The sequence below is a fragment of the Nannobrachium achirus genome (genome assembly GCF_963921795.1).
Source record: "Nannobrachium achirus genome assembly, chromosome: 20".
Classification (NCBI taxonomy): domain Eukaryota; kingdom Metazoa; phylum Chordata; class Actinopteri; order Myctophiformes; family Myctophidae; genus Nannobrachium; species Nannobrachium achirus.
Window position 1 is genome coordinate 49,014,829 of NC_137827.1, and position 144,179 is coordinate 49,159,007.

Below are 144,179 nucleotides of genomic sequence, written 5' to 3' on the forward strand. Positions count from 1 at the left end.
ACGAGAGGGGCGAGCAAAAGATGAGAAGGTGAAATCAGGGGAAAGAGGAAGAGAAAAAGGAAGTGGAGATTATGTTTATGAAGTGCCCTCATTATGTAACCTTATAGTCGCACATTACAATCACGGCCATTCCAGGAATTTTCGCATGGATTTTGCCTCCAAGGGAAAATGGACTCCGTTGTCTTTGGCTCGGGCAGCTGTCATCCTGGCCTGCCCTGCGGTCACTGTGGACCGTGGCCCCCGATGAGGCACGACATTGTTGAGGGAGCATAAGTGCGGCAAAATGCAATACCCCAAGAATGTAACAACCCCCCACCCCCCACGCCAAAACCCCAAACCCTAACCACCACCCCACCCCTGGCTCCTCTTGGTCATAATGTTATCGCATTCCCTTGCTCATCCCATAGTTCTGTATTGGGGTTTACTCAAGTTCACTCCAGTACAATGGAAATAGTATTAGAGTCACGCCAAAGGGTGTTGAGACAGTGTGAGTCAAAAGCAGTGTTGTTGTGAGTGTAGAGCAAGGTTCTCCAACGTTTTCAGGCCAAGGAACCCTTAGTTGAGAGAGACATGAAGCAGGGACCCCCACAACCTCTTCATAGATTCCATATAGTTTCATTGTTTGACAGCACGATCATCAGTGTATTTTGGATTCATGTTAATGTGTGTTTTCAGATAGGCTATTTAGCCACTTGAACCGTCAATACTTAATAAACTTGACCTTTCACTATGTACTTAGTCTGCTCGTTTTCCCCTTTTTCCAGTGAAATAGCCGATCTACAAGCACACAACGCCTCGCAGCCTGAACTGCAGCGCGAGGCGTTGTGAGCTTGTAGATCGGCTATTTTTGGCTAAGTTCTCAGAATATGGACGCTAGGAAAAGGGGAAAAGGGGTTTCTATCACACAAAGATTTGGAGGAACCCCTGCAGTAACTCTGAGGACCCCCTGGGGGTCCCGGACCCCCTGTTGAAGACCCCTGGTGTAGAGAATGTGCTGGTGTAAAATTATAAACCAACTAGTCAGGTTTGAAAGTTATGAATGCATTTCTGCTTCATTGAATATTAATACACCTATTGGGAGAGACAGAGAGGTAAGGATGGCAATTAAACAACCAACAAGGTCCTGAGAGGCATTCTTTGAATCACTTATGTAGCGGATAGCAAACCACCAGGGTGACCTGGCTTCACTTAAGGCAAAGGAAGACAACAACAATTTGCATTGAGAATGCAAGAGTCTTTAAGAATTCAAGAATACTTTATTCTTTCAGCTCATTTTTCTTATTTATTCAAGCAGGTAGTCTCACTGAGATTAATAATACATTTTCCCATGGAAGACCTGGCCAAGGCGACAGCACCAAGGCAAATCATGAAAGTTGCAGAAAATCAGTAAACAAACATAAACAAAGCGTGAAAGGGAAATGAAAAGAGTACATTTCATCTGTGAAATTGGAAAACGTGCCCTTGGCACACATTCCTACTTCTTGAAGGAATAGCCTAATAGAATATTGTCTATTCACATTATAGTCATTAAATCATTATAACACTTGAATCATTTAGTTATCAGTTAAACCTCACTGCGTGGTTAAGTCATGGACATTTGAATTTCATTCATGAATCAATCTTTTCTCCAAGGACACTATTTTCAATTAGACTTCATGAATCAATCTGCACTTTAGAATGCATTAACATGCAATATAATTCATACAAGAAACGATGGCAGCTGTTAGTTTATCAGTTTATCAGTGAAAATGAATGGCAAATGTTATCAGTTGTGTAAAGTAACTGAGTACATTTACGTAAGTACAATTTTGAGGTATTTATACTTCACTTGAGTATTTCCAATTTCCAATACTTTTACTTCTACTCCAATACAGGCATGTATTGTATTTTTACTCCACAACATTTATTTGAACACTTTAGTTACTAGTTACTTTGTAGATTTTGATTTCTATTGCAAAACATACATTAACCACTTATTCATTTTGGCCATTTGAAAATAGCCGATCAACAAGCTCACAATGTGTCGCATCGAGGATGTTTGTACATTTCTAAAACTTGGAATAGAACATTTCAAGTTTAATGCATAATCAGTACTTTTACTTTTGGTACTTTAAGTCCATTTTGATGCCAATGCCTTTGTACATTTACTCAAGCACATTGTGAATTCCAGACTTTTACTTGTAACAGAGTATTTCCACATTGCAGTATAGATACTTTTACTAAAGTAAGAAATGTGAGTACTTTTTCCACCACTGAATGTTCTGGAGTGATGATGATAAATGGTAAATGTAAATGGTGCATTTATATAGCGCCTTTATCCAAGGTGCTTTACATTGTGCATTACATTCACACACACATTCATACACCGATGGCGGAGGAAACCATGCAAGGCACCAACCTGCTCACCGGGAGCAACTAAGGGTTCAGTGTCTTGCCCAAGGACACTTCGACATGTTGACAGGAGAAGCCGGGATTTTAACCGCCGACCCACGGATCATCATGATAAGGCAAGGTGTGGTAAATCTGACCAGTGCATTTCAGAAAAGCTCTGCCAGAGTTATATTAGTCACCCCCTCCTAAAACATTGTGCTTCTATGACCACCAGTAAACAAACATAAACAAAGCGTGAAAGGGAAATGAAAAGAGTACATTTCATCTGTGAAATTGGAAAACGTGTCCTTCCTTGGTACACATTCCTACTACTTGAAGGATAGAATAATAGAATATTGTCTATTCACATTATAGTCATTAAATCATTATAACACTTAGCTGAATCATTTAGTTATCAGTTAAACCTCACTGCGTGGTTAAGTCTGACAGAGTACACAATGCATTTGTACACTTTGAGTTAAAGCTGTACTGTGGAAGCTGCTCAACTAGTGGTCAGTAGCGGTATTGCTTTTTCGCCGCGGACCACCGGAACGGGGGTCCGCGGACCACCGCGGCCGCCGTGACCACCTCCGCCTCGCCGATACGAATCCATAGAGCCGTCTCCCGTCATTTTTAGACCAGGATTGAGGGAGTAGCATGCAAGATTACTTCACCAATGTAAACACAGTTGTGAGGGAAGCTATTTTCTGAAGAGACACAAGACTCGCTGTGATTGGCCGGTGGTGTATGATCGGCGCTGTGATTGGCCGGTAGTGTATCATGTGGGAGATGACATCATTTTGCCGGGAAATACAGCCCCTGTCATGGGTATGTAGAAAACATATAAAGAAAAGGCTTTTGGGGCTGAAATTAACGGAGTGGGTGTTCTAAAACTTAAGCGATTTAATAGTTAGGACAATTTTAAGATTTGTTTTATTAAAAAAGTTACATAGTATAACTTTAAATCAGTGGTTCTCAACCTGTGGGCCCCCAGTTAAAATATGATTATTTTGGGGGTCACGGCCCGAAAAGGTTGAGAACCTTTGAATAAATGAACACTGAGGATTTGACAGCGTGCAAAGCACGAGTGATGCCCAAGCTCTGCGTCGCAATCATTCCACCACTGACTAGTCTACATAAGCAGAGGCAAACTAATACACAGCTTACTCCAGACTAGAGTCTACACTGAGTGATCCTCCATGACTCAACGCAGCCCACATTTTATAAGAGAATGAAGTATTGAGGCTTCTGTGTGAGAGAGAGAGGGTGAGTGCTCCGACGCTACCGGTGCAAATATTTACTCTGCCTGTTCATTTATCACCTACGTGCATGCGTACCTTTTAACTGTCTAATTTGTCCTCCATGACTTCTCTAAACCTGCTTTCATTGGTTCTGTTTACCCAGCATCCCCCGGCTGTAATGAATGGCAGGCCTATATTCCCCCCATCGTTCTCAATGTACACGAGAGGGCAGATTCTGTTCTGTTCTAGGGGGCCCAGAATGCAATGGGAGGAGGAGGGGGGGCGGGGTGGCGTCTTGCATGTGTGTGTTCAGAATGTGATTGCATATGTGTGTCTGCGTGTGTGACCACTGACCAGTGGTCATCAATATGTCTGTACACGGACAAATCTGTCCGTGGCAAATTTTCGTTTCTTTTTTACACACCATTATAGTCTTATTTTGATCACAAAGAGACCGATTTCCTGAGCGCTCCGCTGTAGAGAGCGCCGTCGCCATTGCCGCGGTGCAAGCAGCAGCCAGTGGTGAGTAGAAGTAAAAATGATTGAAAATGGGAAATACTCAAGTAAAGTACAAATACACAAAATTGTACTTAAGTGTTGTAAAGTAAATGTAGGCTACAACCTACAAGTTATACTGTTGTTTACACTGCAGTTAATGGTGGCGGCGCTCTCTACAGGGGAGCGCTCAGGAAATCGGTCTATAGTGGTTCTCACATGTTTAAGGACCCCCTTAAGGACCCCCTTCCTTAAACATTCCATTTGAACATAGATATACAGATATATAAATACAGACCTGTTATGGCCATTCGCTCTTTGTGTTTCTGGTAACATTATTGTCCTCTCATTTTGTATGACCGTGGCAAAAATTTATAATTTTTGGACAAAAATGACCACCACAGCATGTCAATGACCCCCGGTGTGTAGGCTACATGTGTGCGTCTATGTGTGTTTACTGTATTGTGTGTCTATATGTCCTGTATATGTATGTATATACATGCGTGCGTAGGTGCATGCATGCGTGCCGCGTGCATATGTGTGAGATGGGGGTGGGGGTGATGGTGATGGATGGCACAGATGATCCCGTGTTTGCGCTGCAGGATGCCATAGCTAACCCTGGCAAGCTGTACATGAGGCCCCAGATATCTGCTGCGCCCCCTCGACTGCCCCATGCAGCCCATCTCCCCTGCACCACCATGCGCCCCCTGCGCCTCTCCTCCCCACCGCCCCACCGAAAGTCACAGCTAATCCTGCCCCTGCGGCCCCTGTCAGCTGCCTGCTCCCCCCTCCAGCTGTCTCCCTAATGATATAGCTAATGAGACATCTGGGAGGTCTCTCTCTCTCACACACTATGGACAGTATGAGAACTATAGCTGAGGGGGTGTGTACAGGGGGACGGAGTATGGAGGGGTCCGAGGGGAGGACGGTAAGTATGTGTGTGTGTGTATGTATGCATATGCGTGTATGGTGGGGTGGGATCGGGTGGTTGGCGCGGGGTGCGGGGTGTCGGAAAGAGAACATCTCTCCCATGTGTAGGAGGATACATGTCCTGGTGTCTGGGACAGTTAGCACACCATCGCCACATGGTGCGTACATGTGGAATCTGACTACATGTCACGCCCTTCCCTGTCATTCCTTCCTGTAGTCTATACAAGCCCAAATGACCTAAACATCTTTGTCTATAAGGCATCTCTATGGGTGGTGAATTAGTGTGTAGAAGGAACAGGGGCCTCAGCGGTGACATAACAGGTTTGAATCTGGGACGGATATACTGGTAGCTTAGTGGGTACGGGCCCCTAAGGTCCTGGGTTCGATTCCGTCTGGGGACGCTGCGGGCGCTGGTGGCGTGTTCTCTCCTCTGTGTCATCAGTGCCCATATCCTAGGTTAGGTTGGCAAAAGGGCTTGTGCCACACACTGTGGGAAGAGAGGCCACCTGTTATTCAGGTCACCTGTTTGCCTCCTGGTCTATATATTTTATTGGGGGGCAGGGGGGACTTTGCCACCCCCTAATTGACCGACTTACTAATTAACTAAATGATTAAACATAATTATGTACTTGCGATTTGTGGGATGTGCACAAAGACGGGAGGGAGAAGGTAGCTAAACTTCATGCAGGTTTGTTATTGGCATACAAAGTGGCAGTACTGTAAATAATTTAGATAGTTTTGTGAACGACAAAATCTTGCCAAATCTGAGTAACCTTCAGCATAGCTGGGTGAATCTGAAACTGAATTTCCCACATTTTTGAACATGTTTTTCCAATCATTTTTTGACAGATGTTGGAGCTACAGTATGGCTCCTGTTCCAGGAGCACCGCTAAAAAACAAAGCATTTGACTCATGGCGTGAGTCACAAGTCGCCCTGCTTCTCTCTAAACATGTCTTAAACGTCATTCTTCACCATGAATCAGAAACGTCCCATGGTGGTTTTTCACATGTGGTCCTGGTGGTTCCACCAGCCGGCTACTGTTCATGCCACACCGTGAACACAGCTGTCCTCACAACGTCATGGGATTCGACCCGGCTCATCACCTGACTGACCTCACCTCTCTTTCCTGCCATTCTTCACTCTCTACTTTATTACAATAAGAGTGGAAATGACTGGAATATAGCCAACAACAATAACAGAAACAGCTACAAATATGGGGCATGAATTGTATTGCAACACATGTATTCACTCTAGCCTCCCTTTCCTGTCATTCTAACAAGAGAGTACAATAAAACCAGAAATGACCAATGAACAATAATGTCATACGGGTTTCCCATGTGTGGGAGAATCACAGTAGCTCATCTAGTTGGATATAGTTTAGTTAATTATTTCGGTTAGTTTAACTTTATTACCCCTCCAGGGACACGTATGCATTACTGTGTGACATCATCAGTATTGTGATTGCAGTACTGCGATGTCAGCCATCGTCCCCCCTTTTTTTTCCTGCTTTACTGGAGTGGCATAATTGTTTTATCATTCAGCCACGTCGATAGAACTGCTTTTATTAATTCTATAATCTATATTTTTGGGTCACTAAGTATCAGCACCATATTAATACGCACTCTCCTTTGCTACGATTCTACATACAGTAGTCTACGTGTTATCTTTCACTCACACAAATACACACATAAAAAATCAAACCTCGGTTCGAAGTGAAGCGGTGAACTTTTATTCTATGTGTTCTAGAGCTATGAACTCTGCATATACATTCGGTTCGAAGTGAAGCGGTATGTGTTCTAGAGCTTCAGAATTCTGAATTCTGAATGATTTTATCTGGAGGGCCGAATTGTCATGTGAAGCTTGACCAATCCTCAAAGTATTGGACATTTTTAATCATCCAATCATCAGACCGGGACGGACACTACACACATATTCTGGACGTACGGGACAGATAAAACCTGTTCATTCTGGACTGAAATGAGTTTGACCATATATGGACGTGGGGGACACACATGGGACACACATTTACGGACAGATAAAACCTGTTCATTCTGGACTGAAATGACCATATATGGATGACATTGGACGTGGGGGACACATATGGGACACACAAAGCCACTCCTTGGAAGCGGCTTTCACCGCTTCAAAAACATCCATTCTCCAGACATTCCCTTGTAAAGTCAAGACAGCTATACTATAGTGAGAAACGTCCAGGTGTATATGATTGGTTGGTGCTGCTGAGGTGTAATTAGTAATACTATACAATGTATAATATTATTGGTTACCTTTTGCCACATATTTTTGCATAATAAAAAAAAAATCAAACCTTGGTTCGAAGTGAAGGGGTGAATCTTTATTCTGTGTTCTAGAGCTATGAAATCTGTGTTCTAAATCTATACATTCTGTGTTCTAGATCTATACTTTCTATGTGCTTTAGTTCTATATTTTTATGAATTCTGAATGAATGAATGATTTTGTATGGAGGGCCAAATTGGCATGTGAAGCTTGACCAATCCTCAATTGGTCAAGCATGCAAGGGACATGTACGGGACAGACAAAATTGACAGGACAGACAAAGCCACACCTTGGAATCGTCTTTCACCGCTTCAAAAAATGTGTTTTAATAGTCATCATGTGAAATGTTTTAGTTTGTCTAGTTTTAGTTGACTAAATATCATAATATTTTAGTAAACTAAATCTACAGTTCATTTAGTCGACTAAAAGACGTGTCTTGTAGATTGGCGAAAATAGCCAATCTACAAGCTTGTAGAATTTTGTGCGACACCTGCGCACAACCAAGCATAAAATTACTTGTTCTAATTCTACTGGAACTCTTCTCCACTAGTCCCTCACCTCCCTAAATTATTTTCGTCTAGTTCCTCCTACATCTGGCTTTGTTTGTACGTACGTCCTGCCCATCCCACATTGGCCAAGCTTTGTGGGACGCTTAATGAAATGAACTCCACTCACATCACACTGGGTGTGGTTTTTATTTAGTTTTCATCTGTGAAAAATTGTAGTCACTAACATTTTCCCTCATAGTTTTAGTCGACTAAATTAACACTGGTGCCACAAAGGAGCTGGTTTACAAAACAGTGCTCTAGTTGGAATCCAGCTTCAAGTCTTTGGCCACCAGACCCGCTGTCACACCGTGCATGGCTGTACGGTGATCCAAGAAAACACGCACGGCCTCATCGCGGTACTTGTCAAAGTTACACACCTCTCTGAAGAGAGGACGCGTGAACTTCATCCTCCCTTGATCCGTTGCCATCTTCAGCGCCACTGGAACCATATCCTCCCATTTGGACCTCACGCACAGCCGCAGCCACCTGAAACGGATCTCCGCGTTCATGTAGGCATCGAGTTTGTACACTTCCTGCATCTTCTGCACATGGCTCAGTGGCAGGGGCTCCTCTTGCAGAAGGAGAGACAGGAACTCGATGAGCTGGTGGGAAGAGAAAGCCCTCAGGTCCTCCTCTTTGAAACCACCAAGGTCTCCTCCCTCCTTGGCTTGCACCCATCTCTGACACAGTGCAATGCAGGCGTCAGCTAACGTCGTGTCGTATTGCGGTTGGACAGGGGGCATCCCGGGAGTGTGGATCCAAGCATGCCAGTCCACCTTGTTGAGAATGTCAACCTTGTCTTTGAAGTAGGTGAACAGGTAGTTCTTCCATTCCTCTGTGGTGACGCTGCTGTAGGCAAAAAGCTGGATGTAGGACTTGACAAAAGCCATGAACACCTCCGGGCCACCCAGGAGCTGCTCCAGATGGTATAGCAGAGCAAAGCCCTTCTCGTAGGGCACGGACGAGAAGGCGTCTTCAGGGTCCACGTCATGCAGGCTAGGCACTAGATTGGTCAGAGGGTTGTCTGCCCCGAAGGTGCTAACCGAATCCTGCAGGTCTTTCCAGCCTCCCATTGCTTTAAATTGTCTTAATTGCTCACCTTCCATTCGCCTGCCAATCATCCTCTCCAAATAGACGGTGTGTCCCTCATTCAACCAGAAGTGTTCCCAGGTCTTGTTTGTCACCAGATTGCCAGTCCAGCTGTGGGAGATCTCGTGGGCGATGACATTCAACAGGGACCTGTCTCCGGCCAGCAGGGTGGGGGTGGCGAAGGTGAGGCAGGGGTTCTCCATGCCCCCGTAAGGGAAAGAAGGTGGCAGCACAATGATGTCATAGTGGCCCCACACGTACGGTCCCGCCAAGTCCTCCGCCGTCTTCAACATGGTCTCCGTCTCGGAGAACTCGAAAGCCGCCTTGTCCACAAACTCCTTCTCGGACCACACGCGAGACCTCGGCCCGATCTCCCTGCTCTCCAGAGCTCCCACCACGATGGCGACGAGATAAGACGGCATGGGCACCGGCTGTCTGAAACGGTAGACGGTCCGGCTGCCGTCCTGAGGGTCGGGCTCCTGTCCCTCTCGCAAGGCACTCATCACCGCCACCAGCTCGCCGGGGACAGAGACCCGAGCGTAGTAGGTGTGCTTCACAGAGGGGCTGTCCTGGCACGGGACCATGCTCCGGCAGTGGTGAGGCTGGCACTGGCTGAAGAGGTAGGGGTGCTCCCTCCCGGCGGTCTGTTCGGGACTGAGCCACTGCAGCGCGGTCGCATTCGGAGCCGTCTCGTAGCTCACCTCCACGATGACATGCTGTCCCCTGGAGAGGCTGAAGGGCAACGTGATCTCCAGAGGGGTCCCCTTGAAGCGGTGCTTCGGTCCCATAGTGAACTCGGCCTCCTGTCCATTCGCCGTCACGCCGAAGATCTTCAAATCTCTGGTGTCTAGGGTCAGAGACGAGAAACCATCCTCCAGGACTTCGATGGTAAGGGCGACCTTCCCTTTGATGACATGACTGTCGAAATCCACATGATAGGTAAGATTCAGATGCTTCGTACTGAACTGAGTGAGAGAGGAGAAAGAGCAGGTATCCAAAATGGAGGCCATGGTCGATTGAGAACAACAAACCAAGGACTGCTTGTCTACCAGGGTTTAAGAACTGTCTACTGCTGACGTCAGCCATTTCCAGGGCACGTTATCAGACAATTTGGCTGCCACGGACTGCAAGTGTAAAATTTAAGCTAAAGCACACATGTGAACCATGCAGACTGACAGATGGCAGACATCATCTCCAAATTTGGGCATCGTTTCAGCTTGCGGCTGTTACCATGGTGGATGTCTCCATGCTCATCTCCAAATTTGGGCATTGTTTCATACATGCGGCTGTTACCATGGTGGCGACACGGTGTAGTATCAGTGATGTCAGCATGCTCATCTCCAAATGTAGGCATTGTTTCAGCAAGCGGCTGTTACCATGGTGGCGACACTGTGTAGTATTAGTGATGTCAGCATGCAGACAGACGGTCAGACGGACAGACATTCGGTAAATTAGTTAGATGGAAACTCCCAAACCCGCACACAGTCCACATTACAGCACAAAAAAGATACATTTTACTGTACAAAACGATAAACACAACATATAAACATCAATAAGGACATAATTGCGACAATCAGGGAGCAGTTTACTATGAAAACCTCCACCGGCCGTCCATCCGTCACACGTCACACCTTTGCCCTGCTCATATCTCCGCATCAGTATGACATCACACCACATGTGTACACAAACCTTTGTGTACGTTGCTGTGGCAACAGTCTGTTGTTGCTGGTCTGTTAGTGTACGTTAGCAACCACCTTAGCAACCATGGTTTTACCCTAGCAACCAACTGTTTACCCTAGCAACCAACTGTTTACCATAGCAACCATGTTTTTTTACCCTAGCAACCAACTGTTTACCATAGCAACCAGATACGCAGAGCAGGGATCTCCATATATGGGCATAAACAGGTGACATCACACTGATGTCAGATACTCAGAGCAGGGATTTCTCCATAATATATGGGCATAAAAGGGATTCTGTTAGGGATCTCCATATATGGGCATAAAAGGGATTCTGTTAGGGATCTCCATATATGGGCATACAAGGGATTCTGTTAGGGATCTCCATATATGGGCATAAAAGGGATTCTGTTAGGGATCTCCAGATATGGGCATAAAAGGGATTCTGTTAGGGATCTCCATATATGGGCATAAAAGGGATTCTGTTAGGGATCTCCATATATGGGCATAAAAGGGATTCTGTTAGGGATCTCCATATATGGGCATAAAAGGGATTCTGTTAGCTGTTAGTGATCTCCATATATGGGCATAAAAGGGATGCTGTTAGGGATCTCCATATATGGGCATAAAAGGGATTCTGTTAGGGATCTCCATATATGGGCATGAAAGGAATTCTGTTAGGGATCTCCATATATGGGCATAAAAGGGATTGTATCCCAGATGATGCCCTGTTAGGAGATCCACACTAACAGAATCCATATATGGTCCTACCGACAGCTGCTATAAGCCAACCCTGGCGATAAGGTCTGAGTCGAAGAAATGCTTCTTTCCTGGCAAGAATTGCCCCTTTATACTGTAGGGCTCGTTTGTGTATTGTATGTCATCACGCCACATCATCGGCTGAGGACTGTGTGATGTCATCATATCTCCATATATGGAGACATAAGTTGCTCATGCCCAAATATGGGCTGGTGAGGTCAGACTTAGTGTGATGCGTAGGTTATCTCCATATATGGAGATTCAACTTCAATGAGTAACCATGGCAAACTGTCAACTGCCCGTATGTCTTGATAATTGGTAAAACAAACTTTTGTCCTATTTGTGGAGATAAGCGACCAACGGTCGCTTATCTCCCGATTAGGGAGTCTTACTGGTTGCGACCGTCAGGGAGCAGTTTACTATGAAAACCTCCACCGGCCGTCCGTCCGTCCGTCCGTCCGTCACGTCACACGTCACACCTTTGTTTGTGTACGGTGTGATGTCATATATCTTCAGTATGACATCACACCACATGTGTAAACAAACCTTTGTGTACGTTGCTGTGGCAACAGTCTGTTGTTGCTGGTCTGTTAGTGTACGTTAGCAACCACCTTAGCAACCATGGTTTTACCCTAGCAACCAACTGTTTACCCTAGCAACCAACTGTTTACCATAGCAACCATGTTTTTTTACCCTAGCAACCAACTGGGCATAAAAGGGATTCTGTTAGGGATCTCCATATATGGGCATAAAAGGGATTCTGTTAGGGATCTCCATATATGGGCATAAAAGGGATTCTGTTAGGGATCTCCATATATGGGCATAAAAGGGATTCTGTTAGGGATCTCCATATATGGGCATAAAAGGGATTCTGTTAGCTGTTAGTGATCTCCATATATGGGCATAAAAGGGATGCTGTTAGGGATCTCCATATATGGGCATAAAAGGGATTCTGTTAGGGATCTCCATATATGGGCATAAAAGGGATTCTGTTAGGGATCTCCATATATGGGCATACAAGGGATTCTGTTAGGGATCTCCATATATGGGCATAAAAGGGATTCTGTTAGGGATCTCCATATATGGGCATAAAAGGGATTCTGTTAGGGATCTCCATATATGGGCATAAAGGGATTCTGTTAGGGATCTCCATATATGGGCATAAAAGGGATTCTGTTAGGGATCTCCATATATGGGCATAAAAGGGATTCTGTTAGCTGTTAGTGATCTCCATATATGGGCATAAAAGGGATGCTGTTAGGGATCTCCATATATGGGCATAAAAGGGATTATGTTAGGGATCTCCATATATGGGCATGAAAGGGATTCTGTTAGGGATCTCCATATATGGGCATAAAAGGGATTGTATCCCAGATGATGCCCTGTTAGGAGATCCACACTAACAGAATCCATATATGGTCCTACCGACAGCTGCTATAAGCCAACCCTGGCGATAAGGTCTGAGTCGAAGAAATGCTTCTTTCCTGGCAAGAATTGCCCCTTTATACTGTAGGGCTCGTTTGTGTATTGTATGACATCACGCCACATCATCGGCTGAGGACTGTGTGATGTCATCATATCTCCATATATGGAGACATAAGTTGCTCATGCCCAAATATGGGCTGGTGAGGTCAGACTTAATGTGATGCGTAGGTTATCTCCATATATGGAGATTCAACTTCAATGAGTAACCATGGCAAACTGTCAACTGCCCGTATGTCTTGATAATTGGTAAAACAAACTTTTGTCCTCCCTAATCCCCGATTAGGGAGTCTTACTGGTATCAAAACCTCCACCGGCCGTCCGTCCGTCCGTCCGTCCGTCGGTCGGTCACACGTCACACCTTTGTTTGTGTACGGTGTGATGTCATACTGATGTCAGCAGCTATGTCTCTATATATGGAGTTATATGTTGTTCGTGTCCAAATATGGAGTGAGGTCAGACTTAGTGAGATTCGTCGGTTATCTCCATATATGGAGGGAGAACCAGCTTATGAGCCGATGAGTTGTGTCAGAGTCGAGATCCTGCTTGCATCTAATCTGTCGGTAGATAATGCCGGTCTTATATAAGGGTCATTTGTGTACGGTGTGATGTCATACTGATGTCAGCAGTGTGATGTCATACTGATGTCAGCAGCTATGTCTCTATATATGGAGTTATATGTTGTTCGTGTCCAAATATGGGGCTTGTGAGGTCAGACTTAGTGAGATTCGTCGGTTATATTTGTGGAGATAAGCGACCAACGGTCGCTTATCTCCCGATTAGGGAGTCTTACTGGTAGAGATGCTATGTTTAACTCATCGTTACAGATGGCCCCTGCGAATGGATGACATGGGAGGGGGCATAGCTAAATGGGTAGAGGGGGTGCCATGTTCACCCCCCGATCCGCCCAGTTTATGTGTCGGAGTGTCCCTGAGCAGAAGACACTTAACCCCTCACTGCTCCCTCTGTATTAATAGCACCCACTGCTCATAACAGCTAGGATGGGTAAACCCTAACCCTGAGCGGGAGTAAATTATTATAATTATTATAGATTTGCACATTTGTGCCCAGCATGACGGCTATATGTCATCTGCCACCTGCTCTTTATGCTGTCATGCCTTACCGTAATACCGTCCAATAAAAGCTGAAACATCATTTTAAAAAAGCTCTTTCCCACGTGTGCCGCAGCACACTCTGCAAAACGCTCTTTCCTGGAATTTCATCAACCGCTTTCTCAATGGGTTTATTCTTTGACCTGCAGTGAATTCTGCTTTAATTCGACAGGGAGAGACAGGCAGCCGAGCGTGACGTAAGGTTACAGTCTTGGGGTTTGCAGGGAAGCCGTGAAATCAGCCAATATTTGAAATTCATAAATGCCAACGTTAACTTGAAAGGACAAACGTAAGTCAATCAACCCCATCAGTTCCCATAGGAGATCTGCGTGTCACGGTGAATGCGTTAAGCTTTGGGGCTTTAATTCCTATTTCAGATGAAATCTTGGGAGACTTACGGCGCATCAATGCTTTCCATGAAATGCAGTGCAGAACTAAATCTACAGTACTGCGTACCGTTATCATAGTGCACTGTAAAATCTTCAGTGTAAATTTAACTCTCAGAGTATACAATGTGTACAACTGTATATACACTCTCACAGTTACAAATGGATACATTAACACTGAGGGTTTTTATATGAGTGCAACATTGATGCAGTGGCGTCAGTTCAGCAATTGCTAGGGTATGGCAAAGATGGGAGTCCTCATGGGCACGCCCACGAAAAAATCAGGGTTTGTCCGTTTTTTATCGGGTTTCTATGGTTTCTTGGGCTGGATATGGCAGCCTGGAACGGTTCTTCAGCTAAAGTGCAGCTAAACTTGGCATGTTAGTAGTGCCACAATTATCAATAATGCATTGCACCTGTGCAGCTGACCTGCAGAACCTGGGAATATACCATTTTGTCAAGATGGGGAGAATACAAGTTTGGAGAATATAAAATGTTGCATTAAATATTGCATTTGTAGTTATTTTACTGTAATTTAACAACATAATAACCAGCACAGATAGACAAAGAGACATACATACATACACAAATACATTAGCCTACAACAACAAATATACTATAATACTAAATTGCAAAAAGAAAGGAAAAAGAAATGGCTCGCAATCATAGGGGAACCTCTTTTGATGATCACCTATATAGTTGGTGCCATACATAAATAGTGGTGACTAAAATAAACTGAAGAACCAGTAGAGAACAGCTAAAGAACGTTTCTTTGTCCTAGACATTATGTTGTGAGCTTGAAGATCGGCTTTTTTCGGCACACAACACTGTCCTGCACAAAGTATCAATCGGGATTGATAATGTAAAAATAGACCCTTAAATGAACTGTGTAGATAGAACACTACAGAACACACATAGTCCAGGGACCACATCAACTCACACACAAATACACATCCCACATTGAGTAACTAACTGTATTGTACTGTCAGTCGAGTGATAACCATGCTTCAAACATAGCCAAATCTGAAATAACTCATTGTTGTTTGTACGTGGATGGATGGAACATCCTTCTCCTGAGGGCAGCTCCATCAAACAATCCCCAAACATCCTACCAACACTCAACAAAACACATGCTACCACAGACCATACCACAGACCTGTCAACAGGAAGGGTCCTGTAGACAGATGTTGATGGCAGGAGAAAAGGGGAAGTGGTTCACATGGATTCTCTCAGTCTGACCTACTGTATAGGCCTGGACAATATGGTCACTTACAATTTACAATTTAGGCATTTAGCAGATGCTCTTATCCAGAGTGGCAATAAGATAATCACATACATAGAAGAATGCAGAGAGTGTAGAATCTCAAGAGACTACTAGGATCCCAGGTAACCAAGAAACTAGCAGAAGTCTAAACATTATACACTACTATCAAAATGACAATCTGTACATTGAAACTAGAGGATAACAGGTAAACAATGAACCTAGCATCTGTCAAAATAACAAGCTACAGTATCTAAATGAAAGTGCATTCTTTCAAAAACATCATATATTTCTCTCCAATTTGGTCGTTATGCCAATTCATTATTTCCCTCGCACATTTCTGTGTGTTGTTGTTGTATCCTACCAGCTCACCTGCCAGTGGAGGACCCCCGCCAGGATGACATAGAGCCTCCATCCTACCCCTCCCACCCAACACTCCCTGCTGACAGTTGCCGCCCCATGCTGTATGCAGTGACAAATATCACCCTCCCCACTCCCCTGCTGGCTTCCCCCGAACACATGCCAATTGTGTTCATACTAGAGGGTCGCGGGGGGGGGGGGGGACTATTGTGGCGGAACTATTGTGCCGCAGCACGTTTCCGGTCGGACATATTAGACGGCCGGACGACTGTGGACTGCCCTGTGCCCTGTGCCTATGCTCGAGTGTGGGCGTGTCTCAAAGTCCGTTGACTGTGGACTGCCCTGTGTCCTGTGTCCGTTGACTGTGGGCTGCCCTGTGTCCTGTGCCCTGTGCCAAAGTGGGCTGCGGCCTTAAGCCAATTGTAAATATAAGATACTGTAGATCAGGGTTCCCCAATAGGCGGCCCGCGGCCCGCGGGGGGCTACTGTCTGGCCCCCACCAACCCCAGTAATAATAATATAATAACAACACTAGTATATCGTCGTTGTTGGGTAGGAACCTTGTATGTCCAAAACCGTTCGTTTTGTATTCATCATCTAAAGAATGTAATAAACTAGTGAAAACAGCCGATCTACAAGCACACAACGCGTGCTTGTAGATCTTCTGTTTTCACTAGCTTTGTGCGTTGATCTTGTATGATGAAGTAGGGCTTTGCTTTACCAAAAAAACATACACATTTGAAACTTGGAGATACAAGGTTTCTGCCCGACAGTGACGATATCTGAACTGTTGCTGGAGTAGCGGAAACGCCACCGTCGCCCCCTGCAATGTTGTGGACCTCTGCTTGGTACCCTAGACATAATTCGGACCTTGGGGAAAACTATTTGGGGAACACTGCTGTAGATGCTCGACAAAGCTGCATGGCGGTGGATTCGAACGCCAGACTCAACAATACGCAGGTACTTTACCGCACCACGTGACCAGATACTTTTGGTGCATTTTTGGGGGTGCATTATTTTATAGCGCTTTTATCCAAGGCACTTTACAACGATTGTGCATTACATTCACACACACACACATTCATATACAGATGGCAGAGGAAACCATGCGAGGCACCAACCTGCTCATCGGGAGGTCGGAGCAATTAGGTGGTCAGTGTCTTGCTCAAGGAAGGACACTTCGACACTAACTCTGGGGGAGACCTGGGATCAAACTGGGAACCTTCCACTGCTGCCCCTTTTGACCAATTACAGCGATTTCAATATTGAGATGACAATATCGTATTGTGCTGATAATATAACCCCCCCCCCCCCCCCCATTAAAAAAGTTACTCACTAGCTTATGAGCTCACTATTTTGGCTTCCATTTCGACCTATGCCATAACACACATGCCATTACGATATCCATGACCTAGTCTCATATCACAATATCGATCGATATCATATTTAGGCCTACTGTGTACTATATTGCCCAGCCCTAGCCTGACACACATGTGCAGCAGAGGGAGGAGGGAGGGCCTGCATTCATTCCCCACATGCTTGAAGTACCAGGATCCCTAGAGCGATGAGTACATAAGCTGTGATTGGTCAGTTACTATGAACTATGTCCAGTGTGGTAAAGTAACAATTTTGAGGTGTTTGTACTTTACTTGAGTATTTCCAACTTCTAATACTTTTAGTTCTACATTTCGGATCCAAATGTTTTACGTAAGTCCATTTTGATACCAATACTTTTGTACTTTTACCCAAGTCCATTTTGAATTCCGGACTTTGACTTGTAGCAGAGTATTTCTGCATTGCAGTATCGATACTTTTACTCAAGTAAAACATGTGAGTAGTACTTTTTCCGCCACTGAACATGTCACTTATACGTGCAGATAAACCACAGGCTGATAGACAGACGCTCACATGGAGTTGTTATCGGAACAGCTCCAGTGAATACAAATGAGCCAGCAGCACACACATACCATAGTTTATAACAGCTGTTCTGAAGCTGGTCTTGCGTGTCATTTTTGGTTCTCGTCCCACTGGATGAGAAATGCTTATTTGTAAAAACAAACAACTGTATGAATCTCTCAGAGTCAAACTAACACTGAGGGTTTTACCGTGCGAAAGTGACATGCTGAGATCTATATGCAGGGGAATCTGAAGCAGGGCTACGCTCCCTCTCCCTCCCTCTCTCTCTCTCCCTCTCCAACCAGTGAAGTGGTTTTGGGCCTGGTAATGAAAATAAATGGTGATGTAGCCTAGCTGGCTGCAGGCGCACCACCCACAGCCTCATCCATCCCCATCTGAATAGGATCCATTCACTATCACACACACACACACACACACACACACACACACACACACACACACACACACACACACACACACACACACACACACACACACACACACACACACACACACACACACAGAGGCCTCACACTTGGATCTTAAGCAATGTACCCTCAAACTAGATATTACATCAAATCAAAGACAGATACTTGATTTAATTAAGGCTTTTTAAAAACACATTAAACAAATTGAATTTGCTCCTCATTGGGCATGAGGAAGGGAAAAAGTTAAATGTTGATGAATGTTGCCGGGAGTGGTGGCAGGGAGGGGGAGAGGGAGAGAGAGAGAGAGAGAGAGAGACTGACTGACTCCTCCTATTGCTACCATCATGTAAAGAGAGGCAAGATAGGCCTGGCCAGATATCCAAATTAACAATGATTTGAATACTAATAATGAGGGATGTGAATGATGATGTATAAGCCATGAGACGTCAGAACTTAACTTCATGAAGTGCTCCCACCCTGACCCTAGCTTGACTGAATATCGTTAACTGCAGTGTGTGTCTACCTTCAGTGAAGCTGTTTCATCCGACTACACACAGCCTGAGGATGTGAATAAATTGGTTCATTTGTAGTTCGTATGCTGTGTGGACTTAGACCTAAAGTCATCGATCCACTGCCTGCCAAAGCCAAGTGAAAGAATAAAATAAAAAATACACACGTTCTCAAACAGGTGAATGAAAATAATGTGATGAATATGAATATGTCATTCGACACGTCATTTGATGGTTTCTTTCTTCCAAAGTGCTTTAGTATCGCGGGGGCATCCATTATGGTAATAACACAGTACTGGTACTACATTATCATTATCATGGTGAACGACGGAGCAGCATGAACCCTAGTCAACAGGGTCAGCAGTTAAGTAAATAAAAGGCCATACTAATAATAATAATAATAATAATAATAATAACAACAATATAATAATACATGATGTACCTAGCAGGGAGTCATACCTAATCTTAGCTAAACTATTTTATATTATTTTTCTTTGCTTTTTTTTTTTACTTTGATGCTTTCCTGAGCCTCTCCTGTGTTTTATCCATCTTAAACCTACAGTACAAGTAAACGTCTATCTAAACAACATTCTTTGCATCTGTGGACAAGCAAACAACATACATGTAACAGAATAATGTGCATGTGTGAACTACACAACATTCCGTATCTGAATCAATGACATAACTAGCTTCTATCTAAATAGGTAAGTACTGATACAAGGTAATAAGGTGTGCTAGGGGGTGAGGTGGAGTCTGAAGAAGTGTGTTTTCAGACTGTGGCGGAATGGGGATGAGTGAGTCTGTCAGTCCTGAGTCCTGACCGAGGGAGAGAGGTCATTACACAGCATGAGACCCGGGATGGAGAAGAGTCTACGTTGCTAGGTGACCAGTGTGATGGGAAGGACTCGTATACTGAGTCTGCTGATCCAAGTGTCCTTGTCAATCCCTTTCCATTACCGGTACAGAAGTGCCGTTTCAACTCTTCAGTATTTGCTGATATTTTCCTGAAAATGTCCTGCAAATGCATTTTTTCCACATGTTTCTTTATGGAGAATGGAGCGTATTTTTGCAGAACTTCGCAAATGGCAAGAAACCACTCCATTCCTATTGAAAAGCAGAATCTAACTTCATAGGTAAATTTAAACTTCGAAGTCAGAGAAGGTCATATAAATAGCTGATCTACAAGCTTGTTTTGCAATGGCACATCTGTAGTTGCTGGCCAATTTGTGCAATTTTGGGTCTTATCATTTTAATTTAATGTCCACAGACAATCAAAGTTAGAGCATGCTTACTTCAACTAAACAGTGAAGCAGTAAGAACATACAATCCTTTAACCCATTTAGACCTGAGGCCGATTCCAAAAATGTCTAAATCCATTTCAGAAAAGCTTACAGACAGAAAAAAATATTTATTCAAAAATTACAAAACATTTGTGTTGCTATATACTGTACATAGCAACACCACAATAATCTGTTCCCGTCCTGAAGGGTAAAAACACAAAAAGGTGTTCTCATCCTTAATTAGACAAATCCTTATTGGTTTCCGATTCTAAATAACTTGGGAAACAATTCCGCGATAGAATCGATCCCCATTCCTACATGTAGGTCATCACCAGCGTTTTTAATTGGATGTGAGCTGGGACCAGGAGCCACTGGCGTGAGCATAGAAATGGGGAGACATGAACATTTTGGAAGGTAGAAAACAAGACATGTTCCTCCATTTTGGATCAGTTGTAAGAGTTTGAGAGAGAGAGAGAGAGCAAGCAGCCAGCCCAGCAGGGAGAGAGTTGCAGAGTAAAGCCTTGAGATTACTGAATCCTGGATAAGGAGCTGTGCAGACTCCTTGGTGAGGAAGGGTCTAATCCTCCGGATGTTGTAAAGTGCAACTCTACAGGAGTGACTGCTACAACGAGGGAGGGAAAGAGAAAAAACAGTTGTCTGTCTGTAGCAGTGATAGGAGGAGGACCTGTGAGCATGAATAACAGGGCCAAGGAGTCCAGAGAAGAGAAAAAAGAGGAGGGGACCAAAAACTGACCTCTGGAATGATAAAGAAAATCACCCCTCTAAAGCTGGTAGGTCCAGCCGGTCAGGTCGTTGGAGAACGATTTAACCCCCTGGTCCCCCAGGGGTATATTCCCCTCCTTTTTTCCTCACTACACCATATATCTTTAACGAAAATATCCTATGTACAAGTTCACAACGCATTGTGCCGTTTGTAAATCTAATTTCTTTTTTTTGCAGAACGTTCACCTGTTTTAGCTGAATATTCATCTGGCCTGTCCAACAGTAGTGGAGAAAAAAAGAAGGACATCTAGGAACTGGGATTAGTCCAACAGGGACACTAGTGTTCATGTAGTTAACTCATCTGGTGCCGATCCCGAACTAGTTCGGCTTTATTTCAATCCAATACAATCTTTTTTTTATTAATTCACTTACCCCGAGCTGCTTGTAGAGTCGTGGGTGGTCCTGGCTCGCTAGCCGCTAGCCAGTTAGCCATTCTACTCTGTCCGACGATATATTCCATTAAAAATGGTTTAAAATACATTTTTGAGCTCCCCAATGTTCACCCGATGTTCGGCGCCGCTTCCGATGAGTACACGAGTGTGCCGATCCCGAAGTAGTTCGGCTTTATTTAATTAAATGAATAAAATGATAAGAGGCCTTCTGAAGCCTGGCTTGATTTTTGTAGCTACTAGCCGAAAGCTAACAACGTCCCGGCCGGCCGTAATTTGCGAACGCAATCGCCAATCTCCGCCTAATCCAATGAAGGACCGCATCTTTAAAGGCTTATATCTCTTTTTTGTGTTTTAGGAAAGCGGCGCGAGGTTTATTTACGGCGAAATCGCCCAAAAATGATCTTTTAGATGACAAAATGGGAATAGCCATTCTGTTAGCATCTTCATCCGGGACATTTCCATGCAGTGCATCAACGTGAGCACGTCAGGTCCTGGAAGCTGAAGTCCTGGAAGCTAAAGCGCTCGCCTATGAGAGATGCGCTGGCATTCTTTGGCCCCTAGAGGGCGCTGGCACGCAAAGAGTTAAGAACAGTCCCAGTGATACCAATTTACGTTCAACTAAGCAAGTTATCAAATCAAAAGCTACTTAAAACAATCCCAAAACTACTCACCAGGACACTTAGCCAACACAAATTCCACACGCAGCTTTCTCTCTTTCACTTTGTGTGAAACCACTCAAACCAGCCACCCAACAGGCCATGCAGAAATACACGCCGAAGTCAGCGTCATTACTCGCCGGCGCCCACCGGCAGCCCCCACCCCGGCCACAGTTAGAAAGGGTGTTCAGTAGAAGCTTGTGGTCGACAGAATGACTGTATCAAATGCTACAGTACCGATACATCAAAAAGGATGAGGATTGGGCCTGGGCGCCTTTGTAAGTGCAAGTGTGGTTTCAGTAGATTCAGCAGTATTGAAGTCCGATCCAAAAGTGTGAGAAATGGAAAGAGAGCTGGTTTAGAAATGATTTGTTCACGAGGTTTGGGAAGAAAGGAAAAGGGGAGTTGGAGGGGTCAAGAGTTGGTTTCTTGAGGAATGGAGCAACTCAGGCTGAGTTGAAGGTAGATGGGACACGACCTGAGGTTATGGATAAGTTGATGATAGCGGTAATAGGAGTGGCACAGAGGCAATGGTCTGTAAGAATGAGGAGGAGATAGAGTTGAGAGGGCAGGTGGTCCACTACTTACATTTTGGGTGGCACCGGTGTTTCATTTGTAAATGTTGAATGGATCCTTCGAGCAATGTCCACGTCTCCAGTTCGAGTCTGGTTCATGTCAACTCTCCTTTCGGCCCCTGCTTTCCTGTCATTATTCACTTAGCTATATAATACACTTATATTTAAGATTATTTGTTCTAGCTTTGTGTTCATACCACATCCATACAATCTCCAGAGGTTTACCTTGCCTTATGGACACCATTTTCACATTCAAATTTTCTCCTTATTTGTTTGCATGCACTTTTGCACGTTAACTAAAGCCTAAACAACCTTAACATTTCCAGATTATGCTGACAAATCCTGATCAAAAAGAACAAGATTCCTTTTGTTTTCCCAATGGACTACATACAAAAAAAAAAAAATCTTAACATAAGAAATCTGATTCCCTTTGTTAAAACCTGTAAACAAAGAAAGAAGGGTTCTGGTAGCTGTGGGTGGGGATGGGAGCAGGTTGAGGACTGCTTCAGTTCCCTACAAAGGCTCTCTCTCTCTCTCTCTCTCTCTCTCCCTCCCTCTCTCTCTCTCCATCATCAACAGCTACCTGGCAGTCTTCCATGGCAGAAGGGGGAAGGGAGGAGGCCCGGGAACGTCCTTCAAACACACTGGACTCGGCAATATAAACGAAAACGCAGTCAGACACAGAGAGGGAGAGGGAGAGAGAGCTCCACCTGTTCTCTCTTTCGCCCCTCTCCTCCCATCCTCCTGCAGCACTCTGCCAGACTGTTAGTGGGGGTTGGTTGGCTTGTTTGATGGTTTTGGACGGGGTTAGGATTGTAGTGGTAGGGGGTGTGAGTTGGGGGTGGGGTGGTGGCAGGGAGGGGCACCAGAGAGCCCAAGGTGAACGCCACCTGCCCCCCATCCACCCACTGCCCCCACCCCTCCAAATCCACCCCTCCTTCCTATTGGTCAAAGGAGGCCGGGCAGGAGGAGAGGTGTACTGTAAGGGGTGGGAACGCAAATCTGCGTCACTGTAGAATTTGAACCACTTTAACCATTATTGTATGCTTTAACTATTACAAAAAACACAGATATACAAGCTAAATCAGTGGTTCTCAAACTTTTTCATGTCAAGGACCCCCAAAATGACATGTATTTGGCCACGGACCACCGATCTCAAAATATGTTGTTCCGGGGACCCCCCAGAAGCAAATATCTGAGTTACAAATGTTCGCTTTTAAAGAGATATATTCAAACAAAGACTTAAAAAAAAAGAAGAAAATCACGATTTTTCAAAAATAGCAAATCTACAAGCTTGCAGCGAGTGCCACGACCTTGAGCCACGTGAGACACCACTGAGCGAGCGACAGCGAGCGAGTCGCGTGTCGAGCGTTGTGAAGGTCGCATGAGCCGACTCAGCGCCGTCTGAGTTACATCTACTGGGGGACAGAATAGTAAATCTTCATAACCCCAACTTTCGCGCGGTCCAAGTGAACAAAGCGGAGCGCTCCCGACCTCCGTTCAGCCAATCACAAGCCGCGGATTCCAATTTATTCAACCCCGTATCCTACGGATTCCATTATCGCGTAATGTGACCTCCTCTTTCTGTACCCTCCTCTTCCTCAATAACATGTTCCAGGACACGATGCCCAACGGTTTCACGGAATCGACGTGGGAGAGTGACAGGAGGCGGAGGGGGCTGAGGGGTGTCGTGTCCTGGGAGAGTGAAAGTGTGTGTGCGTGCGTGTGCATGTGTGTGTGTGTGTGTGTGGGGGGGGGGGGGTTAAGGGTGGGTAAGAACAGGTTTGGGGGTGATGAGTGAGGGTGATTTCTGAGAGAGAGAGAGAGAGAGAGAGAGAGAGAGAGAGAGAGAGAGAGAGAGAGAGGGGTGAGACGCCAGCAAAAGCACAGTAGCGAGGGAGGGGGGGGGGGGGGGGTGTGGGTGTGTGTGGGGTGGGGTAGGAGGGGGGACCACCTCAGTCCAAGGTGAGAGCTCCGCTCACTGAAGGGTCCCGTCTGTTCCCGTGCCAGCATGGCAGCGGGTCGCCCCGCCACAGCGACGGCCCTGCCAGGTCTGCCACTACCCACAGCCAAGCAGCAGCCAGCCAAAACCCCCAGCCTCCAAAATACTCCTAAATTAAAAAGTGTCTCTGTCCCCGTGTGGTTGACTGCCTGCAAGGGGCAGAGACTGCACTCTTTTCAGCGATTTAAAAAAAGACATAAAGGGTGGACACAAATACACAGAACACAGGGCCACTGGAAGGCTGCAAACACTTAGAACGTGCCATTGACTATTCAAAGTACCGTAACGGTTTTACGGGGTTGAAGTCCGAAATGCTGTTATTGTAAATAGAGTGATTCTTCATCCTTACTAGGCAATATTTGCAGATTACTGAGGCAACACTACTGGACAATGGGCTATTTGTCCGGTTGTGGGCTACTGGGCTAAGTACTGTACGTTTTAAAACGTTAAAAGTTATAATCCAGAAAGTTAGGTAATTGGTATGTGCATATACTGTGTTTGTGTGTACTGTGTATATGCATAAACACTCACTCAAAACACGTATGCACGCGCGCGCACACACACACACACACACACACACACACACACACACACACACACACACACACACACACACACACACACACACACAGCGAGAGCATGGTTGGCCCAATTGATCTCCTGATTTGGCTGCATATTGGAAAACCATTTAGAAAAGCATATTGAAAAGTTTGGATGGTGAACGGCCCCATGTGGATACATCCTTTCAAGTCCAAATGTTGACAGGCTGCACATTCCCTTCATATCTGTCCGTTGGCTTTAGTTGGTTGGACATTAGTTTGATTCTGCTCTGCAGAACAGCCCTGCATTCATCCCCCTGCGTGTCTGCGTCACTGCGTCTAAACTCTCACTCTTGCTTTTTCTGAGGCGGCCGCTCCTCTAATTTCAAAGCGATCTTTTAAAAAGGGGGACAGGGGAATGGCTTCTCTTTTTCTCGCCTGTCGTCATCGGCGGAGCCGCACACATCAATCACACATTTGTTTTTCATTTAACGGAGACGCTTACACAAAAAAACAAAGATGGAAATATCCTCTTGGCAGCGTGCTGGGTTCTTCCTCTTATTTAACTGCCTTTATTTTCCTCCCTCCATCCCACACTGCACCACATCTGTACTGTGGTCTGGAGCGAGGGATGAGGGAGGGAGAGAGAGAGAGAGAGAGATGAAGGGTGGGTTGAGAGAGTGAGATGGAGGGAGGGGGAGAGGGTGGGGAATTGTGTGTGTGTGTGTGAGAGAGAGAGAGAGAGAGAGAGAGAGAGAGAGAGAGAGAGAGAGAGATGGGTGGGGCAGAGGGGAGAGGAGGCAGAGAGAGAGAGAGAGAGGCTCAGAGTGTGTGAGGATGGGGACCTCGGTATAACAGTGGTTAAGAGTAATCATTTATGGAATAAGACTCCGGTCAGAGAATCCGTTTTCTTTTACAGCTCTCACCTGCGTCAAACAAGTAAAGAATGGAGGACTGCCGTGCTGTCGTGTTGGTGAAAGAGTGTTTGCTCACTGACTGAAGCCTTTTATACTGGTAATGCTGCCCTGACTCAGTCTTGATTGCAGTCAGGTGTGCTAATCATTATTTAGTTCAGGTGCACTGCAAGGGGTTTTGTACAGAGAGCATGAGAGAGAGTAGCAAGCAAGATAGAAAGAGAGACAGAGCGTGGAAGTGCAGATTGCAGAAACAGGGCGTGAAGGAGGGATGGAGGAGAGTACAGATGTGGGCCTGAAAGGATGGAGACAGGAAGAGGAGCGGAAAAGAGGGAGATGAAGAAATAAGAGATACTGTAGATAAAAAGCCATGTAAAATGTACTCAGAGGTCAGCGTTCATTTATCCATTTGTAACTCAAGAGGGCGATTTCCGTTCTTTCTTCCGCCTATGGGATGAACCAGAGTTGAGCTTTTCCACCGAGAACCGAGTTGGTTCTGAACCGTAAAAGTTGGTTCGGAACGGGAACCACAAAATCCTTGGTTCCACTGGTTCAATCTGGGGAAACGCAAGCCGGTTCGCAAGAACAAACCAAGGTTCCAAGAAAGTTGAACGGCACTGGTTCTTGAACCAAGGTTCTTTTGGTGGGAAAGGCCCCAGAGAGTATACAAATGTTGGTTCCATTTATACACTAAGAATTAAATGAACACTCAAGACATTAAAATATAGCACATCATCAATACCATGACATACAATACCATTAGTAGAAGCGAGTTTTGGTAACTTGTAAGCTAGACAACTGAATTCATGACCTTGAATACAGCGCAGCACAAGCACATACAGATAATGCTGTAGTAAGTTATGGGCAAATATACAATAGTTAGAGCCACCATATTACTTTCTGTGTGTGTGTGTGTGTGTGTGTGTGTGTGTGTGTGTGTGTGTGTGTGTGTGTGTGTGTGTGTGTGTGTGTGTGTGTGTGAGCTCGCGCGCGTCCATGTGCATGTGTGCTTGCGCGCGAGTGTGTGTGAGAGAGACAGAGCCCGGTGTCCTGTGTCCAAATGACTTTCCACGCAACCCCATGTGTGTGTGTCCGCCTGTCTTTTCTCCGCCAATCTGTCTGGTTGCGTCATGGCAACTTCTCTGTCTTATTGACATTATTCAGCATCAGAGGGATGACTCACTCTTCTCACAGGGATGCCCAGAGCTGCCCCTGGGCCAACAGCATCGGATGGAGAGAGAGAGAGAGAGAGAGAGAGAGGGAGAGAGAGAGAGAGAGCAGAGAGAGAGAGAGAGAGAGCAGAGAGAGAGAGAGAGAGAGCAGAGAGAGAGAGCAGAGAGAAAGGGAGAGAGGCAGACCGTCAGCCACCCCGTTCCCCAAGAAAGAATGCGCTTATTAAACACAAACTTGGATGAGGAACGGGACGCGAATTCTCACACTTTACCTGCATGTGTCTGGGAGGGTGCAGGCTATGGTTGCTAGCTGGCGGTGGGTCGGCATTTATAAACACTGGCTTTCTCTCTTCCTATTTGCTCAGGACATGTGAGTGCTGCGAGCTGGGGGTGGTGTGGCGGTGATGGTGGTGGTGGTGGTTAGTTTTCCATTCTGTGCCGCTTTGAGAATTGGCTCTAATGGTGATAAAATGTTGGTGATGGCCCTTAAAAGGCCCTCAGCCAGAGAGCTACCAATCAGACAGAGGAGGTCACGCACGCACACACACACACACACACACACACACACACACACACACACACACACACACACACACACACACACACACACACACACACACACACACACACACACACACACACACACACACACACACACACACACACACACACTCTTTGTTACCAGTGAAGTCCTGTGCCTCTCTCGTCAGCCCGTGCTGTCAGCTGTATTTCACCGCTGTGCATGGCAGTATATGTTAGTAGCAGTGATGGCCACCAGACCCAGAGAGCCCACTGGAACCATTAATGAGTCTCTCAGGAGCGGCCAGCTGCCCGGCAGCCAGGAAATCCCATTTTAAACTGTGGCTGCACCCCCTCCTCTCCCCCAGTCTCCCCTCCTCGCCTGCCTTGTTCACCCACTTCCCTTCCACGCATGCCAACGCTGCAACCTGCATCAGTCCCTAGTGCTCCTCACCACCTGCCAAACAATGCCGCATTCTCTCTCTCTCTCTCCGTCTCTCATGCACTAAATTACAAATCGTCTCTGGCAGGTTGGAAAGCTCACGTGTCCAAAACTGTGACTCTTCAGGATTCAAATTCAAAAAGCAGCTAAAGTAGTGGATCTACGAGCTCAAAATGCCTCTCTGCGTCAAACACGTCAAAGACATCCACCAGTAAGACGCCTAAGGGCCGAAAAGCCATCTGTCTTGGCCATATGGATTCTGTTAGTGTGGTTCTCCTAACAGGGCACCATCTGGGATACAATCCCTTTTATGCCCATATATGGAGATCCCTGCTCTGAGTATCTGACATCACTGTGATGTCACCTGTTTATGCCCATATACGGTGATCCCTGCTCTGAGTATCTGACATCACTGTGATGTCACCTGTGATGTCACAGTGATGTGTCAGGGGGAACCACAAGTGTATAAAACAACAACAATGTGGCGCTAATTGGTCCAGCGTTTTGTGAGAGTAGCCCTGGACAGACGCACACACACGCACACACTACTACTAGTAAGACACCTCAGGGCGACAAGCGACCTCGCCCTAAAGGGTGAGGTCTGGCCAGTGATGTATATCGGACCAGTTACCCATATATGGAGACCCCTGGTACCCATATATGGAGATCCATGTACGTATATGGTACATCCCTTTTATGCCCATACATGGAGATCACTGTCTGAACCAGCCTCACGGATATGGCATTCCCATATGAAAGATATGGGCTTAATATTGATGACATCAGGGATCTCCATGTATGGGCATAGTCCGAGCGTTTCGTGCGCAAAACGTGCACTTTATGGGGTCTGTTTTTACCAGCCACACAGATATGGGCCATGTCTTGGCCATCTGGCCAGTGATGTATATCGATGACATCAGGGATGGCATATATGGGCATAAAAGGGATTCTGGGGAATACCCATTATGGACTTTTACATAGTTGATGTCACCTGTGATATCATCCTGTGATCTCACAGTGGAACCACAGTGTCAGGCGTGATCTTCAGAGATACACGGATACGTGGACAAGATGTGCCGGATGTGTCTTCACAGTGACATCAGAGCATGATGTCAGAGCAGCAAACCTATAGACCAGGGTTCCCCAATAGGCGGGGGGCTACTGTCTGGCCCACACCGCACACAACGCCTCGCGGTGTGTGCTTGTAGATCATCTGTTTTCACTAGTTTAAATCATTTTTAAAATGATAAATGCAAAACGAACGGTTTTGGACATACAAGGTTTTCACCCGACAACGACGATATCTGAACTGTCGCTGGAGTAGCGGGAACGCCACCGTCACCCCCAGCAAGTGGCCCTTGGCTTGGTACCCTAGACATAATTTGGCCCTTGGGGAACCCTGGAATAGACCATAAAAATGCGTACACAAACAGACAGACAGACACACACACGGAGACAAGCTGTGACATTTCTCATGGTAAACTGCGAACTTCGGTCGCAACAGCAACAATAAATCATCTGCATTCCAATTAAAAAACTAAACTTGATGAGTCATTATGAGTGAAGAGGCTGTGGGTTTTTCATTAGAGGGGGATTTGCATGCGAGGGAGTTACCGAGGAGGACGTGAGGTAATCATGTTATGTTGCGGCGGCATCATATCAATATTTCAACATGAATATCGTCTTTTCTTTTTCTCTCGTTTTGAATATTAATTAGGAGAGGAATTAAGCCCAATTCAGCTGCATTCATTCATACTTCGTGTCAGCTGCCGCCACATGCGTGCTTAAAGATCTGCTGTAATGCATGATTTATGTTTCTTTTTTTTAAGATTTGTTTTGGGGCTTTTATGCCGTAGACCGTAGACTGACAGGAAATGGGGGGAGAGACTGGGAGTGACAAAGGTCGTCCGGATCAGGGATCGAACCGGCGACGCCGTCAGGCATCAATGCCTATGTGGAGATGCCTATGTGGTATGCGTCCGGACCAGTAGGCCAGCAGGCGCCCCATGATTTATGTTTCCAAGGCCTTACAATGAGAGACAGGAATGAGAGAATAGATGGAGGCATAACGCATGTGTACACTGTGGGATCCTCAGTGATAATTTATCCATTTGTAACTCATAGACTGTACAAAGGAGGTAACGGAACTCTCAGGATTGTACATCTGTAATATTGTTCTGGCTAATATTGTCAATACACACAATACAACACCAAAAAGGTTGAAATAATTCAGAAGAAAAATTATTGCATTATTAATATCGTCACTGTCGGACAGAAACCTTGTACCTCGTAAGTTTCAAATTTGTATGTTTTTTTTCGCAAAGCAAAGCCCTGCTTCATCGTACAAGGCCGTCGCACAAAAGTAGTGAAAACAGCAGATCTACAAGCACACAACGCCTCGCGGTGCGAGGCGTTGTGTGCTTGTAGATCGGCTGTTTTCACTAGTTTAAATCATTTTTAAAATGATAAATGCAAAATGAACAGTTTTGGACATACAAGGTTTCCACCCGACAACGACGATATGTTAATCCTTTTTTACCTGATACACGTTATTCCTTGAATAATGGAGAAATGTGCACATGGATATTAATGTTGTTCTGCACATCATCGAACACTCAACTTCAGCATCTGGCTCTGCAGTGACATAACTGATGACTCTATTCCTGCTCAATGTGTTTCTGAAGCCATCAAACAGATCGAACCCGCGACAGAGCAAATGTTCATCTTTGAAGCCGTATGGTTTATGTGACTTGATGATGACTTAATATGAGATCACAGAACAGTGACATTTTGCATGATAGACTCAATGAAGATGTCTACGTTTCATTTAAGTGCTTTAGGGCAGGGGTCTTCAACGTTTTCAGGCCAAGGACCTCTTAGGAGAGAGAGAGATGACGCAGGGACCCCCTCTACATATTGTATACATGTGAGATGGAGATTCTCATCGATTTCGTAGATAGATTCATAGACTTTTTTGACACTTAACCACTTAAAAATATTAAATTGTCGATACTTCGTAAACTTGACCATTCACTCTGTACTTGGTCTGCTCTTTTTTTTACCTCTACACCAAACCTATTTGCCAAAAATAGCTGATCTACAAGCTCTCAACGCCTCGTGCTGCGAGGCGTTGAGAGCTTGTAGATCTGCTATTTTTGGCTAAAGTTCTCCTCAAGAGTATAGGGATGCGAGGGTTCAAGTTATTCAAGCATTTAAATAATTATCCTATCACACAAGGATTTGGCGGCCCCCCTGTAGTAACTCTGAGGACCCCCTAGGGGCCCCAGACCCCCTGTTGAAGACCCCTGCTTTAGGGGTGAGCTATATTTTCGTTCATGCCGTACCCCTTATCCCTAAACGTCTTAGGGATAAATAGTCGATCTACATGGACACGTTGTGAGCTTGTACATCAGCTATTTGAAATATTCAAAAATGTTTTTCAAAACAGTAGAAAATGGCAAAAGAGTTTAGGGATATGGGGAAAATAGGGCCCCATGTCTAATAGGTCTGATGCTAGTTACAACTTCAACGAAAAGTGAATGCTCGTGTTTGTTTCATATTATACAATGAAAACAGCCGGGTAAACATATTAAAGAGTAAATATAGGCTACCAGAACACTAGTGTTGAACTGGCCTCTACAGGTTGAAACTTTAAACTAGTTTGTGCTGCTGACCAATGCCCTAATAATAGTGTAATATAGTACCCGTTTATCCTCAGGTGTCAAAAGTTACACAGTTTATTATTACACCGCCATTGGCGTGTGGCCAGAGTAGGGAACCTAATTGAAAGTTCCAACGTGTAGAGAGGCCAGTGCAGCACTAGTTTAGTGCTGTGTGTAGTTTCTCCTATTAAGTGAATCAAATATGTTTGGGATAAGATAACTTGTGATGAACATTTATCATTTTGCACTTTGCTTTTACCATAATTTTAGATGAATCACATATTGAACAATCAAAAGATATTATGAAAATAATAGTTAGATGCAGCCCGACTGCAGCCCCACGCACACACACAAAGGGTCATATAACAAAGTGTAATAACAGTAGGTATTTCACTCTAAATCAGACTAAACTCTCTCAGTAGTCAGTATCTACGTACTGCCAAGTCTTCTATTCTAGCAGTCCTAAGGACTCACACCACTCTTAAGTATTCAACAGCAGCTGCTTCTCAACAGATTGCCACTATGGTATTTCGTCACTTGCCAAAATAGGACAAAGTATAAATTGGACTTAAAAGAGCACTTCACCCATTTTCACTTCAACCTTTCATTCACATAATTGGTCCTCACTAACGCTCATTAGGCCTATTGGAGCACGTACTCATTATCTCGCTGGTGGACTATGGATACAGTTCAGAAATAGCATGCTAAAATAACATTCTTGTTTTCATGATAATAATAATGAAAATCACACCCAGTGTGAAGTGAGCAGTGCCGTTGAGAATAACTATATGAAGGATATAATTGTTGTTGTGTCATAGTTTGCATTGCGGGACATACGGACGGACATGGACACAAAGCCAGATGTAGGAGTGGTTAAAAAGTGTGAAAGCTAGTTTGACATGACCAAACCTCCCAGCTGTCATCAGAAGGCAGGTATCTGAACTCTCCATGATGACATGATCATCAGGCATATACTTGGAAGACATTTTTTTCAAAACGGTGTACAGAAAGTGTTTTTATATGGCCACACCCACCTATTCATTACGTATACCTGGTTTTCAGGTGGGTGGTGGCCCAGCTGACGTTAGCCACATCCACAGCTGTTGTTGTATGGTAAAAAGGGGAGGGGATGACTATATTGTGTCACTAAAGCTGTGTATTTCAATTAGTGGTGGACAATCCCATTCATTTCAGTGAACAAATCATTTTGTTCACGTTCACGGTCTATTAGAGTAACGTTAAAGGTATATTTAGTGATTGTATTTCATTCAAATAAAAATATAATTGGTACATTTTCCATTCATTCTCCTCACTAGAATGTGTGCTGACCATATAAGGACTTCCACCATGGCCCGTGTTACGAGCATAGCTAGATTCGGTTTTCAGAGGTGGCCAGCCGGTCCTCGACCAATCAGGGTAGAGTATGGCCGTAGTTATGTTATGACGTTTAGTTATGATGGTCAAAATAAAAGTTTTGAGAACCACAGTCACTCTGAATTAAAAACATCTGCCAAATGCCTAGATTGTAAACTACTGAACTCATAAAATGCCACAGTCTCGTAGTAAATCAGTATCATATATACATCCTGAAGCTGGAGACGTAGGCCTACCGATATTCAGTGATTGGGTCTAATGATCAAAACGAGAACATTATAATGGTGTAACAAATCTATAAAAAACTAAAGATTTCCACGCTGTAAGGCCAGTAAGGGACAAGATGACCCCCGGCCACTTTCGTTATCACTGAATACACGTTTAACTCCATAGACACATACGAAACAGAAAAAGTACAAAACTATGGCACCACCTCTTAAACTATACAGCTACTGTTCTGTCCTACTAGGTAGGTGATATTGCACCCACCCCTAGCTGTCCCAGCTCTAAAAGTATTCCGTGTTTAGACAGCTACAGTAGGATGAGAACCAGCCCATACCCCAGAGGTCCCCAGGAGTGAGGCTGCCTGAGAACCACCGCTGTTAAAAAAAAACAGCCTCCCTCCGTCTAATACGGTTTCCAGTGAGGGAGAGAGAGTGGGTAAAGAGAGCGTGAGTGAGTGGGTGACCACAGTGACTGGGTGGCCGTGGGTGATGTGCCAGGGTGTTTATGGACAACCAGAGTGAAGGTTAGACTGACGCCAGATAGCAGAGGTCAGCGTCAGACCCCGAAAAGACTCAGATGGATGTGTGTTTGGTCTGGAAGAGAGACAGGCCTTCATGCAACGGCTCCCCCCCTCCCCCTCCCCCTCTCTGACAGAGAGGCCCTCAGTGTTGCAGCTCATGCTCTCTCACACGCACAAACCCTCAATGGGCAAAAAAATACAGAGAAACCACTTTCTCTCAATATCCTGGTCTGAACAGTCCTACGTAGTCTTAAAAATATGATATGTATGACTTGGACCACCGGTTCCACCATAAACTCCCCATAGTTGTAATTCATATGATCGTATCTCTATGAGATACAGCCATAGCTAAAGGCTCTATTCATCTTGCACATTACATTTCATTACATTTAATGATCTTGGCACTGATTTTTTTTAATGAATGCTACAGCGGAAAGTTTAGACGTTCACAGTGGTGATAACATTTAATAGCCTACATAATGTATAGGCTACTTCTGTGATTAAATGATATGACAATGTGAATATGCTGACATTCACCCTCCTAGTAGTCAAATAAAACAAATAACAAAAACTTACCACTACCATTTCATACAAGTCTGCCCATAAGTGACACAAAATAAAGAAGTAGCCTGGGCTAATCTGTTTGACAGTGGGAGGAAGCATTAGGCCGCATCATTGTAAGCCTGTGTCATACTGCCACCTAGTGGTAAAGTAGGCGATACTATTGAACAACTTTGAAATGAATGAATAGGGCAACAGCAGCGCACCTCTTCCTCTCCACTCCCTTCCAGACAGCTGCACTTGACTTGAGAAAGGCACTTGACCTCCAGAAATCACAACCAGTCCACTACTGCTCAGTTGCCAACAGTAGTAGATGTTGGTTTGATGGTTTCACTGTCTGAGAGAGTCTGGGCAGCACCTACAGTAAGAGCAGCTGGATGAGTGTGAAGTGGAGCAAGTCACCCTGCCCTTGTGAAAAGGTTTCCAAAATCCACTTTATTATTTTATGGCCAGAAATATACTTCAATAATAATGAAAGGGCATTTCGTCATGTTCTTTTCACAAACAGGAGAATACGCTTTTCCTTATACCAGCATTTACCACACGAACCCTAGTCCCTAGTGTCCCTAATGTCATAATAGGCAAACATTGATCTACTACTGCACAACGCATCACAATGTGTTGTGAGCTTGTAGATCTACTATTTTTTGGCAAAGGTATTTTGTGTAGAGGGGAAAAAAAAGGAGGGGACCAAGTATAGACACCTGGGAGAACCACTCTGGAAAACACACACACACACACACACACACACACACACACACACACACACACACACACACACACACACACACACACACACACACACACACACACACACACACACACACACACACACACACACACACACACACACACACACACACACACACACAGAAGAAGCAAGATAAAATGATAGGAGATATATTTATTGCACTTATTGCAAGCGTTACGAGCAACAGCATGGTCACGGTATGCAAGTCCATAACAATCTGTGTCTATGATGTCTTCCACTACTGAGAGCAGTTTACAGTACAAGAGACAAGTAAGCACAGAAACAGCATCATTATTGTAGCACCAGCCACATAAAGTGCTGGCCAGTTTGAAGTAGAACTGCGATGGCGATGTTGGACATGTGATTGTCATATGTATATGTATGTGATTGTTCTCATGTTACTTTGTGTGTCAATACGTTCTTCTCTCCATTGCGTTTTTCAACCACTTAAACCCTATACACTTTGTTGCATGTCAAATAGCAGATCTACAAGCTGAAGCTCACAAAGCGTCCCAACGCAACACGTTGCGAGTTTGTAGAGCTGCAATCTTCACCAAATGTTTGCAAATTTCCACAAAATAATCCAGATTAGGGACACTATGGTTCATGTGGTTAATGGTTGCTTTACTTGGGAGAGTAAAACCACTCCAGCTGTGATGTTTTAGACATTCTAGCAGAAACACCTGGGAATCACCGGTGTTCAGTAGCTGACAGAGTATTGCAACATACAATAAATGCTTCTTGTGGGTCAGAGGCCAAAGGATATGACTAGGTTTGTTTTCAACAAAGCCCATGCACTTCAATACCAACAATACTTTGGCTGGCGGGTTCAAATATAGGATAAAGGACTCTGTGTGATATTGCTGTGATTTTACAGTTAGTGATAAAGTGGATGCATCCGAATCAGTTACTATGCAGACTTATTTACTCTATGGTTGCTCAGTATGAGACGATGAAGTAGGATATTAAATGTAAATTATTCTTCATAATTATCACAATATAATGAAAGGATGATTGGCCTTCAATGACATTATGTGTGTAGTCCTGTGTGCGCATCAGGGTTAATCATTTTATAGTACAGTTTTCCAGCCTTTTCATGACCATAAAAAGATAAAATTCATTCATGTTCAGACAGTTTATACTTATACAACAGTGCAGGGACCCCGTTTAATGAGAGATCTGTCATTGTTGAAATGAAAGAACTATGGTTAAAAGGCAAAGCCCCAGGTATGATCCCTAAAGCCTTGCATTATCATCGATGGACAGACGAAGAAGAGACATACTACTAGAATTCTTGAGGTAATTTAACTATTTTAGATTCTGCATTTGAATAAATGAAACTACTTAAAGGATGACTTCACCATTTTCAACCCATCTTCATATAATTGGTCCTCACAATGCTCATGATGATAAGTACAATTTTGTCTACTCTGTCTCAGAAGAGGGCTGTGGACAGTTCAGACACATGCCTACTTGGGAATCCAAGCAAATAGAAACGGCAGGCTTTCTATTCCTGGAAAGTTAGCGTGGTACAATTGAGCCATTATTCTCTTGTAAAAAAGAAAATCTTGTTTAAAAAAAAAACAAAGCTGCCTAACGATGATGGGGATGATGTAGGCAGGTTTCTGAAGTGTCCACAGCCCTCCTATAGAAATGAGAAAGAAATCGTACCATTTTGTCATGGGCATTAGTGAGGACCAATTATATGAGGATAGGTTGAAAATGTGCGAATTATCTGAAGACATCGGATCGTCAGGAATCCAGAACTAAAGATTGTAGGGTCTACTGTCAACACGTCTTAACAGCTTCATCTCTTACATGAGTATTACATGATGTTGTGAGATGGGTATACCCAGGGGCGTCACAAGGGGTAGGAAAGTGGGACTGAGTTACTGGGGCCCAAGGTGGAGGGCCCTAGTAACTTTATCTATCTGAAAAATAGCAGATATACAAGCTCACAGCGCGGCACCGAGTGCCGCGCTGCAAGCTTGTAGATCTGCTATTTTTGAAAAGTTGTGAAAATCTTTGAATATATGTATTTTTTAAGCGAACATTTCTAACTCAAATTTTGCCTAAATATTTTGAGATCGGGGTCCGTGGCCAAATACATATCATCTTGGGGGTCCTTGACATAGGTTTCTTGCACACATTTTCACGATTTTTCAAAAATAGCAGATCTACAAGCTCGCAGCGAGTGCCGCGCTGTGAGCTTGTATATCTGCTATTTTTCAATAGTTAACATTCATGGGGGGCCCGCAGTGAATCCTTGTACCCAGGGCCCAGAATTTGGTGTGACGCCTCTGGGTATACCTAAGCCTTTTTGCCACTCTCTCAGCGATGGGAGCACTATGTGACTATGTGCTATTATAGTCAACTCAACTTATAATAATGAAACATTTCAGAAATGTTTAAAGCATGCAAAAACATTGCATTACAGAATGGAAGGCGAGTTGAAAGAGAAATCCGAATTCATAATCATGGAAACAAAACAAAAATCCTAAATTATCCTCGTCTCATGAATGAACAGAACTATAGGGACTATAAACATTGAATATCTATTCCTGTAGAGGAACAGATTCTTTCCAATTAAGACCAAGTTTCCTGGGGGAATCTTACGGTGGGGTGTACACCGTAAGACCCGAGTTGGACTCATTCCACACGTAGCATTGGTGTGGTGCGACTCCAACTGCAGGACAATTCTAGGGTAAAGCTCAAACCCTCTACATCAGGGGTGGGCAACTTTGATGATGGCGAGGGCCACTATATTTCCACCTTCACTCAAGAGGGCCACATTGCATATTTTTACGTCCTACTTTGTCATTCTAGTATCTCATACAAAAGAAGCAAAAATAGCAGATCTACAAGCTCAAAACACATCGCGCTGCGATGCGTTTTGAGCTTGTAGATCGGCTATTTTTTGCTTCTTTTGAATTGGAATCCTGAAATGTAATGATTTAATTTAATACTCATGTTAACTTTATGAACCTAAATACACATACATTGGACATACAAAAAATACATTTTAATACTACTATACTAGTCATTAAGCTACTAATAATATATCAGTATTCCGGTATTAACCTGCGGGCCGCATGAAGTGAAGGCGGGGGCCGCATGTGGCCCCCGGGCCGCCAGTTGCCCATGTATGCTCTACATAATAAGCTTCTACAAGAGTAAAGAATCCTATATTGTGCATCTACCCTCGGTGAACACAAAGCAGTGTTCGACTGATCTCAGTGATTCATCTGCCTTCATTCAGCTGTGATGCATGGCCACACCGACCACCGGCTGTACAGTACATAAAATATTACCATAAAATAACAGCGTCATTTATCTTAATTTTTAAGTATCCTCACCCCTCACAAGAAAATGTAACCATCATTTTTTTTTTTAGAAAGAATGTGTTTACTGCACATACCAGGAATAGAAGAACGTTTTTAGCACTGAAAAACAAGGAAAAAAGAAAGAAAAAAAGTCAGACAGATGTAGTGCCAAAACTAAAATGATCCTCAAAGCAGCCCTGTGACATAAAATCACAGAGGAAACACTGGATTTACAACAGGAAAAACAATTCTTGAGGAATTGTGGTAAACCGCCGCCCAGCTCTACGCACGCAGAGATATAAAACACAGTACATCAGCATGGAAGCACCTGCTACACAACAACTATGTGACAACCGTTTCGGCTGAAACTATCGACAGCACACAATGTACCACAATGTACCTCAGTACAGTCAGTTGTGATGTGACAGTGTTTGTGCAAGTTGCAACCAAGGGTCCAACACAGGGACGTGCTGGGCCCCTGATTCAGCCCGGGGAAAAAAAGAGTTGTAGAGGCCCTCATTGCGCGCTATAGAGAGCGATCTCTCGATCTCTCTCTATAGCGCTGCTGCTACTCAAAGAGTTGCCATTTCAGATCATGACAAGTGACAAGCCACTGGGCCAATTACATAAGTTATATTTTGTCGTTGTCGGGTGGAAACCTTGTATGTCCAAAAACGTTTGTTTTGTATTTATCATTTAAAAAATGATTTAAACTAGTGAAAACAGCCGATCTACAAGCACACAACGCCTCGCACCACGAGGCGTTGTGTGCTTGTAGATCTGCTGTTTTCACTACTTTTGTGCAACAGCCTTGTATGATGAAGCAGGGCTTTACTTTGCGAAAGAAATATATACATTTGAAACTTGGAGATACCAGGTTTCTGCCCGACAGTGCTGATTTACTTTGTTGGCCGCCCAGCCCCCAAAATTCCTAATGGCCGGCCTGGACCGGCCGGGAATGAACCGGCCGTTCGGGAGTTGTCCCGCTTTTCCCAATGGCCAGCACGTCCCTGGTCCAACACTTGCATGTGATGAACATTCCCTTGCTTTGCTTTTTCTCAACCGTCTTGGAGGTGAGTTTCTCCAGTTGGCTCACACACACACACACACAATCTGATGAATCGATTGGCCTGTGCTTCTATCAGACTACAGATATACAGACACAGAAGCAGTCAAGAGTCTTGAATAAAACAATGCCAGTAGTGTTATGCACTTTGTTCTACCACGTCAAACATATTATGACGGCAGGTTCAGCAGGCTTTAGGTTACTGTAGTAAAAAATACATTAATAGGTCTTGTTGATTAATACAGTTGCATGCAATCCCCTCTAAACGAACAATTCAAAAGCGAAATTACTTTTCCCTTTACAGGAGTAATTGTTAGGTTAGACCACCCACTTTTAGCCTAGACTAAAAATGGAAAATGAACATCAACCTTAAAACAGAAAAAAAAAAAACAGAAAAAAAAAAGAACACATAAAGTATACATTCAGTAACATTTACAGACAACAGTCAATAAAATTAAATCTGGGGCCCAAACTAACTCATTTCTGATTACTGTCCCAACACTACTCTTTCCACCTTTTGTAATTGTCATCATATAATACAAAATACAAACTTGTTATTGATTATCAGTGGTTCATTTTACACTAGATTATAACTTTTCATTCATATTTGAATGCACATCAACAATTATCAGTCATGGTTAAAGGGCATTACTTCTCCCTCCGTCCCCCTCCCTCTCTCATTAATTAAGTGCTTAATTGATGTTAATGGCTTTGGTTTAATACATGATACCAATAACTGCCTAATGGTACGCATAAAACAAAACGACTCATTCAAAAGCATTTAAAAGGCATCTCTTTGTCTTCTCGTATTATGATCTCATTGAACATAATACTGCATCTCAAAAACCAAAACTACCCTGAAGCAGATAAACTTCATACTTCCTGAGATTAAATGTGCTTCAATGTTAAGTTGTTAACAATTCTTAAGGCTTTTTAAAATGCTTAAACACACTGTTGCTGTGGGCTGGGTTCAGAGAAATGACGCATCATTTTCAAACAGTTTTATGTGAGAATTTCCAACTTCCCATAGCAACTCTCAGACCAAATACATTTTCAAGGGCCTCTATCAACATGGGGCCAAAAGAATTTCACATAGACCCATAGGGGGGCCACAAATGTCACTGTTTGTTACAAATATTCTTGGGAGTAATGTTGCCTCAGTGTCAAACAGGGTTTTGATATTCCATAGTTTGTCTGTAATTGGCTTCCCACATTAGTGGAAAGGGTCTATTTCTTACCAAAAGAACAAAACAAAACAACTATAGGACATAGAAGCCAGTGAGCGTGGTTTTCTGGTGCCATAAAAAAAGGCCATCAATTATTTTAAGCCTAGAATCATGCCATCCAGGATCCTGGTGAATCATGAACATAAAAGCCTTTGATTCTGTGTAACAAAACATTTGACAACCGCTTAACAAAGGGTATTTATTAAATGTAGTATATCATATAATTCAACATATTTTTTTTCCCCTCACAGAATTAAAGGTTTTGAGGTCATGCTTCACCAGGATCCTGGATGGCTTGGTTCTAGGCTTAAAATAATTGATATAAATAATTTTAACCACAAATGCGCTTAGTTGATCCCCATGTCGTAGAAATGCTAACTCGGTCCTGACAGCTGCAACCCACAAAGCCTTGGCTAGGCAACACAGTCTGGCAGAGATGTGCACTCTGTGGAGTGCCCCTTTCTAGTTTTCCCTCTGTGCTTCAGAATCAGATTTGTGCCACAAAGACTTGATAACAGGGACGTGCTGGGCCCGATTCAGCCCGGGAAAAAGAGTTGGAGAGGCCCTCAATTTTTTTTTTTTTTTTATATTTCGTTGTCGGGTGGAAACCTTATATGTCCAAAACCGTTTGTTTTGTATTTATCATTTTAAAAATGATTTAAACTAGTGAAAACAGCCTATCTACAAGCACACAACGCCTCGCACCGCGAGGCATTGTGTGCTTGTAGATCTGCTGTTTTCACTACTTTTGTTCAACGGCCTTGTATGATAAAGCAGGGCTTTGCTTTGCGAAAAAAATTATAAATTTGAAACTTGGAGATACGAGGTTTCTGCCCGACAGTGACGATTTACTTTGTTGGCCGCACAGCCCCCAAAATGGGGAATTGTCCCGCTTTTCCCAATGGCCAGCACGTCCCTGACTTGAACAATCAGATCAGTAGAGTAGAAAGTACACTTAGTTTGTACATCCAAAGAGCAGGTGTTGGATGAAAGCCAACTTGATTTTTTGTAATTTGACTTCCAACCGGTAAGAACTTCATTAAGGTTAAGTAGGCCTACTGCAGTCAACATTGCAATTAAGTGCTGAAAGTCCGAACCCAGTGCCACAAGCAGTTGAAAAGCATACCTCTTGTGCCCGTGTGAAACCAGCCTCATCCTGTGCATGTAATGGGCGGCTTACGCACAGAGTTAAAAATTGACGCTGGAAAAATAGCTGTATGGTCGCATTCCTGTGGTGAAGTTCAGAGGTTTTTGTGGGGAGCTGCAACGAGTGTGGTATGCCTGGTAAGGCCAGAGGAATGATGGCCTAGGGATGACAAATAACGGTTGTTGGTGTGTGAATGTGAATAAAAAAAGAAGAGCTTTTGGATGACAGATGATATAAGATGGTGGTTGTATTAAAGTTTGGTATGGCGAGTAAATCAATTAACTGAACTAAGTAAATAGTTGTGGGGGAAAGAAGCATTGAGTGATGGGGTGGGACATGCATGGCAAATAGAAATGACAACGCAAAAAAATAAAAACAAGGTACAGCACACTCAATTACTCAAGGATCCATTTATTTAACGTTTAATGTGCCACTGTAAATATCCATGTATTTTTACATCAGGAATACATGCACACTTTTCTTTACATGTTTCCGGATTCAGATATCATTTAAAACTAAAACCAAATCAGCTACCTGATCATTTACTCTTCCAGTTTATAAAATATCAACTTGTGAAACAGGATTCAATAAATAAATAACACAACTTTCATTATCTTTGCAAAAAAAAACAAAAAACAAAACAATCTTCAGTAGTCTCTGTAGTAGTAGCTTGCATTGATCAGTGGCTGATATAACCAGTATTTAAGGAATATTATATCATAAATAGACTATTCAGTCAAGTTATGAAGAGAATATACTGCCACGTCTTTCAAAATCTTCTCTGGTTTCAATCTTTCAGTCCCACCGGTATTTGGTGTCTTCAGATACACACGATAGATATACAGTATATACATATACTGTACCAGTACAGTGCATGATAAATCTGAGTTATGTTTTTAGGTCTCGACGAGATAGACTGTACGAGTCCTGCACCATGATCTCCCTGATGATGCGCCAAGCTCCATCGCAGCTCAATATGGACCAATCATACACTCATTGGTGATGGGACGATATGACATTTCAATATCACGATTATTGTGACCAAAGAAATCACGATTTATGATATTATCGCGATAATCTAAATATCCCCAACATCCCTTATCCTGGGGCGGAACATTTGCCAAAAAATAGCTGCGATGCGTTGTGAGCTTGTAGATCGGCTATTTTTTGGCAAAGAGATTTGGTAGAGCAGTGTTTCTCAAATGGGGGTACGTGTACCCCTAGGGGTACGCGGGGGTACTGCAGGGGGTACTCAGAAAATGCCCCCCCAAAAAGACAAATAGAAGTATAAATCATGTTAATATTATTCATAGTTAAATAATTAACTACAATTAAATTAGATGGAGAAAGGGCAACCGGGATGTGTATGAATGATTGAATGTAAGTTATTGACATGAAAAGTGCTGAAAATAAATCTGTTCAGGAGGCACCGTTTTAAACTCTCACTTCCTTTCTTATTTGTGATGATATATTCTTGAAAAGGGGAGGTTATCATAGCATCAAGTTATGGTTTTAATTGCAGTTTTATAAGGAAAACGTTGTTGTCGGGTAAAGGGGTACTTGGATTAAAACATCAGGGAAAGGGGGTACTCAAGCCAAAAAAGATTGAGAAACACTGTGGTAGAGAGTGAAAAAAAAAAAGACTGTATCAAGTGCGTATATTATAAGTACGTTTTACCAACAGAGGGTTTAAATGGCACCGGATATGCAGCTTGGCAAATAAAAGGTGAATTGATCCCAGTGCATGACGGAGGACAATTTCACGATAAATTCAATCTCCACGATACGATTATCTTGAGTGTTTTTTATCAGGATAATATCGCTTATCGTCCCATCCCCAACACTCATCTCCTGTACCTTCTCGCTCTTCACACACACAGCTGCACTTCCATGTACGCCCTAAATATCTACAAAAGAGTATAATCTCTAAGGCTATTACTGTACACACATTGTTCTGCCTTGAAGAAAAATAGCTTCAAAACCTTTCAAGGTATATAATAAACGACATATTATTGCTTTACATATTAATACTCCTGCAACGTACACAACTCTTCTCAACATCGTTCGAGGACGGCTTGCACGGTAGTGTACGATCTACCTTTTTTTCAGGTCCTTTCCAACCAACAACTCCAAACAAGAGGTACCCTGTTTCCACACATTAAAGAAGCAACTCAACACAAATTATACTAAAAATATATAGTGCATTTTCGCTGTGATCACTGGTCATCCTTGACAAGTCAGTTGTGAAAACATTGAGGCGGTGTGAGTTTTCAGGCTTTAGTGTGTTCCTTGCTGAGACAGTTTTACGCAACACCGGCAAAGACTTGCCTAACATAAGACCACTGTCAGAATGCCGTTGTCTACAAAACTATACCCTTCTCGTTTTCCATCTTGCTCCTCAACATCAACAGAAACAGATTAGCAGCGAGAAGAAAGCAAAGCCCTGTGGCGAGCCGTCAGCCGTGACTTGTGTGTAACCCTCACCAGTGTGACCAATGAAGCGGCTCTGATGCAATGCTTTCGAGGCCTGTAGTTTTAGGGTTTTGCAAAATGTATGGTTATGTGTGCTGGAGCAGTGACTGCTTTTGAGCACATGCTTATGTGCATCAAGCTGCCAATAAACACAAACTAGGGTGTGTTTTATAGGACTAGGGATGAGTATCAGAAAGCAACACTCGGGCCAATTTATGTGAGAGGACACTTGGACGTGTCACAACAAAAATGACCTATATTCAACTTAGAGGTGTAGAGTGACACTTTCTTGAAAATACATACATGTATCCTTCATTGGTACCAAATTGGCCTTTACAGGTACCAAATGAGCATTTAACTGGTGTTAAATTAGCCATTACTGGTATGAAATTGGCCTTTACCAGTGCCTAACTCATTTCTGTCATCAATAGCCTATCAAAACATCTCATCTCATTTTCTTAGGTTGTGGGTATGGAATTACACTTGCCATACATTTACTGGGAGAACTGATATAGTCCCAATGACACCCTGCCTTATCCTACCCTTAACCTTTGACCCTGTCAGCAGTGGCACCCTGCTACCAATCTATTCACCGCCTCCACATCCCAGAACAAACCTGTCAGGTACCACACACACACACACACACACACACACACACACACACACACACACACACACACACACACACACACACACACACACACACACACACACACACACACACACACACACACACACACACACACACAAATTTCTCTCTTATTCACTACCATGGTGGAAACACTGTGTATGTGTGTGAGAGAAAGACAGCGAGTGAAAGTTTATGAGTGTGTGTGTGTGTACGTGTGTGCATGTGTGTGTGTGTGTGTGTGTGTGTGTGTGTGCATGCCATGCGTACATGTGCGTGAGTGCGTTCACGTGTGTGTGTGCCAAGGGGGAGAGAGGGGTTGTCGCGACGTTCCTCTCCACACACAGCGACATGTTTACACGGGGGCGATGATTAATGCGGCTGAGAGCGGTGCCACGTACTGACAGAGAACTCCTAACCTAAACAGAGGCCTCCAGTGTGGCTGGCTGTGGCCCATGTATGGGCTGACTGTTTACCCTGCCGCCTATCACTACGACTGGGGCCAGGCCAAGCAGAGCCCCTTGGTCCTGTCAAAGAGGGAGAGAGAGAGAGCCGTGTCTGTCTGGGCCTGGGTACTGTTGCTGGTGGAGGACAGACAAGACTCCTTAATCATTTTAACGAACGGCAGTGCATTCCAGGGCCAAGAGTGAATAGAGGGTGTCCACTCCACGTTATCTGGAGTGCCACTTTGTTGTTGCACGCATTTGCGGACATATCCTTCGGACTCGAGGTGTGCATTTGACAAGAGTCTGATAATCATTGCCGTCCGGTTACTGTGCATTCCAGGTAGGCAGAGAATGGCAAGTGTCCGTTATCTCAAGTACCACTTTATACAGGACAGTAATGAAAGGAGTATTCTGCTTAAAAAAAAGAAAAAAGAAACAACAGGAAATGCCTACGGTTTAACAAACTGCCACCCAGAGTCATACACTGACAGTGTGTGTCTGAGCTCGTAATCATCATTTACACCAATTAACAACCGATCAACTTCCGCAATCAAAGTGCAAGGAGTCTCACAATACAAAACACTCAACATTAGCTACACAACATTTCTGCTAGTATATTTTATGGATTGTATAATCCATGGTCAAGACAAGGCCACTTTGCATAATACAGCCAGGGTTAGCAAGGTTACTGTACTCCTCATGTGCTCTGCTCAACATATGCACACACGCACAAATGGTCCAAAATCATTAGGGCATTTTATCTATAGGCAACAGTCTCTAACAAATTAATCTGCAATTTTCACTATCCTTCCGTTACCAACCAAGAAGACTTAAGGAATAGCACAGTAAAAAGTAAAAGAAAAAAAGACAAAAACCCTGGCAGGGGACCAACATACCACTCAAACCAATAAATTCACCATTGTTTGTCTTATGGTTGGTATTTCTCACCCTGCTAATGATCTTAATTACCGAAGAAAATCCCATCAGTCATCATTGGTTTTCAAATGTAAATATTTTAAGTCCAAGTCTCCACACAACCAGATGTGCCACCATTAAACGTTCCTGTTCCAAGAGCTTATGGTATAGGAATACAGGGAGTATTGTTTCACTATGTCAAATTTACCAAAGAAACAAACTTCATCCTTAGACTTTCGGACTAGACCCTGTACTGTATGTCTTAGAAACCTTTTCCCTATATGAATATATAGGACTTTTTATTAGGAATTATATTGATATAATAATTTATTATATAATATATTCAAGGGAACGTTATATCTATGTCTAAATATGTCTTTGGTTAGAATGGTTACAAACCAACACCTTAAGCCTCCAGCAGAACTCTTGCTAAGACCCTGTCTTACTGTACATTCAGATGAGAACAATAAATAGCACTTTCACAACGTGTGAATATGAGGAGCTCGTATAAAAATATCCAGTATAAACCAAATAAAATCAAATGCAGAAATGAATATTAATAAGGATAACAAACTGAGTGGAATGACGCTGATGAAAGTGGATTATTTTGTGTGCAAAAAGTCACAGAACATTTCTTTCATGAGATGGCTGCATGAGTGAAATGAAAGGAGATGGGTCACCCCTTTTCAAATAACTAAATATTGAATAACTTCTCCAGATTCCTTTTCGTTCTCTGGGAGCTCTAAACTTTCATATCATTGTCCCTCTATGTATTTATGTATTAATAAATAACTGAGCAAAACTATTTTACACATCCAATATATATAATTAGTCCAAAATAGTTAAATAAAGTGGCCATTGAAATCCCCTCCTTAAATTTGTGCGAACACTTACGTCTAAACCATGGAAAGGGATACCTTTGATAAGGCAATTAGCCTTTTTTTTCTTCCTTTGTCAAAATAAAATTGTTAAGAGCCCAAATTATAATATTACAATATCTCAAGAAGGTAGCCGTTACCTCATGACATTACCTCGACTCCACGATTTTGTTCAGTGTGGTCGGGGTGTCCAGAGCTTACGAGGATTCGGGTTAAATCTCGAGTTTCTCACATAAACGAGGGCCCACCTTTTATATTTGTGGAACTGAAACAGAAGTTAGCTGTTATATTTAGCTGCCTGCTCCTTCTCGGCCTTCTCTTTGGCTTTCTCCTTCTCCATCAGCTTCTCTTCCTTCTGCAGCATCGCCATGATATCAGCCACCTGGTTGGTGGAGATGTCTATATCTTCCTTGTCGATCAATTCCACTACCTGGATAGGACGGAAGGAATATCAAATTATAGCAATCAGTTACAATCTAATCTCAGGGTCTTGGTGGTCCAAACCACATACCTAAAGTAGGAGCTCTGCAAAAAAGCCATTTCAGCCAGCATTATCTAAATTAACCCATTTAGGCCTAGAATTATTGAATGCTTTAGCTATTGAAAAATAGCAAGCTCACAGCGCGCTGCGAGCTTGTAGATCTGCTATTTTTGAAAAAGTTGTGAAAATGTGTGCAAATCTTTGAATATATGTATTTTTAAAGCGAACGTTTGTAACTCAAATTTTGCTTCTGGGGGGGTCCCTGGGCAAATAAATATCAGTTTGGGGGTCCTTCACATGAAAACGTTTGAGAACCACTGACATAGTAGTCTCTCAAGAACAGACTAACTGAGCTCCATTTAAGTGAAAAGGACCTTTTCTTTGAAGATAGCTAGCCAGATTGCTGACACAGAAACATAGGTTTTTCAAAAAACCTTAGGATTCAAAAGACACGTATAGAATCGGGTCAAAATTCAAATTTTCACGATGTTTCAAAAATAGCAGATCTACAAGCTCGCAGCGTGGCACTCGGTGCCGCGCTGTGAGCTTGTATATCTGCTATTTTTCAATAGTTAAAGCATACAATAATAATACACAATATGTGTACCCGTTCTACATGGGTTAAAGTCCAAGTGCCACAGGCCAATGTCTTTATTGATAACGATCCCTAGGTATTAGTGTCTTTGTCGCTGCCAGTTGGGAGGACTGTTCGAATCGGTTTAGCAGTAAGTGGCACCAGGTATCAAAGGACTGCAGGGCTTAATTGAATGTGGAACTGGAGTGTGTGACTCTTCTTCTCATTATCTTGTTTTTTCATGAGTCTGCAACCTAGCAAAGATTTGTTGGTGTACAAAGATTTGTTGGTGTGCATTGCTTTCTCTTTTCCTTACTATAATTCTCTGACTAGTTGAGGGTGGAACTGTAATACCATTTTCATTTTGTTAGTATTTATTAATTGTAATGTAAATCAATGTAATGTTTGAGGCAGATTAGGAGATTAGCTGCTCACAGAAATGTGCCCGTTATAGCACCACCATGAGGCCAGTTTGAAAAATGTAGGGTGCCATTTCTTCCATGGCCTAGCAATGTTTCATAGCAATTTGATTGCTAATGGGCCACTCCTGCAAAATCTATAAGCCAATTTTAGCCAATCAGGTTGGAATATGAAAAATCGGACAAATCTGTTTTGGTCACGAGTATAGAGATAGGGAGACCGATTTGCGCAAGAGTTAGGGTTAGACAAAATCTGTAGGAGTAATATAATTTATATTGCGTCCTAATTTATTATGCGTCACCATAAGAGACCAAAGTGATTTGGTGCAGAGGTTCTGCTCTAGAGTGTTTTAATGCAGATCCATCGGATTAGCTTCTCACAGACAGATGGAAAGTACACAAACATGGACCGACAGGGGCGAAAACATAAGTCTCTGCCACACCTTCGGCTAACAACCGGAGCGGAAGGCTCTAAACCGAAGGGGATGGAGGAGTTTCAGCGTTGGTCTATGTTCCTAAGGGAATTTAAAGGCCTAAGTTAAGTAAACACCATCGGCCCGGCGGACACAATGAACCCAAACAACAACCCAGTCGCAACATACTTTGATGACATCATCAATGTCGATCTTGCCGTCTTTGTTGTCGTCCAGTGCGTCTGCGAGGCTCTGCAGCTTGTGTTCTGGAATGTTCTGAATCTGCCTCATGATGTTGATGAGTTCGTCGATGCTGACCAGGTTTTCCCTGAAGGTGTAGAAGAGACTGTATACAGGAAACGATTACTTTTACACTGACATAAAATGGTGACTGAGATCAGGGAGAGGGAGGACGAAGGTCTGGAGAGTCTGCTATTCATGTGGACACAGCAAGGGGCTTTCCACTGTGTGTTGGATTCTAGGTTCACTGACCACACCATTCCAAAAAATTGATATGAATTAGGGATTGGACAATAATCGTTATTATCGTTTATCGTGATAAAAAACACTCACAATAATAGTATCGTGGAGATTAAAATTTATCGGGAAATGATCCTCTGCCATTCACCTTTTATTTGCCAAGCTGCATATCTGGTACCACTTAAACCCACTATAACTGGTAAAACAGACCTGGAAATAACGTCCTTGATACAGTCTTTTTTCCACTCAATATTTTGATTATATCTCGATAATATCGTAAATCGTAATTTTTTGGGTCACAATAATCTTGACATGAAATGTTCATATCGTCTCCAATCCCTAATATGAATAATATTTAGCTATTGCCTCTATACTGGGGTTATTTAAAGCAAAAGGTGCTGAAATGTGATGTCTACATTTAAAGGCTCTAACTGGAAAGCCTTTTGCTTTTCGTACATTACCAATTCAACTAACAATTTCACCAGGTGAAATACATGCTCTGAAAACGTTGAAATGCAATTTGTAAGTGTACCCATTCACTGTACAATTCATTTTAGATTATTACTAGTTTGAGATTATTCTGACCAACTCTTGTTAACAAACCAAATCTTATCGGTTAGCTTTCAAATTAATCAGTTTCAATCGATTTAACAGTTACTGTTACTTCATCCATGATACAGATTCAAAGATGATGCAGTAAGTAACGTGAGTGTACAGCAACTCAATGGAAAGCACCTTGATCTAGGGAACAGAAACTCAGCTAAAACTTTATTCCGCAATGGATGTATGACCGTATGTCACCTTGTCACATACAGTACAGTCCTACAATTGCCATTGTAAAATAAAGTGGTAATGGGGACTAAACTACAGCAAAAGCAAAATGAATAGTGGTTCCTTTTTTTCATTTTCTGATGCAATGTTAGCATTTACCAAGCAAGGATCATCTTACCTGATGGTGCCACTATATTTCTCAAAGAATAATCTGTGAAATTTTAAATGGATTATGACTGGTACTAAAAATGTGGAATACTTGGCTGTAAGATTTGTAGTATTCTATAATGTTATATGCATACTTATTTCTGGGAAACCTTTCGTCCCCCCTCTTTAATAATCTCTCCACCACCATTTTACTTAGTAAAGGCCTGTCCATAGTCTCTCCGAAACAGAACTTTTCTTCGGAGAGTTGCGACTTTCCGACTTGCAGATTTTCAGAACTCTAATTCTGTGTAATGCTTTTCAGAAGTCGCGAGTGTAGTCGAACCGGACCTTTCCGACAAAAAGTTTGGTTTCGGAGAGAGTATGGACAGGCCTTGATGATGCTGAGGATAGTAATCATGATGATGAATAGAGTTGTTCCGTTACCAATATCGGAAAAGCTGTCAATACTGCCTAAAATGCTGGTATTGGTGAGTATACCAGTCTATGCCAAATTGATACCACATAATTTATCACGTAATGATATATAATTTACAAAAAAACATTATTTGCCATTTTGAGTGCTTCATTTGAAGTTGCACTACTGTTATGCAAAATTATTGCACAATTTACTAACTTGTGGCTACATATTAAACAATTATTAATGGAATTACTATTTATTCCTTGATTTTTTAATGTATTCGTAATGGATCGGTACTCGGTATTGACCGATACACAAGTTGCGGGTATCGGAATCGGATTGAGAAGGAAAAGAATTGTATCGGAACATCTCTAATGATGAAGATGACACAGCTTAAACTATTATATATAGTCATGAATGATGAAATCTAGTCACAGAGGCATTGGACAACACACATTTACAATATGTAAATGTGTGAATTTCACAGCAAAGACAAAAACAACTGTTCTTGGGCAAAGTGGTCTAAATCTCTGCAGCAAAATGAATGAATTTGCAAATGTTGCCCATCTTCAAAAGTTGTCTTTACACCACAGCAATTTAAAAGTTCCATGTCTTAAAGAGACCACACACATACAGTACAAGTCTGTAAAATAGTGCAAAGCCAGTGCAGAGCTACGGTATAGTTTACAATGAACAATGTTCAGACCAAAGGCAAATGGTATTTCATGAACTGAGCATTATCAAGTTATACTGTACATGGCATTGCTGTCAAAAATGTCTCATGCCCAAAACCTGCTTAAAAGTTCAATGTAATTTGAAATATTTTGCAACACATTCCAGCTTATTCAACAGAGGTCCGACAGTATCCACCAAAAAGGGTGACGTCCCCAACATTCTTAAGACTTACCCGACAGGTGGAGTGCTTCCACTGACCGTCTGTCCGTCCAGTACCTCCTTGTCCTTCTCCAGCTCTCCGATGATCTTGCCGATGCGTCCAATCATGAGGTTGACCCTCTTGGACAGCCGCTGGCTGGCCTTAGACTCCTCTACCTTCTCCTGGCCCGTCTTAGAGAGCTCCTTCTTTATCTCCTCCAGATCCTATGAACAGAGATCATTAAATATAAAAATTAAATTAAATGTATTGTCGTAAAAACCTCTTCATCAATGGTTGTCCACCTACCATAAGCATGCACGCATGCACACACAGTCACACACACGTCCCAAACTCCCTGGACACCAAACCCTAAGTACATGCATTGTAAAAATGTTGGCCTTGTTCTTGCCAGCCTCTGCCTCAAATAGGTCACATTGCTGTATCACTCACACACAAACACCCAAATAATGCACACAAACGCTTATCGTGGCTACATCCATTTTGCGACAAACAGGATAAGAATTCTCCATGTGAGTCAGGTCACCTCGCTATATTCTTGCACGTCATCTTTCAAGTCCTCCAGTTCCTCCTTCTCCAGAGACAACAGCTTCCTCTGCTGCTTCAGTTTAGAACAGGCATCACCCAACGTATCAATCTCCTCCTTGGTAATCTCCTCTCCCTGGAAATGAAAGACACAATCAATACAAATGATTCCTTCCAAAAAAAAGAGATGCATGTTGTTATGTAACTAGATAATACACGGTACAAATCCTCATTGTTAAAGGAAACTTGCAGATTCTCCACCTGAATCCGATTGTTCTGATTTGAAGAGATCAGTAACATACTGTCAAAACATGTCTTCTGTGTATTTCTCCAATGTTGGCATCGCAAAAACGATGATGTCAAACGTGTAAATTAATATGAGGGGTTTTAGCACACTATATTATTGATCTCCTCGCATCAGAAAGGCACAGGATTCATGTTGAAAATCTGCATATTTTCCATTTAAAATATCCTAGGTTTTTAAAGAAGTGTTCATAAATTGTGACACAAAGGACACAATCACATAGTGGGCAGTGGGTGTGTTACAAATGTGGAATGATGAGTTGTTGTTAACCCCCAAAACAGATAGATTGAAAATGGATCCATCAATTACTTTGCAAAAATACATCTAACCAGAGAATGATATACAGTATACAGCACATCCTAAAATACATCAATATATACAAATATCAAGTAACATACCCAGATAAAATATTAACCCACAACCCCACAGAAAGGGTAGGAAAAAGGAGTTTGAAGAACCTAGCGGGAGTGTGCATAACATATTAACAAAGTAACTTACTTATAGAACTAAAAGGTTGTTATTTAGGGAAGGAAAGGGTTAATACAGTGTCTGAGCCCAGGAGTGACAAGGATAAGGAGAGGTAGAAGGTCCATATAAACCTGGTTCAAAGAGCATTTTCAAATAAAGTATGTAGTGTTTATTTTATCCTACTTGGAGCAACCGATACGTGATATTTAATACACTAACATATTTGATGGCCTTAAAATATTTGATGGCCCTATTCTATGCTAAACAAAGATACTAGCTCACTTTAAAACAGGGACATTGGCAGATGCTGTACATTTTGGCAAAGTAGAAAAACTCAACTGTGAATGACAAAAGTACAGTATACTAACTCTAAAGAATGATGGGGTATGGATGCATTTTATGCCTCGATCAAACACAAGAGATTCGGTTTCATTTGTTACACTGTGTTAAATAATAAATATGTGGCGAACGGCACCCATCTAGCAGTCTTAATGCCCTTTTCCACCGGCAGCGATAACGATGACGATAGCCATAAAATATCACAGCGATAATTATGCCTTCACATTGATGTCCGATAAAGTTATCGGACATCAATGTGAAGAGGCGCCAATTAACAGCCGCTCGCGCAGAGCGCACCTCGAGCTGTTTGTCAGAGACCCAGTTCCATATCACTGTGATCTTAACCACATCGTTGTTGATCCTAACGATGTAGTTGTCGGCTATCGTTGTCTGTATCGGTGTTGGGTGGATGCTGCCGATCCACTTCAATTGAAAACCCACTTTTTTAAATCGTTATCGTCATCGTTATCGCTGCCGGTGGAAAAGAGCCTTAAGACGTATAAAACAAACACTGTGCAGCCTTTGAAAATACTCTTTGATCTAGGTGAGGGTTCCCGGGTGTCTAGGGAGAAAGCAGACACATGCAGGGCTAAACTGGTTTGGATGAGAGAGACAGCTGTCAATCTAACCTGGAAACGCAGGAACTTCTGCCACTGTTCAAACTGTATGGCAGAGAGTGGCAGGGTGATTGGTAAAGATCAAACAAATGATGGACAACACAACATGACAGATATAGATGAAGCACTTAGAGTCTCATAAATCATACATTTCAGTGGAAGCCCAGTAAAAATAAAATAGATCATACTGGTGTGGTGTAGTAAATCTTTTCACAAAACAAATTACATTTGTTAAACGACTGGTCTGGATACTTACAGTACTATTTCTACTAAACAGAGAATGTGAATTTGCAACAGACGTGTCAAATAAATAACAGTTCAATGCTAAAAGCAGAGGTAGTGTAGACATTGCATTGCATCACTTCATTTGTACATTTGTTTACCATTTAATAGATTTTCAATCATCTAAAAGGCGTACCAAGAGAACTAAGAGAACATCACACTTGCTATTCCAGCATAACTTAATATCCAGGTGTTCATTACAGTAGAAAGGAAAAGCATACAACAATCCATCATACATCTACTGTATATGGGGGGAATCCTGCCATCACACATGTAATAAAGGTGTTACAGTATGGGTCCAAAGTCCAGCTTCAACAAACTGGTGTACTGAGTGAGTGTTGTCAGTCAGACATTACCTTGATTGTGTCCAGGACAGGTGCAGTGTCTCTTAGTATCTCAGATTGTTTGGCCCCATCAGCACTAGACAAGATCGGTGCTGTATCCACCAGGACCTGCTTGGCTCTTGCTGCTTCCAGATCCTCCTCGTCCTCCCATGGACGACAAAGATAGAGAACAGTCAATAACAATTAGCTACAAAAAAACGAATAGTAGTAATGCTGTAATGTAGAAATTATTAAATCACTAAAGATTCATTATGTTCATTACCCGAGTCTGTTACCATGCATACGAAATTCTTACAGCCAATTAAATGTGGAGCAAAGCACTTAAATTACAGCTATATATTACACTCTTAATAGACAGACATCTACTAAGACTTGTGTGACATTTAGTCTATTCAATATTAATAGACCTATAATAACCTTTTTCTTATAATTTTTCATGTTTATTTCTTGCATGCCTTTATAAACTTCAATACAAAATATGACAGTATAAAAAGGTATCAACTCTTTTACTGCTTCGGACGTTCCCGTTCGCCCCAATTTTGACCCCAGCGTTTTGCCAATACGAACGCTCGTTCTTTTACTTACTTTGGTGACTGTAAGCTGATAACTGGTTGCGCCACCGTGTACAGTAAAACATCTCCCGTAACGCTGCTTTAAAGTTTCCACCGCCCGTAAACAATAATGGAGTCCCAAATCACTTCCTGGCTGTTTTCTGTGGATCTGATCTAGAAATGCATTTCTATGCTCTGAATGGACGGAAAGCGGAGCGGCCCAATTCACATCCATTCATTGCATAAGGCTGCCCTTTGCCGCCAGCTTGGCTAAAGTACACATATAATAAGTCCAATAAAAAAAATCGTTTGGAAATAATCAATAGATATTTTTCTATAACATCGCAAAGGTAAGCTGCTTTTTGCTGGCACCAGCCCCAATAAATAAATAATAAATCTGGCAGTAGAACTGTTAATAGACAAGACAGCAGGTCGGCCTCTTACTTTGGCAGCTTTCTCTGCAGCGTCGGCCAGCCTCTCCATCTCTCGGTCCTTGTTGTCCTGGCGTATGGCCTCCTCCTCTTGCAGCGTGGCCTCCAGCTTGGCCTTGTTGTCCACCTTAGACAGCTCCATCTCAGCTACGATCACCTGGGCCTCCTTCGTCTGGGCAACCAGGGGAGGATTGAGGAAATTATGATGATTGATCATAAATTGATAAGATAGACATTACGCCCACTCCTTAACAACCTAGGCCAGTGGTTTTGTGCCATTTGAACGGCACCAGTTGGTGCTGGGACCACTGCACTGGCCCAGGTGTGATTTCACTGGCGCTCCTATTGCTGTTCTGTGGTCCGGCCAAGTCATCCACTATTTCCACTTCAGTTTCTAATCTACATGCAGTGCTGCTGGTCAACATATTCTCCTCTTGTTGTAATATAGTTCCAGTTTTAAGCTACGATTGTATCATTTTAACTCTGCCGTTTATTAGTATCTTGCCACCGTTTAGCTTGTGATCTGTTGTGTTCATGGACAGTTGGACACATCACGACACGACAAAGACTAAGACATAAACACGGCACTGATAATTATTAATAGCCAATAGCCTACAGGAAAGCAAAACGTTTTTAAATCAGATTTCCATGATAGCATGGTAAAGTTATGAATAATTCATATGAGTATTTCGATAGTAGCCCAGACAGTGCGCCTCCGTCGTCTCAACCGAAAACAAGCGATCCTTTACAAGGCGTCTTCCACGGAAACAATAATAGCCGGTGGTACACATACCATAGGTTGAGAACCACTGAACCACTGAACCCATACCAGTGGCGCAGCCAGAACAGAGAAATAGGCTGGGCCTGGAAACGTCAGGGTGGGCACAGGGGGGGACTTCGTTTTTTTGCGCGGGGTTTTCTGTAAATTATTAGGTTTTTTGGGGGGGTTAAAACGGGTGCGGGCGGCAGCAGCAACGAACAATAATAGGCCAATACAATGCATTGAGTTCCCAGCTGCACTTCAGCCCAACAACACATTTCCAAATATAAACTAAACAGTTATCAATTAAATACAATAAAGTATTGAAATGTTCCCTATCATCATTATCAGTTATCATTATTTTCCTTTTTTTTTCCTTTATTTTTTTGGCCAAAATCAATGGGTGGTCCAGCTTTCTACATGGAGGCCCACCCATGGCTGCACCCCTGACCCATACAGACACACCTGGTCCTTAAACCCACAAGAATAACTGGCCATCCCCCCACCTCCCCACACGCATGCACGCACACATACACATGAAACCGATTCCTAATAAAACTACATATAAAATGGAGACCCAGCCACGCTAGCGTACCACAATCTCAGGCAGGGTCTGCAGGGTGCTCTTGAGCTGGTCAGCAGGGGACAGGGTGTCAGGGAGGAACATGGCTCTGGACAGCAGCAGCAGGGAGGTGGGGATGTGCTGGTTCAGGTGGAGCTCCAACCACTACACATGGAGAAACAAATGGAGGTCCTGTTACAGTATGTCTGATGGCACAATTTTGTACCAGGAACGCATCTGAGTCACGTAACCACTTTAACCATTATTTTGTAATACTTTGGCTATTTGAAAATAGCAGATATACAAGCTCAGTGAGCTTGTAGATCTGTTATCTTTGAGGGAAAAAAAACATGAAAATGTGTTCAAATCTTTGAATATATATTATTTTAACTTGGATTTTTTTTAACCCAAATCTTTGCTTCTGGGGGTGCCTGGAACAAAATATTTTGAGATTCAAAACTTTGAGCACAAAGATAAAGAAACATACGTTTTTAAGAAATCCATTAGGATTTAGAAGACATTTTCATGTATTTTTCAGGTCTTAATGGGTTAATTGCATTTACCCCATCTACATGTATAATTAAACGAAGTAAGCAAATCTAAGTTCCTTAATATCTTTTGTCAAGTTGGTCATACTTCACAACATAACACCCCAAAATAACAACAACACCACACACACATACAAACTCATTTAGTCCATTCTTTTTACCTGGCTAAGCTGCTCTCTCAGTCGGTCTTCTGTGACTCCCAGAGCCCTCATCCCTCGGGCTCTGCACGCAGCCTGGACCTCAGTCACATTCATACTCTCCACTCCCTCCTCTGCTATCAGCTGGAAGAATCAATGACAGACAGAGCATCGTTTAGATTAGAAGACTCAGCTCAGTCTGAACCGAGATCAGAATGGGTCAATTTAGAAGATCAGAAATCAGCTTGTACTAAACTGAGGTCAGAATCAGTCACTTCAGCATGTCAGAAACAGCAAAAATGCAGAGCTACAAGCTCAACGTTTGTAGATCTATTTTTGTTATTTGTCGTGCAACAAAGTACAGTATATATACTATAGCAAAATACTTAAACCCCATACACAGTATACCACCAGCTCCCTATAATTTGCTTGTTTGCTCTTTTTTCCCTTTTTCGCAGAAAATAGTGAATGTACAAGCTCAAAGTGCATTGTTGTGAGCTTGTAGATCTACCACAAGTAACACACCAATGGCGAGTGGTGACCGTCAGGTCAGAGCTTCTAAATACGGCACAAACTTGTCGTTGTGTCTTTGGCGACCATGGCGTTGTGGAAGCCAAGTGTGATCCGCCTCTCTCCCCAAACAGACATAGCTGACTGAGCAGTTGTTGATTGTGACTGACAGATGGACACGGACTCGGTGTTCAAATACTAAATGCTCCCTGACGGTAGCAATTATCTGCAAAGGCTTTCCCCAGCACAAGGACCAAATGGACCTGCAAGGGTCCATTTGGTTCCATTTGTACAATTTCAATTCAATTTTATTAAATTCAATTCAATTACATTTTATTAAAGTGTCAAATCATAACAAGTTATCTCAAGACACTTTACAAAGGCTAAAGAGCCGTGGGAGAGAGAGAGGAGAGAGAGAGAGACAAGGGAGAGACAAGGGAAAGGGGGGGAGGGAGGGAGAGACAAGGGGCACACGCACACACATACACAGGTCCTACACTCTCAAGAGTTATGGGAGTCCTTGAAATTAAACGGTTTGAGGACCACTGCTCAGTGATATTGTCACCTTGTCGTCGGCGCGGATGGCTCTGAGCTTCATGATGAGCTGGAAGCGCAGGAAGTTGTTGGTGCCGATGGACTGCAGCTCCAGCAGGCGACACAGCGCCACCAGCTGGGGTCTGGTCAGGTTGTCCAGGGTCAACTCGTCCTCAAACAGCTTGGAAAAGCGCATGATCTGCTCGTTGCTGGGGCGCTCCCCGGAGTTTCGGATCTAGGAGGAAGAGGAATGCAGCAAATTAAGCACAAATACATGTACTGTATATCAAAACCGCCACTAAGAACCAATATCCGACTTAATCAAGTACATCAACTGCAGAGGTATTCATTAATCCACGTTTTTTCAGTGTTTTAATCTTATTTTCGCAGGCAACAGGAACGCACCATGTGGCCAGGATGTAAACAAAGGAGCACATGGCCACACAGAGGACCGTCTTTTTTATGGGGGGAAAAAAACAACTGCATTCTGAGCTTGTAGATCTATTTTCACTACTACTAAATAGTAATTGTTCATTAATTGCAATCGGGGCAAAGGTTTGAAATAATCGTGATACTAATTTCATATCGACGTCCAATCATACTGCATTATAGGGCAAGACTCTAGCCCTATCATGCAGTAGGAATGGACGTGGCCTACAGTGAAACGCTTGAGGATGAGGAGAGTGGAAGAGAGTGATATGATGGAACCTCCCCCTCCATTATGTTACATTTGTACACTCTCTACACATTTTTATGAATTATAAAAGTATTTTAGACAACCTGTATGTTGGTATTATTAATACAATATCATTGGCACATCTGCAGTGGTTAAAGGTGGTCTCCAGTGTATATAGAGGTATACCCTGGTGTCGGGTAGGACACCTAGTGGTTAACCAGTAGTATGGCCTGAAGCATTATCTCCCCTGGGAAAGCAGGGATGCAGTCTTGGCCTAGCAGGGACCACCGAGACTCATGTCTTTCATGATGTATACGTCATATTGGAGGTACTCAGGAGCACATGTAGAGACCAACCTTCTGGAAGAAGGTGGAGAACTCCTCGGTGACATTGTCCTTGACAACCTTGTTCCTCAGAGCGATCTCCTCCACGGTGTCCTGGAGGAACTTGGCCATCTCCAGCTTGACCCGCAGCTCCTTCTTCAACCGCTCCTCCTGAAACCAGGACGCACGTTAAAACACTGGTTCTCAACCTTTTCAGGCCGCGACCCGCAAAATAATCATATTTTTACTGGGGACCCCCCCCCCCCACCTTGACGAGCACAAAGAGTTGAGGCATTACATTTTGTATATGTAATGTTGTGAAAATAGCCGATCTACATGCTCACAACGCCGCATGTAGATCGGCTATTTTCACAATTCCTGCCTCTAATATTTGACAATTTGGCCAATGTTTAATTTGTAATTTTAGAGGTATTAAAAAGTCCTTCAATTGTCACTTCAGAAATATGCTATACACTCAAACATTATGTTGGGTTGTTTACTGTAGAGTGAGAAAACAATGTTGCACATTAAGTTAATCATCTGAGGACCCCCCAAAATAATTTGGGGACCCCCCTGGGGGTTGAGAACCACTGCTATAGAACAGCGATTCTTAAACAAATTCATGTCAAGGACGCCTTAATTGAGACGTAGGATTCCTGTAGATTCCATCTGTAGTTCTATAACTGTTTAAATTGTTTGTGAGGAGATAACAGTGGAGAGAGTGAAACCTATTATCTGGATAGTAAATCTTAAACATTCTCTCATTGAGCTAACTTCTAGCTGTTGAATATTAGAGAAATCTAATCGTTTTTCATTTTGCTGCCCTCAAGGCCCCCCTTGGGGTCTGCGGAGACTCTTTGAGAACCACTGCTCTAGACTGAATTATTTAGTAAATAATGGTATTTTTCCCAGAATTAAATTTGTTTCACACTTTTGAACACAAATACAAACAAATACAAACTAAAGGTCACTCAAACAGGCTGCTAAAAACAGAGGAAGCAGAATAGAAATGGGACAAAAGATTACAATAAACAATAGACTAGCCATGGAGCACTGCAGGACCTTTTTGGAAGGACATAATTTTTACAGAACTGTAAAAGTTGACCTAGGCTCTGGGTTGCAGGTCGAGGTCAGAACGGTTAGGGACGGTAGGCCAGCTACTCTATGGTTAAGGATTACAATTCAAATGGGATTAAGGCTAGACCTCTTTGCAGGTAACTTTAACCCTCATTAAAGACCAGCCCATTAGAACTCGGTGGGAAAGTTGAAACTCTAGGTAAAAGGTCATAAGAGATGTGCTATACTGCACCGTAGAATCCTCTGTGCGATAAGTGATTTATTTTTGGTTAAAAACAAAAAGAATTTGGTTAAAAAGTTAAAGTTCTGCATTCAGAAAATAATATATTTTGTTCAGTAACAGGGTTCTCCCCATCTAGTAAGTAAATACATTTGAGGTAGGTTATAAATGCATACCATCAGGAGAGAATGCCAAAAAGATAATTTATGAGCTTGTCTTCCAGTTCTACTTTTGTCTGCCTAGAGCTAATTTATATGTATCATCATTAAAATTAACTTGTTTATCCTGTTTATCTCTCCTAATTGAAGGAAATTGGTATCACAACCCTGCGAGCTTGTAGATCTGCTATTTTTTTTAAATCATGAACATTTGTGTAAGTCTTTGAATATTTTTGACCCGAATCTTCTAAATCCTTCTTCGGAGTCAGTGGTAAATTGCATGTATTTGGCCACGGACCCCCATCTCAAAATATGTTGTTCCAGGGACCCACCTGAAGCAAATATTTGAGTTACAAATGTTCGCTTTAAAAAAAATATAAGTCTTTGAATACAAAGACTTGCAAAAATAAAGAAATCACGATTTTTCTAAAACAGCAGATCTACAAGTATATCTGCTATTTTTCAATAGTTAAAGCATTAAATAATTCTAGGCCTAATACTGAGGACTTTACTGTGTCCTGGGCACCAGATGTCAGTATTTGCTAAGGATGAAAATGAACAGTACCTTTTTGGACTTTGTCTCGAAGGTGGACGGCAACATGTTGGGGAAGAGTTTCAATGCGACAGGAAGTAAGAACTCCATGAAGGGCACAATGATGAACACCAGGAAGGGGAGGAGCCTAAACACGTCGGCACACGTTCTCAGGAACTGGGGAGAAAAAGGCTTGTTTAAGGTATTGATTGACAGAGCAGTGAGTGCACATGCATTATACCCAGAAAAATTTCAATTTAAGATTGTTGATGAGAAGCAGCAAAGAGAGAAGCCTTTAGGTGTCTTCACGTTCTCGTAATTGCAAAGGAAATTTCAAAGGCTGGTATTTGACAATAAACATATTCCTAACAGAAAGAAATAGGGGGAGGAGACATTAAAGACTCGATGACGCACTTAACATGCTTTTTGCCATTAGGAATGTGTTAAGAATGGGGAAAGGGGAAGTGTCTGTTGTATGAGTATGAGTTAAAAAAAGGGATCCCAATTTAAACAAGTCCACATGCTTTCTTGTGGTGTTTATCCTTTTAGTTGACCATGTATTAGTGTACTGTACTGTCCTGTACCTTTACCTACGCAAACTTCTAATAAAGTATTCAATCAATCACTCAAAAGTCTAAATGATCTTTTGCAATCAACTCACGTTCATGAAATGGAAATAACACTAATCACTATATTATTTGTGAAAATGTATTTGAAAGCGTCCCTCGTGAAGTTGTATGTATCCCTCAAGTCTTTGGAAGCCAAGAATGACATTGAGCACAATTAGAGAGCAGAGCTTAGCGATCTCAATGACAGTCATCCACCATTGAGTTGTGTTCTACCAAGCTGTAGATTGTACAAGTGTCCAGCAGAGGTCAGCGTTGAGCAGAGAGCAGCTACCAGAGAGAGCTGTGTGTGAATAATGTTCAGCTCATTTCCCTTTGTCTTCCCCTACAATCACCCCACTCAACCCTCTTAATAGCAGCTTCCACACGACAGTCAGCACTTTTGACCCCATGACCTTACATCACTGAGGCAACAGAATCCTCCTAATTCACTAGTTTGCTATTTGTACTGGAGCTGAAGACTGTAGTGAACATTCTGCCTAGTGAGGCTTCAAAAACTACAAACTACCACTGTGCCAACATACAGTCGGAGGAAATTGGAGAACATTTAAATACTTGGGATTTGTAATCGAGGGTAGAAGTAGCATTGACCCCACAGCAATCCTCAAAGAATGTCAGTCTATTGATTGTACCAAGGCACTAACCGGTCTTGCGTTATTGATGAGACACTTATCCATAATAACATTACAGCTGAATTGACAGTCCTGATTATTTATTGTGATCTTCATTTTCATTATTTCATAATTCATCAGTCTGAATGATATGGAAAATACAATGAAATACTGCACTCTTTGCATCTCAAGCCAACATATTAACAATTTAAATGTATAGTATGCTGTACATTCTACATTAAATCAAATGTTTCTGTATGGTCATCACACCAGTATTGAATGACTGCTGACTACCGAAAAGATAAGAAATAATTACACATGATCAGCTGTCCAGCTAATAGACATTAAATCAAATCTATCAAGTCAAATGCAGGCATCCGGCTAATGCCCGATTTATACTTGGAATGCGCGCTGTCTCTCGCACCGAAAATAGACGATCTACAAGCTCACATCTAGTGACGTGTTGGGAGCCTGTAGATTGGCTATTTTCGGTTAAGGGGTGCCCAGAGGGGGGTAGTGTCTCTGGGGACTGGGAGTCCACTCTCTGTCCACCTGCATGTCAGAGAAGCGAAGGAGAGTGAGGGATTTAGGCAGAGAGTGAAAAGGCCTTTGTCCTCAGCACCATTGACATGTATACCACCTCACAGAGCTTCACTTAAAAAGAGAGGGATGTGGGTGGATGGATGGAGAGAGAGAGAAAGGAATACTTCTGTTCTACAGCCCAAATGTAATATAGAGATGAAAGGGGAGATGGAGTGACTGGACGGGTGAATAGAGAAATTTCTATTCACGCATAAAGTGAGAAAAAAGTGAGAAATCCACGAGTTAGAGATATTATGCGTAAGGAGGAGCAGGAAGATAGAGCGGTGACCTATCTGCTACAGAATAAAGTAAAGACCCAGAGAAAGAGTTAGGAATGTGCTCTAATGAGCTGCAGCATTAGATAGACTTGGATGGGAGGGATGGGGGGGGACACAGGGAGGGAAGGAGAGAGTGGGCAGCAGGGGTGTTGCAGCAATTTCTGGGCCCTTGGTACAAGGATTCACTGCGGGCCCCCCCATGAATGTTCTTCATAGGGGAGGGGGTTTAACCCATTTAGACTGGGAACACGTCATTACGCATTATTCTGTGCTTTAACTATTGAAAAATAGCAGATGTATTTTTGAAAAATTGTGTAGTCTTTGAATATTTCAAATCCTATGTTTTTTTTGAAAAACCTATGTTTCTATGTCAGTGGTACTCAAACTTTTTCATGTGAAGGACCCCCAAAAAGATATGTACTTGACCACGGACCCCCACCTCATAATATTTAGTTCCAGGGACCCCCCAGAAGCAAATTTTTAGTTACAAATGTTCGCTTAAAAAAGTGCTTCCATCCATCTATATAGCGTTTCTGTATTTGTACTACACATCTTCTATACCATCATATCTTTCCTCGCCACTGACCCAATTTCCCACAACGTTTCATAATCTTACAAATCACATATAAATTATTTCTCATGAAGGCAGGGAAGGAGAGAACTGTGTGTGTGTGTGTGTGTGTGTGTGTGTGTGTGTGTGTGTGTGTGTGTGTTTGACAGACTAACACAGAAAGACCGTGCAGGCTGAGGCCTGTGTGAGTGAGAGAATATGAAAAGAGAAGAGATTAACAAGCCAGAGTTGAATGAAGGTCCATGGGTCGGGGGAGTGCACCTCCCACGGAGTGAGCTGCCTTTGAAAAGGTGTAGATGGGGTGTGATGAGGGCCCGATGGGGGGCAGGGGCACAAGACCCACCATTACCACAGTGTTTTTTGGTGGAGATCACTCACTACTGTAAACTGGGGGGGGGGGGGGGGGGGGGTTGTGTGGCAATGGCTCCGAGTGCAATAGTTGTGTTGCAATGGTAAGAGCATGATTCTAACACTGGCTGGTACATTAGGTCAATCTCAATGTCCTAACTATTTATATATTAATTAACAACAGTGTTCTGTTAAGTAGGGTGATCATATTTTCAAACACCCTAACTGGAACCCTAATGTGCATGTTGTGTATGCAATGCATGGCATGCAAATGATTTTGTAAGTGCACTTTAATGAATGTGTAGGCATTTTATTCAGGATGGGGGAAAATTCTTTTAGTACCAAGTGCTGAATAAAACTATTCAACTAAAAGCAGGCCAATTTCATCGTGAATGTTGAAAACTGGGACATGTTATAGATATTTGTTGGGACACCCAGCTTGAAATCAGGAAGGTCTCAGACAGTTCGAGACGTCATGACACCCGCGAGTAGCAGGCTATGTGTTGTGAAAATAAGTCAATTTTATCATATCAAACATATAATTTCATCATTCAGCAGCCATTAGGCCTCTTCTCTAGGGTGACTTATCTAGGTCGGAAACAAAGTTCAAGGTCGGATTAAGTGCCATAAACAAAATGTCACAATGATTCAAAACGTTTAACACCAACGCCAAGACATAGATCAGCTATTTCTGCCAAATGTACACTCTAGAAGAGGGATGCTAGGGTCAATTTGGATGTTAGAATTTCCAAGGATTTCCAGCACATCCCGTACGTATCACTACCAAGCCAGAGCATAAGGGCACATTCTCCAGTAGGTCCACGGTGTAACCACAGGAGCACAGACTCTGCTTCTCAGTTTAACAAGAATATTCATGCCTTGCCAGTGATGTCGGCTATGTCTGCATGACCACAGTGAACTGCATGACATGGGGCCAGTCTGCTCACCTTCCCTGTAAGGACATAGTGACAGGGGTAACCCTCCCCAACAATGGCTTAATGCCTTTGGGCCACAATCCAGTCCTGACCTTCTATGAATATAATATGGCATGTTGCCTAGAGACAGTCATAATGTCATGACACAATGAGGGGAAGGTGATCACAGTGTGGTGTCAACAGGAAAACTACGCTCAATTATGTCACTCAAAGTCACAGCAAAAATAAGGGCTGCATTGACTGGGAAATTCTGGGCCAATGCTGATGCTGATTGCTTAAAATCTTGGTTGTCATTTGGTACAATGTTATTCATTCCCACAGGTACCAGGGAAACAAATGAATTAACAAATTTAAACAGATATATCCTCTTCTACCACACATTTAAACCGGGTTTCCTGCACAAGTGCTGAACTTTTTACCTGAGCTAATAGAGCCTGCCTACTTGCTCAGGGGATGAATTGAATCTTGTCAGATCCTGTGTCTAGGAGAGACATGACCTTTGAATTGATCGAAATGTCTACTCTGAATAGAAGATCAGGGAGAAAACTACAACCACCCCAATTGTATAAGTTACACTAAATAAAAAGTTCCACATTTTATTGGGAATAGCGCCGTAGATAAACATCGGCATGGGTGAATGTCATGTTATTTTCTGATACATGGCGGTCAACAAGGCGTGTTTCGTCCGATACCAATGTTTGGGCGAGTATTTTCTGCATGCCTAGCTGAAGACTCCTCCTAGAGAGTTCTAATCCATGCAGTATCACAGTCTGCAGCCATTTTCTTTAACTGATCCAATTAGATTAGCCATAAAAGTCTAGACTGTATTAACTGATTCACCACTCTGTCGCCCATAATCTTTACTGCTCAGATGCCCTGCTAACACCAATTTAGGACAGGGAATCTAGCTGTGATCTGCTACAGACCCTTGTAAAAAAAAAATGCTGCTGAACAATAGCTAGTTGTACACCAGAATATTTTGTATACAAATTAACCGTGTACATGCTGTCCAAATTCACCTGCAACTGGCTGGTGGTTTGTGTTAACTTCCCATATTGCACATATTGTGCAATACATTGATCACTATGAGATTTTACTGTCTAGATTAGAGGAGTAAGTTCATTACTGCAAGCTTGGTTGAATCCCTGGCTAAACAATTCAGGACAAGAAAATGAATGAATACCTCTCTCAAACCAATATAATCAAAGACAAAGTGCCTTTTAGTTAGTAATTTCAGAGAGGAACACACAACTCGTCCTTCAGCGAGTTGTGTGTCAAGTGCGGTAGTTCTGGGGATCTGCCAGATATGAATGTAACTGTATAAAAGTTAAAAGAAGGAGATGGAAAAAGAGCATACAGTATACCATTGAAATCCTTCCCTAGTAACAGGAAAGATTGGAAGCTTAAATTAAAGTGACTTTGAAACTAGCAAACTTTTGATATTGTGGTACAGTAGGTTAAGACTTTGTACTGCACTGGGCCATGATAGGATATAATCCCACAGATGATTCTTTCATGTGATGTGTATCAGTGGTTCTCAACCTTTTCAGGCCGCGACCCCCGGAATAATCATATTTTAACTGGGGAAAATTTCTGCCACTAATATTTGACAATTTGGCCCATGTTTCATTTGGTCATTCCGACATATGTTGGTTTGTTTACTGTTGAGAGAGAAAACAATGTTGCAAATTAAGCTAATCATCTGGGGACCCCCCAAAATAATTTGGGAACCCCCCTGGGTGTCCCGACCCACAGGTTGAGAACCAATGCTGTATATCACCGAACTTTGAATTTATCCAAATAAAAAATAAATTAAATAAAAAAAAAAAGAAAGGAAAGAGACTGCTCAATATTAATTCTGTAAATAAGTAAATAACATTATTTCTTCCTCCCCTGTGGCTCCTTACCTGTCTTCTCTCTCGTCGGGACAGCATGTGTCCATTCAGGACCTGCCAGAGCATGCGTCCTGCGATGGTAGTGTCTATCCAGAGCAGCCTGAAGCCATGGTAATAGTGTTTGATTTCGTCCACCACCCTTTGTCGTATCGTCCGCCTAACAGGCTCGGCGTCCAGCGTGGGGCTATAGATGGGCCCGCCTTCCTCCAGCTTCTTGTTCTTGTCCTTTAGCGAGCGCAGCGACTTCTCCACCTTCGAGTCGTCCCACCTCCCCTGCGTCGTGTGTATCCACCGCGTGCTCCGGCCGACGTTCTCGTGCCGCTGGCGTCGCCGGGTTACCGTCCCCTGGCTCGCCCCCGCGATGGCCGGGTAAGGGGACGAGAAGGCCCCAACCGTGATACCACAGTAGAGGTTCTGGTAGTCCGTGGTGTGGGGACTGTACGGCAACATGAAGTCGTCTGGTAAGGGGAGAGAAGGGCCGAATGTGTAGGGCTGGGCCAGGCTGCCAAGATGAAGGCCATCCATTCTATCAGTTGTATTGAAGATGACAAGATATGCAGATTAAAGACAGATACAATAATGTTTTTTAAACCAGGAATTTAACATGACATTGGCAAGTAGCATTCAAGCATATTGGTCTGTTGGTCTAAATCTGGACTCACAGACAGGAATGAAGGTTTTATGGCAAAAGTAGATATTCACTCTACACGATTCTATGAATTTAAAAGAACTTAAGTGGCTTGTTGACAGAATAATGCATTTTAGAGAATATTATGAAATGATAATCTTCACGTTTGGAAGTTTTTAAATAGAAATTCATTGTGGTCTATTCCACAATTTCTGGGTCAAATAGTCTCCTTTTTCTTGTCATGAAATTTTTTGCTGACTGACACTACATTATTCAGTGTAATTGGCTTACTTCTGACTGGAGAGTCGGAGTGCTGTGCAGTTGAAACAGGCACCATCTTGTAGTTTCCCTAGAAAGAAGGCAAACAACATGAACAGCTGGGTACTGATAACGCGTCATTAGGCATGTGTGTGCAGTCAGTGCGAGATTTTAAGAACACCTGTTAGTTAGCAGAAAACAAAAGCATCACACATTAAAGCGATAACCTACAGTAATGTTGGGGCAGATTCATTTCTCAATCAAATTAGACTGCAGTGCCATCGCATTAGGCTGCAGTGCTATTAGCAGGGCTTAAAGAAACAAAAATAAATCTCACAATTGAAATCTGTTTAGTTAGGTGAAGTGAACTGTGTGAAAGGACACTTATTTTAACACTTGCTTTTATGAAAGATCCAAGTTATGATGCTAGTTTGACCATTTGAAAAACTCTTTTATTCTGTAATTCCACCCGTTACTGAGGCTCTAGAACAGGGATCTTAAACGTTTTCAGGCCAAGGACCCCTTAGCTGAGAGAGAGATGAAGCAGGGACCCCCTCTACATATTGTATAAACGTGTGATGGAGATTCTGATCGATTTCATAGATAGATTTATAGACTTGTTTGACACTTAACCACTTAAAATCTTAAATCGTTGATACTTAGCAAACTTGACCTTTCACTCTGTACTTGGTCTGCTCTTTTTCACCTCTACACCAAACCCATTTTCCAAAAATAGCTGATCTACAATTTTTTGTCTAAAGTTCTCCACAGAATTAGGGATGCAGGGGTTCAAGTTGTTCATTTAAAATAATTATCCTATCACACAAGGATTTGGCGGCCCCCTTTAGTAACTCTGAGGACCCCCTGTTGAAGACCCCTGCTCTAGAATGTTTGTTAAATTTATAAAGCATCGAAGTGCCAATATCTCCCGTTTGCTCCTTGTTACTGATGGAGAGTTGGTTCTTCTGTTGAGCACAGATAATAGCAACTTGTGGGACCACCCCACATCAGCTGTGCTGCTCATTACACAAATGCATTATAAATAGTGAATCATTGTAAAGATAAATAGATAGGCTTTTGAATTATATCAGATTCAGACACAACGCTATTTAGTACTGTATTAACAGCAAATTATTTAAATTTATGAAGACTTTAATACTAGATCTTCAGGCTGAAGCCACAAGATCTAGTCCTACAGGTCAAAGAAATGGGCTGTGTCACTGAGTTATGGTCTTTTGAAGTGTAATTAGAAGAGCGTCGCGAAAATATGCTTATTGCTTACATAGCTTATAGAGTGTGTCTATACTGTATATATAGTATTCTCATAATTGATCAGTTGTGGCATTGTTGTTATTTTCACCCTCTGTGCATGGCTACATTATGGACCCAGGACATTGACATCCACGGGAGGCCCAGGGAGGGAGACCTGAATAGTGTACTGGAGGCACCTGTCAGGGTAAACGTGGTACACAGTACACACAGACCGCGGGAGGGGGGGCAGCCCTAAGATCTCTGCAGACCAATCACCTCTGAGCAGATAGCCCGAGGGGACACGCCTCTTCCTGCATTGTCACATGGCCCGCTGGCGAGAGTCCAGTAAGCTCGCGTCCAGTAAAGCCAGGGTGGAACACGACAGGCCAGGGCTTATAGCCAGTAGGACACAGAGTTTACTGGAACTGTGTCAGCTTTGTGTAAATGTGTATTGAGCTACTATAGCTAGCGGTTATACAATCTACAGGATGAAAGCTCTGGAAATACAGTATATAGCCTGCACTGTGGAAAGTACCACATAGCCTACAGTGTTTCCAACTGTAACACTTTTGCTTGTAGGGTTTTGATTCCATTCCATATTGTATACTACATTCCAAACATCCAAATGATGGTTCATTGACTTCAATGCCAGATTGCAACAAAATTACACAATCCTAATGATATGTTGCTTGATACCGTTCTTGGGACAGATCCAAAATTTCACAGCACTTTCTCCACTTCCTTTTTCCCCCCGAAAGCCCCCAGAGCTAAAGGAACAGTGAGGATCTTGTTGTGATGCTCAAACAGTTGCTTCTCTGGGAAAATGCCATGTTATTTTTAACTGAATAAACATGAGTTATCTGGGGAGCACAAATAGTTTACAATATAAAGTAGCCCTTTGTCTTGTTTTTACAGTCAATCAGCAACCTCACTGATTATTTTTTTTGAAGCGGTGACTAGCCGCTTCCAATGTATGGTCATGTCTGTCCCATTGTCCTCACTCACTCACTCACTCACCAGTATGAACAGGATCGCGCGAGAGAGAGAGAGAGAGAGAGAGAGAGAGAGAGAGAGAGAGAGAGAGAGAGAGAGAGAGAGAGAGAGAGACAGCCGAGAGAGCCAGACAGAGCAAGCGATGCTGATTTCTAAACCGAAAGTGAAACTTACAAACTGCACGGAGAAAACAGAGAGAGAGAGAGAGAGAGAGAGAGAGAGCACGTTGCGGTAAAAAAAAACAAAAAAAACACACACACACACACAAACACACCAGTAAAAACGGGACTCATAAAATGTCCCTGGGACCCATCTGAATCAAAAACATAGATCTGGAACTGCTCTAATTCACCGCTTCAGTTCGAACCGAGGTTTGATTTTTTACATCATAAATGATCAACCACAGTTCAACTTTCACACATTTCCATTTAATTTAAGCAGGCATCTCCAGATTGTGCAGATTGTTCATGCTACTTTCGTTTATAGTCAAAGGTGAGCTGTGTCTGGGATGCGAGGAGCTAAATCGGCTGAGGTTTCTGACTCAAAACTCAATGTTCCCTGCCATGAAGGGGGCGTAGCCAAAAGCTCCCAAGCCGCGAGGGGGCGTCAACCTTGTCCAAAACCTCAACTGAGTTAGCTCCACGTGTCTGGGATAGGTCTACTTTTGAAAGGACATAAATGCATGCATGCATAATACAAACCCTATTCTGGGGTGGTTTGACCATAGACATAAAAACCTAGATACCTCATTCGTCGCTGCTGCGTGTCTTTTCCGGGACTTAAATTATGGCTTTGCTCCCAAGCCGCGAGGGGGCGTCAACCTTGTCCAAAACCTCAACTGAGTTAGCTCCACGTGTCTGGGATAGGTCTACTTTTGAAAGGACATAAATGCATGCATGCATAATACAAACCCTATTCTGGGGTGGTTTGACCATAGACATAAAAACCTAGATACCTCATTCGTCGCTGCTGCGTGTCTTTTCCGGGACTTAAATTATGGCTTTGTGTGTATATACTGTATGTCCGTCACGCAAAGCTGGACATTGGCCAAGCTTTGCTGGATGTTTAATGAAATTAACTCATAAAAGGCACCCTAACACTTTACACTGGGTGTGTGACGCCCCAGAGCCGGAGGAAGTGTCTACCTTTTCATGTCTATGGTTTGACCACGGCCATAAAAACCACAGAACTGACATTTTAGTTTCCTACAAGTCAGTGACAGACAGCCTGAGGCGACACCCACATCCTGTAGCATTCCAATCCTGAAACTGATACACCCGAGTTGTCCGATAATGAATTACAGTGTACAGTGGAAACAAAGTTTATCAGCAAACATTGACCTGTGACCATGTAGTATATCTGCCTCACAGAATAAGGGTTAGTGTTTCATAATGTCCACTATTTGAAAGGAAAAAAAAAGTGAAGCCTACCTCCTTTCTAAATGATTGAATGTCAAGTAAAAATCACAATCATTTGAATGCATTTGTGTCCCCATCCGGAATCAATGGGGTACATTTATTGTCATCGAATTATTGTCTTAGGAATGCGACAAATACAAAAAGATATTATTGAACGCAAGTCTCCATGACATGAGTAATCAATAGAAAATGATAGACATTTACATTTGTAAAGTAAGTAGTAATGCTGATTTAACTCTTGAGAGTGTAAAATGAAACCAAATGTTTTTTTTTGTTTTTTTATTTTTTATTTTACACTCAAGATTTAAAGATCTGTAAAGGTCCTTTTGGTTACCAGCTCTCCATCATTTAGCTGTGGACCACCTGGAACTCCCTCAAGGACCACTGGTTGAAAACCACTGAACTACAACACTACTAATGGGAAACCTGTACCCATCCCGTGTTATTCAGATTTGATTAGTGCCTAATAGTATGCGCATGGCTCAGACGTCATGGTGATAGGGGCTGTTCCGGTTCACCTCCTGGCCGACTCTAGTGTGCGGTCTGGTTTTTACCAGGCTAGGCCGACTCAGTATACTGTAGTCTGTAGGCCAGGGATACTCAAATAGCTGATCCTGTGGGCCAGCAGGGCCACATTACAAAAATGGCAAGGGGCCAAGGGCTGGTTGATAAAATGACAACATTAATGATACTTGATAACTTCTGTCTTTCATTTTCGCTTATATTGTCAATCTTAACAACTGATATTGTTTTCTGATAAATTAAACAAAGTGCTATTGAATTATATGGTCAAATTAAATGCCAGTTCTCTGCATCAACTTTTTGGCTCTTGCTGAGGCTCATCTTTGATGAGTACACACAGTTTTCCCTTCCTGGATGATTATTCATGTAATAGTAATGCAGTTAGGTTAAAGATAAGATAATAACTTCATTCTGTCTAAGAAAAAATATGTCTTTTTAATTTGCGTTTTTTTTGTTGATTGATTGATTGATTGGTGGACCAGTCAAAATTGAGCCGGAGTTTGAGTATCACTGCTGTAGGCTACGTGTTGAGGTTTCCTTTGAGCATGACACTTAACCCATAACAGCCGCCTCCCTAGCACCTCTGAGCAGCTATCAGCTGTGTGAAACGGAAACTGAATTCCCGCGGGATCAATAAAAGGTCTACCTTATTCTTCTCCTCCTTACGGGGCAGCTGTGTTCTCACAGATGGTGTAGAAGTCACAGCAGACACACCACACCACAGGCCCATATTCATGATGTTCTTTAGAAACTGCATGGCCCCTTCAGCTAATCTTTACTGCTTCAGAGTCAGACCAACAATAGCTAATCAGAATAGCTACATCATCATAGACTGTGCCAAGACATGACTGATAAAACACTGCACATTGATCAATGGTCAGCAGTCAGTTTGTGCTGCCGACTTGGCCTAATATTGGACATGGTATTGCTTTGCTTTCTAAGATGAAACAAATGCCTTTAATCCAGAGTTATAAATTAACTTTATTTCCAAATCCCTGATTGGCCTGTGGTCATGTACTGTACTTTTGACCTAACCAAAAGAGTTACCGTGACCCAATAGAAGTCTTTACAATGCTAAGTGAATCCTAAAGCTTTGCCCTTAAAATTTATATCCATAACCACTTAAAGGGGAATACCACTCAAAAAGACCCCCCTCCTTTCTGTGTTGCCTAGAACTGGAATTGATTGTTGGGGTCATGTGATCAGTGACATATGGAAGGTGTACTGTACTCTTTGGCTATGCTCTCTAGGAAGCCTAGAGGGCCTAGAGGTCACTGATCACATGACCCCAACAATCAATTCAAATTCTAGGCAACACAGAAAGGGGAGGGGAGGGGATCCACACAGAAAAAAGGTTCTGTGTGGAATTCAAAAAGACAAATATGGAATTCAAAACATCTCCACAAAAACATTTGGGAATTTTCAACTTAAACATCAAACCAATCTCATTGCACATCCTGGTGCCTTGGTTTGCTTGAGCACAAACCACACAAGAACAAATTGAAACACAAATCAAAATGCATGAAATGGGGCTGGAGTGGGCACACCCTGAGGAAATCACCCTCCAACATGACTAGACAGGCCGTATCCTACAGGGGGAAAGAAAGCCAGGAAGACCCAGGAAGAGCTGGAGAAGGTCTCTCGAGGCAGAACTCAAGGAAACAACATCCTTGAAGGAAGTAGTGATGATCGCACTCAAGGAAACAAGAACATCCTGGAAGGAAGCAGAGAAGATCGCGCCAAACACCAAACCAGCTGGATAACATTAATGAATGATCATCACTCACAACGGCACAACAAGATGCGTTGTGAGCTTGTAGATCTGCTAATTTTGGTTAAGAGATTTACTGAATGAAGTGGTTAAGCCAGTACAGTTAAGAATGATTCAAATAAGTGCATATGGCATTAAGGAGAATGTAAATATGATCTTTAATGTAAACTATAACAAGCTGGTTAAAAGTGCTTGTGCCTCTCAGGCGGTGCCTGTGTCTGATTATTGTCTAGCTGTCCTCCTAGGATATGTCAACAATATTAGATAGTAGGTCAACCTCTGGATTGTTTACAGTATTGAGGTCACGATGACGTGGGTTACCAAGGAAATGAAGCAAGATGGGACCACAGCTGACCGGTTATGTGATGACGAGGTGGGAACCAAGGCTCTGTGTATAGAAAACTATGTATCGCTGTTATAATTTCAGAAGAATATATCTGGAATGTTGCTCTAAGCATTTCCAACACTTGCACTCATCAGAGTGCAGTGTACAGCATCACTCGTCATCAGAGTGCAGTGTACAGCATCACTCAGTGTACAGCATCACTCGTCATCAGAGTGCAGTGTACAGCATCACTCGTCATCAGAGTGCAGTGTACAGCGTGCGTGTATCTATAAAGCACCCGCCCGCGGAAGCTTGTGATTGGCTGAGCCGGAGGTAGGGAGAGCTCCGGTGTGTTCACTTGGACCGCGCGGAGGTGCCGAAAGTCGGGGGAAGAAGATGTACTATTCTGGCCCAATGGTTTACAACTTCTAACGGCGCTGAGTTGGCTCAAGCGGACTTCGCTTTAGCTCGCTCAGCGGTGTCTCACGGCGTGCCTCCTTCGTCACAACCGAAAACAAGCACTCCTTTACTGTGCCTTACCCCAGATGCTTTATGGATACACGACACGTGTACGGCATACAGCTAAGTGGCTGCTAGGACCATCTGGGATGTGGGTCATTTAAGGCTAAAATAGACACTAACCTTCTTTGCGGAAGCCCCTGCTTTCTCTGACTGGGCCTTAAGCCAAGAGGCATGATCTACACAGACACACACATCACCCCCTATACCCCCTTCCCTGACTCCCCCTCTCATCTATTTATACCCCCAGTCTCAATGCATAGACTACATTACGAGACCTATAAATCATTTCTTCTGCTGCATTCCTTGCATCACTAACTACATCACTGGCAGTCATCATATAGCCGAGTTAAGTGTTTGACAACATATGTCACGACATGTCTGACCTCAAGGTCAGGCCCAGGCCAGCTATAAAACTCTGCTGTGTAGAAGCACATGCCGGGCGGTCAGCAGTCTGAACTAGACATTAGACTGTGTTAAAGGCCAGTCCACAACAATGCAACTCCTTGTAATATGCAACTACTTGAAACCAGTATCCCCAGGGGCAGTTGCAAGGAGTTGCAATGGAGTGGACTGGCCTTAAAACTGTTTTGTTGCAAGGAGTTGTGACTAGTTTCATTGGTGCAGTCTGGCCTTTAGGTTGTAAAAGGTCGTAAAATGCAGTGGTAGGTGGTACAGGCAGACACTTTTAAGTCTTTATTCATGAATTTATCCTGCACCTAAAATCCTGTATTCTATGCACCTCCAAATGGATGCAGTTTAAGAACAGAATTTCAATAGCCTCTCACACTAAAGCCATTCAGCCACTCAGTTGAAAGACAGCTGAAAAACAATTCAACATAATAGGCCTATATATTAGGCATCCTGAATAAGTAAGTTCAAAGTTTGTTAAGCTCCTGCATCATCAAAAGACATGACAGCTATGGAATCATGACCACCATGGTTAGCTTAGCACCGCGTCATGCTAGGGGGTTGTCAGGAATCTAACATTATACTGGTGGAAATTTCCACCCATAACAGGTCTGTGTTGCCATGGTAGCCAAAGCAACCTACAACTGACGACACAGATGTGAGTTTACAATGTGAGCGTTCCTTTAAAAATATACAGTAAGCTAAGGACGGAACAAAATGGTCTGAATGGTGATTAGAGTGTATGTAAAACGTGCAATTAGCTTGCGAACACCACCACTCCAAAAGGGAGGGGTGATGATGCAAAGAATTAGGTTCCTGTTGTCAGTGTTTCCACATTGTATGCACTGCTGGGAACTGGACCAGTGAGGATTACACATCAACATATTAAACCTCTATCATTTCGAAATCAACCCGTTTCAGTTTACAAAATGTGTCTCATTTTACTGTACAAAAGGCCATGGTTTGGGAGAAAACAGTGGTGTAAAGTATTTAGTGCATTTACTTAAATAGAGATATTTTACTTCTACTCCACTACATCTCGGATCCAAATATTGCTTTTACTCCACTACAATTATTTGAAAACTTGAGTTACTAGCTACTCTGTAGATTTGGATTATTATTCAAAAAACATACATTAACCACTTCAGCCCTACATACATTTTGACCATTTGAAAACAGCCGATCTACAAGCTCACAATGCCACAATGCGTTGCATCGTAGATCTGCTATTTTCAAAAGATGTATTTACATTTGAAAACTTGAAATGGGACATTCTGCATGAGTACTTTTACTTTTGGTAATTTAAGTACATTTTGATACCAATACTTTCATACTTTTACTCAAGTACATTGTGCAGCATTCCAGACGTTTACTTGTCACAGAGTATACTGTATGTCTACATTGCAGCATTGATACAGAATTTGAGTACTTTTCCCCATCCCTGTCTGTGTCCAACAGTGCCATCAGCAGACTGCAGAAGGATGCTGCTGCTGGCACAGGGAATTAATCGAAACTGCAACTTGTCCTCATGTAACCTGAATCACATTCACCCCTCCTTTTCTGTGAAGGTGCAGACGACGGTACCTTAAACGACCCCACTTTCAACAGCACGTGATACAACAGACACACACAGGCCATACAAAAGTATACACGTCTAAAAACACACAAAGGGGACTCAGGTTCCTAATGAGACGTCAAATAAATAAATAAATATATAAATACTAGGTAATGGACAGTGTATTTCCAAAATAGTTATAGAAGATGCGCATTTATGCCATCATCACAAAAGCAGCAGCATCATTCGTCATCCATCTTTCTGCACCATCTGCCTTTAAAAATTACAGCTTTTTAAACACACTTACGTTAGCCTTAATCAATGAGTTAAGTTGGGAGGGATAAATATGACAATAAAAAAGTAAACCATCGGTTACTTCTTACCTTTTCCTTTTCTGAATTCGTTCTTTAACGACCTGGACGTTTTGATCAGAGGTAGTGATCGGGACGACCTGCTGGTAAACAGGATTAACGCCATGTGTGAGTGTGTGTATGTCACTAGCTAACGTTAACGTTACAGCGAAGACTGTCTATAACCCAGCTAACCAGTTAGCTCTGGTTAAATAAATGTACAACGGACCACTAATAAGTTAACATGAGGTCCACCGACGACGTCCCTATTATTGAGTTCTAACAAGCTAACACACACATGTAGAAGTAAATTATGTGAAGTTCCTCCATTCGTCCCATGTCCTGCTGTGCTTGTCCTTGTGGTCGGTGATGATGACAGTCTGACCCACCGGCGAGTAACCAAAGGGTCGAACTCAAACTCCCACAGATAAATGAGTGACGTCGAAACTAGTGACTGGTCGTTTTTTACCCCCCCTCACAAATCTTTATTTATAACAGTCATGACATACAAAACAACACAATATACAAAACAACACAAACACGAACGACATAGTTAATAAATACGTCAATACAAAAACATCAGAGCCAGGGGGATTTACTATAATAGAAAACGTTAAAAAGTGAACAAAAAGGATTGTTCTTTCAGTTTTCTTATTTTTTGTATGTAGGCTACTGCCTGGCTTTAATGTCAAATATAATAATATATAATTTATCTAGAATTATTATCAAATTAATTATTATGAATGCCTCATTTCTCTTCTTCTTCTTATTATTATTGAAGCCAAACAGTAGGCTACATTCTGCCTGCAGCCAAGGGCTGCTCGTAATAGCTGGTCATTTGTGCCAAGCTAGCTAAGCTTGGCAACCTACATCCGTGCCGATATTTTGAAAATAAAAGCCATGATATAGCCAAACTAGAGCAGTAGAGCTATAAAATAATAACGATCTGTAATAATTTATGTATGTTTTAGAGACATTCTTTCCTGTTTTACCAGTTAACTGTTCCTGATAGATTCCATAGGCAATATTAATCAGCCTAAATAATATGTATTTACCTTTAAACTGCCCTCACTACCAATGATCAAATGTATCAGACAGTAATGTCCTTTATGCCATTTAATTGTAAATCAATTACTTCAATTCCATGGTTTGTACTTCAGCCAACATGAAGAATATCCAGCCAATGTATTACTATTATTATCATCATCATCATCATCATTATTATCATTTTATTAGGCTATCATAATCATCAAAGATATTGATTTATTAGTCGTTGATATGGTCCACTTCTGTGGATGAAAAAAAAATATATATATTTAAACATGTTTTCATAACACTGTTCTTCGTTCAATCTGACAAACCTTTATTGTGAAGTCCACAAGTGTTTTCACCGGAAATGAAACGTTTCTACCTCTATGAACTTTCTAAAGTCACTCGCTCAGATCTCACTCGGCTGATAATGGCCTCAGCAGTGTTCTTCAACCTTTTTCACATCAAGGTCCATTATTTTCTGCATAGTAGGCCTACTGTGTTTTATTTGTCTGTCATTCTATGTTATGAGTTAAAAAAGGACCCCAATTTAACAATAATTTAACTCCTGAGAGTGTAAAATGAAACCTAATAACCCTGTATAAGGGTCCATTTGGTTTCATTTTACACTATGATATGGAGGGACTACCAGAATGAGTCAGCAGTTTAGTGAAGTTATTGATTACCAATAAATCAAGTTGAAACTTGAACATTTTAAATTGGAAAGGAACTACAATGGCAGAGGAAGCCTATAATTTATTAAACTTTATTTTTTTGTGTAGCACCTTTCATGGGGCAATTCTCACTATTTCTATGTGTCATTATTTTGAGTAAGGGTTAAGGTTAGGGTTAGGTTTTAGGGTTAGGTTTAGGCATAGTGGTTAACATTCACCAGGTTAGCATTCCCCAGCGTCGGCAGGGTAGCATTTCACCAGGTTAACATTCACCCGCGTCAAACAAATGGAACGTCGAACAAATGTCATTTTGCAATATCGACATGCTCCCCCTTTCATGAAATGAAATGCAGCACAAAGTCCTTAACAAGGCAATGTACTATTTATCCATGACAAGTTTGAAGAGATAGCTCTTAATTCTAACAGACTGACATCTAGTCCAAACTCTACTTTTAGAATTGACAGATAACTGAGTTAGATATAGGATGAACAATTTGTATCATGTGGTAAGCAAAAAAACTAAACAAAAATGACAAGAGGTAAGAGAAGAAGCAGTGCCAGGTAGGTTATTGTGGCCTCCTGGTGGCACGAACGATAATAGGCCAATGTGAAAAGGGTGCCATGTCTTCTTCGGCCTTTCAAATCGGACTCTGCAGTCATGATTTGAGGCACTTTGTTCCACAAATGTGTTTTGCAAAAGTCGACCTGCTGGTGGCGCTATAGCAGGCCAATGTGAAAAGGGTGGCATTTGTTCCTCAACCTAGTGGGAATATGCGCGCACAATTTCACAAAAATTGCACGCTGCGTTCATGATAAGAGGCATTTTGTTCAAAACGGACCTATTCACGACCCGCCCACTCAGCATCCCCCGGGTGCTGAAGTCCCGTTTTGAAGGGGTAAATCCTACCATAGCCTATGGAGTTAGCACAGAAATCGCAAATTTAATGCAATTTCCGAATAGTAAAGTATAAAATACGGCTAGCATGATCAAGAACACAAGATACTAAACGGCACAAAGCACTATAATTTACTTTACTGTTAGAAATAACGATTTGTTGGCTTTAAGTCCAGTATAGTTTCCCCTTCTAAATTGAAGTCAGCACCCGGGGAAAACTGAGAAACGGAAGTAGGTGGGCGGGCCGTGAATAAGGCTAAATACCAATCAGGATGGAATATGGGAAATCGGACAGATCCATGTCGATCATATGACTGTAGAGATACTTGCTACCGATTTGCGTACTTTTTGGACAACATTTGTAGGAAAACTGTCCAAAAATGAGTTTAGCTAAAATCTCCCTCATGGTGGCGCTAGAACAGGTCCATGTGAAAAATGTCGGTACATAACTCTGTAAAGGTGCTGAGTCGACTCATGCGACCTTCGCAACGCTCGACACTCACTCAGCTGTGTCTCACGTGGCTCAAGGTCGCCTGAGACGGCACGCCTCCATCGTCATCACAGAAAACAAGCGCTCCTTCCGCACGCGTCTCCTACGGATTCCAATATAGTGACCGGGGCCAACGTTGCCGGAGATTAGCTGGCAACAGTCAGGGACACACACAAGGATGCTGGAAGGACACGGACGGACAGACAGACAGACAGACAGACAGACAGACAGACAGACAGACAGACAGGAGGCAAAACATATTCTCGGCCATGCCTTTCGGCCTGGCGGAGACAATTAGGCTATCGAATAAATAAAATAAAATAAAATAAAATAAAATAGTGGTAAAAAAAGAAAGGAAAAACCCTGACAACCAAGAACCAACTGACCAATCACAGCGATGCCACCCATCCCTCCAGCCGATGGGGTGTCCTTTTGAAACGGAGTGCCGACCAATCGGAAGTGAGTATTTTTCGCGCTGGTAGGGAGGAGAGTTTGAGTTGAATGAAACCCTGTTCGCTTTTATACAGGATGAAAACGGACTGTTTTTACATATAACCCACTGAGGAGAAAATTCAACAGGTAAATATGACAAGCGATCTTTATGTTGTTATCCTATCTAGTGCGAGAGAAGCGAATGACTACGCGTCAATACATTGCGGTCAACCATTTTAGCAGCTAGTGAGGGAAAAATGCAAGTAAGCCGCTAGCTAAACTAATGCTAACATCTCCCATCCTATGTAGCTTCAACTGAAGGCTTAGCTTAATGCTAGCTAGCTACAGTTGGCTTTCTTTTTTGATTTGAGCTGTCATGGCGCCTGTTTTCTGATCGTATCAGTGAAATACCTGAGAAACAATTTAATCAAATGTCCAGAGCACAATGCCCATTAAAGAGCGTCTTCATCTGAGCATTTCACCACACCTCTCGTGCATTGGTTTGCATGTAAAATACGAATAGTTTTATGGGAGGTGGTGTTGTCTATTTGCTGGAACGCGGCAAGGTAAGGCTAACTTTTAGCCTAGCTCTAGGTCCATAGCGTTGGAAGGGGTTCTCCTCAACGCTATGTCACAGATGAGCCCAGCTCAGCCTCTCGTCTGTAATAAAAATACACTTTCACCACTCACCAAAACAAAGACTGTTCTAAGATGTTGGAAGGCTACTTTCTTTCCTTAGTGGGAGCACTCGGAGCCCCCCACCTCACGTCTAAAATACACTTTTTGTCCAGAACACTAAATATTTTACCGGAAGTTTTAGCCACTCCACAGCGCCCTCTACAGATCTTGTCAATAGAAAACTCCATTGACCAGATTTTGCCTTCCGGTGAAATAGTTTCTTTCCTGGCTAAAAAGTGTATTTTAGACGTGAGGTGGGGGGCTCAGAGTGGGCCCACCAAGGAAAGTAGTCTTTCATCTCCCTAGAGCCGTCTTTGTTTTGGTGAGTAGTAGAACTTTATTTTCAATATTTACTACAGACGAGAGGGTGCGCAGGCTTGTTTGCGGCGCAAGGGATAATCGGTGACATAGCGTTGAGGAGAACTCCTTCTAACGCTATGGACTATAGAGCTAACTTTAGCCGTGACAGTCAGAGACTCAGAGGTTGAGTGCGACTGTACTCAGTATGTGGTCCATGAATGAATGTAACCCTGAATGCCACCATCGTGGCTTCCTCTCCGGACATTAGCCAGAGCCCCCATCGATGTTATGAGTCAGGGAACGATGCTTTTGATTCATCTGATCAGGTCACTGCAATACATACACCAGTTAAGCTACTTTGCTGGCCATATATCCTACTGACTTGCTACAGTGACAGTGTTAATTATTTAACTCCCAAGGGTGTGTAACCCATTTGGTCACATGCTTACACACTCCCAAGAGTTACAGGTGTATTACATGCATGCACTGTGTGTGTATGTCTTCAGCCACGCATATAGATCTGCTTCATTCATTCATGTCAGTTGGAAAGGAGCAACAGCCTCCATTAGATTCCAGCAACTATTCGGAGCCCAGGCCAAGCAGCAGTGCAGTAGTGTTGTCAGCTGCTTCCATTTCCGCGGCTTTTCTCTCTGGTGATGCTGTGGTTACGCGGCACAGCCGGCGGCCACCCACTCATTCACCCTCTCATTGGATATTCGCTGCATGATCACAGCTTCCCCTGAATCCCCTCCTGCCTTTCCCACTCACGCCATAGATTGCAGTTGGTTGGTAGCTCGCGAGTGCATTTTTTCCATAGGAGACACACACAGCCAACTTCACACAGTTGCCGTGGTAAGAGGAAGGTGGTTGGATTCGTCAGAAGCATGCATGGATGTAATGGAGAATTGGTTTTGGCTTGACTGACCTCGCAAACGGGTTGTTGAAGAAGACACATAACCTGTTAGTTATGGTCTCTGAGTGAAGCTAGCGAGCTCACTGAGGTGTTTTGGATCTGCGTTTGTTTCACGGCAAAATGTAATATTTGTTTTGGTTAATCGAGTCAGCTGGATTTTCATGGGAAAATAGATAAGACTTCTGTGTGTGGCTAGAACATTCCATGACAGGTGCAATTTTGTCTGTTGCTTCCAAGCTTGGATATTCATGCTCTGGTTCAGGCAGTGTGCCATTTTGTTAAAGCTGTAGGCTAGTGTATGCAATCTTTTCACCAATTGTTTTGCAAATTCCAGCAGCATATATATCTTTTTCAATGGCTTTTTAGTAGAGTAACTTAGTTAAAATAAATTGTATATTTTCTTTATTCATTTCTATGTTCACCAGCACTGTTCATGTAAACTCAATGGCACAGATTGATTTACTATTGTATGACTCTTAGACTAAGCAGATTATTTATAAGTAATCTCAATTTCTTGTTTACACGTTGCTAACTTTACATAAAGGCAAAAATGTAGATGTAAGTCACATCTGCATGTTTGTCAGCTATTTAGATTAAGGTCCATTGATTGCAAAATCCATTGCTGTAAAAAGACAAAGCTATGTTTTGCATAGTATTATATTTGTCTCAATGAAATTAGTACAAAGGACTCCAATGTAAACAAGGAAGCCATAGTTCTTTCTTGGGTATAAATCCTATTAGTAGACCTTGTATCTGAATTGTACTGTCTTGAGCTTTAACTATGCGAACTGCTAATAAAGTATTCAATCAATCAATTTATGCAGTTTATGTTAATTGATGTGCATTATCATTCCCGTAAGCCTTTTTACACCCTTTTAACTTGCGTGAGTGCAGTCAATTCTAAAGCGCAGTAAAAATCTAAAGCTATGTTGTCTCCTGTATCTCAGTGAGCCTGTGGGGTGTTTGATGGGATGGACGGCAAAGGTGCCTCCCTGCCTTCAATACCTGAGCCAGCCAACCCGATCAGCATGAAGCAGCTGCCAGAGGTCCTCGGCGTACGGAAAGGTCGAGGGGATATGAACGGCGACCCTGCTGCCTTGCTCATGGACAAGGCTGCGGCCCAGCTTGCCGCTACGCTACATGACAGCGTGCTGCAAAAGATGGCCGGCCACGGCCACAACAACCACAACCACGAGAGGCTGAAAGACCTCACCGCTCGCGTGCTCAACGGCGACCAGGACAAACTCCCCAAGCTGTGTGTGCCCGAGCCCCCCATTCTGAAGGGGAGCGAAGCCCCTGCAACTACTGGCAACCACCAACGGAAGTGCCCGCCGCATTCGGACCCTGAGTTCAACGTGAAGATTACACAGGTGGTGCAGCAGCCACAGTTCGAGCCCTGCTGCGCGGACGGGACTGCGTTGGCCGCCACTGCCAAGGAGAGTATTATGAACGGCACCGAGAAGAGGCAGGAAGTAAATAAGAGGAAGAGAAGGCCGCCCAAACCCAAGCCTCAACCAAACTTCAGCTCCCCCGCCGCCACCAACACAATCCCTGCTGTGCCTGTGTCTGTTCCAGTTAGAAGCGAAGAGGATGCTGGAATAGCAGACAAGGTTAACCACGTTTTTGTTAATTTATTATGTAATGTTTCACATTTTTATAAACCTTAATTGTGAAGTAATATTGATGTCAAGAATTCAAACCACCACTATCTACAAGTGCACTAGGCTTATGGATTTCCACCGGAGTTGCATTAAAGGAGTAGTTCACCCCCGAAATGACTTTTTTTCTATTGATTAGTCACGCCATGGAGACTAGAGTTCAATAATATTTTTAGTTTTTTGTCACATATCACAAAAATGTGATAACAATAAATTTACCTCCATTCTTTCCGGATGGGGACCTGTTTTGAAACGGGTCCCCATCAGGAATCAATGGGGGTAAATTTACTCAATCAAATTTTTGTCTTAGGAATTTGACAAAAAACCCAAAATATTATTGAACTCTAGTCTCCATGGCATGACTAATCAATAGAAGAAAAGTCATTTTGGTGGTGAACTACTCCTTTAAAGTTGTGTAAATAGCAACATTTATTAATTTTTTTGGTTGATTTCCTGCCACATTTACGTTTATGTATCCCTCAATCTCTCTTTATGTCTTGTTCAACAGGTTGCTCCTGTACCTGAGGTGAAGGACGAGTGTTCCGTTACAGTGCGTTTCTGCGTTGGAGATGTGGTTTGGACCAAGGTGTCTGGATACCCCTGGTGGCCCTGCATGGTCGCCACCGACCCTGAACTCAACCAGCACATAAAACCCAAACCGAAAGGTATGGTTAACATGTTACATGGTAGTAGGGATGGGACGATATGAAAATTTCATGTCACGATTATTGTGACCAAAGAAATTGCGATTTACGATATTATTGCGATAAAATATCCCCAACGTCCATTATCCTGGGGTGGAACATTTCTCCCATAAGCTCACAACGCGTCGCTGAATCAAGTACTTACTTACATCTACAGTAGGCAAATAAAAGGTGACTTGATCCCAGTGCATGGCGGAGGATAATTTCATGATGAATTAAATCTCCACAATACGATAATCATGAGTGTTTTTTTTTTATCACGATAAATGATATTAGCGATTATCCCATCCCTACATGGTAGGCCTCGAAATTGTTTGTAATTTAGCTTACGGTGGATAATGGTTTCCGGGTCAATCTGCACACTTCCTGGCATCATTGAAGTGTCCTTGAGCAAGAACACATTGCGCCCCTAATTGCAACTGACAAGCAAGTTTGATTCCTCACATGGCTGCCTCCACTGTCAGTGTGAATGTAACGCATGAATTGTAAAGCGCTTTGGAAATGCATCAAATGCAGTCCATTTAAATGCAGATGCGGTTCAGGGTGTAGGGCAGTGGTTCCCAAACTTTTCAGGTTGAGACCCAAAAGAGAAGTTTGCCCGGGACCAAACTAGTGAAATAGCCGATCTACAAGCGCACACCGCTTCACGAGCTTGTAGATCAGTTATTTTCACTACTTCTTTGTATATATTCTTTTGAATGTAGGAAAAGAAAATGGGATCTTTACTTGAGTTGTGATCCATAAAAATTGGTCCGTAAATGTTTGACTGTTAAACATAACAGTAAAACTGAATTTCAGTGTCATCTTTCTTCATTTCACACACACTTTTGGGGATTTTGGAGACAAGCACTTTGAGGAGAATAAAAATTATACAAAATAATAACCACCTGGATTTACGAATACCATGGATATCCTTTGCATTTGTAATCTATTCTCAGGGCTTATTTTGATGCTGAAGAAACCAGGGGGATGAGGGTATCATTAGTGTTATAAGTGACCCGTCGCATCACAGATGTTTAACTAAATTAGACCGTCCATTATGGCAAGTAATTGAGTTGTAATTCTCAAGTGGTTCGATATATTGCCTCATGCTGGTGTAATAACCATCTGTCCGTATGATTTGGCATCATTCATTCTACACATAATGACTGTTTCCTGTAACAGTATAGCTCGGGGCTAATTGTATATTTGGTTCCGTATAATCTTTTAGTCTTGGTTGTAGGTTGCAGTGGCTCAAACACATTTTGCATGCTTAATGAATGAAATGTAAGCAAATAATAAAAAAACAGGAAAACCATTTGAGATGTAAATATGTTGTCAGCATTAGAAACACTGACTTTTATTTAACTGTGGCACAAATAAAACCAGACGTTCAGTTATCAAGTGCACTATCCCACCGTTTCCATTATCACTCCCAGGCCAGTACTTTATAACTAAAGTCAAAACCCATAGAACAGAGCCTATATTTAACTTTTGTATCTGTCCCTGTAGGCAACAATCGTTCAGGTCTTCAGTACCACGTGCAGTACTTTGGCGATGCTCCTGAGAGAGGCTACATCTTTGAGAAGAGCATGGTGACATTCAGCGGAGAGGAGCAATACCAGGAGCTCTGTTTCCAGGGCACCAAGCAATCTGCCTCCCGTGTTCCTCATAAGAAGGTAGGTCGGCCCACTTTAAAAACATAAATGCCTTGCTCCAGTCAAGATCAGTCATCTGTTGATTAGGAGTTTCATGGGAACTAAGCGTGCCGTGCATAGTGCATGCATACGCTCAGATTTTATACTAAAGTGTTTCCACAAACAGTTTGATTCATCATTATTCTTTGCATGTGAATCTGATATTGGTTTTCTTCTTACCTCTGTTGAAGCCTAAAAGCTAATCTTGTGTTTTTCTTTCAAATATCCTTTTTCAGACGGTTGCCTCTGTGCCCCGTAAACTGCGCGCCCAGTGGAACATGGGCATCGTCCAGGCTAAAGAAGCCATGAGCATGTCCCTGGATGACCGCATGGCCAAATTTGCCTTTGTCTATGATGACGACGGCCCGCACTTGAACCCCCGTGTTTTAGAGACGCTTAGACCAGAGCCGAGTAAAGACAAAGACCCGGGAGACGAAACAGACTTGAGACTGAGCCCAACGCTCCCCGCACTGACCAGCACTAGCCCTGCAGCAGAACCTGCTCCCGTTTTCCCTCAGTTAAATGACAGCAGCACTTCAGCAGGAAAAAAGACACGAGCACCTAGGGGGAAAAATGAAAAGAGGGAACGGCAGAAACAGAGCAAAGGGGAGAAAATCTTGAAGCTGACAAAAGCGAAGGCAAAAGCCTGTAGTTCTTCCAAAGATACACCTCAACCACAGCATGCCTCACAGGTATGGGGAATACTGACTTTTTTTTTGAATATTCATGTCTGTCAAGATTGTGTTTTACCATTATTGTTACTTATATACTTGTGATTTCTATTTATATCTTTACTGTTGATATATCTTTACTGTTTTATTTTTGTAGGATGCCACCACTCCAACAGACGTACAGGCGGTGCCACCTAAGCAGCAGAATAAAAGCAGAAAACCGAAACAGCAGCCTCTAGCTCCAAGCAAGACAGTGGGGAAGAAGAATAAATCGAAATCGGTCTCTTCCACTGATTCTTTGGCACCCATGCTACCCGCAGTTTCAGGTTGGTTGACAGTTTCTGCCCGGGCTTCCATCCAAATACTGGATCAGTTTGTTAGCAGGTATCTAACAAACTGATCCAGTATCATCTGAAGCTCCTGTTCTTTTTAGCTGGTTAAACAGTGGCATCAGTTAATGGAAAAGGATTTTTGTTGTTTTCTGTGACATTAAGGTTACATTAACAATGAACAAAGCTAACAATTTACTTGGAGCAGTAGCTGATGCAAATACTGAACTGAGCAACCCTACTTGTTCAGCACGTGATATCTGCAGCTAAATATAAAGTATAATGTTTCTGCCCACCTCCATATAGACGTTAGGCTTGTGGGCTTTCGAACCCACACAATTTACAATTTAAGCATTTAGCAGACACTCTTAATCCAGAGCGACTTAACAATAAGCAAGGTAATAGATCAGTACAACTAACAACTAAACTGTCAGAAAGCGGGTGGACTGCTGTGAAAAGGGTCCATTGATTTGTATTTCCTTTCTCATGTAGTTGAAAAAGTAAAGAAAGTAAGGATTAGGAAGAAGATGACTCCAAGTAACAAGGAACTGAAGACTGCAAGTAACAAGGAACCGAAGACTGATTCCACAGGTGAGATGGAGTTCTATTCCATTAAAAAAAAGAAATGTACATGGTGGGATGCATATGAGCTTGGATGGGGAAGACCTTCAGTTAGCCAGTATCTGTCATTTTCGTATTATTTACCAAAGCATTTCTATTACCAGCAACATAAGCACTTTGTCTAGATAAGCATCACCATGTAAAACAATATGTAGAAAAAAAATCATTAGACATCTCAAGATGAGCTTTTAATTTAGGTTAATGTCAATAACGTTGGTGCAATTAACTGAATTTGATTTTCTTGTTTCACATATCAGCTAAGAAAGTGCCTAAAAAGTCTCCTAAAAGGCCATTAACAGAATCGATGGCAGAGAAGGACCAACAACCTAAAAACACATCTGCTAAGAAAGTGCCCAAGAAGTCTCCTAAAAGGCCATTAACGGAAACGATGGCAGAGAAGGACCAACAACCTAAAAACATATCCGCTAAAGTGCCTAAGAAGTCTTCTAAAAGGCCATTAACTGAAACGATGACGGAGAAGGACCAACAACCTAAAAAGAAACGTAAAATTGACAAAGACGCTCAAAAGGTGAGTTGGCTCCAGTGCAGTGGTTCTCAGAAAGTGGGCAACCATATGTTTGGTTTTGATCATCTCAAAGAGTTCTGACTTCTGAGTCCTTAGTTGTGTACATTCATTTCTTCATGTTAATCTTCATCAGTAAATGATAGAATCTTTTCCCCCTCCCAGGTGCCATCAACCGAAGGAACCACGGAGAAAAAGCAGAAAAAAATTAAGAAAGCAGACAAAGTAGAAAAGGTCAAGAAATTGACGAAAAAGTCTAAAGCTGCCCACCCAGGTAAATTGACAATTTAGGTATTTAGCAGATGCTCTCAGAAGTGATTTACAAGTGGCATGAACTCTAGTCAAACATAGTGTATAAATCCCCAAGATACATTTAAAATCCCTGCAGTGTTTTGATCAATTTGTCTACATTCTAAAACCGCCTTCTAAATCCTAAAAGAAACGCAATAAATGGACATTTTGTTGCTATGGAAACGTGTCCAAAACATATTTTTCAGGATATAAAAAAAAAAGACAAAAGTAGCAGATTTACTAGCTAAAACGTGTCGCTTCGTGCAATGTTTCAAGCCTACTACTTTTGATATATGACACAGATATATAGCGACAACTTAATGACAGGGACATTCCTAGCCCCATATAGAACTTCACCCTCCACTGCATACTGTTGTGCTCCGAGATGAGGTCCCACGGGGATATCACTGGGCTCGGGTAGAATGCCTCCACGCTGAGGTAGATCACCCTTTTCCTGAAATTGTATCCAAAAAGTAAAGGTAGTTCCATGCTCTCAGAGTATGATTTTCCATCCCACGGTACATAAAACATGGACTACGGCATTGGGAAACGGTATAAATCGCTTATTTAGTCTCATTAAATTCGGAAAAGCCCCTGAGGGAGTTCCGGTTGAATGGGCAAAACATTACACTGGCTGACAAAACTAGGGATTTAAGCGGTTGTTTCATGCCGTACGGTAATGCATGTTTTATGTACCATGGGATGGAAAATCATACTCTAGGAGCGTGGAACTACCTTTACTTTTTGGATACAATTTCGGGAAAAGGGTGATCTACCTCGGCATGGAGGCTTTCTACCCCAGTCCGGTGATATCCCCGTAGGACCTCATCAACAACAGTATGCAGCGGAGGGCGAGGTTCTATATGGGGCTAGGGCATTCACAGCTTCGAAGGTATAACAACGTATAGATTTAACAGGTCTAAAATATAAACTTCTCCCAGGTGCAGAGGACCAAGCACCAGAGAAGCCAAAGCGGAAGAGGAAGAAGGCCATTGATGGTCAGACCACGCCCACCCAGAACAAGAAGAGGCGGATCTCTCCCTGTCCTGAGCCTGAGGTGGGAAAAGAAGGATTACAATTTCATATAATTTCACCTGATTTTACGCTAAGGCCACAACAAGAGAAAGTATTTTTAAACATACCACTGTCAGTTTCCTCTGCACAACATTTCAGTTTGCTTCAATATAAAGCATTGATGGACTTGGTATCATTACTCTTACCAAGCCGTGGAGACGAGATTGAAAAACAGTGCAGTTGTCCTTAAGTTAAACACTCGATGTCTGCATTTTATTTTGAATATAGGTGAACCTAAGAGAGCTGAACTGTTCAAAGATGTTTGCATTTCATTAATGGCAGATGGTCATCCAAATGCTTTGTATCTCTGCAGGTGTCGGGGAGTGAAGGGTGTCCTGAATCTCCAAGTGACAGCTTAGATGGCATTAAGAAGGGAGAGCGAAACATTGTCGCAAAGAACGTGTTTTACTGCCAGGTTAGTTGGCCTTTTGTGATCACCTGAATTGTTTTGTCTGTCAGTGATCACTTATTTGGGACAGTTTTCATTCTGAATTGAATCGTCAGGTACCTAGCAATTTCCGCCCCTGACTTTGACGTAATGTAATCAGTGTGTGTTATCCCCCAGCTGTGTGAGCAGGTGGGTGAGGATCTGGTGCCTTGTGAGGGACAGTGTTATGGGAAATTTCACCTACAGTGCCTAGGCCTGGATATGACGACCAAACCCCAAGACAAGATTCTCTGTAAGGATTGCAGCTCAGGTGAGAGTGATGGTGGTGGGCCTTTAAAATGTTTAGTAGGAATTTATGTTCACTGGCCAGATTCACTGGCCATGGTGGTGACTTTCTTTGCTTCCTAAATACCCGCGCATCGCCGCACCGAGGATTAGCATTACGGGTTGCTCCAATCTCCTCAGAGGAGAGGAGCCAAGCCAAGGCTTGACACTGTCTGTCTGTCTAACAGCACGTAAAAGTGTATGATCCCTTCCAACGGAGTACTCCATGGCTACAGGTACTGAATGTTCTGGTAATCATTATAAATATAACATCCTTAAATCCTTGTGCATAGATTAAATGCTCCTGTTTGTTGTAAGCTGAAAGTGAAAGTAATTTCTGTGCAACGGTGGCTGCCCCTCCTCCTCCAGTGAAACTTATGGTGTGTGTCTTATGGTGCATTTTTTTGCCGTGATGAAACTTAAGCAAGGCAGCGACATACAGTACTTTCTTCCTTGACAATAATGAGAGGCAGACAATACCATTACTGAGATTTTTCTGAATATAAAAACGTTTTATATTGCTAAAGCAAAATAAAAGGGAATCTTTTGGAAATATAACTGAACTGAATCAAACCATTTACATGATTGCCAATTAGCCTAGTTAGTAATAATCAATTTATTTTTTAAATGTATTACACAATAAATATTCAACGGAAGCTTGACATCCTTTTAACAAAAAAAAAACTATCACTTATCCTACCTTGAAATAAATATATAAATACAGGGGTTAAGGTTCTCCGTCCTGGGGACGGATTTCCGTCCTGAGGAGTCCCTAGGGGCCATTTATGAGATTTGCTAAAAAAAAGAAAACAAAAAATGGGAGTTGGGGGGGGGGGGGGGTGTAGCCATGGCCGTGATGTTAATAACACTAGCCCTTACCCGTTCAAAGATATGAGCTCCGAAATGATGTGCAGTGTGTGGGTTATGGGATGTGCACTGTGCACACAGTATATGAGGGATGGAAAGTAACTTTAACTGGTGCTTGCATGCTAATATGTAGGAGCATCAATGTAAGAAATACACGTTCCATTTAACGGCTACAGAGATACTGTGTACCGATCTGCATGATTTTTGGACAACATCTGTAACAGGGCCAGAACCCCCCCCCCCCGCCCGCCCGCCTGCCTGCACCCCCCCCCCCCCCCCCCCCCCGTGTGTGTGTGTGTGTGTGTGTGTGTGTGTGTGTGTGTGTGTGTGTGTGTGTGTGTGTGGGTTTGTGTGTGATTGTGCATGGCCTGAACAACAGCGCCCCTCCCTTAACATGTGTGGTCACAAAAGGTACTGTAGGCTAAATATATATAGATACACCATAAAAATGCTAATATACAGCATACGATTTGTGAAAGTGACAAACGGGCTTCACAGTTATGTCAGGTGTGTTCATATGGTAATGGTGATGCGATTTCAGATCAATTGCTCCAGCCACTGAGGAGAAACGCGGTTTCAGACACTCACTCAGACATCTCCAAAATTATAGTATAGATGACCGAAATCGTCAAAATGCAGCATAATACTTGCTAGTCAAGTCAAAATAAATTTCCGTCTTAGGATTTTTTTATTTATTTTTTTGCTTTAGCCCCTGTAAATATCGCGAATAAAATCGCAATCGCAATATTAGTCAGAAAAATCGCAATTAGATTTTTTCCCAAAATCGTGCAGCCACGACTCCTTGCGACGCAATGTAAGCTTGTAGATCGCCTGTTTTTGTGTGACAATGTTGTATGACAAAGTATAACTACTGTGGTTAATCTAATCTATTTAGTGAATACATTTTATTTTTAATTTTTTTCTTGACTTGTTCAATTACCAGAACAAGTCCATCTTCTAGTTGTGATGATGGTAGTACTACATTTTTCCGGTATTAACTCATTGAGTGCCAGCCTATCACCACTAGAGGGCGCCCAGTGACCAGAGAATAATAGAGATATGCTGGTAATGCATGCCCAAGCCCTGGAGCCATGACTTTTTTTACAAAGGAAAGGACACTTTCCTTTGTGCATGTACAGGAAGAGGATGAAGTTAGCTTGAAGTTAGCTATTGGCTACCAAGCATTTTAGAAGCCTTATTTTCGTCAACTTAGCCATGATTAAACCTTGCACACCTCATGCATGGGAAAAAAACAGAGAAGAATGAGCTCTAAAAAATCCAATGCAATCCTGGATTGCATTGGAGTGGATTTGTGCAGTTTGTTCACAGCTTTCAAACAAAAAAATCCGATTGGAAATCCGTTCAGGCATTCTTGAGATAATCGCCATTATGTTTTACATGTAATGTAAACAAAAATGGCTGCCCTGTATGTTAGATGGGGTTGTATGGGGGTGGAACATGCAAAATCGCGATTGAAATCATGTTCACCAGATTTGATGGGGTCCAAAAAAAAAAAAAAAAAAATCAAAAAAAAAATTTTCATTTTTTTTTTTTTTTTTTTTTTTTTTTTTTTTTAAAAGCCGAACTTGTTCGGGATCGGCACACTACGATACGCTAATAAAGCCGAACTAGTTCGGGATTGGCACTCAATGAGTTAAATGTATTTGTGACCAGTCAAACTGTAACTCTTGGTTTCTCTCCTCTTCCTTCCAGGAGTCCACTCGTGTTTCTCCTGTAAGAAGTCGGAGGGCGAGGTGCGTCGCTGTCATGTCCAGCACTGTGGGAAGTTCTACCACGAGGCATGTGTCCGTCTCAGCCCCCTCACCGTCTTTGACAAACAGGGCTTCCGCTGCCCACTCCACACCTGCCTTAGCTGCCACTATAGCTGCAGGTCCAAGGTCCAGTCTTCTAAGGGTGAGTCCAGTCTCCACCAACATTTACATGTACTGTATATCCCTCTTACTGAGCTTGAACTACTCAAAGCCGTACCTTTTCTGTTGACCGCCGTACCTTTTCTGTTGACCGAATTCACGTTACGCAACTTCCTGGTGCTGATGTCACGGTTGAAGGGGAAAACCCTACTAAAAGCCTATAGAGTTAACACAGAAATCGCAAATTTAATGCAATTTCCGACCATGATCGGCTACCATGATCAAGAACACAAGATAGTAAAAGGCACAAAGCGCTATAATTTACTTTACCGTTCGAAATAATGATTTGTTTGTTTTGGCTGACGTCAGCGCCAGGAAGTTGCTGAGAAATTTGCTGAGTGCGCGTCCATGGGCGGGCGTGAATAGGGTCTATTCTTACTCATATACTGCCGCATGACAACCTATGGTCCAGGCCAGACTCATCACTGACGAGTTTGACAACCTATCCTTATTATGGCGCTGTTCGCTAGCGTATGGGTCACCAATTATTTCCGGGGTAACCGTAAGGTCGCCTGACACGTCGATGACGTAACCGGAACAAAAACAGCTTTTCCCTTTTCTTAGGAGTTAAACGGGAAAAGGCCATAATGAATGTGTATGGGAGAGGGGCAGGGTGGAAGTGGCCATCTTTGGAGTGGATCGTCACAAGTGGACAGGGATTATTTTCCAAGTCCAGGACACCCGTGCGCATCTTTTGAGGGCTCCTGCGGAGCGAGCAGAATATTCTATGATTTTTCAAAGGTTAGTGTAAAACTTGTGGCTGGGACCGACCAAAGAATGTTGGCAGTAAATGATTTAAATTCCCATTTGGCTGGCAAACAAGGATTAAAGTGAAGACATCTTGACGCTGTGCTAGATGCCCAAACCTCCTTAGCTGGCTCTATTTCCAAGTCAAGGAGCAGTGGCTCTACTCGAGTCTCTCCTGAGTAACTGGATTTCTCACCCTATCCCTAAGGGAGAAGCCTGCCGCCCGCCTGAGGAAACTTCATTTCACCCGCTCATATCCGCAACTTGGTTTCAAATTACCAAGGGGGACAGGAGAGAAAACGAATTGAATTTGATGAGGGTGGTCCAACTCATCGTTTCTTTCTGTGTTTTCAGGTAAAATGATGCGATGCATGCGCTGTCCTGTTGCATACCACATGGGTGACCTGTGCATGGCTGCAGGCAGCGAGATGATCACCAACAACGCCATCATCTGCACCAACCACTTCAACGCCAAGAAGGGCTACAGCCACCACAGCCACGTCAACGTCAGCTGGTGCTTCGTCTGCTCCAAAGGTTCGCCTCGCAGCCATACTGCTTTACACTCAAAGCATAAATCATAAATAAGCCTTAAGAGTCAACAAGTGTCAAACAACACGCCGCACTATGCGTTACACAGCATTTAAACTGTGTGTGTGACTTGGCCTCACACATCTCATATGAAGCATCACTTTGTAGCCATTCATTTTTGAAAGAGGTACACACCATCTGTGAACGTTGTCTGTGACACATTACTTTTGTTTTGGCATAAATTGGCGTTTATTATACAGACAGATATTGTAACTAGTATCTGTCATTCCATTTATAGAATTGTCGATATGAAATATAGAAGATCCATTGTATTGAATAGTTTATTTGTCAACTAACCTTTTTTAGTTGACATTTAAAATAACTTTGTAATTGTAGGCTAACATTATGGAAGTCTGAATTGTCATTGATTTTCAATCGTTGTTTTGTAAGTGGTGGTTTTCCTTTTGGAAAATCAGACTCTTCATTTGTTATGGTTGGTCCTCGCCTCACGCATGGCTAAAAGTTGTGTGTTGCGTTCTACAGGAGGCCAGTTGTTGTGTTGTGAGTCGTGTCCCGCAGCCTTCCACCCAGACTGTCTGAACATCACTAATATGCCTGATGGGAGCTGGTTCTGTAATGACTGCCGGGCCGGGAAGAAACCCAAATACAAAGACATCATCTGGGTTAAACTGGGAACATACAGGTCAGCAGGCTCTTGGCTCTAAGAATGTGGTCTGAGCAGGATGCCTTGAATAAAACACTTTACATACGCTGGTTGAAGGTTAAGTTCCTTTTCAGAGAGTTCACTTACCTAAACGTGTTTCCAGAAGAATGTGACTGATTTCACTTACCTAAATGTGTTTCCATTAGAATGTGACTGATCTTTTTGGAGCTGTGTGCAGCTCCCTATACGTGGCTGTGTGGGTCTGTGTGTGTGTGTGTGTGTGTCTGTCTGTCTGTCTGTCTGTCTGTGTGTCTGTGTGTATGTAGCCTGACTTCGGCGCGTAACTAGTGCCGCACCATTTACGCCACTCGCGCAATATATACAAAATGTGCGGCTCGGCCGGGAATGGTGTTCTATTACCTTTCGTTCCGATCCGCCTTACCATGCCGACGTAATCGGCAAAAAACGACGCTTAATTGTCCCCATTGACTTATAATGGGACAATGCAAGAAATCACTTTCAAGTATTTTTCTCTCGTAAACCATAGGAGCTACAGTTTCAAACCTCGGAGAGGAGATTCATAATGATTTTAAGAATGAATCGAAAAATAATTACATCACTCGGCCTCATGGTGGCGCTATAACGGCCCACTTTACGTTTTGCCCCGTAACTCTTGAACCGTAGATCGGAAAATTAAAATTGTTTTTTCCCTGGATTCCTTGGGTCAAGACGCATCTCCCCATATAGGCCACGCCCATTTGTGCCAGGATAGATTTTCCGCCATCTTGAATTTTCTCCAAAACACACTTTTTGCTCCTTTTCCTACATATTTTCTTCAAATGTCACAAAAATCGGTACACATGATCTACACACACACACACACACACACACACACACACACACACACACACACACACACACACAGCTCCACTTCACACGGGTGTGATTTTTTTAACTTCTTGTCATCCTGATCTTTTACTACTGCCCACCCTTGTTCAGATGGTGGCCAGCAGAGATCCAGCACCCAAGGAACATCCCCACCAACATCCAGCACCTGCGCCACGAGATCGGAGAGTTCCCCATCAAGTTCTTTGGCTCCAATGACTACTTCTGGACCCACCAGGGCCGCGTGTTCCCGTACATGGAGGGAGACCGGGGCAGCAAGTACCAGAGGACTGGCATTGGGAAAGTCTTCAAGAGCGGTGAAGATCTCTAGACAACATAAACAATTTGGTTCTTGTGTTTTATACATTTTAAAATGGATATGAATTATCCTTTTGTACTGCTAGTTTTTGTATATAACCTCCAGCTATACTGTCCTACATAGAAGGTTGGATGAATTAAGTGGTTACTTTTTTACCTCAACAACACTGTCTTTTGACTTTTACATTTGTTTTCACAGCTCTGCTGGAAGCTGAAAGTCGTTTTAAAGAAATCAAGATGAAGCAAGAGGCCAAAGCGGCACAGGAGAACAACAAAAAACCACCTCCGTATAAATTTATCAAGGTATGAATAAATTACTTTTTCTTTTTTTAAGTATTTAAGCAGCAGCCATGAGGACAGCTAGTCATCATGGCTGGTTGGTAAGATATGGGAATGATGTTCTTATGTACTCCAACAATATTTAAAGGACCACAAGCATTTTGGACGTTGCCACAATGAAATGATAATACAAAGCTCAGCTGCTACTTAGCTCATTTAAAGTGTTACCTGAATTGTTGTATAGTGATACAATGTATGTCACAGACACCTGCTATCATACTGTAGATGACTGCTGACTCAGGCTGCCCACATGCTGGCATAGATCCACATTGGAGCCACACCTTTCCTATAGATTCTGTTGTATTCATTCATTCATTCATTCATGTTGTACCCATGATATCATAACATTCTGCAGGTGAACAAGCCTTACGGTAAAGTGCAGGTCTGCACGGCCGACATCTCTGAGATTCCAAAGTGTAACTGCAAGTCCTCCGACGAGAGGCCCTGCGGCTTTGAATCCGATTGTCTGAACCGCATGCTGCTGTATGAATGCCACCCCGAGGTGTGTCCCAATGGCGAGCGTTGCTGCAACCAGGACTTCACCAAACGCCTCTACCCAGAGACCAAGATCATCAAGGCAGCCGGCAAGGGCTGGGGGCTGGTGTCCCTCAGAGACATCAAGAAGGTGAGCAGAACCAAACCTGTCTCGTTGACGTATGGATGCTTTATCACCATAGTACTACGAGTTCACACATTTAACCCCGGACCTCTTTTAGTGTCACAAATCTCTCTACCCTTGGAGCAAAACGAAACAGTGTTCTGACGTATAATGGTTCTTTTCAGGGGGAATTTGTGAATGAATACATCGGGGAGCTAATTGACGAGGAGGAGTGCCATGCCAGAATCAAATACGCCCAGGAGAATAACATCACACATTTCTACATGCTCACCATGGCCAAGGTCAGTACGGACAACAGGATAATGCCCGGTTTCAATATTAATACGTTTAAAGCCCCCTCTAGTAACATTTGTGCCATCATTCTAGTTCTAGACTGTATTTAAATTGTATTTTTGGTGTCAAGTTCATCTTTTTAAGCTCCTCTTGAAATTAGTTTGGTAAAGTATTAATTGTCTGGTTGACATACTATTCCAAATCACACCTGTAAGTGATTTGATGACGAAAATGGGAAGTCAAATTGACGAGGTGAGGCTTTAAAAGCAGAGCAGTGTTGGTGTTGCTAATGAAAGATAAGCTCCACAGAGAATTAGTGCTCTGTTCCTCAGTAGCAGAGTCATCCTCTCTTGGAGGTAGAGCAAGTAACTGGTATTGCATTGGGAATGTTATACTAGAGTCAACTGTGACATTACAGTAGTCAATACCACATGTTGAACTGTTTTTTTTTTTATTATTAGTATCTCCACCAGGAGTGTACGTGTGTCTTTCCACAGCTAATCTTGCAAACTGCTAAGCCAATAAGCATCATATCTTGTGCAGGCTATACATCAGAAATGTATGAGCATTGAGCACAGCCGGGTTCTTGGACATGAATGTACTTCATGGTCCAGTTCAACTAAACATATGTCTTTATCCTGCCAGGATCGTATTATTGATGCTGGTCCGAAGGGGAACTACTCTCGGTTTATGAACCACAGCTGCCAACCCAACTGTGAGACTCAGAAATGGACAGTGAATGGAGACACCAGGGTCGGCCTCTTTGCTGTCTGCGACATCGATGCAGGTGAGAATTAACCACAACAGATGGATCTAACGTGTTCTTCCTTAAGGCCTGTCCATACTTTGACCGAAACCGCCGTTTTCGGTCAAAAGGTCCTTTTCAACTATAAAATTTAATTCCTCGAAAGTTCTGGAATGCTTTTTCTCCGAACAATAGTTCTGAAATTTGCACAACGAGATGTTGTCACTCGCCGAAATCAGGTTTGGTGAAACGGCAAACGTGATTGGTCCGACCCCCCCCCCCCCCCCCCCTACTGTACATTGGAAAGCCTGGTGACGCGAGGCTACTGTACATTGCTTTTGTTTTTGCTTTGCGACCCGCGAAAACTACTATACTGTGTGTCGGTGCATGCTCAATGAGCGGCGCGACACGACGCAGAAGGTCGTCAAAACGACTGGCAGACATTCTCATTATTTCAAAATGTTTCTCCTCGTCCATGCCCCTCAAACGAGAGTCTGATACAGGCCATCCCGGGGCCCTGTCGTAGCCTATTTAGCGGGCTACCGACGGATAGATGTGCTCGCCTCCTCCTCAGCCGCACAAAGTAGCCTAGGGCAAAATCCTCCTCCTCCTCCTCGTCTTCCTCCTCCTCCATAACCTCCACATTACGTGCACCGCTTCCAACGTGCCAACCCTCCGAACAGGAGCGAAGTATAAACATCCGACGCTTTTTTTTCCGGAAAAGATAAAAAATAAAAAAGTTTATTTTTCAACTGAAAAGTTCGGTTCTGTCGAAGTATGGAGGGGCCTTTACTTTCTTCCACATGACAGATACATTGAATTGCTTGACATGCCCATTGATGCAAACTTTTACGTTTGTATTCCTGAAACAATAATGAATCTAAAAGTAAACCCTAGTAATTCATCACTTTTGTTCCAGGGACGGAGCTGACATTTAACTACAACTTGGACTGCCTCGGAAACGAGAAAACAATCTGTCGCTGCGGCGCCCCCAACTGCAGTGGATTCCTTGGCGACCGGCCTAAAGTAAGTGAAGTACCTGAGTCATCTGTCAAAACTAAGGTTAAAAGCTACATGAGATCCAGACTTGCCTTTCCTTGATATCAAACTTGACTTTCATTAACTATCTACCCAATATGAGTTAAATAAAACGATTTAATGGTTATTTTTTATTCAAAACAGCGACCTAGCTGTTCAGTCCATTTTCTCACGAATGTGAGTGAGGTGGTCCATGTTTGATTGTCATCTTCCAGGATTCCAAGCTTATCATACAAATGATGTTACACTGCTGCTAACAGTAGTACCAGAGCATCATATATTACTAACAGCCTGGCATGTTTGACCTATTTTCTGTTGCCCAGAGGGCAACAAGCTGATGGAGGTTGTGTCACCAAGTGGCCACTGTGACTGATGTCCTTGTTGCAATATACAGATAATACAATGTTATCATACACGGCAGTATATATTGTTTTTATTTATTTGACGTCTTTGATCCAACAGAACTCAAGCAGCCAGACTGCTGAGCCAAAAGGGAAGAAGGTAAAGAAGAAGTTGAAAAAGAAGAAAAGTGAGGGAAAGAAGTCAGAGGACGAGTGTTTCCGGTGTGGTGACGGAGGGCAGCTGGTTCTGTGTGGTAAAAAGACCTGCGCCAAGGCCTTCCACGTGTCCTGTCTGGGCCTCACCAAGAGACCCTTTGGTAAGACCACTGTAGAGGCGATAGAAAGCAGCAGTTATTGTCAGCAAAAAGTCCCATAATCTGTATATATCATCACTGTCGGGCAGAAACCTTGTATCCAAGTTTCAATGTGTATTTTCTTTTTGTTAAATTAAAGCCCTAGAGTGTTGCACAAGAGTAATGAAAATAGCAGATCTACAAGAACATGCCTCACACCGTGAGGCGTTGTGTGCTTGTAGATCGTCTATTTTCACTATTTTAAATCATTTTCAAAACGATAAACACAAAACGAACGGTTTTGGACATAACATGCTCTCCACCCGACGATATATATTCACCCCTTTGTGTTTTTTCATTTTTTTTCTTCTTTTTTGTAGGCCGTTGGGACTGTCCCTGGCACCACTGCGACGTCTGTGGGAAGAACTCTGAGGCCTTCTGCCAGCTCTGTCCCAACTCCTTCTGCAAGGCCCACCAGGAGGGGGTGCTGCGGCCCTGGCCACTCACCGGACAGCTGTGCTGCCTGGAGCACGAAGAGCCGACTGGGACCGAGATCTCTGCAGGCCTTCAGACCCAGGCGGCAGCTCCTGAGCCTGCAGCGGTCAGCGCAGCCACCTCACGTCCCCCTAAAGGCAAAAAGAACTCGCGGGCAGCTGAGGCCAAGGCAGCCGCCTCTTCTGAGCCGGCTAAGCGTCTGGCCAAGGGCTCCTCCAGGAAAAAACAAGGGAAAATTAAAGCCCAAACGGCCCTCTAGGGCCGTTTGGGCCCTAGAGAACCCCCGAACAGAACTGGAACAATTATGTATCCAACCCCCCCACCCCCACAATAATTGTCTTTAAAAATCACAAAACGCACTGCATCTCTCTCCTTCCTCATCAGGGATAGTCCTTTAACTCATGTGCCAAGGGGCCCTGAAATCGGGTCTAGCTCACATTTTGTTTTGTTTATTTTACTCTTTGGGTGTTTTTCCCCCCTCTCTCTTTACACTCGTCTGCACTGAGACAAACATCCTGTGGTAAAGCACAACGCACCCGAGAACGGAACAGGTAATAAACAAAATGTAACTATGACTATATGTGTTGTCAACAAGTGGTCAAATCTTACCTGCTGTATCACCTTTTTGACATTCGATTTTTACCAACCAAACTACTACTTCGAAGATCCGAAATGGGGCTGGCTGGTTATTTGTGGTTGGTAGAATGGATTCTCCCATGATGGGTGGTGTTGATTTTTCTTGCCCTCTTTAGAGCGCAGAAGCCCAACTCACCCTGACTAAACGGCATTATATAGTCTTCTAACTTGAACCTCAAACTTCTACAACATGGATAATCTTGAACAATAGAGGATTTTAGTGCTATATCTATATATGTATATCAAAGACCAAAATTACGTCAAAGTCTGTATAACGTGACAGATTGCCAAATCGAATCACTTTTTTTTATATATATAAATATATGTAATAACATGCCAAGACACTATGGGTAGGCCTCAAACAACCTGACTTTATCCGCTAGGTAGCCCTAGGTTACGTTAATTGTAGACAAGTACATGTTTCATTGTTTTACAACCTTTTTATTGCTTTATTTTATTTTTATTTTTTGTTAGCACAGTTACATGTCTTCATCTAACTTTATTTTATTTTTATTTTGCTGAATGCCAGTGCAACAAAATTCATAACAATCCGTTCTGAGGATGAGGGATTAATGAAAGTATTAAAGTGAACTCTTACTGTCAGCTCTTTCTACATTTTAAAGACCCTGTGTCCACTAGAAAACCTTTTCCCCCCCCCCTGCAATATTAATGTATAAAGCTACCGATTTTAAACATGGAAACTAACTTGAAGCCTTGCAATCCGTACACAATAAAAGTTCAACATGTTTTATCTAGTAATGTTCCAGCCTCTGGTACCTAATAAGCATACATGCGTTATGTTGGAAGTCCATGGTGCTGCCATTCAGCCTTTGTGGATGCGTTGTTGCAGTTCATCGATGACTGAATTTGGCATTGTATTCCCGTGGTGGCCTGCTGAAAGGCACCATGGGGAAAGGTCTTCGGCTTCGCTGCTTGGAATTTCAAAACGGACATATTCAGACAACAGTACAAAAAGGAGTTTTAATGTGGGGTTCCCAGTGGACATGTATTCTCCACTCAGGCTCTTCTATGGTCAGCCAGTGTAATAACACTATTTAGGTACTTTAACAGCGGTGTAATTTCAGCTGGGACAGACTGAAACATGCTGGTGGTCTGCACAGTGCTAATTAAAAAGTTTATGAAGGAATAAAACGTTATCTTGGAGATATATACGTTATGTTTTTTTTGGGTTTTTTTTTAAAATTGGTATGGTTATTTAATTTTCTCCTGGGGTTGCCATTCGTTAACTGAAATAAGTAGTTTTCAAAGCAAAGGTTTATACTTAGTATATCTGTATTGGAAAAAATATAGTTGACTAAAAGTTGAAAAATTGGGAAGTCTTCTTGAGCACAAAGTGAGTGTTCTGTAGACATTGTTAGTTTGAGGAGCCTGGCCTCTGAGTGATCTTGTTATATTTACATTTTACTCACTGAGTAATAGTCCCAATATCACCACCCCCTGATTCCAATTTCCATTGCCAATTGGCACATGATACAAGCAGGCAACAATGACACTAGAAACCTTTTTAACATTGCAAGCAAAAGCCACAACGTGTTAAAATTATAGAATTAAATTATAGAATTGAGGAAAATGGATAGCTGACAATGTGAGTCCAAATACTTTCAGCTTGTCATGGCTTACTTGTGGTCAAGAAGACTGTTTTATTTTGACTTTTTCTTGAGCTCTTGGGTACATTTTTGGTTATTTGCTAAACACGTCCCAATTTAAAAACGTGAAACTCAATTTCAGTTTGTTTAGAGTTGTCCGAACGGAACCGTTTTATTTTATTTTTTATGATGGCACCTTTTTCTTTTCTTTAGTTTTACTAGGATGGGGCTTAACATGCACACACCCCATTCCGCTGGTGCAGGTTTTATTTTATATCAGAGTTCGTACACACGCATCGTCCTAACATTATGTTGTGAAGTGTGAATGTAGTTCAGCCAGTTATTTTATATTTTGTAAGCACTGTACTTCCCTGTAGAGCTGAAGCATACATGTGTGCTTAGACTTTTCCATTCTGTAACTACTGTCATAGTAAATCAGAGACTAATGTGTACATAATGTATAAGTGGGAATAGTGATACATTTATTGTAAATATACAGTTTTCCAAGATTTTTTTTGTTTTTGTTGACCCATTGCTGAATACCCTTTTGTGCAGGATTACTTGTCAGTTAAATCATGCAATAAAGAGCTCAAAACATGCATCTGCTGCATGCAGCTTGTTACATTTATTTTCACCGTATTGATTTTACAATTATGTAGTGCAGGGATACTCAAATGGCTGAACCCGTGGGCCACATTACAAAAATGTTAAGGGGCCAGTTGATAAAATGAGAACTTTAATGATACTTGATAACGTCTGTCTTTCATTGGTGCCTTATATTGTCAATCTTAACTGACACCTTTCTGGCAAATTAAACATTGAATTTGCGTTAGATGGTAAAGCGAAAGCAACCGTCCATTTCGCATTGACTTAGGGCATCAACTTTTCTGTGCTTGCTGAGGCTCATCTTTGATGCTGCTCTGAATGGGTTCTTGAATCGGGCAGGAGTCTCCTGAATTTTGACCCCATCTCCTGCGGTGCTCCTGAATTGTCATTTCTCCTAGAATTGGTATCAAACTCTCAAAATTCACAGGAAAATATGAAATGACATCTATGTTCAAATTGTTATGGGGGAGGACCCCCAGACCCCACACTTAGGGGGTGTGGGAAGTGCATGCAATCATATAGAGAGTGAATGGTTATTATTACACATCACATGGGTCAGACGCGTACACGGACTACGCGCCGTGGCCGCCCCATATATTTTCTGACCAGTGTCACGCCTCTCACACGCAGGGGGCATGCATCGATTCAAAATGACCCCAAAATTCACACCTGACAACGTTTAATGTCACCGCAGGGTGATTTAACAAAGATGATTCTACAGTATATGTGCATACACCATTGTCTGAACCTGCACCTTTGGGCCTTCAACAGGTATATCATGGTGCTTATGTGTTGTTCTCTTGTAGTTTAGCCTTGAAACTGTCAAAGTTCTCCAGCAATGAACTCAGGGTGGACTGGGATTTGAACTTGAAATCCCTGAGCTGAGAGTCTGATCTTTAAACCGCTACACCAACTCTCTCATCAGGTTTTTCCTGGTGCTTTTGAGTACATCTTTTGTATCTAAACCTTGAAAAGGTCAAAGTATCACAGTCATGATCTGTAGGAGGCCTGGGATTTGAACATGGGAGCTCCACACAGAGTTTGATCTTCAGACCACTAAGCTATCCCTGACTGCAGGTATTTCCTAGGGCTTTTGACTACTCGTTTTGTATTATAACCCTGAAAATGTCACGGTAGTATAGCAATGTAGGAGGACTGAGATTTGAACATGTCACAAGCTCTCCTCTGCATGGTGCTTTTAGTAGTTTTTTTGTATTTTAACCTTGAAAATGACTACGGTTATCCAAGAGTAGACCCTACTAAAACAAATCTGTAAGTTGTGTCTGACTGGTGGTGTAATGGTCTATTTGCCTGCTTTGAAGTGAGGTCATTCCTAGTTCAAATCCCATGTCTCCTATTATTCAATGCTGGAGTTTCAATTAACTTTACTAACTGAAAGCAATCAGACAAAAGAAAATCTTGAAGAGTAAGAGAACATTGCAAAAAATAAACTGTGTTATTGTGTAGAGGTCTAATGTTTAATTAAATTAAATTAAAATGAAATGCTATCATTTATTAAATGCAAATAAATGTAGTGGAGTAAAAGTACAATAGTTGGATCCAAGATGTAGTGGAGTATAAGTAAATAAAGTATTGGAAATTGGAAACACTAAGTACAAATAGCCTACCTCAAAATTGACCTAAGGTAGATATATTCTAGGAATAGCTTTGTATGCTGCACAGCTTTCAATTCAGCAAAAATGGTTAGATGAGGACCCCCCACCACACACCATGTGAAATTATGTTATGATTACCCCTCCCCTAAACAGTATATAATATTTAGTAAATAAGAAGGCATAACAGACAGTCATTCCTCATTTTTCCATGTATTAATATTTATTCACATTACAAGATCTCAAACCAGTGCTTGAGTATACATTTAAACAAAAGTAACACAAAATAAATAACAGATAATTGTATTTACAAGTTAAAAATGTCAAATAAAATAATTTCATCTACAAATTAAAATGTTGTACGTTTCATTTGGCCCTAACAACAGGAAACACCAGAACACCACAGCAACCACAACAGGAATCCCCAGAACCCCCAGAATCGCCCATCCACAGAATCTCAGAACTCTCATCTTTCTGCTCCGTGGCCTCTTATCACTTCTGTGACTGTCATCAGTCCGAATCCGACCTGTCCCTCCGACCTCGTTGGCTGATCTAGCATCCTCCGTCTGGGTGATGTCGAAGATGTTGTCCTTGAGGATGACGGTTGCACGGCAAGGACACGCTGCCGCTCCGCTACTCTTCTCATCACCCGCCCAAGTGGCGGTCTGGAGAGGCCGCGGTGCCGGTGCCGCCTCCTCTCCTTTTGGATGGAGGTCGGGCTGGGGTCGGCGGTGGCTCCTCCTCGCAAACAACGAGCGGAGGAAGGACAGGCGTGGTTTCTTCTTCTCCTCCTGGGTATCCATGTCTGTTAATGTCTCTCTCTACCACAGTTGTTAACTGCTAGTTAGGTTTGGTTGTTGGTTGGTTAGTTGGTTGGTAGTTATCTCTCTCTGCTTCTCTTCCCTCTCTCTCTCTCTGTTCGACTGCCTCTCTCCTCTCTCTCCAACGACTACACCTGCTCCCCTCGTGTTGAGGCTATTTGAGCGCCGCAAGGTTCAAAGCCTGGCCAATCACAAGGCCGATAGCCGGGTGGGGGCGGCCGCGGTTGACCAATCAGAATCAGGAGTGTAGTGCCGGTTGGAGGCGGAGCGATTTTTTAAAATGTCGCGCCGGTGCTGTTGTTCTGGTGGAAATTACGTTACATTGCAGATATATCACACTTACAAAGTCCTGGAACTTTAAGTCACAAATCCCATTACAGTATGTGTTGGACAAAATGGACAAAACCAGTGCTATTTTGTTCTATTTTAGCTGTTTCCCCGACTTTTCTGTCTGCTAATCGTGAAAACCACTGGACCAATCAGCGCCGTTTGTGTACGTCATCCATGACGTCGCCAGTAGGCTAAGAAAGTAGCAAACCTCTGCGCAGCTATTCTGCGCATCTTGTTTACATTTTGTAGCCTATATTTTTCCAAGGAACAAACAACAGATCATCACTACAACCTTTTGTTCCGATAAATAACATTATTATTACATGGAAATGTAACATTATATTGTCAATGTGCGAATGGCCCATGCACATTAACACACTAGATAAAATGCTGTCAGCCTGTTAAATGTGCCTATTAACATTGTGTAGCTAGGCGGAATGGTTCAGGTTGAACATTAGCTGATGTAAACTTATTATAGCAACAATAGAATAATACAAACTTGACTTCAGGTAGGCCAATGAACAGTTTCAAGAAGCAGAGCCTTTCTGTGTATAGGACAGGCTGAATTATGCACACCTTTGGTTTTCAGTCGAGATTTATAATGGTGTTTAAATCTAAGCTACACCTTCATGCCTGACTTGCTTGCCATCATGACAGACAACTCAAATAATGAAATTAAAATGAAACGCCATCATTTATTACGTTAGGAACGAATAGGCCCTATGTTATTTAATATTTACAGAGACAATAAAATATTATGTTGCTAGCCCACCAACATGAGTAATTTGGTACAAATGTAAGCACATTTAATTCAACTCAATTACAAGCAATGGAACAGGAAAAACATATATTATAAAGGCCTAAATGAATGATCTGAAATAAATATTGAAAAAATGGTTAACAATATGCTGTTTACTTTCCAGGTTAAGGACACTATACTGCCCCGGGTGAACCCTTCAAAAAGCTCAGTTCTTCACATTGGCTAGTGGTGGAGAGCCTAGATGTTCAGCGAAGACCTCCTGGGGTCATTGCTGAGGTAGTCCAGCCGTGCAACGCCTACTGTGTGGGGGCCCAGTCCGGCCCTGCACTGCCTACTGTGTGGGGGCCCATTCCGGCCCTGCAACGCCTACTGTGTGGGGGCCCAGCCCTGCAATGGCGACTGTGTGGGGTCCCAGTCCGGCCCTGCAGCGCCTACTGTGTGGGTGCCCAGCCCTGCAATGCCTACTGTGGTGCCCCAGTCCGGCCCTGCACGGCCAGTCTGGCCCTGCACCACCTACTGTGTGGGGGCCCAGTCCAGCCAGTTCGAAGTGGAGCGGTGAATCTGAGCAGATATACCCTGTGTGTGTACTGTAATTACTGCACTGTACTGTACCTTACTGTACATTATTTTACAGTACCTTACTGTACTTTACAGTAACTTACTGTACCTTACTGTACTGTACTGTACCTTAATGTACTGTACTGTACTTTACTGTACATTACCTTACTGTACTGTAACTTACTGTACTATACTTTACTGTACTATACTGTACTTTACTGTACTCTACTGCACCTTACTGTACCTTATTGTACTGTACCTTACTGTACTGTACTTTACTGTACTCTACTGTACTTTACTGTACCTTACTGTACTGTACTTTACTGTACTCTACTGTATCTTACTTTACGGTACCTTACTGTACTGTACTTTACTGTACTCTACTGTACTTTATTCTACTCTACTGTACCTTACTGTACTGTGCTGTGCTGTACTGTACCTTACTGTACTGTACTGTACTCTACTGTACCTTACTGTACTCTACTGTACCTTACTGTACTGTACTTTACTGTACTCTATCTACTGTACTGTACCTTACTGTACTGTACCTTACTGTACTGTACTTAACTGTACTCTACTGTACCTTACTGTACTCTACTGTACCTTACTGTACTCAACTGTACCTTACTGTGCTGTGCTGTACTTTACTGTACTCTACTGTACAGTACTCTAATGTACTCTACGGTACCTTACTGTACTGTACTTTACTGTACAGTACTCTACTGTATCTTACTGTACTGTGCTTTACTGTGCTCTACTGTACATTACTGTACTCTACTGTACATTACTGTACCTTACTGTACTGTACTCTACTGTACCTAACTGTATTGTACTGTACTGTACTGTACTAAGCAGGGGTCTTCAACGTTTTCAGGCCGGGGACCCCCAAACTGATGGGGAGATGGAGCAGGGACCCCCTACCACCTCGTAGGGTGGGGGGGTCGGGGCTACGACATATTTTTTATTTTAAACATGTACAGATACAGCGAGCAGGGTGGGCCGTACCACTACCATTTCTAAACATACTACTTATTAACTGAGAACCAATGTCAATAATATCAACAATCTGTCAATTGCATAGTAATCATGTATTCAAGCTATTCAAAATGGATGGAATCATAATTTATTTTTTAACATAAATGTAAAAAAAGAAAGAAAAAAAAAACATTTTTTTTTTTTTTTTTTTTAAACCAATAATTTCGCGGACCCCCTGCAGTACCTCCGCGGACCCCCTAGGGGTCGCGGACCCCCTGTTGAAGACCCCTGCTGTACTGTACATATTCTGTTCTGTTCTGTGTTCTAGATCTATGTTTTTGATTCTGTGTTCTATATTTTTTACATTCTATGTGTTCTAGATCTGTGTGTGTGTGTGTTTGTGTGTGTGTGTGTGTGTGTGTGTGTGTGTGTGTGTGTGTGTGTGTGTGTGTGTGTGTGTGTGTGTGTGTGTGTGTGTGGTGGCCCAGTCTGGCCCTGCACCGCCTACTGAGTGGTGGCCCAGTCTGGCCCTGCAGTATACTGTGTGGTGGCCCAGTCAGGCCTTACTGTGTGGTGGCCCAGTCATGCCCTTCGGTGCCTATACTGTGTGGTGCCCCAGTCTGGCCCTGCGCCGCCTACAGGCCAAAATTTTGGGGGAAAATCTAAACATTCTGTGATTATATGAAAAGTAGAGACGCATCTGAAGGTGGAAAAGTTGATGGTCAGCAAGGGATATGCGTTATAGATTTTTGTATTATGTTTTTTTAGACAATTGAACAACTGCTGAACGTGGAGTTGCAGATGCACACGGAGAGACATACATACACACTACAGAATTTTAATTAGGTTGTGAGGATGTGAGGATATGTAGGCCTATATATGTATGTATGTATGTATAATATGTAATATGTCATATTTTATAATTATGTGAAACTGACACTGAAATCCCCTTTTTAAGGGAGTGGTGTGTAATGGTGTGGTGTGCTTGATCGGTTGTCCCGGTCCACGGTTTCAGACAGGTTCAAGTCCCATGCCCAAAGTACATGGAGGACCATCGCTGTCTCCTGAGAAGTATAGGTGTAGAGTTATATCTGAAAGAACTCTGTCCAGCTATACTTTTATAGTATAGCTGGACTGGCCGTGGCTGGCTGGCCGTGTCCGTAGCCTGGCAATACCTTGAGTGGCCACACACAACACACTAGTTAAAGGAGGGGCGCTGTTTTGTGCAGGCCAGGCACACTCACCACTCACTCACAGGCACAGTTTACAGTTTAGGCATTTAGCAACACACACAGGGTATAGCTGCTCAGATTCACCGCTCCACTTCGAACCGAGGTTTGATTTTTTTTTTAAAGATTTGTTTTTGGGCTTTTTTATGCATTTATTGATAGGACAGTAGACTGACAGGAAATGGGGAGAGAGATGGGGAATGACATGTGGCAAAGGTCGTCCGGATCGGGAATCGAACCGGCAACGCCAGCAGGCATCATAGCCTAGTATGTGGTATGCGCCTTGACCACCAGGCCAGCAGGCACCCCCTAGGAAAAAGTTTTTAAATGGTGAAATTTAACTGACTTTTTTCTGTATTCCAAGAATTGAGAGTCACTTGAAAAAAGTCAGTTGAATTTCACTAACACCCCTCAGTGTACCTTGACAGCATGGAACTTGAACCTACGATATGTCTGTAGCAGAGGCTACCGATCAAGCACACCATACCATTGAGCCATGGCACCGTCAGACTCTTAACAGGTATCTCCAGGTTGTTTTGAGTTGTTCCCTTGTGTTTTAGCCACGAAAAGGTCAAAGTTTTACAGCAATTAACTAAGGGTGGACTGGGATTTAAACATGGGAGCTCTGCACTAAGCGTTTGATCTCGAGACCACTACACCATCTCACTGCCAGGCCAGCTGTACTGGTGTTTTTAAAGAGCCTACTTCTTTTTTTAAGGCTTGCCATTTTCAAAATACTCCGGCAAAGAAATTTAGGACTGGGATTTTAAAATAAACCAAATATGCCTTAATACATCATAATTGCCCTCTATATATAACTTAAATAAAAACACCTTAAATATTTTTATACTTTCCCTGAAGAGCGACAATAGGCCTAATCCATAGATGTCACACACTGCCAGATAGTGCCTTTACTTCTCAGGAAACAGGGGGAGGGACACCCTTCCCAATGGTCCTCCGTGTACCTTGACAGCATGGGACTTGAACCTGCGATCTGTCTGTTTCCATCTAAACGGGGGAGTATACAGGGAATTTGCAAGGGTCTTTTACTCTTCAAGCGTTCTTTTGTATGATTGCCTTCAGTTTGTAAAGTTAAGTTGACATACTCCAGCATTGAATAATAGGAGTGTAGCTTAAATGAATGAATGTTAATGTGTTCTTTCTTCAATCTGTAATCGGATCTACAAGTTCAAAATTGTACCCATCATTTTCCAATGCTAGTAACCTGATAAAAGTATCAAACTCGCAAAATTCACCAGCACAGAAATACATCTCTTGGATCCTGACAGTCCAATGTTGGCAGCGCTGCATATACAGTACAATATATGTTGTAACCCCACCCCCACCCTACGAGGTAGGGGGTCATGGCTCCATCTCCCCGTCAGTTTGGGGGTCCCTGGCCTGAAAACGTTGAAGACCCCTGGCCTAGGTTCATATAGCAAGCAGCTCTGCTACTTCAACATCACCTGCAAAGTTTGTCATTAACAAATATAGATTTTAATGTCAATACTAAACATCTGTTTGCTGTCAATGAAAGTGTAGATCTGTGTAAAGTTTCAACGATTGTGTTGTACCTTTATCATAATGAACCATGATCATTATATCTTTCTGTAGATTCAGTCATACTGTCAGGGAGATGTTTGCTTTTGAAGTGGAATGCAATTGAAAATTCATTGGTTAATGAAAACATGCAACTCCAGAGAATTACCATATCCTGTTATTTCAACAAAAACATTATTGCCCCAAGTAGTTGCCTACTTTGCCAGTTAAATATCCGAGACCATTAAGAGTTGAGGCATAACATGGTTCTATTGTGAAAATAGCAGATCTACATGCTCACAACGCCTAGCGTTTCGAGGTGTTGTGAGCATGTAGATCTGCTATTCTCCTCAATTTCTGCATGTAATATTTGACAGTTCGGCCAATGTTTGATTTATAGTTTTTAGGGGTATTAAAAAGTCCTTAAATTGTCACTTTAGAAATGTGAAACCCTCTGGGAGTGAGAAAACAATGTTGCACATTAAGCTAATCATCTGGCCTGGAGGCGACTGCGGTTTTCCCGGTGAACCTAAGCACAACGGTGGGGGCCGATGGGCAAGGAGCGAGGCGTTGTGTGCTTGTAGATCAGCTGTTTTCACCAGTTTAAATCATTTTGAAAATGATAAATACAAAACAAATGGTTTTGGACATACGAGGTTTCCACCCGACAACGACGATATGACAGTTAGGCGTGGGATAAGTTCATAGGTTCCTGCTAATATGACGAGGTTGCCACATCCATCGTCCTAGCAGATTTCCACAAAGACAGTTAGGTGCCGGCTACACAGAGCTGGAAATCTTTGAAGCTAGACATTTTTGGTGCGGTTGGGGCTGGCAGCCACACGAAGCTGGATATTTCGGCCGCGAAACTGGATATTTTTTAAACCGGATAAATAAGTGAAGATATTGAAAAATATCCGATTTTAAATGATCATTTGTTTAGCTAACTATTAGCCTTGTGTTGACTTTACGTCAGCACGTATGGCGCTGGTGTGACGTGAGGACGTCAGCACGTGTGCCACGTGATCAGTCGTAGCCAATGCTTGGGTCGTCGGTGGGTAGATCGAATGCACCGCTCTGTCAGTTTGCTTGGGTCGTCGGTCATCGGTGGGTAGATCGAATGCACCGCTCTGTCTGTTTACAAATGTAGATAGAGATGTGTTGGTGCTACTGTCTTCTTGTACCGAGGAATCCTCCTCTACCAACACTTCTGCTGATGTTTACATCCTCAGCACTGTGCTCCTGAAACATGACAATAAGAATCAGATTCATATTAATCATTAACCAATATGTGTGAGATTGATCAGTATAAAAAAGTGCAACCAATTAAAACATATTCTTCTTTCCATTTATTTAGAGTCTTGTTGACTTTAAAAAGCATTATTCGTGCTACACTTTGCTGCGTACCATTCCTCATCCTTCATTTCAATTTCAAACTGACAGCAGTGTGGTTTCAAATGGGGACTGAGCCGGTTCGACCTCCCGTTGGTCTGACCAGGTTAACATTCACCAGCGTCGGCAGGTTAGCATTTCACCAGGTTATTATTCACCAGCGTTAGTTTTACTGAGGTTAGGGTTAGGGTTAAGGTTAGGTTTAGGTGGTCAAACCAACGGGAGGTCGAACCAATGCCATGTATGATGTACCGTCCCAAATTCCAGTTCAAATATTTTGTTTTTCAGTATACACAATTCTCTTAATGAGCGCCATGTTAACTGCAAATTATGCTTTTCATTCACCCTTTGTAGATTGCGCTTTAACTATTTGTCCAACCATAGCGTTGAATAATTTAACTATAATGACTATCTATGACTGTCAATGAACAGATTAGGGAGAGAAAGAATTAGGAGTTGTGATGACAGTAACCTCACCAGAGCCACAACACAACACCAGGAGCACGAGCACTGCCAACACCTTGAATCCAATACCAACCAGAAGGACGAGATTATTACCTGCAGGAAATAATAGGAGTTTAAAATGAAAAGTTGTAAATAGAAATTGGTACACTCGGTGAAGAGCAAGTCTCCGCCAAGAGGCACACCACAATAATAATACTCTTGTCTGACACAGTAATCTCTCTCTCTGTCTGTGTCTGTGTCCCGATTGAGCACTCATGTACTGTATGCACATCATATATCTGAGTCTAACATTTGATAGTGTCAGTTATACGGTAGTTATGTGATATCTGTGTATCTTTATGCTCTGCTTCAGGGGGTTAGCGGCCTCAGTTTATGTGACATGCTTGCACAGATTTTTCTGGAGCATCACAGGAGCAGAGCCACACCACCAAATACAATGCAATGAATACCACTGCATTTAAATGGTTTTCATCTTTACATTAGTATCTGAATGAATCAATTAAATAGCATTTCTTTTGAACATTCTTGTTACTGATATAATGGCAATGCTGTATAATTCAAGCACATCTTTCCATTTGTACCACCTGGACAACCCCTGTATATGTTGATTTATTGCATTTTTCTCAATGCGATTGCAAGCATTGGGAGAAGATCAAGCATTTCATTTGTACCCATCAATTGGTGTTGCATGGTCACGTTTCTCCCGTTCTCCACAGAACACTCCACTGTCAGGGATTCACAGCTGTCGTCCACCGAAGATGCATTGATGTGCGGAGTGGAAACAGAGCCTAGGAGAGAGAGATGAGTGCATCTATTCTGTAAAAATGAGTCACTTCAAAGAAGTCCATTTACTGAATAGTGAATTGCGGTAGCTAAAGTAATCCTGAAATCTTGTAAAACCTTGGCTTCAAGTAGAACTGCCTGACCAGGATTTAAGTCAAAATATTGTATCAGTTATCCTTTGATCCATGAGAAGATTCCAAACCTACAGCAGTTCCCAATGGAGACACAAAGGAGTCTTTTTGTGTCTCCATAGGAAACCACTGCTGGTCATCAAATTGTTGGCTTAGGCATGTGACAAAAGCAAATGCCAAACTTTGCACACACACTCCTTGGCTGGCAAACCACAACCTCCACCCCTCATTTCTCCCATGGCCCTCTTTTAGTGCCACCATCAGGCTGATTTTTGCAAAAGACATTTTTGGACACTGCTCCTACAGATTTTGGCCTGAAATCATGCAAAGCGGTACACAGTATCTCTAAAAGCATGTCATCAACATGTCCCCTCCTGATTGGCTAAAGTGACGGTCGCTTATCTCCCGATTAGGGAGTCTTAGGTTGCAATCAGACATACGCGTGAGACAACTTCTCTGTATCATTTGCCGCGTCTCTTGCTCAACCGAAGGCTGTCTTTTGGCCAAGAGATTTGCAAGAGACAAAAAAACATGTGACCTTCATTGACAATGAATTGGACTCCTCCGACGATACAGACACGATAGCTCTCGCAACTGTTTGTAGCGCGCCTTACTGGTTCAGCTATACTCCAATTTCATGTGTGTAACACAGTATGTCTACATTATGTGATATATCCTAAGACCTGATGTCGCCTGTCTAGTACCACACCACAGGCACTTTGCCTCCAGCGCTGTACCCTTTGACCTGACATGGTATGGTTAAAACACATGGCCTACTTCAGGGGTCTTCAACAGGGTGTCCGTGACCCCCAGGGGGTCCGCGGAGGTACTGCAGGGGGTCCGCGAAATTATTGCAAAAAAAAAAAAAAAAGATTTCAAAAAATGTTTTTTTTTTTTTTTTTTTTTTTTCATTTTTCACATTTATGTTAAAAAATAAATCATGATTCTATCCATTTTGAATAGCTTGAATACATGATTACTATGCAATTGACAGATTGTTGATATTATTGACATTGGTTCTCAGTTAATAAGTAGTAGGCTATGTTTAGAAATGGTAAGGCCACTTTTAACCGCACAGATTCGTCGACGATTCGGCGGCGGAAGGCGGCGGATAGCGTCGGTTGCCGAACGGGAGCTCATCGTCAGGTTTTCGGCAGCGGGTCGGGGACGTTATCGACCGAAAACTGGGAAACTGGACTTGCCCGGTTTTGTTGAGTCGGTCCCTTGCCCGTCGGCAGTGAAATGAGCCAACGAGAGCGGATAAAAGACAACACACAATCCGCTGGTAGTTATCTGTTTGGCATACATACTGTTTCCACACAGTCACAGAGGACACCGAGACAACACACTACACACAAATGAATAAAGTGGGCGCGAGTAACTGCTTGCCTAGGGCGATGTAGTAGTTGCCCAATTGCTGCGCTCAGAGAGGTGCTTGATTGTATAATATCCACGTTTCAACTGGGTCCAGTTTGGTTTAGATTACCCCCTCTTTCAGCTGTGAAAAGCTGGATGTGTGCTTCAGCGTATGACGGTGCGTGTCGAGCATAGCAGACATACAAGCTCACAACGCTTCAAGTTCCGACATGTTGTGAGCTTGTAGCTCTGATATTTTCAATGCGCGACGTCACACGGAGGCAGAACGCTGAAGCAGCAACAAGCTGTTGTGAAAGTGTCAGATCATGATACAATTTTAAATGATTATGATTGGTTTTAAAGGTTGTTCTACTTTATCCAAATAATAATATAAATAATAGGCTTAATAACAGCATTTTCCGACAGCGACGGCATGCAGGGACGATCAACTATGGAGTGAAAATAGCCTTTCAGACTACTGCCACCTCCTGGTTTGGAATGGTATTTCATGCGATCTCTCCGCGCATGCGCACAATTGCATACAGTAAGTACAGTCGGCATACAGTCGGCAGACGAAGTTCTGTGCAGTTCTTTGCAGTCCTTTGCAAGTTCTTTGCAGTTCTTTGCAGTCCTTTGCAAGTTCTTTGCAGTCCTTTGCAGACTTTTTGGTGTGGAGAGGCCTGTAGTGGTACGGCCCACCCTGCTCGCTGTAACTTGTACATGTTTAAAATAAAAAATATGTCGTAGCCCCGACCCCCCCACCCTATGAGGTGGTAGGGGGTCCCTGCTCCATCTCCCCATCAGTTTGGGGGTCCCCGGCCTGAAAACATTGAAGACCCCTGGCCTACTTTAAAGCCATACTGTACAATGAAAACAAAAAGCTTTCATTGTTATAATTGTCATAGTCTCGCGTAGCCAGACAACTATTCATAATCTCTGAATGGCTGCTATATAGAGTCTGGAACTACAATTCCTGAACGGCGCGTATCGGAAGTAGCCACTGCTGCACTGAACTGTAGTCCCTTTGGAAATATAACAGAAACACTCTAGCACAGACATTTGAGCTGGACATTCTTGTTATGCGTGTAGAAAACATCATGGAAGTAACACCAACGACACCAGAGAAAGACGAAATAACACCCCTAAACATATTGAAAGGAGACATAACGCTTCCAGCAGGACATCCGCTTTATCTCTCACTTCATCGTTAGAACTTCCGTCTCCCAGACTGTATGCCGGGAGCATTTTCTAATCGCGGAGGCAACAGTCTGGCCATGCAAGACTATAATTGTCACAACAACCATTCCACATACATGTTGTTGTTGACTCACATCAAAATGATGCAGGCATTGGAATTGTATTAATTATGTATTTTAACATTTACAGTAGAGTTAATATTTACAGTTTCTCCAAAATAACCTCAGCGCTAGGACTGTGCAGCATTCGTTTTGGAGCAGTTTTGGAGCAGTACATGTGCTTTTGAATCTAAATTCTGACAATCAGTTCCAACAGACAACAGACCTAAAAAGACACAGCAATGGATGTTAAACAGTGCTCCTATACATGCACCTTGTCTGCACCTTGATCTTACAGAAGTAGGCCTATACCTGTAGCTAACTGCTCACTGTAGACATTAAGGTGGAAATGGTGAGATGAGATTTTGACGGTGACGATCTGTGCCTTGTAAAACCCGGTGTCGTTGATGTGGAGATCAGTGATGGTGAGAGATCCAGTTTGACTGTTCAGCTGCAGTCTGTCTTGGAATCGGTCAACGTAGTCCGTTGCCACCTTGCCGGCGTTCAGGTTGGCGATCCGCGTGTCCGTGCCGAGTCCGCCGACATCTCCGAAAGTCCAAAGTGCCTGGATGTGCTTGTGGATGCCGGTGATTCCAGTCTCTAATGTGATGGTTGTTCCCTCTTTTCCATTCAACACCACTGTGTCTGTGTTTGCCCACACATAGCTTAGAAGAGCTGAGAGAATTGAAATTGGTTTGTATTAGTTTAATTGTATATTTGAATTTTGTTGAAGAGCAAAATGTTAACTGCCTAGAAGAATCAAGTTTCTATAGGCAGGTCATTGCTACAGTAGGTCACCGACATAGATGGTACTGCTATCATCTAAAGATGACACTGTTTATTTTGGCAGTTGACACTTTTTTTTTTGTTATCAAATATTTTTATTTTCCATAATCAAAAGAAAAATGCAATTAACAGACAAACAACACAAACAATAGTAAAACAAGAAAAGGAAAAGAAAACCCACCCACCCCCTTTCCCCGGACCAACACGGAATGTACAATAGTGCATGCCTGTGCTAGGCTGTTACCACTATATAGTGATTTCTTGAATCATAGCCTTAAGCTTATCTGCAATGTCCGACCACATATTAATGTTTTCTTCTTTTGCTCCGTGTAACCTTGCTATCGACTGCTCTAAATATACTATATCTAGAAAGGTTAAGGCCCACTGGCGAAACGTTAACGTATGAGGAGGTTTCCACCGCGTAGCTACCATCTTCTTCGCCGCCGTTACACCAGCAAAGAAGATGCGCTTGCGTATATTGTTTAGTTGCAACTGTGAGACGTCATTTAATAAAAATAAAGAAGGAGAAGATATGATATTGATACTAAAAATAGTTGAAAGTTTTGAGGCAACCATATTCCAGAATGACGACACATTTGGGCATTCCCAAACCATGTGAAGGAAGGTACCAATACTATTTGAGGCGCAGAGAGTGCAGTTGGGATTATTCAAAATCCTCATAGCACATAGTCTGCGGGGAGTTAAATAAGTCCGATGAACAAAATTTAAATGAATTTGTTGATGGTCTGGATTTCTAGAAGATAGCCTAATGTTAGACCATACTGTGTCCCAACAAAAGTCAGGGTCCAAATTTGGTACATCATTCCTCCAAACAGTATCAACAGATAGGGGCCCATAACTACAGTCTAATAAAAAACCATAGAGGGTGGAAACCAAACCTCTTGTTCTGTTACCATCACAGATAAACTCATGGAAGGGGTGCAATCTAAGGGGAGCTTGCCATGGGACCCCATAGGTCCTCATGGACGTTCTCAGTTGGAAGTAGAAAAAAAGGGTATTTCCAGGCAGATTGAAGATGTCACACAAATCTCGAAAAGGTCGTAAACCATTTCTATCAAATAAGTCCCCTAATGTACGAATCCCCTTAGCCCTCCACCTTGGAAAGCGAATGGGGCGATCCTCGATTAAAAGTCTTTGATTATTGAACACTGGGGAAAATAAGTTCCATTTACAATCAATCTTACACATCTTTTCAGCTGCCCTCCATACTGCCACTAAATGAGAAATGATAGGTCCAAAGCGAACTTTGCATTGATGTGTAGTTATGTTTGAATAGATAAGATCTCTCAATTCAACAGGCTGCACTAAACTCTCCTCAAGCTCTCTCCAAGAAACCTTATTTGCTGGGTTAAACCAATTTAAAAGGGGGCGGAGCGTGAAGGCCCAATAATAAAATTTAAAGTTGGGCAATGAAAGGCCGCCATCATCTCTAGCACGTTGTAATAGAGAAAGTTTAAGACGAGGGCGTTTCCCTTTCCACACAAACTTAGATATCGAAGAGTGAAGCTTATTCCAGTATTGCGGCGGTGGTGGCAAAGGGAGCATAGAGCTTACAAAGTTAACCCTAGGAAGAACATTCATCTTTATGATTGAAACTCGAGCTTGGAGAGAGTTGGGCAAAGATGACCATCTATCTAAATCAAGACAAATCTTATTTAGAGTGTCACCATAGTTGTTCTTAACAATAGCCTGAAGAGAGGGGAAAATATCTATGCCAAGATATTTGAATTGGCTTACTACTGGGATTATGGGCGGCAGGATAGCAGATCTCATCTGATCATTTAGAGGTAGAAGGGCTGACTTCGTCCAATTAATTTTGTAGCCGGAAATGGAACTGAACTGATCAAAAATTTGAAGGACGTGAGTAATTGACTGTGGTGCATTCTCAAGGAACAGTAGAATATCATCAGCATATAGGGAAATGCGATGCTGTGTGTTGTTAATCGAAACAGGAGTAATATCTGCAGACTGACGCACTGTCTGAGCCAAGGGTTCGAGTGAAAGTGCGAAAAGGAGAGGACTAAGGGGACAACCCTGCCTTGAAGATCTGCCAATCGTGAATAGCGGCGAACAGATCTTACCGGTTAGGACCATGGCTGACGGATTAGAATAAAGTACTTTAACAAAATGTATGAATGAAGCACCAAATCCCATTTTATCTAGTACAGCCCACAGGTAAGACCATTCCAGACGATCAAATGCTTTCATCGCATCGAGCGACAACACTGCGGCGGGGGTCCTCAGCTCCTTAGCCCTATCGATGATATGCAATAGTCGTCTAGTATTATCAGAGGCTAGTCTAGTTCCTATGAAACCTGTCTGATCACAGTGTACTAAGGTGGTCATAAAACCCTGCAAGCGACGCGCAAGCACCTTAGCAAAAACTTTTAGATCAGAATTCAAAAGTGAAAGCGGTCTATAGCTTGCGCAATCTGTGGGATCCTTGTTCTTCTTCAACAATAATGATATAATAGCTACATTCACATCCCTGGAGAAAGAGCCACTTTCAATTGCATATCGAAACATGTCTAGCATCAGCTGACCTAGATCTTCCCAAAAGATGGCATAAAGTTCAGGGGGTATCCCATCCAAACCAGGCGACTTGCCCCTACGCATTGCGAGCACAGCTTCCTGTAATTCCGCCAGATGGAGCGGTCTATCTAAGGCTTCCGCATCCGCCTCGCTAAGGGTTGGTAACTGTATGTTGGATAAAAAATCATTGCATACTGCATCATCGTGAATGACCTCGGAGGTGTAGAGCTCATCATAAAAAGCACGAAACGTGGCATTGACCTCTTTGGGTTCTGTAACCATGGCTCCAGTTGTTGATTTGACACTAACAATATCAGCAAAATGCTCATTGGATCTAAGACGTAAAGCCAGTAAGTGACTGGGTCTTGCACTATTAAAATAGTAGTTTTGCCTTGTGCGTTTCATTTGAAATTCTGAGCGGCGCTTGAGAATGGAGTTAATTTCTTTCTTAACTAGCTCCCTCTGGGTTGCTGTACTAACATCAAAGTTATTTTGGAGAGAATTATCCAAAGTAGAAAACCGAGATTCCAATTCCACCAGTTTGGCTGACCTTAATTTTCTCTGAGTGGACGCATAGAGGGTTGTATTACTCCTGATAAAGCCTTTAATTGCATCCCAAAGAATTCTGGGATCCTCAACTGAGCCTGTATTGATATTTATAAATTCGCGCAAACCAGTTTGAAACTGAGCTACAAATGCCGCATCGCGCAGCAGTGTGGTGTTAAACCGCCATCTAGGAGCTCTATCTATAACCTGTTTCAGTGAAGCAACACACAGCACCGCCTTGTGATCCGAGAGTGACATTGGGAGCAACTCTACCTTGGCAATTTTATGAAACAAGCTAACAGGGGCAAAAACGTAATCGATCCTAGAGAATGAAGCATGCCTACCCGACAGAAAAGAAAAATCTCTAACCGTTGGGTTCATTAAACGCCAGATGTCGAGTAAGCCAGTTGAGTTTGCCCAAGCACGTAGTTCTGCAGACGCTAGTGCTTGTTCTCTGCTTTCTACCCCAGTGGATCTATCTAGGTTATGTTGCCATGTTGCATTGAAGTCAGCACCAACAATGAATTTGAAATCCGTCAGTTCCAATAAGGTTTTAGTTAGTAATTTGTAAAACTCTTTGTCTAAAACATTTGGAGCATACACAGAGACTAGTGCTAGCATTTTACCCTCCAAGCGGATGGCAGTTGACACTTGACAAGTATCTTTCTTCTAAAGGCTAAATGGAATTAGGGCAGAACAGATCTTTATTTTGATTGTCTTACTGTAAGTACCAGCTCTTATGCCTTAACTTAAAGGCCTGTCCATACTGTCTCTGACCACCGAACATTTCGGCAGAAGCAAAAAAACACAAACAAACATAACTCCGAATTAGAATTCGGATGGACAGGCCTTTAAGTTAAGGCAGGGATGTCAAACTCAAATGCACAGGGGGCCAAAATTTTAAAAATGGTACAAGTTGAGGGCCGGACTGGTTCAATGTTTATTTAAACGCGGGCTTGCAGTCACAGGCTCTCGATACGCGCCAATGCACTAGCAGTGCATTGTGGGACTTGTAGTATTATGGTGGTGCGCGTGTAACAGAGTGACTCATTGCCTCAGCCGGATGGCATCAAAAGTCTAATATCTCCCCCAGTCCATAGGGATATCTCTTTAGTCTAATGGGTAAGATGTTGGAAATTCATGCAGGAGACCTTGGTTCGAATCCCAGACATTGCATTGTGCAATATACCAGTGGGCCAGACAGTTCTAATAGTAATTAAATATCATCCCGTGGGCCGAAGATAATTCAATCACGGGCCTGATTTGGCCCCCGGGCCTTGAGTTTGACATATGTGAGTTAAGGCATAAGAAGAGCAATCAAAATACAAAAATACAGCCCTGGGTACCCGTCTAAGAAGTAGTTGGGATCTTCTCAAATCTGTACCACAAAGGGTTACAAATAAAAAGTTCAGCTACTATGCATAATAGAAAATAAACATACTGAGAGGAGAGGAGAGGAGAGGAGAGGAGAGGAGAGGAGAGGAGACTCTAGCTTGAGTTGTTGATTCTTTAGTATTTGTTTCTATTGTAAATTAGTTTGGAACAAGAACTTTTCTCAAACATCCCCTGTAAAATGATAAGTGTGTATGCACAGTTTTGCAAATGGAAACAAGACCCTAACCACACAGTGAGCTGTTACTTGCACGGGAAGTTGGGCTTTAGAATGTGAAACAGAAAATAAACTTTACTTTGACTAACTGTATGTGTCACTGCGGTGAACAAGTCACAGAATCTGGGGTCTTCCATGGAATAATGAAATGCTAAAATATTTCCTCTTCAAAATAACAATATAATATATAGTCTTCTTGTGAATAAGAATATCTGTCAAGACTGTCGTACTGTGGAATTAATCTGGACAATATTGTTCATTCATATGAAAAAAAGGATAAGACCTCAAACTGCTTTTCTCACCCTCATTACATTAAAGAGCTATAATTTACTGCTGTCAATGTATTGCTTCTAAAGTAGCTGGCTCAATCAAGTGATTATCAAATCACATATTATCAAAGAAAACTAAATTGCACAAAATACAATTCTGAGCTTTTTCTTCGGCTTACCTGCAGTGAAATAAACGATATGTCTCATCCTTGAAGAGTGGTGGGCCATTTCCCTGTTATGAAACCACCTAATTTCCTTTTATACAGCTCGGAAACTCTCTTCACTCGCCCCCCACCCACTCCCTCCTTGCCTATTGGTTAAAGCAACACTACGCATATTGTTTTAATGAATACAAAGCCATTTGTCCAATCTGTATGGAAGAGAATGTTAATACAATATGGCTGTATTTGATCTCCCTGCTTCTATCGAGACATTCTGATTGTGTCACAGGTCATGTCTCTTCTAGACAGTCAGGATCTGACATGAATTTTGACCTGATGGTCGAGATTCAGTTTATCCCCTGGCATGGTCAAAGGGTTTAATCATTCATGTCAATAACAGAGGCCCCCAAAAATGCCACCATCGCATCACACCCATCACACCATGGCACCATGTGATACTGTAAATGACAACATTTGCTTTTAGTATAATAAGGGAAGTGAAACTGACATTGCACTGATTGTAAATCTCAGGGACTGAATGATTTCTAATGTGTGCGTTTTTTTTTTACTTACTATTTTTATAGATTGTTTTCCCCATTTTAAAATACAGGACATACAGAGGTACTGTACATAAAATCACAAAACAAACCAAGGAACAAAACAAAACGTACAACAAAGTACAGAAAGACAAAACAAAGTACAGAAACCCACCCGCTGGCCCTGGGGGGAGACGATTGAAAATGTAGTAAAATAAGATGATAAAACGCTTGTGTAAGTATTAAGCATCTAGGCAAGGAGAGAGAGCAAATTATAATAATGAAAAGAAAAAATAGTTCAGTTAGCGAATTGATATGTAGTAGTAAAGGGTCCCAGGTTTTAAAAAAGTTGTTTAAGCAGTCTCTAGTTGTGAATTTTATTTTTTCTAGGTGGATGAAAGATGACAGGTCTTTTAGCCAGGAGGTTGTGAACGGGGGGGTAGGGCTTTTCCAATGAAACAAAATACGACGCCTCGCTATGAAAGAGGAGAATTAACGCAGCTACATCTGCTTGGCATCGACTGAGTCTGCCCACCTCAGGAGGCACACCAAAGATAGCGACTAGGGGACATGGAGGCACCACAAAGCCAAAAACTGCAGAGAGGGTATCAAAGAAATGTTTCCAAAAGGAGGCAAGTTTAGGGCAGGTAGAATGTACAGTATGTGTATGGTCTGCAGGCGAGTGAAGACACCTGTAGCAGGAGTCGTTAGTGTCTGGGAACATTCTACTCAACTTGGCTTTGGTGTAGTAGTGTGTCCTATGGACCACTTTAAATTGGATGAGACACATGCGGGCGCATGCACAGGAAGAGTTTATCCTGGTTAGAGCTACTAGAGGTACTGAACTTTTAATCTGTTCATTATATGAGCTCATCCATTAAGGAAAGGATTCGAAATAAGCCTGCCGGCTTCTTCCTTTCCTTGCACAGTATTGTGTTTCCTTGATGTGTAGCCTATTGCCTGGCCGGGACACAAATTAGTGAAAATAGCAGATATAATAGTAGCATTAATTGATTGATTGAATACTTTATTAGAAGTTTGCATAGGAAAAGTACAGGACAGTACAGTTCACTACACGGTCAACCAAAAGGATAAAGACCACAAGAAAGCTTTTGGGCTTGAGGAGGCTAGAGATTTACACTCCTTTAAGGCCGTCTGTAGGGCATTCCAATTTTTTGCGGCATAGCATGAGAAGATCAACTAAAAGGAGATCCTAGAAAAGCACTTTGCTTATTTACACAGGAAACCATTGAAGTATCTCATATAACATTGAATGACAGACTGATAGAACATGGTACTATGCAGTATGCAGTAGATATAGTCAAGTAAATAAAGGAAAATAAAAAATAAAAAAAATAAAGAAAGGAAGGGTCAGGGGAGGGTAAGGCTGGGCTAGGTTTGTTACTAGCGACTTTAAGCTCGATGATTTTCAGGGCGGCTGTTATGACGTAATCGCAGTAGTGGTCAAAATGGTTAAGCAAAAGCCTCGGCGCCGGCGACGGGTTCCCACCCCTTTCACTGAACGCTTTGGTTCCCATGGCGACGCGTACACGCAGCAGACGGAGTAGGCAGGGGCGTCAATTATGGGGTCCAGGGGGGAAAATAAAAGCTACTTTTAAATATAAATCCATGAATGGGCACAGTGGTTAGCACTTCGCCTCACAGCTAGAAGGACCTGGGTTCGATTCCCGCTGGGGGAAGCTGTGGGCGCTGGGGGCGTGTTCCTCCCTCCGTGTCATCAGCACCCACACCCTAGGTGGGGTTGGTGATAGGGCCTTTCTGTGGTGAGTTTGCATGTTCTCCCCGTGTCTCCTTGGGCATAGGCCCTCACACAAAAACATGCAGTAGTCCTGGTTTCTATACTACCTCCCCCTAGCCAGCCGGGTGCTCCCCAATGTCCCCTGGCGCGGCAGGGGGAGAGCGGAAACCAGGACTACAGGTTAGTTAGTCACCGGGTGAGAAAAAATGCGTTGCAAAAACCGTGGGATAAAAAATATTAGAAAAAACAAAAACAAAAATCCATGAATGTCTCTTTGTCTATCTGCGCTGGTTATTATGTTGTTAAATTACAGTAAAATAACTACATAATGGTATTGCGACCGAAGGTCGCATTTACCCTGAAAAACCTTGTCGCTTGAGTGACCTTCCTTCTGTGACCTTCCTTCTGTACAGGAAGTGATGTCAGTGTGATGTCAGCGAGTTGTGACATCACTTCCTGTACGGGGCGGCTACACAAGACTAAGAAAGAAAGACAAACCGATACTCGAAACGTTCTTAGACTTTAACATATTTTCTAAAGTAAATATGGGTATCTTAGTGGTGTAGTGCATCTTGTACACCAGGCCCATTGCAAGTTGCTGTACTCTGTCATCTACTCTGAGCGGTGTCAGGCATAAACGCCTATAACATTTTCGCCAGGTCTTTTCGCGGGGCACTTTTGCCGTGGAGGAGAGTCTTTTCACCTACCTGTCTGAGCCATTTCGCCTACCCTCAATTTTGCTGTCAGACTGTCCATGTTTGCATATTATCTCTTTGTCATTTAAATATTATAGTGACTGTGACAGTGGTGTTACATGTCAAACCTACACATGGCTATCCTATGCACTCCATAGTAATCACATAAATACAGAGCTATTGGAATCAGGTGCGCCCAAATAATTAATTAATCCATGTCCCGATACTATACATTCTTTGGTGCAGTATTGAACAGTATTGTAAAATGAACAGTATTGTAGGCCTATATTGTTTTAACATTAGGCTATACAAAATATATATGTAGGCTATTAGCCTATAGGTCTATATAAGATATGCTACACCTAAATAGCCTATAGAATCAACCTTGCCTGTCAACAGGCATAAAAAACTATTTTGCCATTTTTTAGGAATAAAATGTGATGTAAATAATAAATGTCAAGTAAACTGTTAGATTCACTTGACACCACTGTCGCAGTCACTATAATATTTAAATGACAAAGAGATAATTTGCAAACATGGACAGTCTGACAGCAGAATTGAGGGTAGGCGAAATGGCTCAGACAGGTAGGTGAAAAGACTCTCCTCCAAGGCGAAAATGCCAGGCGAAAGGACCAAATGCGTGTAGGCGAATATGTTATAGGCGAAAGTGCTGGTGACCCTCTGAGCCACCCCACTCTTAACTGGTGAGTAGCGGTGAGGTGAGTCTGATAGGGAAGGTTAAGCAGGACCCTAATTAGTTTGTTTTGGGCTGTTTGGAGCTTAGTTTTCAGGGCTTGTGGGACGTCACGATACCATACGTGGACTCCGTAAAAAATTGTAAATTAAACCACACAATTTGTAGGCGGTACGTACTACTGCCACCATCTGTGTGTGTGTGTGTGTGTGTGTGTGTGTGTGTGTGCGTGCGCGTGCATGTGTGTGGCGCACGCCGGAAAAACAAATATTTACATAGTAGGCCTACACACAAAAGTAAAGTATACATGCTTAAACATTCAATAATTAAGGTTGTTAAGAGTTGCTCTGCAGGAAACTATACTTTTACCAGTAATACTCGAAGTGAAATAGACGGAGGATAATCAAACAAAGAACTTGAGACAGGGAGGCATCAGCTCTGGCTGGAACTCAGTGGACAAACACACTGAGGCGGTTTTATTAACAGCCTTAAATAGGGCAACCAATCACTTCCAGCATGTCCTTCACAATAAAAGTTCAATCAATCACAGCAACAATTCAGTCCATAATAAATACAACAATATAAACATAATGCTAATGGAGATCATACCTCAACACCCCCACTTGATCTCACATTAGATTTTTTTTTCTTTTTCTTCTCTTTAAATCTCACAATAAATATACAATTCTGCCCAAAACTTTTTTTTCTCCCTCTTTTCTCAATAATAAAATTCAAGCCTGTTTCAAAGTCTTTCAACATTCACCATATCATAATCAATATATCATTTACGTGTTCGCAACAATAATCACACAAATGTTACTTTCAAATAAGTCAGTTCATCACCCCCAAATAAATGAACACTCCTTTTTCTTTTTACAGTTTTTCTCCCCCACTGCTTTCTTGCCCTCAAACAGTTGGGTTACAAACGCTGAAACGCACCATTCAGAGATTCAGTTTCCTCATTCATTGCAACACAAGACTTCAAGCCATAACAGTAATCAACAGATACATAGTCATTTGAAGTTGCTAGTTTTATCCTCCTCACTCGAGGTGGATAACGTGTGGTTTTACATTTCGTCTCAGACTTGATCTGCTCTCTCTGAGGTGCAACTAATGCAGCCTCAACATACATGTCTGTCTGTGTCTGTTTCTCTGCACACTTAGACCTGCGCTTCTGCACCTGTCTATAGACATTGCACATAGACTCGACCTTCTGCATAGGCCTATTGTAACAGCCTTTACAAGATTAAACTCATTGTCCACAGTGTTCAAATAATAAAATCTGTTGCACATATTTATGTCGAACTGTGTGCCATCTCTGCACTTCAAAGCACTTTTACCTTTGCAGAATATGACAGAGGCACCACTGGTGGTTGCTGCCTGCACAGAGAACATGTCTTGTGGGTATGTAGGAATGTACAGGGCCTGCCTCAAAGTAGCTGTGTGGCGTTGCCCCCTGCTGTCGATCATGGTCACCTGCGCATCACCTCTGCACTCTGCCACTCCACTGCATATTGTACCATCAGCCAGCTCCATGCAATGATTCTTTGGCTGGAAACACTTGTCGAAACTCTTAAACTTTCTAATGTCTGTGATGATGTGGGACGTCGCTCTCGTGTCGACCATTAGACCCGTCTTCTTGACACGATGTCCTCTTTGAATCTCTCCACCACCGTCAGCGTCACTCACTCGGAATGAGCACTTGCGACGGCCGCTGCCGCCTCCGACGCTGCCGCCGCCGCTGCACTCGTCCGAGGCTCTCTTGACGCAGTCCCGCTGGCGCTGCTGCTGTCTCCTTCTGCAGGCTCCATACCGGTGTGTGTGGAACTGTGGCAATGGCCGCACCACTGCTGCTGGCGGTCACAAAGTTTTGCGACATGGCCTCTCACATGACACCGGTAACACCGCCGCCGGTCACCTGTAGCCGCCCTCTTCACATTCAGCCGCATCTGAATCCCCATGGCGCAGTCGCCCTCCTCCGCTGCCGCCGCATGCCTCCTCTCAATGTCCTCACCTCTGAGCTTGGTCTTGGACTCGGAGAAAGGCACTGGCTCTTTGCTTGTATAGTACTCTCGGAGGATTCTGAGCGCCTTGCGTCCATTGTCAGCTGCTGCCCGCATAACAAGCGACACACTTTTGTCATCCAAACATTGGAGCAGCTCGGCATGCCAAGGTATTTCTCTCCTCGTCTTCATCCGTCTCGGGTTCCTTTAGGACGGCATTCTTCAATCCTTGAAGCAACAAAAGCCCCAAAAACCTCGTCTCCCAAAGTTCATACTTCTCCTCATCTCCGTCAAAAACAAGCCGGGTCCAACGGCTACTCGAAGCAGCCCACCTGGCCATGCTGTTAGCAGTCTAGCACGGCTAAACCTTTCACCTCGAAAATATTTTTGGTACTAGTAGGCCCATAACCTGTTAAGAGTTGCTCTGCAGGAAACTATACTTTTACCAGTAATACTCGAAGTGAAATAGACGGAGGATAATCAAACAAAGAACTTGAGACAGGGAGGCATCAGCTCTGGCTGGAACTCAGTGGACAAACACACTGAGGCGGTTTTATTAACAGCCTTAAATAGGGCAACCAATCACTTCCAGCATGTCCTTCACAATAAAAGTTCAATCAATCACAGCAACAATTCAGTCCATAATAAATACAACAATATAAACATAATGCTAATGGAGATCATACCTCAACAAAGGTCTAATATTTCTACCAACTACTAACAAAACTGTCATTTTGGGGCAAAAACAAGAAGTTGAAGGAAGAAGTTTTAGTCTGATAATGATGTAGTGTTGTACATAGGTGCCCAACTACCACATACGCTTTTTTTGAACTTGTTGAACACATACAAGGCCTCGTTTCAACAATTTCTAAAACCTGTGGATGTCATAATGGCATTTATGGAGGGGGTAGGCCTACAGTACAGCATTGTGTTAAACAGCTACGGTATGTCACATTGTGTCGCGTTGTATATATACTGTACAGGCCAGGGTATTAAGCTTTTGCAACAAATAGCAGCATTGTTTTTTTTCTCAATACAATTTAAATAGTATAAGAAGAAGAAGAAAACTCTGATTTAAAATGCATTTAAAGGTAGTAGCTCTGTTTCATACAGTGTGCAGTATGTCTAGATGTCAATCATATCTGGTTTGTAGTTCTATTAGAGTGGTTGTGTTCTAGTCTTCTTTATCGCAACAGTTCAATGTTATATGACAGGGGTCTTCAACAGGGGGTCCGGGACCCCTATGGGGGTCCTCAGAGTTACTACAGGGGGTCCTCCACATCTTTGAGTGATAGAAACCTTTTCTCTCCTTTTTTATAATAACCACTTGAACTTTAGCCAAAATTATTTTCGGCAAAGAGCTTTGGTTTAGAGGGGGAAAAGAGCAGACTAAGTAGGCCTACAGAGCGAAGATCAAGTTTATTAAGTATTGCAAGTGGTTAAATGTCTGAAAACAAAAATTGACATGAATTCAAAATACACTGATGATTTTGCTGTCAAACAATGAAACTATATGGAATCTATGAACAGGTTGTGGGGGTCCCTGCTTCATCTCTCTCTCAACTAAGGGGTCCTTGGCCTGAAAACGTTGAAGACCCCTGTTATATGAGATAGGCCTACTTCAATGGTTTCTCAGTTCCGCCAGCAGTCGGCGCTAGATAATCAGTTTAGGATAAGACACCGTTGCGATCTGTGAGAGCATCCGTCCCAGCCTATGGTCCCAGCACAGCACTGAGGCGACCACGTATTTCCCGGTGAACCTAAGCGCACTGGGGGCTGATGATGGAGAGGTTATGCTTAGGCATAGCCTTTATGTATTGAGAATGAGAGGCACTCTTGCCGATTTAGTAAGAGACTCGTCGCCAATTGCAAGATATTTAAAGGTTATTTGGGGCCATGATGATGATGATAGGCCTAACCTTTTCTTCCTACAACTAAGGATGTATAGTGTCTGTGTTATTACATTACAACCACAAAGTGGCAAGATCGCGGTTCCACTAGTTTTTAGTAGGCTAATAGTGTAGGCTTAGAAGCCTTTTCAGAAGTTAATTTAATGGTTTCCTTTTAATGATTTCCTTTATCCTCATCCAATCTTGCGCTAATGCACGCAACTGTTTTCGCCAGGTTTTAAGGTCTTATTTTAGTTGTTTCTCATAAGCTCGCGAGTCGCGACCCTTGCCCGAGTTGCCCATTGGCCCCCACCTTTGCGCACAGGTTCACCGGGAAATAGCCTTCTTATTATAACTCTATGGAAATAGCCTACGCGGTCGCAGCACTGAGCGAGCAGGAAAGTTACTGACAAACGCTTCAATTTCATTGTCACTCAGTCTTTATGCTAGTCTTGTAGTTAAAGCTGCTCTAGCTCCCTGCGCCACTTGTCTTGGAGCGTTTTCAGTTTGGAAGGCTTTTTATTTTGTTTGCGATGTCGATTTAACTTTTAACGGACACTCCCTGGATAGCAGCGGGGTGGGTGTGGACACTTCCATCACGTGAACGACACAGAGAGAGATGGGGAGCTGGAGGCAAGAAGGGACAATGATTCTTCTCGTGCGCCGTTCGATTTTCACACTCTTTTTATACTGCGGGTTTGTTCTTCTAAAAGGTGAGACCCGGGCCGGGCGTTACTTGGGACGAGTGGAGGAGGAGGAGGCGACATGCGGCCATGTTATCTATCTATCTTTACCATGTTTCTCCCCTTGTCGTGTGTGTGTGTGTGTGTGTGTGTGTGTGTGTGTGTGAGAGAGAGAGAGAGAGAGAGAGAGAGAGAGAGAGAGAGAGAGAGAGAGTCAGTCACTCTGAACGAAATAGCCCGGGTTACGGTGTGCGAAGTGCGAACTACCCTTCCTGAGTGAACTGGACACATTTATAGCCTATAGACTAGGCTACTAGTTTATCAGTGGTCGGTAGCTTCCTTACAAATGCTGGGGGAAGTCATCAGAGGAAACTCACAAGGTGCAGGGTGTAATTATGCTGGAGGAGGAAGGAAGAAGCGTACTCAAATGAGTCAGACATCCTTTTTGACGCTGCCCGGCCAAAGGCAGGGGACAGAGATCTACAAGCTCACAAGCTCATCTACAAGCTTGTGAGCTTGTAGATCGGCTATTTTTGGTGAACGTCATAGTACCCCCCCAGAATAGGGATGATGGTGTTTAAGAGGTTAAGCTATAACGGCAGTTTCTGTATGTCTGTTCCAATGTAGTCTCTCAATAACGGGTGGGGGGTGGATGAAAGCTACACTATCTGGCTGAGTACTGGAAAATCAGTAATGTTTAGAACGTTTTTGAACAATTAAATCATTAAAAAGTTATTATTTTTCATCTCCTTCTCCATTTCCTTTTTGTGCTGTTTTGTTGCCGTTTTGAAGCTAATGTGTTCACGTCTTTTAGTAGGCCTACCTCACCTGTGAGGAGGAGGAGGCGTACGTGCCGCTGCGTTTTTACAAGTTGCAGGCGCTTGAGTGACGCCTGCTCTGCCAGTATACAATGAAGTAAAGTAATCTAGACGTGATGAATGCGTGAATAGCTATTTATTCAAGTTGATGACGGGGAAGATCTTAGCCAGAAGTCTAAACTTCTACGCTTCTACCTGCTCAAAGGTCATGCCCACTTGCCCGAAAAATAAATCCATTAGGCCTACTGTTCAATTTAACATTAATCTTTTTGTGCGAGAGAGAGAGAGAGAGAGAGAGAGAGAGAGAGAGAGAGAGAGAGAGAGAGAGAGAGAGATTGTTGTGTGCAATTATTCATATTATTATTTATGTTTCATCTTAAGTGAAACATGCATCCATCCATTGTTTTATCTTTAACAGCTGTTATATTTTTGTTATGAGACAGATGAGGGAGACAGTGAAGATGGCTGAACATTTCTTTTCAGTTTTTCTGTCTTTGTTCTTCACAGTTGCACCAGTGCTGACACTCGCAGACGCAGTGCAGACATGTGGAGGTGGTGACATCAAGAAATTGATCGTTAAAGTTGGGGAGACGCTTAATCTGCCAACTGGATGCAATGAACCGGCTGGTCATCGTGATCAGTTTATCTGGTCATTGCTCCCTGAAAACGATGTGCTGGTGAATTATGACAGTGGGCAGTTGTATGAAACCCCAGAGCCACCACCGCGCTGGATCTCAGAGTAAGAACAAATACCATAAATCTGACCTGAGGAGCTTTACTGCATGCCATGCCCCTTGCCCCCACTCTGTCCTGTCCTTGTACAATGAAATATTCTGAAATACAAGTCAATAATATACATGTATATAAAATAAATCACTCAATCCATTGACAGGCTCAAGGAAAGGATCGTTCTTGAGAATGATACTGGGTCTCTCAACATTGAAGACGTCTGCATCAATGACACTCATCTGTACTGTGGACAGGTCCACAAAGAAGCAAGATCATCTTACTTCAAGTTCAACGTCACAGTCTTTGGTGAGTAGTTTGACCCCTATAGCCAATTAGCCATGTACCATTTCCTCATATGGAAATACGCGTAGTCTTTTCATGGATCTCCTTTTAGTAGACCTTGTACCAGTGAACTGTACCGTCATGAAACTGTACCTTTTCCTATGCAAACTTCTAATAAAGTCTTCAATCAATCAATCAAAGTTCTAGCAGTGATTCCCAATTTTCTTTAGCTCAAGAGAAAGTGTGTAAATAACCGATGTGATGGGACGCATTGTCGCAACCCTAATCCTAACCTTTTGGGCATGTGTTAATGGTTGAACATTTTTCAAAAAAAATGTAGTTGTAGTTGTAGATCTGATATTTTCGATAAAGAGATTTGGTATAGGGGAAAAGAGCAATACAAGTATGGGATACCGGTTGATGAAATATATAGGGTTTAATTGGTTACAGGTTATTCCTAGCAGAAAATGTTCTTTAAAGAATCTTTTTGAAACCCAACATTGTTATTCTATGGCATTACTCTGAAGAACCAGATTGCATTCCAGTTAGCACCTTATAATGGTAAATGGTGCAGTCAGAGTCTTGCTCAAAGACTCTTCGACACTAACTCTAGGGGAGCCCGGGATCAAACTGGGAACCCTCCGTGTTCTAATAACGGTTTCTCTACCCCTGAGCCACTACCGCATTATTTTACTGTGTGTACTCGCTTTGCTTTACTTCATTGTCCTGGCCCTCTCTCTCTCTATTATAGATACTGTTTCAACTCCACACATCAATGCATCTTCAGTGGACGACAGCTGTCAATCACTGACAGTGCAGTGTTCTGTGGAGAACGGGAGAGACGTGACCCTGTCCTGGTTCAGAGGAGAGGAGAGACTCAACCAGACCAGCAGTCCTGACCTCTCCACCACCCTCTCTCTGCTTCTGGACATAAAGGACCAGGATGGAGACCACAGCTACAACTGTAAGGTGGAGAACCCTGTGGATGAAGCTGTCTCTGAACTCCACATTGACCAGACTTGTCTGAGGAACAAAGGTATGACACCTAGTTTTTCTCAAAGTCCTTGCAATTGCATTGACAGCAATGCAGTAATTGTAAATGGAATTGGAATTGTGTGCTTCAGTTAACGGCATTATCATTCTAAAAGTGGTTAATATCAACTTTCAGAAAAATGCTGGAATGTAATTAATGTTCAGTCTTTTTAATAATAATTTGTACCCTTTGTACCAGCTGTACCCAAACCCTTACCATTAACAGATTACCAATTGTACCACCAAAGTATAGTGCAGAACTATTATCATAGTACTGTACTTGAAGGCCAGTGTGTGACGGCAGTACTTCATAGATAAGACTTGTCAGAGGAACAGAGGTATGACAACGAGTACAGAATACTTTCTATTCTCCCAATGCTTGCAATTGCTTTGAGAAAAATGGAATAAATCAAATTATACAGGGTTTGTACAGGTGGTACAAATGGAAATGAAACGATGTGCTTGAATTATACATTTTACATAATTGAAAATTTATGTCAGCTGAACGTTCAAAAGAAATGCTTGAATGTATTTAATTGATGTTATGATTAACTCATTCACTGACAGAGATTAATAGCAAACAGTTTTTCTTAATTTCAAAGTAGTCACAACATATTTGACTCAAGTAAGATCCAGTCAGCTCTCGAACACGGACACGCATGCTATGCTTCGGCGTCGCCGATAACGAATAAAAAGTGTCCGCACATCAATATACAGTATTCTCCCCAACGTATGTTTACTAGCAGTGATTTTTCGAGCCGACCAGGCTCTTCTTCAGAACTGGGTTAGAGTCTGAAGAGAAGAGTGCAGTAAATGTGTCACGTACAGTATGAAATGATTTGACAATCAAACATGAATGGATTAGAAGGACTACCAAAACCAGAGCTCACAGCTGCAAGTCTGCTGTAGATATATTACCACTGCTTGAAGAAAAAAAAATCTGAATGCTCATTTCTGCACACAGGCAAACCCGCTGATCCAGATCCTCACCCTGATGAGAACATTCACCCAGCAATTCCTTGGGTGATCGGGGTTGTCTGCCTCTGCCTCCTCTTTCCCCTCGCCGCCTACTTCTTGTTCATACATAAATGGAACATTGGAGGTAATTATTACCATTGTTGGAAACATTGCAGCTGTAAACTGTAAAGATGAACGTTACAGGGCTACACAGCCTATTGGGACCGGGGTTGTCCCGGGGTTTTTTTAAGTTAGTTTCCTCAGCACTTTGCCATAGCAATGTGTTTTCCTCAGCGTTTTGCCATAGCAATGTGCGTTGTGTAGCCTGTATTACATCGCCAATTACCAATTGAAGACGTTATGCAAGCACGACCACCGCTCACTTCACATTGGGTGTGATTTTTAGTACTCTGTGTGGCCAGTAACTGGGAGCCAATGGAGGAAGCGGAAAAGGGAGACAAGTGAAAACTTTGTTTGGTTAAAGACCAAGCGTGCTGCGGTATTCTGGATCATTTGGAGGGGCTTACATGCACATGCCTGGAGGCCAGTTAGGAGCGAGTTACTGTAGTCAAGTTTTAATATGACTGATGTCTGGATAAGGAGCAGGGTTGACTCCTGGGTGAGGAGGGGTCTGATCCTTCGAATGTATAGCACTGCTAAGACTAGGAAACAGGGAGTCTAGGGCCCCTATAGGATCATAGAAGTCTTGTATCAGTTAGTATTTGTAAAGAGAGGGCCAGAGGAGAGGGCCAGATGCGACGCTGTTTGCATTACAACAGCTTCTCAACCCTTTTCTCTCCCTGTGCCAGAGGTAAACAACCAGGAGGGTACACGGATGCAGCAGACCATATGGAGCTGGGCCCTTCGGCGAGTCCAAGGTTCTGCTGGGAAGTCCGGTCATCAGCGAGAACAGCCAGAACCAGGGATGCCAGAGCCAGGAAAGCCATTACTCCCCATCAAGGTTTCCCCCGGCCAGGTTGCTGAGGACGGAGAGGGACCGATGTAAATTATTTTCTAAATTTAACTTGCCAAATAATTGCTGAATAAGGTAATAATAGACTCTACAATCCCTATCGTGCCGTATTTGAGATATTTGGGCATTGATATATATGCAAATTTAGAAACAATAATAACAAAAAACTACAACAGACTAATGCAATAAAGGAGGATTATGACAAATGTGGCAAGCTAAACCTTTCAATGGCAAGCCGTATCTCAATTATAAGGATGAATACATTACCTAAAGTAGGTTACATTTTATGTGAGCCATTGGCAACCCCTCGTGGTTTTTGGGATATGGTAAAAACATGTGTATCGAAATTCATTTGGAACAAAAAGAAACCAAGATGAACAAAAAGGAACCAATAAGAACATCGATATTAGAACATAGTAAAGAGTGTGGAGGACAAAATGTACCTTATTCTTTTATATATATCTTTTATTCTTCATCCTTTACAGCAATGGTTTGAAGACCAGGGCCGGACACCTTGGGTTCAGATAGAACAAAATATTGTCTCACTGAGAAATAGATACCTTGCTCTGTAATCTGACCAAAGAACGCTGAGTTTTTTTAGAGTTTTGCTGTCCGAATTTGGAAACGTACAGAAAATATATTTAAATGGGAGAACCAATGGCACAAGAATACATCAATATTAACACCCTCTCAGACATGATGAACAATGTATGGATTTATGACATTCCAAGAACTCAAATCCAAGTTTAATCTGCCTGGCTTGTTTTTCATTTATTTACAGTTATGCACTGCAATGCGTACATATGGAGTGCCTTGGAACAATAACCTTCCTAAACATCCAGTAGTTGAAATGGTCACATCCAATACCAACAATGGTTTTGTCTCTCATGTTTACGGACAACTATTTAAAGTATCGAAAACTTCATGCGAATTACAACAATTTGAAATATAGATTAAAACGACCATGGACATGAAGATTGAAGGAGAGTGTGGAACAACATTGCTATAACTTCCCACAATTATAATCATCAGATGATTCATTATAAATTGATACACACATTCTATTTAACCCCAAGAAAAATGTAGCCAACTTCAAATGGTACCAAACCCTTCATGCACTTTGTGCCCATTGAGAACTGTAGGCATTGATTGATTGATTGAAGACTTTATTAGAAGTTTGCATAGGAAAGGGTACAGTTTCATGACAGTACAGTTCACTGGTGTAAGGTCAACTAAAAGCAGATCCTAAGCTTTTCGGCTTATTTACACGGAAACCTTTATGTATCTCATACATGCACATGTTCTGGGAGTGTCCCAAAGTCAATATATTCTGGTCATCAGTGTTGTTTGAGGTTGAGGTTCCATGTTTGCTAAGTGATGATTCCACACTCTCCAGTCCATACCAGTCACAAAAAAAGTAAATATTCTTTGCTGGAGTTACTGCTGCAAAATAAAAACTCCCTGTGTCTAGGTGGAAACCTCCACATTTCCTTTCTGTAAAAAAAAATGTAAACCATCTTTTCTGAATGTTTAAGGGTTGGAGGCATCAATCACAAATGGGGCCAAAAGGCAATCTATTGATGCACTCACACTTGCTGTTGAAAAGATCAAAGCGCAGTTATAAATTATGCTTAATTTTTATTCCATTTTCTTTTTTCTTTTCTTTTTTTGCCTGTATAGCCTATTGTCAGCACGGTCAAACAAGAATATTTTCTCAGAGTATAATTTGTCAGGATTCCTTGTTCCTTGTTGTCTCATTCTGAAAAAAGAAAGGCTATTTCATTGTATTTTTTAGGAGTAGTCTACACTTTAGTGGGCTACCATTTTTGGAAGTTCATTATAACCACTGTTTCAGATGTCATAGAACCTGAAATTCCTTTTGACCCCAGCATATGGATATTGGGTGATGTCAGTTTACTTAATGTGATATTTCATAAGAGGTATTTAAGTTCACTTGACAGGACAGCGAGGAAACGTATGCTTGTAAATTGGAAGTCTGAAAGTGTTTGAATGAACTTTCATCTTACTCCTGAGAAGATCCTGTACAATGTAAGGAGAAGACCCAAAATATTTAACAACATTTTATGATACTCTGCCTTCAATAACCTCTCTTTATTGTGGGGAGGGTTGTTGTTGTTTGTTTGTTTTTTACTTTTCTTTTTTCTTTTTACTTTTTCTTGCTTTGTTGTGTAAAAAATAAAATGGATGGATGTATTTTGTACACTGTCAATAAATACATCTCTACAAAAAACAAAAAAGGTTAAGCCATGATAAGGTATAGGTCTACCAGCTGCACCTTAACCCATTTAGGCCTGACCTAAGTTTTCTGAAAAACAAAAATTTACAAAAAATGATGATATACATGTACTGTACTCCACAAAAATAATGTTCAAGCTCTAGATGTCCGAGCTGCTCCAGTGTCAATTCTCTTCTACAAAGTCTAAGGTTGCTTCTTGTCATAGTGATAAGGAGAGTGAGGGAGATGTCTTCCTTCCACAATATGACAAATATTAACAGAATGAATATATTATGTTTTTTATAGCCAGTGGTGGAAAGTACAATTACTTACTTTACTTGACCCAATACCATAGCTCCCTGCATGCATCAGTGTGAATCAGCAGAAAAGAAAACCCTTCGTCCTCAAAATCAGGAAGTAGTTTTATTGAACTTCTTCTTTCAGGTCTGCCAGAAGAGAGGTGAGGGCAGACATGATGGATAGAACACAACAAGGAACAGAGGAGCAGTGGTGTGAAGTAACTAAGTACATTTACTCAAGTACTGTACTTGAGTACAATTTTGAGGTATTTGTATTTTACTTGAGTATTTCCAATTTCCAATACTTTTACTTCTGCTCCACAACATCTCGGATCCAAATATTTTACTTTTACTCCATTACATTTATTTGACACTTTAGTTACTACTTTCGTTGTTGATTTTGATTATTATTTCAAAACATCCATCAACCACTTCAGCCCTATATAGGCCTACAATATAGTTTGGCATTTGAAAATAGCCGATCTACATGCAATGCAACATTTTAGATCGGCTATTTTCAAACACTTTTTGTGCATTTGAAAACTTGAAATGGGACATTCTGCATAATGAGTACTTTTACTTTTGGTACTTTAAGTACATTTTGATGACAATACTTTTGTACTTTTTGAATTCCAGACTTACTTGAAACAGAGTATTTCTACATTGCAGTATTGATACTTTAACTTGAGTAAAACATTACTCTTACTCATACTTTTTCCACCACTGTATAGCCTGCATATTATGCGCTGTATTGATTAATACAGTGACAGTTATAAGATTCTGGAACAAAAACCTTACCTGTTCACCACAGACAACGTAAAGACGATTTTCTCTTTCATACTTATGAAACTCAACTTCCTGTTCAAATGACAAGTAAATCGTCAGATTGGCAGAAACCTTGTATCTCCCTACTTCATCATACAAAAGGGTCGCACAAAAGTAGAGAAAATAGCAGATCTACAAGCACGCAACGCCTTGCGTTGCGGTTATTTTTACTATTTTAAATCATTTTTAAAATTACAAATGCAAAACAAACGGTTGTGGACATGGACATACAAGGTTTCCACCCACGAGCGATGACATATTGTAATACCCAAGTCAGCTCACTCTCTCAGTGTGGTTAAGCTGTTCTTCCCACCTGAACTGTGCATACATTTGTTAACTCCACCAGGCCGGACAACCAAAGGCCAGAGAATATGTTTTAGTCTGTGGAAAAAATGGGGGCGAGCATGTTTTGGGGTGAGCCTTCTGGTTACCATCATGATGAATTAGTCAGCTTGACTTAAAATTTGCTGAGACCTGATGATTCTTCTATCTAGTAGACCGTTAATAAAAGACTTCAATTCTTCAACAATATAAATGTCTCTGAAAACATTTAATAAAATAGCTCTTCTAAGCTTTATGGGCAGACAATGATGTGGTGGTGAGTTTTTGATTGAAGATTTTATTAGAAGGTTGCATCGGAAAAAGTACAGTTTCATGAAAGTACAGTCACTGACTGGTACACCTCAACTTAAAGGATCCCTTTATGTACCTCATAAAAAAAAAAGACAGATGGAAAGAATAAAGTACTATGCATAGGACATCATCAACAAAAAAGAAAGAAAAACATATTTACAGTGGAAAATCTCATCTCTCCATTTCTACCTTAATGTCTAATGTGAGACGTAGCTGTGGTCCATAGTGTAAGGAGTTCCTTAATGCTATGTCGTTAACCATCCACTGCGTCCGCAGGAAAGCCTGCCGACCCTCTTGTCTGGTCTAAAAATAACAAATACAGTTTCGCTACTCACCAAAACAAAGACGGCTTTTGGGAGTTTAAAGTCTACTTTCCTTAGTGGAAGCACTCGGAGCCCCCCACCACCTCACGTCAAATCTGGTCAAAGTACATTTCTATTGACAAGATCTGTAGGGGCGCTCTGGGGTAGCTAAAATCTACGGTGAAATATTTTCTTTTCTGCCCAAAAAGTGTATTTTAGACCTGCACAGGCTTTCCTGACATAGCGTTAAAGGAGTAGTTCACCCCCAAAATGACTTTTTCTATTGATTACTCACACCATGGAGACTTGAGTTCAATATTATTTTTAGTTTGTTGTCGCATTCCTAAGACAAAACATTTATTTTAGTACATTTGCCTCCATTGATTCCGGATGGGGACCCAAATACATTTGGGTCTCCTTCCAGAATCAATGGGGGTGAATTAATTATAATCAAATTATTGTCTTATTGCCTAAAAATATTATTGAACTCAAGTCTCCATGGCATGAGTAATCAATAGATAAAAAGTCATTTTGGGGGTGAACTACTCCTTTAAGTCCAGCAATAATTTATATTAAACACAGCAACTACAACTATGATCTGGTACTGAGTGAGCAGAATGAGTAAATCTTTTTAGACTGCAGGCTGATTAGCAAAGTAAACAAAGGAACGAATGGCACAACTGCAGAGCATAAAAGGAGTGGAGACAGGTGTGTAACTGGGAAGGAGGTGAGAAACAGGGGTTTTGTCCAAATTCAGTCACTCATTCACTAATAAAATAAATTCGGACACGACTCCACAAGGCCTATGTACCAAGATCTTTCATCTTAGAAATATTGTGCGAATTAGAGCCTATCTGCCGCTGGATGACGCAAAACCGTTTCCAGTTAAATTGTTTTCTCTCTGCTTGATTACTGCAAGGCAAAAACAAGATTACAGCTGTGCCAGTTTTAACTAAAACTAAGATGAGAGAACATATTATTCCAGTTTTAGCTTCACTACATTGGCTCCCGGTTGTTTTTAGGATTGATTTAAAAATTATTCTACTTGTTTATAAAGCTCTCAATGGTCTGGCACCTTCATACTTCTATGACTGCCTGCCTAGATATGTTCCATACCGATCCCTCAGGTTTTCTAGTGCTGACCTGCTCGAATGACATGAAAAATATGGTTAAACAGCACATACTTTGCTTCTACGGTACAGCTAAGACAGGCAGCCTCTAATTATTTGTTTTTCTAAGTTTGATCTTTTGTAGCTCCCTATAGAGGGTTATGGTTTGATCTTTTGTACTAGATCCCTAAAGGTTCATGGTCTGATCTTGTGTAGATCCCTATAGGTGTATGGGTTGAACTTTTGTAGCTCTCTCTATAGGTTAACCCTAGAGGTGGGCCGCTCTCCATTCCGACATGCTGCCATTCAGACATTGACTTCTAATTGTCTGAGTGGCGACTGGCGACACTTCCATAGAGGTTAGGGTTAAAAAAACCTTACCTGTTCACCACAGACAACGTAAAGACGATTTTCTCTTTCATACTTATGAAACTCAACTTCCTGTTCAAATGACAAGTAAATCGTCAGATTGGCAGAAACCTTGTATCTCCCTACTTCATCATACAAAAGGGTCGCACAAAAGTAGAGAAAATAGCAGATCTACAAGCACGCAACGCCTTGCGTTGCGGTTATTTTTACTATTTTAAATCATTTTTAAAATTACAAATGCAAAACAAACGGTTGTGGACATGGACATACAAGGTTTCCACCCACGAGCGATGACATATTGTAATACCCAAGTCAGCTCACTCTCTCAATTCAATTCAAAGGAGCTTTATTGGCATGAGAAAACATACGTTTACATTGCCAAAGCAAGTATCACAATTACAATAAAAAACAGTTGAAAATGGGGAACATATATACAGTTGGAGGGGGTACAGCATTGTGTAAACAGAGCTATGTCGCATTGTGACATTTTATATACAGGGTACAAATAGCAGCATTATTTTCCTCAGAATACAGGTATTTTGTATCAGCTCTGTTTCATACTGTATGTGCAGTAGGTCTAGATGTCAGTCCATGGTTTGTAGTCCTTAGGATGGTTGTGTTTCTAGCCTTCTTTTGTCGCAACAGTTCACAAATCTTGCTGCTGTGTTTGCGCATTGTTGTATTTCTCCCAGTAGGTATGGGAGTTTTTCATCATTGGTCGAGTTTTCAAAATCACTTCGGGTGTGTGTAATCTGTGGGAAGTATGCGTCTCTGATGTCTTGGTATAGTGGGCAGGTGGTTAGAAAGTGTAGCTCTGTTTCTACCACATTTTGTGTGCAGTGGGTACATAGCCTATCTTCCCTTGGGAGTGGGGTCTGTCTGTGACGGCCTTTCTCTATTGCAAGGCTGTGTTCGCTGAGTCTGTACCTAGTCAAGGCTTTCCTAAGTTTTGGGTCTTTTACTGTGCTCAGATATTCTGCTAATGTATATTCTCTTTTTAGTGCCAGATAGCATTCCATTTTGCTTTGGTTTTGGGTTGTCTCTTTCCAGTATGTTAGGTAGCTTTCTTTTTGTTTTCTTATAATCTGGTTTGGTCCAAACTGTTTTCCGTTTGGTAGTTGGGCTTCTGTTTGTGCACAGAGTCCCTGGGCCAGCTGACTGAGGGGGCAACCCTGTAGGTTTTCACTATGGTTGAGGGCTATGCTATGGAGCGTGTCTGGGTTGCTTTCTTTTAGGTAATTATAGAATTTAAGTGCTCTCTTTTTTACTTTTATAATGAGTGGGTATCGTCCTAATTCTGCCCTGCAAGCATTGTTTGTTGTTTTCCGTTGGGTGTGAAGTATAGATTTGCATAGTTCTGTGTGCAGAGTTTCAGTTTGGTGTTTGTCCCATTTTTCAAAATCTTGGTTGGCAAGGGGACCCCAGATCTCACAGCCATAGAGGGAGATGGGTTCTATAACGGAGTCTAGTATCTTTAGCCAGATTTTTATTGGGATATCTAGCTTAACGTTCCTTTTGATGGCATAGAAAGCCCTTCTCGCCTTTTCTCTCAGGTCGTTTGCAGCTTTGTTGAAGTTTCCTGTGCTACTGATGTTTAGGCCAAGGTATGTATAGTTTTTTGTGTGTTCTAGTGCTGTGGTATTTAGAAAGAATTGTTGGTTTAGGCGGTTTTGTCTTTTTTGGAATACCATGATTTTTGTCTTGGCTAGATTTACTGTCAAGGCCCACTTATGTGAGAATTTGTGCAGGAGGTCGAGTTGCTGCTGTAATCCTTCTTTGGTGGGAGACAGTAACACCAGATCATCTGCGAATAGTAGACATTTGACTTCTGTGTCTGCTAGAGGGATGCCTGGTGTTGTTGACTGTTCTAGTGTTTTTGCCAATTCATTGATGTATATGTTAAAGAGGGTTGGACTCAGGCTGCATCCCTGTCT

At 42.4% G+C, this 144,179-nt stretch overlaps 3 protein-coding genes across 3 annotated transcripts; 1 reads left to right on the plus strand and 2 right to left on the minus strand.

Moving 5' to 3' along the window:
• Positions 1-8,137: 8,137 nt before the first annotated feature.
• LOC308306219 (leukotriene A-4 hydrolase-like) lies at positions 8,138-9,979 on the minus strand (the record flags this gene model as incomplete). Its single annotated transcript, XM_080751118.1, has 1 exon — positions 8,138-9,979. One exon carries the CDS (start codon positions 9,977-9,979, stop codon positions 8,138-8,140), a length of 1,842 nt encoding a protein of 613 aa, XP_080607244.1.
• Positions 9,980-42,136: 32,157 nt separating this feature from the next.
• letm1 (leucine zipper-EF-hand containing transmembrane protein 1) lies at positions 42,137-78,012 on the minus strand. The gene is made up of 15 exons (XM_080751317.1): positions 77,683-78,012; positions 68,568-68,625; positions 67,661-68,174; positions 61,836-61,979; positions 59,849-59,986; positions 58,848-59,051; positions 57,797-57,916; positions 57,121-57,252; positions 55,779-55,937; positions 54,796-54,927; positions 54,170-54,202; positions 52,431-52,565; positions 51,920-52,110; positions 49,386-49,542; positions 42,137-47,739 (listed from the first exon to the last, which is right to left on the minus strand). The coding sequence occupies exons 1-15, from the start codon at positions 77,774-77,776 to the stop codon at positions 47,587-47,589; spliced, it is 2,364 nt and encodes a 787-aa protein (XP_080607443.1). The 5' UTR covers positions 77,777-78,012; the 3' UTR covers positions 42,137-47,586.
• A 6,019-nt stretch (positions 78,013-84,031) lies between these two features.
• nsd2 (nuclear receptor binding SET domain protein 2) lies at positions 84,032-101,661 on the plus strand (the record flags this gene model as incomplete). Its single annotated transcript, XM_080751119.1, has 21 exons — positions 84,032-84,670; positions 85,227-85,383; positions 86,914-87,080; positions 87,335-87,790; positions 87,927-88,095; positions 88,977-89,248; positions 89,408-89,516; positions 90,475-90,590; positions 90,921-91,022; positions 91,173-91,305; positions 93,900-94,100; positions 95,219-95,398; positions 95,936-96,095; positions 97,056-97,258; positions 97,459-97,562; positions 97,954-98,223; positions 98,382-98,498; positions 99,136-99,277; positions 100,155-100,261; positions 100,736-100,931; positions 101,288-101,661. 21 exons carry the CDS (start codon positions 84,032-84,034, stop codon positions 101,659-101,661), a joined length of 4,374 nt encoding a protein of 1,457 aa, XP_080607245.1.
• Between the last annotated feature and the right edge of the window lie 42,518 nt (positions 101,662-144,179).

What these genes read in the sequence shown, in the direction of transcription:
- letm1 (XM_080751317.1), bottom strand. Translation starts at nt 77,776, where the DNA reads ATGGCGTTAATCCTGTTTACCAGCAGGTCGTCCCGATCACTACCTCTG. An exon ending in CGAATTCAGAAAAGGAAAAG is followed by an intron (nt 68,626 to 77,682) that starts GTAAGAAGTAAC and finishes CCTTCTTTCTAG; the next exon opens with GGAAACTACAAGATGGTGCC. An exon ending in ACATTGATGATGTCATCAAA is followed by an intron (nt 47,740 to 49,385) that starts GTATGTTGCGAC and finishes CGTCCTATCCAG; the next exon opens with GTAGTGGAATTGATCGACAA.